The sequence below is a fragment of the Mus musculus genome, chromosome 19, assembly GCF_000001635.26.
Source record: "Mus musculus strain C57BL/6J chromosome 19, GRCm38.p6 C57BL/6J".
Taxonomy (NCBI): domain Eukaryota; kingdom Metazoa; phylum Chordata; class Mammalia; order Rodentia; family Muridae; genus Mus; species Mus musculus.
In genome coordinates, this window is record NC_000085.6 from 12738018 (window position 1) to 12882196 (window position 144179).

Genomic DNA, 144179 nt, shown 5'->3' on the forward strand with positions numbered 1-144179 from the left:
AAAAACATGTTTAGCTGTAGAAGGAAGAACCGAAGATAATAATCACAAATTCAATATCTATGTTATACCCTCTCTCCAAGGTTCAGGAAATATTATGAAATTAGGGGGAGAAAGATAAGAGTTAAAGATCAGAGAGGAATGTTGTAAAATTGTACCATCTGGATACAACAGGGCCATTATACTCATGAATTCACAACAGTGATGGCTGCCTGCATCAGAACTGCACAAAAGCAAGTCAGTCAACATCCATCCCAGTATGGATAGAGGAGAGGAATCACAAGGCCCCACCCCTAGTTAAAAGCTATTGGCAGTTGATGGCTGCTGGGGGGAGGGGGAGTAAGTTTTCTGATGTTCCAGTATACATCATACAGACAGTACTAACAGGACTCTTGGGATAGAGAGAGAATAAAGTTGGAAGGGTCATGGGGGAGGTGGGGAAAAGTAAAGGGGGAAGAGTGGGTGCATATGATTAAAATACGTTGTATATGGGCATGGCATTCTCATAAAAATGGATAAATAACATTTTAAAGCGAATGGAGCATAAGGCATGGATAAAAGCACATAGCTGATAAAATTTAAGGTCTGCCTTGTCCTATACTTCTGACTAACAGCCAATGTAGAGTCAGTGTAAATTATTTACACATCACTTCCCCAAGTGCTTCCAGCTCTTAGATCTAGTAGACTCTGTCCCAATTTCCCACAAGCCCCAATACTGGTAGTTACAAACCACTCCTTTTCTGAAAAATATTTGTAATTCCTCAATAAACACTTTTAGTTTCAAGATTCCCTTTACCTCAGGACTTCATAAGCTTCTGAAAACAAGGGAGTTTAATGGCATGTGAGTGTGACATGGATGAGTGATATCTGCTTTTATTTTGGGGTTGCCAAGATCCTAGGTGTTTTTAAGGAGGTTGGAACACTGGCAGGGGAGTCAGAATAATCCTCCAGGGAAAATATAATGTTGATATGAGATGTAATTTTGCAGGGCACAGACTGGTCAGGGCTCTCTTCAGACTCTTTCTCTCCTAGCTCTCCTCATTTTAATGATTTACAGCCTTATCAAAGCTGAACCACAAAGAGTATGTGTATCTACAATCAGGTATTGTGAGGGCTAGTGTTATTTCATGTTTAAATTACTGTGCTTCAAAGATTTATAAAGCAACGATGTATCTAATCTGTAAGCCCTACTTGTCCAAGGACAGAAAACTTTCTAGAATGATGTGGTCTCTTCATGTTGGTATCAGGACCTCTGAAACCAGTGACATTACATTTAGGGGACAGCACGATCCACACACCTGTTGCCAAGGCAACGGCCACCATATTCCCAGAATCCACTTGGCTCACCTCCCACCTTTACCTGTGGTGACATCACTATCCATATATCCCTCTGATCTCACTCTCTCTTCCCCCTTCTTTTTCACCACCACCTTTCCCTTCTCCCTCCCAATAAACCTCACGTGAAACTGTTTGGCCTGGTGTGGTTTTTCTGGAGCTGCCCAATGATCACAACACTTCATGTAAGATAACAAGCCAACTGTTTTCACTTTCCGTAAATAATCTTGGTTGCATCAACTGCAGAGGACATATGCTTGTCCCTGAATGGATGAAGGTAGGAAGTATGTAGCCTTGTGGGATTTGCCCTAACGAATGTAATTTGCTGCTATACTCTGGAAATCCTGGGTATGGACCTGGCCAGTGTTCATGGATCTGGCCACTGTTTAATAAAGCTTGCTTCAAATTTGGCTCAAAAATTGTGGTAGTGGTCTTATTCCTAGCCTGTAGGATTAACAGTAGACTCTTAAGCAATCTGTGTATGTATATATTCATGCATCTGTGTATGTGTGTGTGTGTGTATGTCAATCAGGTGAGTTAGGCCCATGATTAATCTTTCTCTATGCGAATGTATATGTTCCTGTGCATGTGGGTGACATGTGCAAAATAAAAAATGCCCCAAAGACAACTTCAGATATCACACCTCTGAAGTTATCATCCATCTTGTGTTTTGTGACAGGGTCTATCTTGAACTCAATAAGTAGGCTAGTTCACCTAGTTAGCTAGTAATCCCCATGCATCCTCAGGTCTCTGCCTTCCAATACTAGAAATGCAAGGGCATTCTGTCACAAGCAGCCTTTTAAAAAGAAAATGTGTGGCAAGCACTTTACCAACTGAGTTATCTCTTCAGCCTCCATGAATATCTTGAAGGAGAATTATAACAACAAGGGTTAGAGGACTGTAGGAAATGGGATTCCTTAGTGCCTTTAGAAGGAAGAGGAATGACTTGGTAATTTAAAGAAATGTATTTTTAATCACCTAACAATTATATATACTTGAACAGTACTGTGTGATATTTCCTTTAATATATATGCTGTGTGCTGGGTAACACCAGCACCCCAGTCAGACCATTTCCTTGTGCACTAATGGCTAGGTATTCTGAAAAAGCCAGTTAATTATCATCAACATTTCCCACCCTCCTCCCACCACCATGGCTTGTTTGGCTTCATCAGTGTTTTCCTGTATATGGTCCTGTATATGGTTTTCCTGTATATGGTCCTGTATATGGTTTTCCTGTATATGGTATGCCATAGGTGGGAGTGAACAGAGAAGGAAGAAGGAGCCAGGGTCCAATGGCTGCTAATTTTGGCACTGAACTATTAGCTTACCAGACTAACAGCCTCTCAAATACTTCAACAAATCTGACCTATAACTAGTATAATCCAATCTCTCTCTCTCTCTCTCTCTCTCTCTCTCTCTCTCTCTCTCTCTTTCGAGACAGAGTTTCTCTGTGTAGCCCTGCTGACCTAGAACTCACTCTATAGACCAGGCTGTCCTCAAACTTAGAAATCTGCCTGCCTCTGCCTCCCAAGAGCTGGGATTAAAGGCATGTGCCACCACTGCCTGGTTTATAACTAGTATAATTCTGGCTAAATTATTCTTTGGTGTCTTCCTCCTTCTCACATAGTCAAGAGTCTGCAAGAGAGAGAGAAAAAAAAAAGAGGGGACAAGGAGGTTAAGTCACTTTTACAAGGTCTCAGAGTTACCAAGCTCAGAGTTATATAAACTAATCTAATTCCACAGAACTCTTCCACACCCTTCCTTACAACTTTTTCCTTTTTAATGCCTTCTTTTTCCCTATTCCAAACATCCATATAATTATAACATTGTTCTACTAAAGGAAATGTCTTTCTTTTTTGCGGTAGTTCTAGTTTCCTTTCTGTTTTTATAATAAACACCCTCAACAAAAGCAACTTAAGGAAGGAAAGGAATTATTTGGCTTATACTTCCAGGCTACAGTCCATCCATAGAGGGAAGTCAGAGCAGGAACTTGAAACAAAAACTTTGGCTCTGTCTGTGTCTCATGCTTTGGGAGCTTTCTTATACATCCAGGACCATATGCCTAGGGAATGATACGACCCATAGTGGACTGGATCCTCCAGTAACAATTAGCCATCAACACAATCCCTCACTGACATGCCAATTTGATAGACAATTACTCATTGGAGACTTTTTTTTTTTCTTAAATGATCCCAGGCTTTGCAGTTTGACTTTTTCTGGTACTGCTTAGAACAGTTTGGGCTTGTGAGCTCTGATACCAATTGACACTTCCTAATCTCTTAGCCTTAGCACGTGCTATTTAGGGCTGGTAAGAAAGCATATGCACAGTTTTCTTTGCTTTCTGCTTCTCAGAGGGTGAACCCACCCCTCTCACCCATCTACTCACCCCTACCTCATCCCCACAGCATTCCCTGTTCCTGGAGCATCAAGTCTCTACATGATTAGGTGCATCCTCTCACTCTGAGGCCAGACAAGGAAGAACTCTGCTACATATGTATCATGGGCCAGGGACCAGCCTATGTATTCTCTTTGGTTGGTGGCTTAGTCTCTGGGAGCTCTGAGGGGTCCTGGTTAGTTAATACTATTGTTTTTCTTATGGGGTTGTCATCCCCTTCCGCTCCTTCAATTTTCCCCCTAACTCTTCTATAGGGTTTCCTGACCTCATTGAAATGTTGCCTGTAAGTATATGCATCTGTCTCAGGCAGCTGCTAGCAGAGCCTCTCATTGGACAACCATGTTAGGCTCCTGCAAGCATAGTAATAGTGTCAGGGTTTGGTGCCTGTGCATGGGATGGATCTTTTAGACATTTCTTTTAGACATTTCTTTTAGACATTTCTTTTAGACAGTTTGTATATGCTCAGCTCAGGAGTGGCATTATTAGAAGATGTGGCCCTCATGAAGTGGGTGTGGCCTTGTTGGAGTAGGTGTATCATTTTTGGTGTGTGTTTTTTGACCCTCATCCTAACTACCTAGAAGCCAGTATTCTGCTAGTAGCCTTCAGATGAAAACGTAGAATTCTCAACTTCTCCTGCACCATGACTGCCTGGACATTGTCATGCTCCTGCCTTGATGATACTGGACTGAATCTCTGAACCTGTAAGCCAGCCCCAACTAAATGTTGTTTTTATAAGAGTTACCTTGGTCGTGGTGTCTCTTCACAATAGTAAAACCCTAAGACAGCCAGGAAAAATTCTGGGTCAAAAATTTTGAAGGTAGGTGGGTGGTCCCTTCCCTCCACTGGGGACTCTGTCTATCTACTGGAGAAAAGATCCACCAAGATGAAGTCTCAATTCTGAACATCTATGCCCCAAATGTAAGGGCATCCACATTTTTAAAATGTTTATAAATAAACATAGTTTTTTTTTTTTTTACTTGAGTACAGACACACCAGAAGAGGGTACCAGATCTTGTTACAGATGGTTGTTAGCCACCATGTGGTTGCGGGGATTGAACTCAGGACCTTCAGAAGAGCAGTCAGTGCTCTTAACTCTTCAGCCCAGGCACCCACATTTGTAAAAAAAAAAAAAAAAAAAAAAAAACTTTACTAAAGCTTAAAACATACATTGAGCCTCACAATATAATAGTGGGAGACATCAACATCCAATTCTCACCAATGGATAGGTCATTGCAACAGAAACTAAAGAGACATAGCAAAACTAACAGAAGCTATGAACCACATGTATTTAACAAATATCTACAAAACATTTCATTCCAACACAAAAGAATATACCTTATACTCAGTACCTCACAGAACTTCCTCCAAAATTGACCATACAATATGGCACAAAGCATGCCTCAACAGATACAAGGAGTTGGAAATAATCCCATGCATTCAATCAGATCACCACAGACTTGATAGACTTCAATAACAACAAAAACAACAGTAAGCCCACATACTCATGGAAACTGACTCTTTATTCAATGATAACTTAGTCAGGGAGTAAAGAAAGAAAGAAATTAAAGACTTTCTAGAATTTAATGAAAATGAAGACACAGCATACCCAAACTTATGGGACACAATGAAAGCAGTGTTAAGAGGAAAATTCATAGCACTGAGTGCATTCATATAGAAATTGGAGAGATCCTACACTAGCAACTTAACAGCACGCATGAAAGCTCTAGAACAAAAGAAAGCAAAGCTCTAGAACAAAAGAAAGCAAACACACCCTAGAGAAGTAGATGGCAGGAAATAGCCAAACTCAGGACTGAAATCAACCAATTAGAAACAAACAAACAAACAAACAAAATACAAAGAATCAACAAAACCAAGATCTGATTCTTTGAGAAAATCAACAAGATAGATAAACCCTTAGCCAAACTGACTAAAGGGCACAGAGACAGTATCCAAATCAACAAAATCATGCTTTTAATGAAACTAGAGATTGAAAGGAAACACTGGGCTAAAAGAACACCAAAGCCTGGATTTAGACAAACCTAAGATCAAATTCAGGCCTAGGCCAAGTCACCCAGTTCACTTCTCTGAGATATCAATGCCTGTGACACTCTGGTTGTTGTTTATACCCAACAGATCAAGCCTGAAGTGGATTGTACTGTTTGAGGAGCATAGGACTGTAGGACTAGGGAACACAACCAGGAGAGCAGGAGAGTTCATTTGATGTGATGATTAGACCTAGATTCCAATTCAAACATTTGGAGGTAAAGGACCACAGCTGTAACTGAACAGGGAGCCTCTCTTTAATCCCAGTGGTTAGGAAACCAAGCATCCAGCTACAAGCACCCTGCTGCAACCATATGTTACTGAAAGACCCACAACGTGAGGACTCCTCCATGTTCTGACTCAGGAGAGGCAACACCCCAAATTACTCACGAGAAATGGTCTTGCTGCAAACTGCAAGAGGACTTTTAATTCAAGAGCGCTCTCCGGCCCACAGTCATACACCATGCAGGGGTAGAGGACCATGGCGCCCCAGGTACCTGGGTAAGGGGGTATTTAAAGGAAGAAACCACAACTCAAGGGGGTGGGGAGGGTGTTGTTGAAAAATACCAAAAATACCAGTTAAGTGGAAAGTCGAGACAGTTTTCTATGAGCCTTTAACAATAGCACATTTGCATAGCTGGTTCCAGCAATGGTCAGGGTAGGTCAGGGTGACTTTCTTTGAATGAATATTCCCTGAACCCAGGAAGCAGGTGGGTGGAGGAATGTCGCTATCTGTTTTATGATTAGCATACCTTGGAGCATTGAGTCACAAAGGTCACATTCTCAAGCCTGGGCCTAAAGGCCTAGAATTTTTTGTTTTTTATGTTTCACTTTTTCATTACCATATATGCCCAGAGATAGCTAATGCTGATTTACAACTTTACAGAATCTAGAGGGAGACAAACTTTTGGGCATATCTGTGAAAGAGTTTGTAGACTGAATTGAGGTGGGAAAATTGACTCTACATGTTAAGGATACTAATCCATGGGCTGGAGTCCTAGACTAAATTAAAAAGAGAGTGCAAGCTGAACCCCAGCCCTCCTTCCTCTCTGCTTCATGACAACAGATACGGAGATCATTCCCTTTACTCTCTGGCTGCTGTGACTTTCTGGCACTGATGGACTGTACCCTAAAACTGTGAGCCAGAACATCTTTCCTTTCTTCTTCTTTTTTTTTTTTTTTTGGTTTTTTGAGGCAGGGTTTCTCTGTATAGCTCTGGCTGTCCTGGGACTCACTTTGTAGACCAGGCTGGCCTCGAACTCAGAAATCCACCTGCCTCTGACTCCTGAGTGCTGGGATTAAAGGCGTGCGCCATCACGCCTGGCACATCTTTCCTTTCTTAATTTGGGTTTTTGGAGGTATTTTGTCATAGGTACCAAAAATGTAACTAATGTATGCCCTTTGCATAAGCCTTGTTTAAAATACAAGTGCTCTAGGCAGTAGGGAGAAATGTCAACTACAGATGAGAGAATGGAAACTGTGCTTTGGTGTCTAATGAAAGTGGTTGCAAATGCCGGCACTGCCTTGTACTGTGTGACCTTGGCACGTGACTACTTGGCCTCTCCAGATGTAAAAGAAGGATGGTAGGAGACATGATGATATTATAGAGCATCTAGCCTTTGGGGCTCATTTAGGAGTGTGACTTATCTCAGGGAAAATAAAAGTTCCTATAAGGCTTCAAAAAGAAGAATGGTACTGTGGTTCCCCATTCTGTCTCACTACTGAGAATGTGAACTCTGCTTGGGCAGACTAATCAGGAGGCATTTGTCTAAGATGGCCCCAGCCCAAATGAGAAACTAGGCAGGCTGAGGCAAAGGAGACTGGGGTTCCTAAAACCTCGTGTGACCAGTCACTACTGGAAACTGAGTGGAGTAAAGGGGGACCACGAGAGGACCCTGCGAGGGTCCTGCCTTAGCCCAGGGAGGGGGAAGGGAACCTCCGGCTTTGCTTTGCTGGGAGTGTCCGGCAGCATAGAGGGACCTTCTTCGGAAGACTTAGGCAGCTCAACTCTAAAACAAAGGCTTCCCCAAAGCAGTTCCTGTGTGTGTGTGTGTGTGTGTGTGTGTGTCTGTGTGTGTGTGTGTGTGTGTGTGTGTGTGAGTGTGTGTGTGTGTGTGTGTGTTTTCAGAGTTTTTCTTTTTTAATTATATATTTTCTTTATTTACATTTCAAATGTTATCCCCTTTCGTGGTTATCTCCGAAAACCCCCTATCCCATCCACCTGCCCCCTGCTTCTATGAGGGTGTCACCCCCACCCCCACCCACTCACTGCCCGCTTCCCAAGGCAGTTCTTGATGAGAGAGACAGTCCTTGCTTGTTCAAACTGTTTATACATTGTTCATCATGAAAAATGGGTGCATACAACTTACTTAGGGTAGACCAGAGATTACATACTTTTCGCAGGACAGAATATCTGGGAAGGGAAGCTTATTGGCTAAACCCTTGGGGCGGGGCGCATCTAGATACCTTATTGGCATGTAGAACTCTGTGTTACATGATCTTCATATGGGGGTGTCACGGTCACGTACTTCAGGACAGGAACTGTGTTGGGAGTAGACGAACCACCTACCCATCTCAGATATGAGAGTATCAGAGTTTCTGAATCTGTTCAGCCATACCAGTTTCTGTCTGATGTCACAGTTCCACTTGCCCCACATAGCACGAGGGAAAATCTTGGATTTGGGGGTCTGTTGTTATAGCTGGGTTTATGCTATACAATAAATCCCAATGTTTCATTGTATTAAGCCTGCTTAAGATGTTCTACACTGCCAGTTTCTACACTCCAGGGTTCTGGAGCATGACACAGCTACCACACATTTGCTAACACTGACTGACTTAGCTCAGAAGAGGGATCTTTCACATACTGGATGCTGAAAGCCCTTAAGGAAATCTGCCTGGAGTGAGGGTGACAACCCAGGCTTCATGTGTCACAGGCTAATCCAACAGGGAGAAGAGGGGCTCAGTTTTCCAAGTCCAGAAGTAATCTTGCTCCTGGCTACAGCCAGGTTCCAGTTCATTCCTGAGCCTTAACATTTACAAGCTTTCATAGCAGGATGTGCTACCTGCAGCATGTGCTAAGAGTCAAGGAACCAAAACACGAGGTGCTTGATTCACTGATCATTTGATCTTATTACCAGGCTGAGTTCAGAGGGTCCCTGGGCTCCATGCTTTTCATCATCTTTTCCTGGTACAACCCAAAGCCTTAAATCTGTCCAGGTTCCATTCCTGAATGCTTTTGGTTAAGGGTGTCCTTGATATTCTTTCTTCTGGAGAGCAACCTGGGTGGGGACTGCTTATGGACAAGGAGCCTGCTGTCAGCTGAGTCAATACCCTGAGGCTGGGCATATTTCAGGTTCCAGGTGGTAGACTTCCCTTCTGTAGTCCCAAGTCACAACAGGAGCTGAGAAACAGTTGTAAATGTGCTTAACTCCTCTGTAATACCTGGTTCTTGGTGGGGCACCACAGGATGCCAGGCTTCCAAAGTTGAAAATGCAGAGCTCACAGATAATTAGGATGTGCAATCTGTGCAATACAGAAGCTCATCACTGAGATCACTTGAAGTGCTTCACCGTGGAGAACGGCAAGTGCCACATCCAGACCATGTGCACATAGTGACATAATCAGGGTCAACCCTGAGCAGCTGTATGAAGCACTTGGACCACTGGCTCAGCTACATCAGTGCGTAGACATTCTCCAACATGGCAGAGCTACCACCCAAGCCTTGGGCACTGTGTCTTAGAAGTAGTGAGAATGTTCCAACAAGTCTCTTCCTCTCACCGTCTCTTCCTCTCACTGTCTCTGACTCTGTCTCTGTCTCTCTCTGTCTCTGTCTCTCTCTGATGTGCTTAAAAAAAGATAAAGAGAGAAGGGGATATGTTTGGTGGAGATGTAGTCAGGTGTGGGGGAAGGGGGTGCCTTTGTGGGCTCATGCTGAGGCATCCCTTCTCCCTGAGGGACCAGACACAGGACAGTATAGTATGGCATAGAGTTTATTCAGGGCATGGAGAGGGGAGTAAAGAGGGTAGTAGAAGCAGAGAAAGGCAGAGGGAGTCGAGAGAGAAAGAGAGAAAGAGGGGGGGGGAGGGAAAGAGAGAAAGAGGGAAAGAGGGAAAGAGAGAAAGGGAAAGAGAGGGAAAGAGAGAGGGAGAGAGACACACAGAGAGATATTAGAGTAGTAGAGGCAGGCCATGAACACGTGGAGGGAGAGTGGGGGAGGGGCGAGAGGCCAGAGCAGAAGCAGAAAGGCAACAGCAAGAGAGAAGAGAGCAAGATGCAAGCAGCCCCTTTTATAGTGAGTCGGGCATACCTGGCTGTTGCCAGGTAACTGTGGGGCAGAGCTTCGACAGTATGCTAACACTGTGTGTGTGTGTGTGTGTGTATTTATGTCACAAAGTAAATATTTCAAACTATGGATGTCCCATTACACTGAATAATTTTCACACCCCTCCTTATTACCCTCACTCACTATTGGAGCTATTTCCCTAGGAGATTCTGTTTAGCTCAAACAAGCTACAGCAAATTGCCTCCTCTAATTCCAATGGGAAATCTATGGGGAGGTAATTCAGCCTTGAAATATTCTTAGAACACAGGTTTCATCATACACCATAAGCCCTAACTTCATAACAACAGAGAATAATAGGACTTGGTCCAAATTAGCCTAGACGTTTCAAAGTTTAGAGTCAATTTTTGAAGCATACAGAGGAATCCTGGTGCTTATGGCTAAGAAGCATCATTCCAGAGAGATGATAAGATTTCTGTGACCTATGTGAGCCCAAGCATGTCCTTCATGTCTCAATGCTTTTACCACTACAGCACAGATTGGAATCTCTTGGAGATGCTTTCTCATGATGATACTGATACCAATACTGACTCTTGAGAGGAAGGGACAGTTGAAGTCCTGGTAATGCGGAGACTTTTATTATCAGTTCTACTTTGGCTCTAATGCCTGTTGTAACTGACTCCTGAGGGCTGGATGACTGGCAGTTTTCCTGAATCCTCTGGAACCTGGTCCCTACCCTTTACTGACACACCTGCTCTAATAAAATTCTTACTAATCTTCAAAAATCCTACAGTAAGTTGCTATAGCAATACCCTTTATATAGATTAAAAAAACAAACAAACAAACAAACCCTAGATTTGGAGAAATCAATTCACTTATACACAGTCACAAAGTAAGTTGAAAATTATGTGACTCAGTTGTTAATTACAGTTAATTCAATGATAATAATTTACGACGCTTACTAAGTATTTAGAATTTACCTATGTTAAAGACAACTTCTGGGCCTAGAGAAATGTCTCAGTGGTTAAGAGCACTTGCTGCTCATGCAGAGAAAGGACTCAGGCTTGGTTCCCGGCACCCACACAGCAGCTAACAGCCATCTGTAACTTCAGTTCCAGGGGTTCTGACACCCTCTTCTAACCTTTTTGGGCACTGCATGCATTTAGTGTACAGACCTAAATGCAAGGAAAACAGCATACAAAAAAAATCTTTAAAAAGAAGTTTAAAAAGATATCCTTTTATTTTATTTTATTATTTTTTTTTTAATCTGGAGAGGCATGCACCCTCACCAAAGATCAGGAGCGGTTACTCAATGCTGTAGTTCAGAGCAGTAGATTTGATCTGGGGCAAGTGTCGTGCTCTCGTCATTCCTTGTTCAGTTTGGTCCTGTGTAAGATGCAGGTAGTATGTCCGAATCTTTAGAAAGCGTTGGATGAGCTATTGGATGAAAACCATGTTAGAACCCCTATTTTCAGCATGTGAAAGTTCAAACTTGTGATTGTTTAAACCCTGAGCTAACTTAAGAGTGGGAGCCAGAGCTAAGTCAGACGGACTTGGGCTGGTGTCCCAGTGTGACTTCTTAGGAGCTGTGGCTGTGAGTAGACTCTCTTCTCTGAGAACAAATACTGTATATAAAGTAGGGGCTGAGGTGGAATCCAGAGCGTCCTTTCAAGTTGGTCCCCTGGGAGGTGCTATTTGGCAGTAACAGAATCTTCTTTTTTTTCCTTTCTAAAATTTTAGATTTATTTATTTTATGTAAATGGATGTTTTGTCAGTCTGTGTGTATGTGTACCACATGTGGGCCTGGTGCCCCTAGAGGTCAGAAAAGGGTGTTGGAACTCCCTGAAGATGGAGTTAAAGGTGGTTGTTAGCGGTCATGTGTGCTGGGAAAAAACTTGCGTCCTCTGCAAGAGCAGCCAGTGCTCTTAACCTCTAGGTCATCTCCCCGGGATCAATAAAGCACAATTTTAAAAGCAGCTTAGGGTGCAAGTTAACAATGGCATATATGTTGGGAAATGCTACACTACAGCACTGAAAGAGTCAGGAGTCTCTAAATCACAGGTCAAAGAAATCAGCGAGGCTGGAAGTTCAAAACTCAGGTTCATATTCAAAGAGCCTTTGTGGGCTCTGGCATGAGGAGTCTAGTGCAGAAAAAAACAATGAAGAAGGAAGAAAGCCATTATTTGAAATAAACTTTTATTTTTCCCTCTATTTATTCTTTCCTCCATCCTTTTCTTATAATGAATTCTTCCTTTCAAAGATCACCCTTCAGTATGTGCTAAAGATAAATGGCACAGAAGCAAAAATTATAAGAAAAAACTCTTTATGAGCTTGAGATAGGCAAAGATGTTTAGATAGAACCTGTGGAAGAACATGTTAATAAATTAGATTGTATCAAAATTCAAAATGATGGAGAGGAAATGATACCAAGTCTGCGCTGTAATATATCCACAGAAAACATGTGTCAGCCAGTGGCAGGGGCCTGCTTTTGTAGCAAGGTTTTATTGGAGATAGCATCATACTTGTCTATACATTTACAGCTCTTTTATGTAATAATGAGAGAGTAGGACAATTGCAACAGAATTTTTGCAGCTTATAGGCCTAAAATATTTTATATTCTACCTCTATAAAAGGTGTTTGCTATCCCTAGGTATAGAGCAGCTAAGATGTACTAATCTCTTCATTGTGATAGTAACCAGGCTGGGTAAAGATGGGGCCAGGCATAGTGCATGCACCATGGTCCAGATCCCTCTAGACTAGAGCAACTTCCTCTTAGAATGCAGATCCTCCAACTTATTCCTTTACAGAAGTCATTATCTCTGTGGAAAAGATTGGTAAGCACAGATATGAAATCAAGTTTTCCATTATACACTGACTTTGTCACTACTTGTACCTGACTTTGTTCTCCCATTTAGACAGCATTTGGTGATTTCCTTCCTCATACTAAGGAAGACACAGACCTGCCTTTCAAAAGCCCACATTGAGGGCCCCCAATGGAGGAGCAAGAGAAAGTACCCAAGGAGCTAAAGGGATCTGCAACCCTATAGGTGGAACAAAAGTATGAACTAACCAGTACCACCGGAGCTCATGTCTCTAGCTGCATATGTAGCTGCATATCTAGTCGGCCATTATTGGGAAGAGAGACCCCTTGGTCTTGCAAACTTTATATGCCTCAGTACAGGGGAACACCAAGGCCAAGAAGAGGGAGTGCATGGGTAGGGGAGTTGGGGAGGATCCTAGGGGACTTTTGGGATAGCATTGGAAATGTAAATGAAGAAAATACCTAGTTAAAAAAATAAATTAAAAAAACAAAACAAACAAACAAACAAAAAAGCCCACATTGCAGGAGAAGGATATGCAGATAAACAACTAATATTCAATGTTTCAAGAAGTATTATAGTTAAGTACAGAAAAAGTATAATTTACGTACCCAAATACAACAGTCTTATCTTGTCTGTGGGAACCCGATACTGGTCAGAAATCATGTCACAAAGAAGTGAGATCATGTGGATGTAGTCATGTGGAAATGAGAAACATGAACACAAGTTAGTCACTGCTGAAGACCTCAAGTGAGGTCTGCATCCACATATGGTTTCTGTCTGTCTGTCTGTCTGTTTGTCTAGCCTACCTACCTTTCAGCAATCTATTATCTATCAACCATCTATCTGTATGTGTATATATGTATGTGTATGCATATATGTGTGTATATGTTATGCAGTTTCACATACATAGATGTATACATACACATCCATGAGCATTAATTTGTAAATTAGGTATAATAAGAAATTAAACACCAAAACTAAGAATAAAATGGAACAATTATAACAATGCTCTATAATAAACATTATAGTAATGTGAAGAACTTAATACAAATGATGTGATGTGGTAGTTGTTGAATCTGCTTTATGCTCCTGGTGGGTGTGCACGCAGATCCTGGCCACCTGCCCCAATGTTCTGGTTCCAATATGGAAAGACACATACATGCAACCTTTATTTCTAATATGCCTTAACTAGCTCAATGGTTGGGCCACTCTTGAATCTCCATGTGGCTAACACACTCCTCTCTGGAATTTCTGAATGAATACTTACTAAATCTATATTATATCTTTGCTGCCCTGGGCCCTGCAGAGCAGCACCCTGGGCTGCTTTCCCCTTGCACCAACATTTCAGCTGTCTTATCCTCCTGCATTTTCCCGGCATGGTCTGTCTCTCCTGCCCTTGTCATGGATAAATCCCCTCTTTCTTCTCTCCTGTGTTTCTTTACCTGGAATCCTAAATGTCCTGTCTCTGCCTCCTTGCCCAGTCACTGGCCACTGGCAACTTCATTTCCTAATCAGAGCCAACTGGGGGCAGGGACCCTCGGTGCAGGTATGCAGATTCCCATGTGATTTCCAGGAGCTGAATCAACACAAGTAGCATTAGAACCAATCCACAACAAATGTGTGCAGACTCTAGCTGACCATGAGTTATTGAATGGTTAAAAAAAAAATATGTGGCCAAAGAGGGACCACTGAGGTTTACCACTCTCTGGTCCTGCAGTGTGAGTTGCCAACCTTTCTGAGCTCTGGGTGCCTCCTGCATAAAGTGGAAAGGAGATAACAGCAGAGGTTGTGATGAGGGGTACAAGAGCTGCTAAACGTAAAACACCAGGTCGGAACCCAGGGCTCATTGTCACTACTGTTAGCAGCAGTGAAAGCCTTAGCAATCAGGAGCAGAAGCAGTCATAGTAGAAGAATGGCCACAACAGATAGAGTGGGCCAGGGCATGGATCCTAATCAGGGATCGTGTCACAAACAGGTGACATCATCTGGGTCTAGAAGCATGAACACAAGTTAGTCACTGCTGCAGTTGGCTTATTAGCCTTCTCTAAAAACCCATATATCGAATGCTTAGTACCAAGCCTGGCTCTACTGAGTGGTGGGGGAACCTTTAGAAGGTGGAATCTGGTAGGAGGACTTTTAGTTCTTAGAGGTCTGCTTTTAAAGAGGATACTAGAGCCTTGGTATCTTTCTCTTCTTCTGCCTTCCGGCATCTAGCCATGAATTGGTGATTTTGCTCCTATGGTCTATCCCATCACCTACCCACCTTCCTTCCTTCTTTCCTCCCTTCCTTCCTTCCTTCCTTCCTTCCTTCCTTCCTTCCTTCCTTCCTTCCTTCCTTCCTTCCTCCCTCCCTCCCTCCCTTCCTTCCACTCCACTCCTCTCCCCTCCCCTCTCTTCCCCACCATTTCCTTTCTCTTCTTCATTTTCTTCCTCTTTCTCCTCTTCTTCTTTCTTCTTTTGAGAGTTCTCACTATACCTCTCAGTTTGGCCTGAAATTCATAATCCTCATGTCACTGTATATGCCTCCAAGCTCTGCTATGTCCTCATCTTGATACCATACCATAGGCTGGCATGGGACCAAGCAATCATGAACCAGCATCTATATGATGAAGTAGAACGAAAATTATCTCTTTATAAATTGATCATCTCAGGGATTCTTTCATATAAAAACTTGACTAACACAGTCATAATGAAAAGGATAAAGGGAACACAGAGAGGGTTAACTGAATGTGGTAGAATTTTCCTAGAAGATGTAGACTTTTCCAAGACGGGGAATGAAATTGGTGTGTCTCTCATCCCCCAAGACTCAGTGCTTAGGTTTGTAGTCCCCTTTATGGCTAAGGCATGAGAGTGGACTTCACCTCTAATGATTTTCTCCTGGTTTTGATTTCCTTTTTTCCTACCTTGGACTATTGGATCTAGGTCTATAAAACAAAATTGAAATTGAGCAATATGTTTAAAGCTCTTGAGGGATGACCCTTGACCTTTTCCTCCAGCCTCATTCTTTACTCCTTTCCCATTCTGCTATTTTGCACATTCAACTCAGCGCTTGCATAAACCAGCATTGCAAAGCTCTACACACTCTCCAATATTTAGTCCTCATTCTTGTTTCCTGATTAATTTATTTCCTGTCTTCCTACTTGGGAGGAGTAGGTACTTTTTGGCTTCTACCTCTTTTTTTTTTTTTTTTTTTTTTTTCTATTTCACTGTCCTACAGACCAACTCCCTTTGCAAAATCTTCTGTCCCATTTTCCAGAATAATTCTCTGTTCTCTATGCCTGTGGTCACTGTTATTCAGGCTTGTAGCTTTTGCTTTCATGCTTTTGCCCCCATAAACCCATCTTCCCACAGCCGTTTGAATGCTCATTTTAACAATATAATCTCACTACATTCCTACTTAAAACTTTTCAATGGCCGCTTGAATTGTTGAGTCTCTGAATCATATATTTTTTGAAAAGAACATGATTCAAAATAAGGTTTATTAGCTTGGTCCAACTAGGGAAGCAGCCTAACATGGGGGAACTTTGGACACCTCAGTATGAAATACTAAAGGAATTTTCCATAAGACTCAGACTTGGGTTTGTTAGTTTGTGGAAGGATTCAGTAACATATATGGTTTTGGTTCATATTTGGTGCCATCAGAAAACAATGGTGGTCTTGCTATTAGGTATCAAGACATTGTTTTGGGTAGGAATTTTTGCTCTTTTTTATCTAGGAAGAATAGTAACAAATCAGTATTAATAACACACTGACTTTAGAATCATTTGTATATTTGTTTGTGCTTATCAGTTTCCTTTCCATTTATAACCTTGTCACTAGTGAGAGATGGATATAATTCCTGAGGGCTAAAATTGAGCTTGTGGTCCTAACAGTACTCCAGGATTATTATATGCTGAGCTTAGGTGCACAGCTCAGTGAGCAGGGACACTGTAAAGAACCTGTTAGAATTACCACCTCAGGCCGGGCGTGGTGGCACACGCCTTTAATTCAGGCACTCGGGAGGCAGAGGCAGGCAGATTTCTGGCTTCGAGGCCAGCCTGCTCTACAAAGTGAGTTCCAGGACAGCCAGAGCTATACAGAGAAACCCTGTCTCGAAAAACCAAAAAAAAAAAAAAAAAAAAAAAAAAAACGAAAAAAAAAAAAAGAAAGAAAAGAATTGAATTACCATTTCAGAACAAGTTATTTTGAGACTACAATAGAACAAAATAACCCACTTCATAATTTTGTCAATACATAGACAAAAATTAGTTTATGGTGCCGTTTATTATCACTTCATAAAAGTGTTATATATGTGTGTGTGTGTGTTTATACATATATTAATTTTCACACACTCTATATATGATATATATCCTGAGCCCCATCTTTGGCTTGTTTGTTTCTTACATATTAACTCTTCTTTGTACTTCAAAAACCACTGTCCAAACTCAACCAGACTTTTGTTTTGTTTTTTGCTTTTTCAAGATAGGGTTTCTCTGTATAGCCCTGGCTGTCCTGGAACTCACTTTGTAGACCAGGCTGGCCTCAAACTCAGAAATCCGCCTGCCTCTGCCTCCCGAGTGCTGGGATTAAAGGCGTGTAACACCACCACCCGGTCTCAACCCGACATTTTTAAAGACTTTTCTCTCTTGGGCAGGTTTACAGAGGTTCACCTATTGCCCTGTCTTTGGTTGGGATTGACTTAGTGTTCAGCACAAGGGCCTCCTCCAGTTTGATAGATTGGATTTTCACAGGTGGATGAAAGCCCACAAAGATGGGCTTAGTGCTTGCTTAAGGATGGGACAGTTCTGGAAATCTATGTGCTAGGTCATGATGGTGAATTAGGGTGGCCATACACCTGCCCTCAAACTAATGATCTTTCTGCTTTAGCTTCTGAAGTTTGGGAATAATATGCATATACCAACATATGCTGCTGTTCTTCACCACCTCTAGTAAAGAGTATAAACACTCATTTTACCTCTGTGTAGTACAATGCTCTCCTTGTCTATAATGGTGGGTTGTGGGTGAAGTTCATCTTGACGATACTCAAATCTCTATCTTCATGTGATTGTAGCAACAGAGAGCTGCCCCCACTTTTTTTTAATTAGGTATTTTCTTCATTTACATTTCCAATGCTATCCCAAAAGTCCCCCATACCCTCCCCCCCCCCACTCCCCTACCCACCCACTCCCACTTCTTGGCCCTGGCTTTCCCCTGTACTGAGGCATATGAAGTTTGCAAGACCAATGGGCCTCTCTTTCCAAAGATGGCCAACTAGGCCATCTTCTGATACATATGCAGCTAGAGACACGAGCTCTGGGGGATACTGGTTAGTTCATATTGTTGTTCCACCTATAGGGTTGCAGACCCCTTTAGCTCCTTGGGTACTAAGTGGATGCTCACAGTCAGCTATTGGATGGATGACAGTGTCCCCACTTCTTGATAGTGCACAACTAGAGCAAAAGTCTGCCCTGCTTAGCCTCGACTCCATCAGCCAATCAGAGTCTAAAATGCCAGGAGAGGTTCTAACATGCTTTTCCTGAAATACTTACTCAGACTGCTCTTGGGTCATGATCCTCTCATACAACTGCTTAAGAAGCAATGTATTTCTCCTGGCCTCTGGCTGAAAGACCTTGGCTTTGGCATTCTTCCTCTGCTTGGTTGGCTTCAACCCCATCAACGTTTCATTTCCTTGAAGACAAGAAACTCCTTCCAGCTTGGGATTTTTTTTTTTTTTACTTAATAATGTCTTCACTAAGATCTATTCATGGATGATTCAGATCTCAGGGAAATGTAACGTAAAAATTAAGGTAGAGTAAAATAGCAATGCCTTCTTGAAAATGGTGAAGAATAATGTTGGACACAAACCATTTCATATGGCTAGAAAACAGATGCTGGCTATTTTACATAATATGATGCTTGCTGCTGAGGTTTTAGCAAAAAATTACTAATTTAAAAATGTAATCTCCCAGTTTCAATTCCTTTTCCCTCCCCTGTGGATGTGCATTGGCTAGGAAAGTTCATATGTGGTTCCTGACCCAGGTGTATGTAGAAGAAATGAAAGTCTGATGACTGTCCCTCATTGATTCCCATGCTTTGCTTTTGTGGCTACTACTTTTGGTAACTTTCACTTTTTCTATGTAATTCTTACCATTATCCAAGTTAGACTATTGTGTATTGCTTGTCTTCACTCACCAGAATGCCAACTTCAGAATAAGAAGCTATGTTGATTTTGTCTGAATGTCATGGTACCTCATATCTATATCTATCTATATATCTATATGTATATCTATATCATCTGTGTCTATATATCTCTATCTCTATATGTCTATCTCTGTATATCTTTCCTTTAGCATCAAACAGCATATTTTCAGTGAATTATTCTGCCTGAAGCTGTGTTTAGGTCTAGTGCAGACACAGCTGTTTCGGTTACTTTCTAGAACAAAGGCTTGATGTTAGCACTCCCCAACTTCAAAAACATGGATCCTTTTTCCAAGGTGTCATCATGTTCCTCCTGCAGTCTCCTTCTCTTTGAAACACTCAGAAAGCCCCGAGATTCAGCCACGCTGAATGGTCTTGGGCATGCTGCAAGCCTTCCAGTAGCCAAGCCCTGACAAGTGCCATTGCATCTAACTGCAGTGCTCCTACCTGCCTCTCCCTTTTATTATTTTTTTTCCTAAGGGCAAAATCCACATTGTCCTTCAACGCCCAAATGCTGGACTGCCCAACTTCTAAAGTGCATGTGTGTGTGTGTGTGTGTGTGTGTGTGTGTGTGCTTTAACAGCTTTGTGTTATCTACATGAACTGCTAAACACACCCATATTCTTCATAGTTGTAGTCTTGTTCTTTCCCAAGGGGCTGTACGTGTCTCAAGCATCAGGTTGAGATCAGCTCCATGTCTTCACTGTTTCCCTTGTAAAACAAGTATCTTTAGTAAGTATCTTACAGGCTGCTTAAGAGGAATAAATGAGCTAATGCATGGAAAGCAATGAGAACACCTGGCCGAGTAAACACTACCTTCATTTATCTTTATTATTCACTTCAGTACCAACAGGGACCCAAAGTAGTTTTGTCAAAACCCATTGCTGTTAAAATTGGTTGAACTTTGGCAGGCAACTTCCAGAAGTTAAGCTTTAGACATCTGAGCTAGCTTGGGAAATTTTGGCATTTTCTCCTAGTGATCATTCAAGTTATTTGTATAAGTCTCAACCTTCTTGCTAGTTTTAGGGATAGGGATTGTTTTGGTATTTGTTAAGCAAGAGGAATATCTTGAACTCTTACCATAGCCTTATGACATAAATGTTGATTTGATATGAAAACACCTTTCTTGGAATAGTATTTCTGGGTGCCTTCAGTCCTGGGAAGGACTTTAGAATGGATTCTACACATCAGAGAGGGATAGGATATAGGACTATTAGATTACATGAGATGCTGTGGTTAGGGAGTAATAGATAATCTGGTTTATGACTTGCTGAAATTATGAAGGGTTCCAAGTATGGAAACCCTTGAGTTTTAAAGGAGTTAGTCTTAGGGCTTCAAAGGGTTATTAGAGGCACAGGAGCTGTGGAGGCTGGATGTAAGCTAATGAGGATGAGACAGACAGCTGATGCCTCTGAAAGTTGGTCTAATAAAGAAGAAGGGGTGTGCAAAGGTGTGTGTGTGTGTGTGTGTGTGTGTGAGTGTATACAGTTCTCAATCTCTTTGGAGATGGAATAGTGGGACAAATTTTTATTTCCTCATGGTATGTGCTTAATAAAAGAATAGGAATAAAGGTTTGAGTTTCTTCCTGTACTTAGAGGGTGTGGGTATATGAAGAGGAATGAGTCTAACTGCATGCTTTAACACATCTTGGGTGGAGCCTAGGTTTGCTTATTTGCTTGGCTACCCAGTCTAGGGCCTGCCAGGTGTCTCCAGGGCCTGTCTGACTATACTCCTGAAAAAACCATCTTCTGTGAACAGTGAAGAGCCTCAACCTCTCCAGAGATGTAGGATTCCTGGAGGCTGTGAGTGGGTTGGCTTGGTATTTGTAGCCTAGGGTCAATAAGGTGAAAACTGGGTTGTGACCCCACCAGGTCAATCCTAGGGAAAAAAATGATAGTCTCTGAGATATTTAGAGCCTAGTCCTCAGTCTGGTGTAATTTGAATCTAAGCTACTTGAGTTATTAAATACGCTTGAAGTTCACACACCACTTACAAGTACATACAGATAATTTGTCTGAACTGTGTAACAACCTGTGAGGTCAGGTATTTGTCATCATTTCCATTTCATAAGTGAGGAGCTCAGGGAAAGTGACTTGTCTTAGGTTGGGAACTTAAATTGGCTTTGTTGGCCTTTGGACAAGTCAATACTGGTTTTATCCAAGGAAAGTGAACTGCACAGGTGGAGGGTGGATTTCAGAATCAGATGATCTTGGTCACCAGATCTCTCATGGTATGGGTGTGGAAGGAAAGTGAACTGCACAGGTGGAGGGTGGACTTCAGAATCAGATGATCTTGGTCACCAGATCTCTCATGGTATGGGTGTGGAAGAAAGTTTTGAGACCAGAATGAAAATTTTTGTCCTGTCATATGCTAGAATAATAAACTTGAACAAATTAATGCTCATTGTCATTTCCCTCATCTGTGAAAAATGATAATATCTCAAAGGATTAAATAGCACAAAATAGTGTCAAGTTGTCTCATATGCTCAGTAAATGCATTCTTTCTTTCTTACTACCTCAACATGCAGACAGAAACACACACTCAGCAATTTTATATTCACCCATGTGCTTTGTCACAATTTCTACCTCTAAAATAACTAGGAACACACTCATCAGAGACCTTTCTCAGCCAAAAGCTTAACTGAGAATAAAACATGTGGAATGAAATTAAACCTTCTTAATTACAGCCTAGTCGATTCAACTACACATTCACAGTGTTGCAGAAGCGTTTGGCTTGGTGGTGTGGTCCTCTTCCAGGCTGCCTGCCCCTGGGATTTTTGCCCAGTGGCCTGGCATCATGCAGATTTACCCAGCATGCTTGATTGAGTCTGGCCCTGGCTGAGAGGATTACATTTTATCCAGTGTTGAAATCACTTGAAATTCCCCTTGTTCATCCAAAGACACAGAAATAAAAGAAGCATCTTGTGGTCTTGCTGAGAAGAGAACTCTATTGTTAGCCATTCTTGCATCTTTTATTTTCTATGTGCCCAAAATAGATTGACCCAAGAAACATTCTTTTATTAAGAATCTCAAGCACATGGATATTTATTTTGAACACCAAATATTTCATTTTTTTCTTCTATTTACCAGTGACTGTCAGAGTTCTTTAAAAGCTTTTGTGGTGAGATGATTTTTACCGATTTTCACTTTTTAATGTGCACCAGCATTCACGGGGCTCATTTTTTGACCATGAAACTCAAAGTTTAGAGGCCAGACCATTTTCTTTAAATAATTCCCAAACCGCATATCACACATGTCACAATCAATTGAATTCTCAACTCAACTCCCCGGGGGTTCATCATTTTGGTGGAGGCCTGATTCCTATGTCTCAAGTTTACCCCTTAAGAAAAGTCATAAATGAGCTGATGCTCTGGTACCCATAATCAAGTCACTCAAAACCACTTACCGTTTTTCCTCCCTCTGAGCAAAGGTCAGAACAGTGTCATTCATTCATTCATTCATTGGGCTGTCACTCACAGCAGCCTAAAATAACAGCAATACTAGGGCTATGACTTTATACTCTCAGGTTTTATAAAAATGATCACTTCCTTCAATTCCTAGTATCTTAAAGCTGATTCTATTCTACACTTGGCTTCAAGTTTGTGCTAATTTGTAAGCCTTTCAAATCATCAACTTGCAAATTTGTCAGGCCTCATTCATGCAATTTAAGGAAACAGAATGACTCTTCAGAAAGGGCTAAAAATTTTTTTTTTGGGGGGGAGGGGAGATCTCTGGGATTTTTAATTTTTTAAAAATAATGTAAAGGTTAATGGTGAGAAACTGAAATTTGTATATCTTAGTATGATTTTCTAGAGATTCTATGCATAGAATCACTTATTTTGTGAGTCACTGGGTTTCACGAACATTGAAACACACCCTACTCCCCGAGCTCAGCAAGATATTTGTTGCCATATAAGTTATGAAAAGAATCAGTGTGTCCACAGTACCTGTATTATGAAGATACACCTAGTACACTAGCACACTGCCAGCCCTTTATTCAATTTTATGAATTTCTGATAAACATGATACATTGTCTACACATTTATATCTTACTCCAGTTTATATTTGTGTTATATGGCTAAGTACCTATATACCTTTTATCTTTTTTCTCTCTCTTTTGAGACTGTATCTATGTAGTCCTAGAGCTGGACCAGGCTGGCCTTGAACTCAATGAAGGTCTTCCTGCCTCTGCTTCCTGAGCATGGCAATTAAGTGTCCACCACCACAACCAGCTTTTTTTTTAATATGTTGTATGTGTGTGCATGTGTAGTACATGAGTTTGCATGAATGCTCAGATCAAACCAGGTAGTTAAATGTTTTCATTTATTATTGTCTTATTGTCTTGACACAGGGTCTCATAGGACACTTTTTGATTTGTTTTTTTCGAGACAGGGTTTCTCTGTGTAGCCCTGGCTGTCCTGGAACTCACTCTGTAGACCAGGCTGGCCTCGAACTCAGAAATCCTCCTGGCTCTGCCTCCCGAGTGCTGGGATTAAAGGCGTGCGCCACCAGTGCCTGGTGGACACAGTTTTGCTAAGGAGCTCCAGAGGATCTGCCCAGTCTCTGTTCTCCAGTGCTGGCTTTACAGCCACATAAAATCATGTTCATCTTCTACTTGGGGACTCAAACTCCTGTTAACAGTGCAAACAGCTCTGACATACTGAAACATCTTCCCAGACCCTCCCACCTTTTTTTTCTGAAGGGTTTCTATACGCTATGAGGCATACAGTAAGTTTCTTGCTTTTCTTTTTGAGGTATGTATGTGTACCCAGATTCTTACTGGGCTAAGCTTGCCTCTAACTCCCAATCCTTGAACTTCCAGTGTGCTGCCATGTACCATCACTGAGTTTTCTGAAAATCCTGTCATCTGTTACACCTGTGAGACACAAAAACCCTGGGGGGGGGGTGTCATGCACGATGTAGACTGCTGGTTATTCCCCATAATGAAATTGTAGGTAGCCATGCTGCTCTTTAAACACGAACATTGTTAACATGTACTAATAAAAAAAAATGCTCCTGACAAACAGAACTTAAGAATATGAATGAAATAAGCCTTTCTAACTTCGTAGAAAAATAACTATCTATACCTAAATCATGAATGGAGTAAAACAAAAAGGCCTGTTATTGTGATTACTGTTTTCAGATGTTTACTGTTGTCTAACTTGTTTTCAGGAGTCAACTCTTAATGTTTCTATCTTCAAGGACATTCTATATTGTACTCCACCAACCTGGGAAGCATAATTTCTTGTGGCTTTAGCTGATCTTTCAATATATTTTTTTAAAGATTTATTATATGTAAGTACACTGTAGCTATCTTCAGACACTCCAGAAGAGGGCGCCAGATCTTGTTAAGGATGGTTGTGAGCCACCATATGATATGGTTGCTGGCATTTGAACTCATGACCTTCAGAAGAGCAGTCAGTGCTCTTACCCCCTGAGCCATCTCAACAGCTCGATCTTTCAATTCTTTATAATCTACTATAGTTTTGGTCTCTTTATTTCTTACATACACAACTGCATTTCCACAAACACAGTAGAAAGCAGGGTCTTGCTTCCCCTGAGCTGCCACAGTGCTTGGCTGAGTCCTGTCATGTACCTAGTATGTTCCATACTACCCTGTGTGGAATTCCTTATAGGAGAGAATACAAGATGAGTCACACATCCCTACATCATGCAACTTATATGGAAGTTAGCCCTCCCTGACTCATGATTCATTAGTGAGGGAGAATGTGGTTAGACTTGGGTCCTCAACTCAACATCTCTTGGGGTTTTAAAGATAAAAACAAATACTAACAAACTCTGGATTCATAATGCACAGCTCTCACTGTAAATGACCTTCCCCAGGAATGTGTTTCCTAGCCTTCCACACCATGTGTTTCTCACAAGAACATTACAAGTAGAGCTTTACTGTGTGTTTAAGAATCTCTGGCATTCTCACTGGGGACCCATCCTCCCTTCATGACTAAGCCTGGAGAATGTAAAGTGCTAGTGTCCTGTGACTCTTTAACCTGAGTAGCATTCTACCCCTCTGCCCATGAGCATCTGGCCACAGTACCTATATGACAGATTTGTTAACTTGCTGTAAACTGAGATCAACCCAATATACAAGTACAATTAGTCAACATTAAGCCAGGCTGTTACTGCATATCCTCAGCCCCAACTATAGAAGTACTGCAGGTCTCATTTTTTTTTCTTTTCTTTCTCAAATGTAATCTGAAGCTATGTTAATTGCTGCTCTTTGCCCAGTGTGGGCAACAAATATTTCCTTTAACATGGTGGGATGCTGCCGACTCCTGAGGATGAGTAACAAGGGCATTCTTTTCAATGCTAGGATAGAATGCAAGACATCTTCCTTTCCACAACTAGGATGTAAGGCTGTACAGAATATACAAAGCCCATGGCACACTCACTGCCTCTGCACAGCGATGCTCTTTTTATCAGGGTAGTTTGAATGAAGATAGTCTAGGACTTCCAATTTGTTTATTCAGTCTTTTCAGAAGTCAACCAAAACTAGTCACAATGTCTCTTCTGCCTGTAAGACTGTTAAACACCTGGAAAGGTTATTTAGTATCAGGAAGGGTAAAGCACTAAGGTGGAAGGATAATGCCCTAATTATACTTTATTATACCACCAATACAAACAAAATCATGTACACACATATGCACAGCCAGAATAACCATGTTTATCTTCTGTTCATACGTGGGTCAACCCTACTTGACGAAATATGCCTGTGGTCTAAGGTTTTCCAAAATTGATGCTGAGAAAACTAGGCCCCTGGGGAACTACTGATATCCCATTAGATCAAAGAGGGAGACAGAGGCAAGAGTTAAGAGCTACATTTGCTTGGCCCCATAATGGCTCTCATGTGCTGAGATTCCCATGTGATGAGAAGAAATGACACGGAGGTCATGGATAGACCTCACAGTCCACTGTGAAAGCTCTTGAAGGACCTTCAAGCCCCACAGCTTCTTCTCAAAGAGGCCACCATCTCCAATTGTGACAGGCATCCCATCAGCCTCTTTTTCAGGGACCTTCTGTTCCAGAAGCGCCATTAACTCCTCTAGCTGGTAGGCGAAGGCAGAAACTTGGAGCGTAAGAGTATGTATTGCCTGATGGAAGTCACCTTCAGTCGGGGTGAAATGCACTCTCTGGTCTTCTAAAAGCTTGGTTAACATCCCTTGGAAGGTACGGTAAGCCTGGAGGTTCTCTTGGAGTCGCTCTGCCTCAGTCATCTCACTCCAGCGATCAGTGCTTGCCACTGGTACACCATCCACTGAGTCAAGGCTGATATTTTTATTCAGGCCTTGATGTTTTACCTGGCCAAGGATATAGCAAAACATATGTTCCATATCATCTCAATTTCCTTCTTCAATCACAAATACAATTTCCTTGACTTTCATAGTCAGTGATCCAAGTTGTTAAGAAAATGCTTAGAATGGAAACCCTTCATATGGGGAGTCCTGATCCCACAGCACTGCCTGAATTTCCCTATGCCCACTGTCCACTCTCAAGGTGAAATCAATCCTTTAGAATACAGCTGGCTTTTATGTCCATCTCTTTGGACACTGAGTCTCATAACTGGCAAGGCTTTTCAAAAGTTTTCAATTCTTAGAGAACTTAAATTTATAACTTTGATCAGAGGCCTGGGATATTACCACAGCAGGTCTTTTAGACAGTGGCCTTTTATGAGAAAACAAGCCCAGAACTGTGGTTAATTTGACATTTTTCTCAAGACTTTTTGGCAGATCTATTTAGTCACAAGTAGTCTAATATGTAGTACTAAAATAAAAGTAGCTTATACTATACAGAGGGCAACTATACATTTCTCTAAAACCCCATATAGTTTTTCTTATCCTGTAATCTTTTTATTTCTAAGGTTCAAAAATTATATGAAGAACCTATGACTTAGAAAACCTATTGTCTACCCTGGTAGGATTCAGAAAAAAGGCAACCAAATAATGTATATTCTCACTTAAGGAAGGACCTGTCCACCTTAAACAGGCTGGATGAAGACAGTAAGGTTGTGTGAATTTTCTCAAGGGAAAGAACATGTCAAATTATAGGTGCTTAATATATGAATGACTAGGGAGCTATACCATAAATACACACACACTAGTGTTTTCGTAACCGGTTATGGGGTTGGAACATGATGGTTAAGAGTTGGGCTAGAAGACTTGAAAACAGACAACCAGACAAAAGCAAAATAGACAACTTACATAAGATTCCATAAGAGCAGTCAGGTCTGAACGAATCTTCCTTGCTAGCCAGATAGAGCGGCTACAGAGGTCCCGGCGGTGAAGGGTCAGAGGTGATTGCTCTGCGAAAGCCATCCCCTAAATCAACTGTCCCAGGAAACAAGTGAGCTGGTTTGCTTCTGTCTTCACTAGTCCAAATAAGAAATGTGACTCCCACAGACTAAATCTACTGGGCATTCTCTAATGGGATTGTGCACCCCCATCCCCACCCCCTGCCTGACTCAGAGGTGGCAGCAAATTCCTGGCTGTGGATTTTGTGCCTGTGGAATCAAAGGGCCCTTTTAATCAGTCTTTTTTTTTTTCCCTCGAAGCGTCTGCCTTCATCTCTCCTCCACTCAGTACTTAGCACTTGTTTTTATGTCATTGTTTTGCTTTTGTACTTAGCAACAAGGTCACTATCACGCTAATCCTCCTGACACCCACCCCTGCCTAATGTAGTCTAGTATTTACACATATAATTTGATTTTACTCTTCTGTTTTCCATGCTCACTGTATTTTAATTTGTTTTATCCTGGCAAAATATAGTATTGAAATAGGTGTCACTTATTAAATGAGTCAGATACTATGCTACACATTTAAACTTCATTGGAATCTTGAGTAATCCTGGGCTGAACATTAGTCTTGGGGGTAGTTTTCTCATTTGATGTCTTTTATCTAAGAAATTAATACAATAAACTAGATTCGTATTTCTGCATTGGTCTTTGGCTTTATTTCCCCCCACCTCACACTGACTTTACAATTTCTTTGGGTAGCTCATGATATGTGCAAGAAACAGAGACTATGTGATACAGGTCATTTATAGCCATCTTTCCGTTCCCATTATCTGTAAGGTTTAGACTTGTTTAAAAATTAGCTAAAGGAGCATCTCTAGTCTCAACCATGGGGCCTTCCTGGTAGCTACAGGATGTGGAAGGCACTGTTTAGGCCTGTTCTCTCCCAAAGGAAACACCCAACCCAAACTTGGTAACATTTCTCAGGCACTTTCACTCAAGTGACAACATGCTTCTTTTTCTTACCAGTCCCAGTCATTCGCCATGCTTAGCAAGGTAATGAACAAGGCTTTGAAATGAAGACAAAAGAGTTAAAAAGGTCTTACAGACCTGTCATTCTATTGTACTGCACTTAGTGGGTGAAGTTAATAGGCTCAAGTTTCAAAGTTTCAACCCGAAATAGGTCAGTGAAGTCAATGTCCCCATTTTATATCACAGATTTTGCCAAGAAGTTCAAACACTTGCCACCTCAGTAGCAAATTGACATAGGTGAGAAATGGCTGCCATAGAACTTTTTAGCAAGGTTGAATTATGTTTTCTTTTTTTAAAGTTAGAACTTGACATAAAAGCTTTGGTAAGAAGCACTGGTCTTAAATGCAACCACGGTTTTGTCATTGTCAGAGTAAACTGTACTTCACAGTATCCTTAACATCCCCTAGAAAGCAACCAAAACACCCTTTGGAGTCTGCCAAACACAGAGCTACAAGGCCTCTCTGCATTAGAAGCCCTCCCAACTCTTAACAAAGAGCAAATAGCACCATACAAAAGGGGCATGTTTTCCTCATTTAGCAGCATCAACTGTTTTATCCTCGCATGACTAACTCAGTACAACCAAGGAAGACCAGTTGCTTCCAGGAAGACAACTTTTATTTTTCTTCTTTACATACTTATTTTGAAATGATTACCTAGATTAAAAGGAAACAAGATTTTAAAAGCAAAGTATCCCTTTTATTATAATTTTTTTCTTTTACATAACTTTTAAACCTAGATCAAGTAACCAGCTATCTCTCATCACAGGAAAAGGGTCCTGCACATTTCAACAGGCAAAAAGTCTCAGGAGATATAACTGCCCCATTACAATTTCCCGATTTTCTTGAGTATACTGGAAAATTGATAGAAAGAAAGGCAGGAAACTAGCCCTGCAGCAAGGCTGTAAGACCTCACTTAGGTTGTTGGTATATAGTTAGTTGATTTTCTTCCTCTGAACAGGTACAAGGGAGGTCCAAGTGCTCTATGCTGATGTTTTCTCTGCTCATTCCCAGGACTCCCAGCCAGTGTCTGACTAAACCCTGTAAAATGTGTTAGGGTCTAATTATGCAAAATACGCTAGCAATGCAAGCAAGGAGGGTACACAACTCCCAGAAATACCAAGTAATTATCATAACTATATACCTAAGAATTTAGAATTGCCAATTGAAGATGGAGGTATGACTTAAAAGATAACAAACCATCAGTATGAATTAACTATTTTCAAAACTAAAAGGACTCCTTCGAAGGACAATTAAATGACTGGCATGGGAAAAAAGAAAAGGGTAGGGGCTTAGTTTGCTCATACACTTTTATTATACTAGCACTAGCTCTCAAAAGGAATAGGAAGTTCATGAAAAATTTATTGCAAACTGCTAAAAAAACTTATTGCCAACAGAGAGCAGCTAAGATGACCGAGCCCCCTTTCAGCCCCACCCCAACCCCATGAGAGGACAGGAAGTTTCTAAGTTTTAGAACTAGTTGCTTTTATGGGGAGGAGAGCGAAGTACAGAAAAGAACATATTTTTCCCCATCCCAGAAAAGTGAGATGTTTTCAATGCAGTTTGTTTTTCTGTGGGTGGCTCTATCTAATTTATTGGAGACATTCTAAATGTGAAAAACAAAGGGTAAGTGTAGGACACAGATACTAGATAAACAGCGTCAAGAGGAGCAAAGTTTGCTGCAGATCCATTTTTAATTCCTCTTAAAGTGTTTTCAAATCTATGCAATGTACCAAGGTCAACTGCAACTCTGCAGGGCAGAAAAGCCTGTCTTCATGCCTTTTCTCCCCTCACATGGAGGGGTGGCTAAGTCTGCAACACTCTAGAGGAAACAATAATGTGTTTAAGATTGTTCCTGTAGGTGTCTTCCTCCCTCTCCCTGGCATCCCAACCACCGACATAGGTGGGTGTATAGTAAGCGTCTTTCAGAGATGACATTTTGCTATTCTCCTTTTGGGGGGAAAAAAAAATCAAGCAGAGAAAATTTGATAAACTCCACAGTTTTAGTGTTTGTGAAAAACAAGCTGTTCCTTATTTTGTTCTCAAACTCTTATTTTTCCCAATAGTCATCATGTGTTGCTGACAACAACTGGCCCAGTCTTCAATGGCTGATTCTGAAGTACACAGGGAAGAACTGCACTCCTAATTTTCAAAAAATGAGCTGAATTAGGGTTTTAGTCTTTTGAGAGGTAGAAGCATGTAAAAATATGATCCGTGTCTCCCAGTGACAGTAATTTTAATGCCACAGGGCATTAAAATCTCTACTCAGAGGAAAACAGATAATTCTGGGGAAAGCCAAAAAACATTATCGTATAGATTTTTACTTTTGTTTTTGTCTATTGAAGCTTTGTCTCTTCTAAAGAGGAGATAAGACAGAAGAGTTTACTCTTAACCAAATCTCTAGAACTTTTAGATTGTGTTCCTTCATGAATGACAGGGTCCGGTCTTCCACTGAGAGCTGGAATGACCAATAACAAAATCAAAACAAGGGGCCAGCAGGGATATATATGCAAAGAAGATAAATTCACAGAAGAAAATTTTTTATGTGTGATTTAGACCTTGACCAACATTCCTCATCCCCTCAAAATTCTTGTATCTCAAATGCTCTTAAAAATCTCAAAGAGCACACTAGTTACCACAAACCTATCAAACTTCCCTAAGGCTTCCAAAAAAGCACTAGGCTATTGTAGTGATTCTGTTAGTGCTGGGGACCAGCTTACTTTAAAGGCCACTGGAGAACTATGATTTTAGAGGCTGGCTGTGCTTCTTCAACTCTAAGCCTTGCCTTCAAAGTACCTCTTGTAGGAAGGATCCCATGTCAGAATAATCTACTCTCCCAGCCCCACAAAACATAGCAACAAAGACCCTCCCCCCCAAAAAATCAGACTTTCCATTAATAAATAAGGAATCTCAGGTTCCACAACACAAAACACACATGTTCAAAGTGCAAATTTCTGCCATTAGCCTGGGACTTTTCTCACTGACACAGAGCCCTATCTTTCAGCCAGAAACAGAGGTCAGTCCCCTCTCTTGGGAGCCTGCTTCCAAGCAAGTGAGCACCATTAAGAGCATTATGGAGGTTCAGGAGTGGGGGGAACTGAGGTGCTGGGATCCATTGAAAGGGAGGGAGGTGGTCCCCATGTATCCTTCCTTCCCCAAACCCAGTGAGTAATGGAAGAGGGGTGAGAGATGTGTGCTGTTTTAACAGCATCCTGCCAAGGAGCCCTAAAGTGCCAAGTCAAGCTGCCAGCCTCCGGAAAATAGAATTATATAATATTTGAGGGTAAGTGTTGGTTGTTGCAGTGGGAAGAAGCCAGAGCCATAGGGCAGTAGTAGAGGAGAAAAGATTTAGATGATAGTAATATACTATTATGAGTTCAAAGCTGATCCAGAGCACATCAGAGTTATAGGCTGAGAAAAAGGAGATTTGCCAATGAGCAGGAAGTCTGCTGCTGGCTGGAACCTAGCATGTTGCTGCTTTTTCATCAACCTTTCTGGTAAAGGCTACATCAATATTTTAAGGATGAGGAAGGGGAGTTCAGGGAATGGGGATGGTGTGTGTGTGTGTTGTGATCCACAATGCAAAGAGCAGGCCCTTCAGTTATTTTACTAGATTTTTAAATGCTTTAAATTTTTTTTGTCCTTTTTATCTTTTAAATACAAAGTCTGCACTGTCCCAGTGCCCAAAGTCTTCCTTTGCACTAGGGTCCAGTAGAGTCTGTATCTTCAATCAGAACCTCTGTGGTAGCACCGAGTATATCCGAGTTCATGACCAGCCCTTCAGTGCCCCCACTGCTGCCACTTCCCACAAAGATCTTCCCGTCAGCCATAAGGCTCACCCGTTCTGTCCCACTGCAGTATGACTTTGACATCCCTTCAGCTTCTAGCAGTAGGCACTCTCCAGCTGTTGAGTTTCCCAAGGGCTCAGGAAGAAGAGGAAGCCCCTGACCATCTGCAGGCTGTGTCAGGGGCTCTGGGTTAGTGCCCAAGATATCTGTGCTGGTGATGAGGGCGCCCGCATTGGCTGCCAGAGCTTCTGCAATCAGCACCTCAGGGTGGCTTTTTGCTTTGTGTGCCACTACACTGTCCTTCTTCTCAAATTTTTTGCCACAGATATTGCAAGAAAACTGGTAGAAGGAGTCTGCATCATGTTTCTTCATGTGCCAATTAAGAGATGCTTTTTGTCGACAAGTAAATCCACAGATCTCACATCTAAAGGAAATCCAAAAGTAAATCATCAATCAGAGGATCTTAAGGGCCAGGTGAGAACTGAAAAACTTACATATCCATACAATACTTAGGAAGGATTAGGAAATCTAACTAAAAAAATTAATTTTTTTTTTTATGTTTAAGAAACAACAAAACAAGCACACTTCACTTTATACTCAAGCACATAGGCAGCATAAATTGCATTCATGGGTTATTTACATAAGGGGGCTGGGTTTGGTGGTAAGTGGTTAAGGAAGAATTTTCAAGCTACTAAAAATATATTTAAAAAGAACAGTAAAGCAAAGAAAAAGGCAGCAAGTAATTCCCCAATAAATATTCAGTCTTTAATTTAGTAAAAGTAAATAGCAGTATCAACTGAAATGTTTTTAAGGGATAAATCTCCATGTGAAATAAATGCACTTCTACCCAGATGTTCACTACTAAGTAAACACTCACTGTAATGGCTTCTCGCCCGTATGAATCATCCGGTGTACTGCCAGATTGTGGGAACTCTTGAAGGCCCGAGCACAATATTCACAGATATAATCCCTCTGGTCTAAGAAGAAAAGCAAAGTGGTTAACGCTCCAGCAAGGCACCTGCTAAGTACTTTCTCAAGTGTGAAGATGATCAAGTCTGCTGGCAGTCACTCTACAGCACACAACACACTCTTTACAGTGAGAAAGTATTTTGAGGAAGCTAAATTTAACACCAAACATTAGGCAGGTTGAGAATCACTGTATTAAAAAAAATCTTAAAATCACTAAGTATCACAAAAAGATATTAAGAGGGAGAGGGCCAAGAAGACATCTATTGTGAAATAGTCAATTTAAACAAAACAAAACAAAACAAAACACCAGAGGACACCAGGGGAGGGTGGATCTGGCAGGAGTCCAACTGAGAAGTAATGCATCAAGATACGTTGTTATGACATCCTCTAAGAATTAAAAAAAAAAAATTTTTTTTAGAGGTACTAGTTAAGGGTAAACATTTCACAGATTTAAGTTGCATCATTTCTTGTTGTGACCAAGTAACAGACAAGTAACTGAAGAAAGGTTTATTTCATCTACAGATGAACTACTGCAATTCATTGGAGGGAAAGCTTCGTCCATGGTGAATATCCAGAAACAGGAGGGGAATGCAATTCCTCAGTTCATTTCAAACTTCCTTAATCTAGCTGGCAGTATAGTGCTGATGCCCATATTCAAGGCATCACTAAACGTTTCCAGGAACCCTGGATAAACACACCTAGAACTATGTGTGATAAGTGAATCTAAATTTCTCTACCAAAATAAATAAATCAACAAATCAATCAATCAATCAATCAATCAATCAATCAATCAATCAATCAATGTCAGGACAAGATAGGGATATCCACTATCCCAACTCCTTTTCAACACTGCTGAAGCAACAGGATAAGAGAAGGAAATTAAAAGTATGCAAAAGTAGTAGAAAGGTCAAATATGCCCCATTTGCACATGATACACTATGCATAACAAAGATCCCAAAAATTTCACCATAAACCTTCTAGAAACAATCAACAATTTCTGTAAAGTTGTAGGACTTAAAAAAAATCAATTATAGCTGGCTTTCTATGCAACACAGAACAACATAATGGGTCCATTCACATTAGCCTTAAAGAAACTAAAATATCTAGCAATAAAATGTGGAGGTAAAAGATTTTGATGATGGAAACTAAATATCTGAATAAAGACACCGAGAAATACACTACAAAACAGAAGGCTCTCCCATGAAGATGGATTAGAATATTGTGAAAATGACTGTTTTATCTAGAGACATTTATAGATGTAACACAAACCAAATGAAAATGCTTGCAATGGTCTGTTATTTAAATAACCCTAAAAGATCCTCAATAGCCAAAGTAATCCTGAGCAAAAAATAACAATACTTGAAGAATTACCATTCTATATTTCAAAATATATTTCAGGACTACAATAAAAAACAGCGTGGTAGCAGCATTAAAATAGATGTGTAGATCAATGGAATAAAAGACACAACCTAAACACATGTACACATAACTGTAGTCACCTGATATTTGAAGATGTTCTGTTGTCTAGTATTATGTATAAAGCTTAATATAAGCTCTACTTTGAAAGAGAAACCTCAACTGAGAAAATGCCCCCAGTAGACTGGCTTGTGGGTAAGCCTGTGGTACACTTTCTTAATTAATGATTGATATTGCATGCGCTCACTCAGTTCACTGCTAGCCTTGGGGTTAGAAAGCATGCTGAGCAGGCCAATAAACAATGTCTACTATGGCATCTTCTTTAGTTCCTAACTTCCTTTGATGCACTATAATGTGGATATGTAAGCAATATAAGCCCTTTCCTCCCCAATCTGTTTTGGGGCATGGTGTTTATTATAGCAGTAATACATTTTAATTACAAAATTATTAAAATAAATTTACTTGATTATAAAATTTAATAATAAAGAGATGCCAACACAAACAATGGAGACAAGACAGCATCTTCAAATGCTGCTGGAAAAATTAGATGTCTACTGAAATTAGATCTGTATGCATTACCTTCTATAAAAATTAAATACAAATGTATCAAAGACTTCAACGTGAATCATAAAACACTAAAACTGCTAGAAGAAAATACAAGATAAAGGTGTAGGAAAGGACTTTCTGAATATGATTCCATCTGCCCAGGAATCAACACCAACAACTGACAAGTAACAAGCCTCATAAAAAAATCAGAAAGCTTTTGCACAGCTAAGACAACAACTGAGTGAAGAGGAATCTCAGAGACCTGACAAGCACCTATGCTGCGAATGCATCTGACAGGGTATGTACATCATTATCAGCTAGGGGAGGGACATATTTTTTCAAAGGGAGTTTTAAGTCTTATTGTCCAAGATTGAGGTGAGAACACATGTAATAAGACATATCCAATTAGTATTATATACCAATTGAGTATATATATTGGAATAGGTGACTCAATTTATGCTTCAAATAGAATTTCATCAAGATTGTTTGTGGCTAGAAATGAATAGAATTTGAGTTTATTCCATAACACCCAGCTTCTGTGTCTAAGTTATTTCTATAGAAATTTACAAACAAGTTCAGTAACTAGACTTTAAGATCTCTATATATAATCACCTCAAAGTATTTAACTGTTAAACAGAAATGAAAACAAACCTCTCTTATTGTTTAGGCTTTCTCATTAATATTCACTCTACTTTATTCCTGAGCAGCTATGATCAAGTTTCCATCTTTACTGTCAAGTATTTACCTGCAGCAGAATTGAAAAGTCCTGGTTCTGTTAGTTTAACTAAATGACCATTAACAAAAACTGCTTAACTGCTAAACTTCTGAGATTTTTTTAGGTGAAAAAAACACCATTCAGTGTTATTCAGTAGACAGATTAGCATGGCTATGTATAAGTTTACAACTGACATAGAATATATGCTAAGTAAAAGATCAATATTCCCATTACAAAAAAAAAATTCAGAAGTCGAGAATAAATAAATGTTCTAAAACTCTAGATGACCATGCCCTGTAATATTCATGTTTGTTGGTTTAAAATATTTATTTTTGCATGTGTATGGTACATAAAAAGGACTAAAGCTGAAGTCAGGTGTCTTTTGGGATCGCCTTCCATCTCCTTCTTTGAGTCAGGACTGCTTGTGAAACCCAGAGAGCACTGATTTCCAGCTGCCAGTAAGATTGCCCTAGAAACACTGTTTCCCAAGCACGAGGATTACAGCCAGCCAGCATGCTCGCCTGGCTCCTACATGGGTTCTAGGGTATCTGATCTCTCTGGTCCCCTGCTTCCAGGGCAAGTGTTTTATCTCAAGAAGGCTATTTAAGACTAGAAAATCAGTGAGTGTCAATTATAATACTTGGGAGACTATATCAGGACTGTTTGTTGGGAGCCTGAGGCCAGCCTGGTCTACACAGTGAGTTCCAAGCCAGCCAGGAGGTCTTAATGAGACCCTACATCTTTTCTATCACCACCATTTAAAACAGGTCCTATCTATATAGTCCAGTCTGGCTGGGAACTCAAACTCCTGTTTCAGTTTTACTGGTGTTGAGATTATAAATGTGTGACCCAGCCCAATTCAAAAGTGTCATATTTAAATTTTGTTTATATTTTGTTAATATTTATTTTCATAACGTTCTCTCAGAGTGGCCAACTCTAGGTTCTTTTAAGAAGACTTGTACTAGAAAATCTTGCTTTATTGTCAGTCTTTATACTCAAGTGCAGTTTGCTTGGCTATTTGGTAACCCTCTTATACTTAGAAATGTACCTGTATGATGCTTTGCATGCCGCAGAAGTTGTTTCTGGAGCCTGAAGAGTCGCCCACAGGAGGGGTGGGGACATACATATTTTTTTTTCAGCAAATGCTGGTATTTAATGTGGTGCTAAAATAGCAGAAGGAAAGGAAAAGAAAAAAAAAAGTAAGTTCTCTACCTGCTTATTTTTATTTATTTATTGAGCTAAATAAAGGAAAAGTAGAAGAAAAAAAATTTAACCTGCACCTGTCACTCACTAGCAATGTCATCTTGGATGTACTTACACATTTCAAAGTTCTAGTTTTCATTTGTAAAATAAAAACACATCAATGAGTATGCCAAATGGCACATCACATGCCCCAAACAAAAAACAGTAGCTACAATTACTATAATAGAATCATAATCCAAAAGTCTTATACTTGCTTGTAAAGATTAACAGGCATTTCCTAAGCAACATTTCACTATTTCACATCCCCATTTTATACCAGACTTGTACACAATCAGGAGGGGAAAAAAAAAAAATCAAAAGAAAAATAAAACCATCCATTTGGTACTATCTCTACGAAATTACTAGTTGGAATGCTATAATCATTTTATGGTAACATATATTCAAGCTAAAATCTGCTATTCTGTATCTGCGTGTATTGTTACAATAATCTGCTATTCCATTTTGGGAAATATTGTAACATTGTAAGAATCTAAAAAAATCTTGTACTTGGGTTCAAGTTTTTCAGTCCTTTATTATTACTATTATTTAATAGAATGTGCTAAGGTTTAAATGTATCCTCCAACGTTTTCAATGTAATAATGTTGAGATATATTTAAGTGTCTGTCCCCACAGACGGATTAAAGCTTTTAACAAACTGAACTCAGTTCCTTATTTTCTCCTCATGCTTCCTTCTTGTTCTCCAGTCTCGCACACTGAGAAACCCTTTTCCAGACACTGGTACCACATTCTTAAGACTTGTAAGGAACTCAGAATCAAAAGCCAATAAATTTCTCCTTTAAATTGCTAGCCTCTGGTATTCTATTAAAGCAGTACAGGTCAAATAAAGACAACTTATGTTATTTTATATTTAGGAACATTTTTCTTTTTATTTTATGTCAGTGTTTACAAATCCCACACAAAATGACATCTTAGAAGACAAGTAATGGACACTGTATAAAGACTGTCTTGTATTTTACTGACCTGCAAATAGCGAGGGTGAGCAAGAACAGTTCCACATCCTTCCATCTCACAACGGACATATTGGATTGGAGGCTTTTTTCTAATGCCAGAATGTCAGAAAAAGTTAGTAACAGAAGTGGTATTCTATATATAGTGTGATAAAAGGTAATAGGTTTCACAAAATTTGTACATAAGTAATCAAACTGCCAAATGTTTGCTGGTTTAAAAACATGAATTAGCAAGCTACTAAGAGGTAAAAAGCACTAAGGATTTCAGACAACTCAGCATCATGCAATGAAAATGAAAACACACCACCTGTGCATCATGGAACTAGGTAACCCCACATTTGTAAAATTTAAAGAAGCCACACCCCCTCTGTTTATGAAAATCAATTAAATGCCTAGCACCAGACATAAGAAGCAGAAATGCCTCACTCACCTCCTTTTGGGTAACCGCGGACTTTTGTCATCTTTTCGCCTTCTCCCTCTCCTGTAATTTAAGAAAGAATAGTTAACTATTCTAGATGAAAGCTCATAGAGATATAGATGGCTAAAGACATTATTGGTTTTTGAGAACACACACACTTGAGATAATTTTTCTGGTTTTCTCTGTATCCCTGAAGATACTATCTCTATTACTCATTTGGGTTTATATTCATCTGTCTTTTGTGTGTTTGTGTTTTTTAGAGAGGGTCTCATTATGTAGCCCTGGCTAGTCTGGAACTAACTACGTAGATTAGGTTGACTTCATGTTCATACATACAGACATCTGCTTGCAAGTGCCCCATGCCTGGGGATATGTGGATGTGTGTGCACACGCAGACCTACCTATCTACTAGTGGCTTTGAATGGTAGGTTTCCACTGTTAGTAGAAACTGCCCACTTACTTCCTGGGAGGCTCCTCATCTTCCCTAATTTCATTCTCTTCTTCTTTCACCTCTACTTCTACTTCCACTTTAATTTCTTTCTTTTCTTTCTCTTCTTTCACCTTCCCTGATTTTCTCCGTGGCTTTGGGGTTTCCCTGAAAACAGAAAAACATTTCAACACAAATATTCTAACAAAGGCTTCATTAAAGGTAGTCTATAATAGCAGGCTAAAGATTACGGTTTATCATTATCTTATTATTCTGAAGCTGTGATTCTCAACTTACAAACCATAATTTTATACCAATTGTATACCCGTCCCATAGCAAGGATGCGTGTATGCATATATATATGTATAAATGTGTGTGTGCGCGTGTACACCTCCATGGATAAGTATTGCTCTATGCTGGCTAGTTTTATGTTAACTTGATGTTATAATTATCTGAAAAGAAAGAGCCTCAGTTATGAAAACGTCTCCATAAGATTGACCTGTAGGCAAGTGAGCAGGCGATTTTTTAAAAACTATTGATTCATGGAGGAGAATCTAGTCCATTGTGGATAGGACTAAACCTAGGCTGGTAGTCCTGGGTTCTCTAAGGGGGCAGGCTGAGCAAACCAGTAACCAGTGCCCTTTCATTGCCTACACATCAACACTTGTCTTGAGGTCATAGCACCGTTAGAATTTGTGTCTTGACTTTCTTCAGTGATGGACAATAGATGTGGAAGAGAAAGCCAAATAAACCCTTTTCTCTCCAACTTGCTTGTGGTGACGATGTTTCATCATAGCAATAGTAACCCAAACTAAGATAGGCTGAAAACATAAAAACCAAGTCTTCTCTATAATTTCAAGAAAAAATAAGATAAAAAGCAAAACAATTCTAAACATTCCAGAAAATCTTATTAAAACATGCACATATCTACTAAATAGTATAGTTTAGAATATTAAGGTTTAATAGATCAAATGGAGGGCTATATAAAAAAGATGTTATAATTCCAAAACATTCATTTAAAATTATTTGTATATTTATTTAATCATGCAACAAAAACAACAGTATATTTCTATGTATTTTTCACCAGCATGTATATAGTAAAATTTCAAGCATACCTTTCAAGGTGGGGCTTGTAAGTCTCATCTCTTGGGTCATCTTTGAATGGTATTTCCTCTTCACTGATTAACATTTCTTCTTCCTCCTCCTCTTCCTCATCACTACTACAAATAAGCAAATAAAAATGATAAATTCTGGTTTCAAGAATTGTTTAATAGGACTGAGTTAGAATACTTACACATAGCCCAAAATTCACACTACCAAAAATTTCTATCCTTATGATCTGGTTGGACTACAATCTACGTTACTTTATTAAAAGTAATACTTAGAACTCATAAGACTACACAAATATGATAACAAACATTTTAAATAAAAATGAGAGATAATTGTCCAATGGTACCAAGAGAAAACTGACTTTGTAACTCCATGTCTGGTAATGTGTTATATCACACAATAATTAGCCAACATTAAATTATCAAAGTACCATGAAAGGCACTCAGCAAGACACTCTATTTTATATTGATGCCCAACACACTCACAGAAGTTACTCAAAACATGCTTTTTGAACTAGGAAACAGAAAGTTTTACATTTTAAGGTACATCCAAGATCAAATGTGGAAGCGTGACAACTTAAAACAAGTTAGTTTCAGTAACAGTTCAAAAATTCTATTAAATAGAATTTGTCCCAATCATTTGATACAATGAAATATTCAAAGATATAAGTATGAAATAAACTTATACCTAATGCCACCGGGAGACTGATGTTCTTCTGGAACATCTAGAAAATTAAAACAAGATTTATTGAGACACTTGCATAGCCAAAGATTTAAGTAAACTTACTGTATGAAGCAGTTTTATAAATGGAGACTATCTACAATGTTTCTAGAACAAATTCTACCTACATAACCTCTTCCCCAGAATTAAGACATTTAGGTAAATGTTCTGCATTACATCTAAGATTAAAAAAGCAATTAAGTATCTGAAGTAAGCATAATGTATTTGCACCATACCATAATCAAGTTGATCAGTAATTGGTTCTGTCTTGCAGACGAGTTGCAAGGAGCCAGTCTTGGACCTAGAGCTCCGAGTATTCTCACTGTCTCGAAGGCGAGAGATAGAGGTCCTGCTACTACTGCGCCAGCTCCGGCTAGCTCTAGTTGTAGTAATGGAAACTTCCTGAGGGAGGACAGAATCATCTTCTTTCTCTTCCTTGGGATCTAGATGAAAACATACAATTCTTTTCAAGATTTTAGTTAGCCAGTAACCATTTTTAAAATTCTAGTCACTGTAAGCAGCAGCAGTAGCAGAAAAAAAAATTGGCATAGCCCCCATAGGCATATTTGAATGCTTAGTTATTGTGAAGTAGAGCTATGAGTGTACCCTTGCTGGGGTAGATGTGGCCTTGTTGGATGAAATGTTTCACTGTGGGGTGGTCTTTGGGGGTTTCAAATGCTCAACCTAGGCCTAGTATTTCTGTCTGTAAATACGGATGTACCACTCTCAGCCCCTTCTTCTTTCAGCACCATGTCTGCCTGCATGCCTGCCCATGCTCACAACAGACTAAACCTTTGAACCTGTAAGCAAGCCCCAGATAAATGCTTTCTTTTATAAGAGTTGCTGTGGTCATTGTTTCATCACATCAATAGTAACTCTAAGACACTTGTGGTAGGCAGCATCCCAATAATCCATCACTCAGGGTAGAATAGAAGGACCACAAATTGAGACCAGCGAGATTATTTAAAAAAACAAAAACAAAAACAAGGGCAATTGCCCACCAAAACTGAATGGTCAGTATCTACTGCTGGTGACACCAATACTTTGGTGGCAAGACAAAAATCAAGTTGGAATAGAACTGGATGCTTTGCTCCCTGATGACTTTATAGGATTGAAAAGTTATTAACAATCTCATCCAGATGTAGACCCTGCATTCTATAACACTGATTTGCTAGGCAAGATATACACATTTCTATATAATGGCACAACTGTTATTGGGTGATCAACTGGTTTCTGAACTGAATTTGAAGTTCATTCCTTAAGAGCAAATTTATGCTTAGGAAAAACCTGATCAAACCCCAAAGCTGGTAGGGAGCCAGGATCTGCTCTAAGAAGGGAAACCTATTACTGTTCTTTTCCTAACCAGACATGTTACATTGCTTTTATTTATGTTTACATTTACCATTTGATGCTTTGATTAGAGAAGCTTCTTTTTACAGTGAGCAGCAGGTTAATAGAGACCCTTAACTGACTAAAGGGCAAAGAATAAGTGGCTGCCGAGTGCTTAGCCCTATCCAGGACACCTATATTATTTACTCCAAGGCTCACGGAATATTGTGGGAGGAAGAAAAGACTATAAGAGCCACAAGATGGGAAACTGTGCTGTAAAATGCCATGTCCTGAATATGATACAGCTGTTGTACTTATAAACATCACAGCAATGGGGCCTTTACTGTAAGGTCTCACCTGTCTCTAAGAGGCAGTTAATGTTTGCTGAAAGAGGACAGTCATATTGCTTTATGACTTAGCCACTTGGTAAGAAGCCCTGTACCAATGCTAAGTACTAAAGCTCCAAATATCAAGAACATCACTTATCCTGAAGTTGCTACTCTAAGTAAAATAAATACTTTTCATTGTCAAATACCTTGTTTCATACAAAATCTAATGCAAAACAGACCCAAGAAATTGATTCATTGAATTCTAACCATTTGCTCCAAGTTAAATGAAGAAAGTGATCTCAGACTGGAGAGATGACTCAGCAGTTAAAAGCACTGACTGCTCATCTAGAAGTCCTGAGTTCAGTTCCCAGTAACCACATGGTGGCTCACAAACATCTGCAATGGGATCCAATACCCTCTTCTGATGTGCCTGAAGACAATTACTGTGTACTCATATAGATAAAATAAGTAAATCTTTTTTTTTTAAAGTGGTGTCAGAGACTCAGAACTAGAGAGTAGCATGATATTTCAACTACAATGTTGTTAAAAATTACTTAAAAGGAATTTCCTAACAGCAATGTCTTCCCTTGATGCTAAATTTACTAAGATTCATACCATGAATTTAAATTCACCTGTATAGTAACCTCATGGTAAAGTGTAGTTCCAGGTTTTAAAACATGTAAATAACAAAAGGCTATAATTCATTTATAATGACATCAACATAGCAATGTAATGTCATGTCTTTTGTATCATTCTGGTAACTACACAAATGTATGGCAAGGCTGCAGTCCAACAAACATGTTACAGTGTTAAAAATGCCAATTCTATTAGATTGTAAGGCCTAAGAATAATCTTTGTAAACAGTGCTTTGTACTCTGAGCCCAGTGGTGGTAGCAAGAGTCTACCTTTGGTAGCATTAAGTCTCCTACTGAAAGACCTTTACACTTTGGTTCTAATCTCAAGAATTTTTCATTTCACTCTGACTTTGTCCTTATTAGTCTAGGTAGTGAGTGTTTCTGCTGGTAAAAAATTCTCAAAATCCTTTGTCAATCTACCATTTGTGTGTGTGTTATCATAAGCCATTGATTATGTGTTTATTCTAGAAGCTGCTGACTGAGACAGTTTACATATAACCCACAAACTACACAGTTTAACAAAAAAAGAGCACTGTCACACACTGCCACAGAAAGCATTATTTTCTTGGACACAACTGAAACCTTCCCAAATGACCAAATTTGTTATTTTTTCTTTTTGCTAAGTAACCTACTCTCTCTCTATTTTTTTAAATATATAAGCAGCAAATAGAAGTTAGGCAGCATCTTCTAAGTACGGCTAGAAAACCTCAGCTAAACATAAACATTCTTTGCTTATAAATTCTACTTTTAACTCAATGATAGAAAACAAGCTAATCATTTGCAACTTTATAACAAAGATGACAGTTTTCTTCCAAGGTTTCCGTAGATTAACTTTGATATCCATTATCTCTTCAAAGCAATCTGCAATGCTTGAGAACACAATTTATAATATAAATCTCAAATACTACCTACTACCCAATTCCAAAACTATACAACGTTTTTAGTATCTTATTATATCCCATCTCCAGTATGTCAGTTTCCTAGAGCTTCCTAGATATTTCTTTCTATGAGAAATGTCTCACAGATCTTAAAAAAAAAGTAGAAACTTTATTAATTTATTTTCCTAGGCTAGTGATATGTAATTGAGAGTTCTTAATAAAGTTTCTATAGATGTTAATAAAGCACAAAGCAATAGATTGCTCTCTTTAAACTGACAGCAAATCTCCACTGCTGAAAACAACTCCCACAAATCTTACTGAACACGGAGAAGGTGGGCTGGTGTCTACATAGACCCTTTACTTTTGTTTTATTGTCTTTGGTTTGTGAAGGTACTCTGTAGGCTACCAAATGAGAAATGTAAACAGCAACTTAGCCACAAAACTACTGATCTATAATCTGCCCTGCATGTAAAATTATGCTAGGGCAATGGTGGCACAAAGCTTATGGGAGTAATTTGATCTGACTTAAGGCCCACTTTGCACGATGAAAACCATATCTAATACTGCTTTGATAACCAAAACCAGAGACTAGATAGCCCAAAGATCTAGTGTAAAACCAAATTATTACTTTTCTTAAGGAAAAAAAAAAAAAAAAGAAAAAGGATATAGAGAGAGCCACTGCCAGATATTACACAGAGAAACAGAACTTGTAACACACAGTTTTAAATGGGGCTTCCTGAGCTCCCCTCAGAGCTCAGGAAACCCCGAGGAATAATCTGAAGCAGAAAGAATTTAAAAGCCAGAGGAGATGGAGGACACTGGGAGATCAAGCAAACAAAGCTCTTATGAACTCACAGAGATTGAAGCAGTAGCACAGGCCTGACACGGATCTGTACCACGTCCTCTGTGTATATACTATAGCATTCAGTTTAGTATTTTATGGGACTCCTGAATGTATGAATTAGTGGGTCTCTGATTCTTGTGACTTCTCTTGGGGCTTTTTTACTTCTGTTGGTTTGTCTTGTCTAACTTCCATGTGACAGTTTTTGTTTATTCTTACTTGTGTTTGGATTGTTATCTCTTAGAAGCATGTTCTTTTTTTAATGAGATAGAAAGGGAATGGATTTGGATGGAAGGGGAAGTAGGGAAGAACTGGGAGGAAGAGAGAAGGGGAACCTGTAACCATGAAATACTAGATGAGGAAAGGATCTATTTTTAATGGGGAAAAATAACCGTGCCTCACTACAGGCCCAGAAACATACACCAAATGACAATAGATGCAAATCTTTGAAACAAGAAGCCAAAATAAATCTTTTCCTTTTATATGTTGTTTTCTCAGGCATTTTACAAGTCACATGTCAAAATGTGAAAACAGATTTAATCAAGCAAATGTTTATATACAGAAATGGTATAGTATCACAATTCACCATGGCCAATATGTGTAAATAACCCAATTATCTATCAATCAGCAAAAGATTGTACTATGAGTTATTTTGTGCCCACTGTTCAAACTATCTGACAAAAGCAAGGGAGGAAAATTTACAGATTTCAGTCCATTATGGCAGGAAGATATGGCAGTAGATGCATGAGGAAGAGTCTCATAGGATGGACTGAGGAAACAGAGATTGCAGTGAGAACCTGGGACAGGGAAAACTTTTGGAGTCTGTTTCTATTAACCTAATTATACTAGTTGGGCCTCATATAACCCCAAGTCTTCAAAATAGAGAAGCCAGGAACCAAACAAAAACATGACCCTTAAACGTGTGCTATGCAATAGATATTAGACACAAAAGTCATATGTTCTATGATTCTATTTATATGAAATATCCAGAAAAGGAAAATAAATATGGACGCAGAAAGTAGAAATTACTTTTTTGGATAGGGAATGGAATCAGGGTTGGAGAGAGAAGGAACAATTGCTCTTAGATGGTGTAGTGGTCTTGGTAATAATGGAAACATCTAAAACTTAGATAGGAATCCATGGTTGTATAATACTTAGTCAATGTTCTAGCACTTTAAAGAACTGTCATAACCATGGCAGCTCATAAAAGAAAGCATTTAATTGGGGCTTGCTGACATTCAGTGGTTTATCTAGTCTATTACTGTTATGATGGAAAGCATGTGTCATGCAGGTAGACAGGGCCACAGAGAGGTAGCTCAGAGTTCTGTATCAGGATGAGCAGGCAGCTGGAAGAGAACCACTGGACTTGGCTTGGCCTTCTGAAACCCCAAAGTCTATCCCAAGTGGCATACTTACTCAAAAAAAGCCATACCTACTCCAACAAGGCCACATATCCTAATCCTGAGATACTATTACCAAGAAGAATATTTTTTCTAATTCTCTTAAGCAAGAGGAAGCTAAATAAAATTCCAGGAATTGCAGCCATTTGGTCATGATGAAATATATTAGATGGGGTAACCCATTATTTGGTCCTCTGCCTCTCAGGTTACCCATTTATCCAATTAAGGCTTAGAAAAATCAAATACACCTAATACCTGGTTCTTAGTTGAAACAGGCTGTGTTTGGTTGGGTTAGAAGTACCGTAAAGGTCTTCTCATATCTTAATTTTGTCTTACTGAGAATTAGCAATACCTACCTAGTGTGAGCAATTATTTTATTTCCATTTCTCTAAATTTAGCTCACATAAACATGCCAAATAATTGTCATAGCTTTGTATTTTTTTAATTTATTTTCATTAGATATTTTCTTTATTTACATTTCAAATGTTATCCTCCTTCCCAGTTTCTTATATCTTTATATTCTAAGGAAAGAAAAGTAAGTAACTAATTTCCTCATGCTCACACATTAAGTTATAGAGGTCACGATGGAAGAGTACAGAAAAGCCCAAAGTCTAAATCCTTACAGACTATTGTATGCATCTGTACCTAAGCACTAAGCAGGAGAGGTCAACGTAAACTTCCTCCAGGTTTGACAATTTACATCTAGGCAAGGGCCAAGGCCAAGATTATCTATATAGTGCAGCGACTTAAATAAAAGACCCATAAGAAAATTTACTCCATCAAAGCTAACTTAAGCCGGGCGGTGGTGGCACACGCCTTTAATCCCAGCACTTGAGAGGCAGAGGCAGACGGATTGCTGAGTTCCGAGGTCAGCCTGGTCTACAGAATGAGAGTTCCAGGACAGCCAGGGCTATATAGAGAAACCCTGTCTCGAAAAACCAAAAACCAAAAAAAGCTAACTTAATCTAAAGGTGCACATATTTATGTATCAAAACAGAAATAACCTTTTTGTGAACACAAACCAAGAGGAAATGTGATGGATTTTCAAACTACAATTAATTAAATGACCCATAGTCTTGCCCAGGTTCATTTATTCTACCCCACTTCCTCAGGCAGGGTTTCAATCAACCCAGGCTAGTCCTAGATTGTGTATGTGTTGTTGAGGATGACCTTGTCTGATCCTTGTGTTAACCACTTTATGAGTGCTGAAATTTAGGTGAGCAATACCATAATTTAGGAAGCTGGGAAATGAACTTTAGAAAGTCTTCCAGAATGCAAGGGAAGTTATCAACTGAGATAAATCCCAAGGAAAATGGTTCATTATTTTAAGCTAACCACATTATATGTATTTATACATGTTAACATTTAAATTAGCCTGTTCTATTTTTCTGTTTATTACTATCCAGTTCATAAACTAGCCTATAGAGCATAGATAGAAAAGTATAAATTTAATATACTTACACTTTTTTAGGTGATATTAGGATAAACCCACCACTGCTTTTGATTCTCACAGTACTGACATTAGGTAAATTAGCTTTGTTTCTTAAAATGCATCAAAGACTTTCTCTTTAAGCAGCAGCTTTTATATTTGTGTTTACTTAATGGCCTCTTTACTGGACAATTAGCTCCGTGTTTAACAGATATTCCTGGACTCTAAAGGATAAATAATAGCTAGATGTTAGATCAGCACAAAGAAAGTGTGCATAAATACCCCAAAGAAAGACGCAAAAGCCAGACCAAAATGACTTAAGATTTGACAGTACCACCACATTAAAAAGATCCTGGCAGAATTTGGATTTTATCTTAACAACTATGGAAAGAATTCAAGCAGGGTAAGTGGAACAACTGGACTTTTTTGGTCCCCCTTCCCTTTGTTTCTTTCTTTGAGATAGGGTATCATATAGTGTGGGAAGCCACATGTGCCGTTGCAGAGTGGCGCTGGCTACTGCTGTCCACCATGCATAAGTTTGGGCAAACAACCAATGTGTACATATGCAGTAAAGTTTTTTGCCAAGACACTGCCTGGCCCGGGCGATAATAAGGTTCTGAGAGTATAACCAATCAGATGTGAGACATGCAAATGAGGCATGTTAATGAGGCTCTGTGAGGTACTGAGAGAGTAACCAATCAGATGAGGAACATGCAAATGAGGTATAGTGCATAACCAATCCGGGTGTGAGACACGCCTCTCCTAGGCCTATATAAGCAGCACCAGTTCTGGGCTCAGGGTCTCTTCGCCTCTGCAATCAAGCTCTCCCAATAAATGTGTGCAGAAGGATCCTGCTGCAGCATCGTACTTGCTGGCTAGTCAGGGAGCGCGCAAGAATATAGCCCAGTTGGCTTGAACTCTCTAGATAGTTAAGGTGGATCTGAACTCCTGATCCTCCTGCCTCTGACTCTCAAGTGCTGGATTATCACACCTGACTTCAAATTTGCATGTTTATACAGAATCAGGGCTTGATGGCACTCTTGTAATCCTAACATTTAGAGTCTAAGGCAGAAAGATGCCATAAATTTGAGGTCAGCCTAGGCTGAAACCTTGTCTCAAAAAAAAGATTTATTCTAATTGAAGACCTAGGTTTGGGGACATTGGGGAGGGGGGGGGCCAGAATGATCGTATTCTTTTGTATATTTTATGAAATTCTCAATAAAATTATTTTTTAAGAGCAGAATAAGGACACTAGCAATGAAACAGACGATAATGAACAGCTTGTGAAAGCATTAACATTGGAGGTGTAAAAAAATCTACAAAGGCAGAGAATTCTAGTGATGAATTATACTATATTGTAAATGTTATATAACTGAGATCTTATTATTCTTGTAGTGGTCCTTTCCCTTTTACAAAGCTACCCTAGGTTGTCACGTAATGATGCTTGTCTAGCTTCCATCTACAAGCAAGAGAACCTATAACTAAGTAACAGCTGCTATATATGCCAGATGGCCCTGTTCAAAGTTATCTGATTTCACAAATGCCCAATGAGTCCCAAAGAACAATTACTCATCCAACTCAGAAAAATATCAAATCATTTATTTTTAAGACACTAAATTTAGTGTGGTTTCTTATGTAATGCAATACACCAATTTTAAATTATCTTACGTCTCAGTGGGGAAAGGAGCTCTAAAATCACATCCAACTCACTGATACACTCTTCAAATTCCAAGAGGACAGATGGAATTAAAAACATATCAGAATTAATGAAGGTTTTAGAGTGTTCAGGGGACTTGTTAAACTGGATACATACATATTTTGTTAAGCTAGCTTTTAAAAATCTCTAAAATGACTATGAAGGAATAAAAGTGGCTTAATCACAAAGCCAAAGGAACACACAAACAGCCAATGCAGCCACATTTCAACAACATTTTATGGGACTAAATCCAGACAGTGATAAAAGACTCAGAAAGCCAAATAAGGCAGTAAAGCAAATAAGAAACCCGTTTTAAAGCACCCCAGAGAGGTTAAATAATTGGAGTTACACTGCCATTTCTCAAAATCAGAGTGTAGGGGAAGAAAGAAAAGAACATGTTTTCAAAGTAGTTTGACATTGTTCTGTTTAGGTACATGCCTATAACCCCAGCACCTGGGAGTAGGAGATGGGAGGATTTTGTTTTATTTTTAGGCTAGTTTGGGCAAAAACGGAAGAGATTATCTCAAAGAAGTTTTGATCATAGAGATCCCATGTGTTTTTATTATTTATGAGAAATAAAACACCCCCCACAGCAAGATATGCAAGACGCTGTCTAATTAAAGACAATGAACTGTTTTTCGGAAAAGCCACATCCACGTCACTTTTTTTTTTAAATTAGGACAAGGTCTAAAACTAAACAATGCCAGCTGGGTTCAAACCAACATTCTCCTGCCTGCTGGGACTACTGTGTACGCCACTAGGTTTGCATCAAACTCCTATCTTCAGAAGCTTCCTGCCCCACATTATTCTTGAGAGAAAATAAAGACCAATTCATTCACACACTTCTACTTTGCATTTTAGTAGTTTAGGGAAAAAAAAGAAAATAAAAGGAAAACCAATGAGAGTCCTGTTTTTAACCTACAACTAAAACAAAAAGTAAAATAAGAGTATACAGTACTTAAGAATATCTAGTAATTGTCCTTGTATGCCAATTAAAAGACTGAGACTAGTAGTTTCTGGGTAGCTTTAGGACAGTAAACATTAAATATTAAGGTGTGATTGAATATTTGAAACTTCGCTTTACCTGCAGGAAGTCCAGGGCTAAGTTGGCTAACCACTAATAACCAGTGATTAAATCAACCATTTCACTCAGTAAAGCTTCCAGAAAAATTCAAAAAGCCTGGACTGAGTGAACACAGGTTCCTGGAAGGTGGTCCATCATGGCAGAAAGGGTATGGATGCTCTTTACCTTTTCAGCTGATACTCCTTGCCCTATGCATCTAAATCCTTTCATATTTCCTTTATATTCTGTTTTTCATGTCCTATGAACCACTCTAGCAAATTTGTTGGTCCAATGTAGAAAACGGTATTGGTAGAAAGCACTAGTAGAAAAACCAGGGACTTGAAATTGGCAATGGAAGTGGTTAACAATTCTGTGGGAGCGACTTGTGAAATAGGATGATACTACCCCCAGGTAGGTGATACTGGAACTGGGTATCAAACTTTTTGTTAAAGGCTGTGGGTATTAAATTTAGGTTCTGTTGTTCTTGGTTGCTGGAGACAAGGTTTTACATTTGTAGCTGAGGCTGGACTGGAATTTAGTGGTAATCCTTCTAAGACATCTGAATGCTTGGATTTACAAGTATACGCCATATGCCCACCTAGAAACACTAAACAAAACCCCCATGGTTATAAATACTGATAACACAATGAAATTGTCAACTCAAACTATTATCAAGAAGAATGATTAAGTGTAAGGACCTAGGAAAAAAAGAATGCTGCACTTCTGATGGAAATGTGAATTAGCATGCCAATTTGAAAAATAGGGAGTTCCTCCCTCAAAAGACTAAATACAGTAGAGGAAAATAAATTGTTACACTACAAGCTACCAAGTTTGGGAGATGAATTGGTTATTTCTTTGTCATAGTCCTTCTTCAAGCTTCTTTCTCTGATTCTTGGAATGTAAAGCGAAATACTGTGTAATTTTTGGATGGCAAGGTTCTTATGTTACTACTTATATAGATAGCAACAGATAATACAATAAAGAAAAGGAAGTTTAGAAAGCGTTAAAAAGGCAAAGTTATGAACAGAGTCATATAAACAAACCTTTTTTCAACAGCACAGTAACCCATCATGCTAGCAATTCCAGATTAAACAACTCAAGCAAAAATCATCTCCATAAGTAGTCCAAAATTTTCTTTTAGAAAACTCTTTTCAGATCTGATAGAAACCAACTTCTTAAATCAAAAACAAAAGCAAACAAAACTTCTTTTAGTAAAAACTACTGTAGTTCTCATTACCAAGCTACATTTTCCCTGGGTAGTAAGATCTCCAAAGTGACTTCTGAATAAGGAACAGACCTTCCACATATGGCAGATATTAACACCTTCCAAACAGTAACAAGAACCTTGCTAGACAAAACAAACAAACAAACAAAACCAAAACAACCCCCCAAAGATACCTATCATGTCTCTATCTAATACTTTTACCTGGTATTTGAGATATTAGCTTTACATTCCAAGAATCAGAGAAAAGAAACTCAAGGAAGAAATTTGACAAAAGTCACCAATTCAAGTTATTGATTCCTAATCACACTGCCATTCTTTCAAATATAAACCAAAGTTTTAGATGTGATTTAAACAATTGCAAAGCATACTTCATAAAGAAAACTTCATTTAAGTTACAGAAATATAAAATGTCATATATTTATATGCACAAATATAACATGAATACAGGCACTAAACTATTCAAGTTAAAATCTTAGCACACTTTGCGCACTCTTCTAACTACTAGTTCACCAGTTATTTGTCTACACTTTACTATTATTACATACAATTTTTGTTACTTCTTTTAAAACTCAGACTGGCCTTTAAATTAGAACCTATTACTGATTTTCTAAATTCGAAGGCACTGTATTGTTCAAATCTGCTTGCTGTCCTCTAAATAGATTCCAACTTCTCCAATAGGCCTACTCCATCAAGTCCCCTCTGAATGGAGGACACTGAATAATCAGGCTTAGGTGCAGCGCCCTTTCTGTTAGACTACAGAACAATCAATGGATCTTACCTTTATCAGTTGTTAGTTTTTCTATACACCTGAAAGAAAAAAAAAGTCATGTTAAATGAATAATTTTGTACATTTCCTTTAAGCACAAGTATTTATTTTAGATTCATCTCCAGAATAATAAAGAAAGCATCTATAATATGTTGTTCAAAGCAAAGCCTAACTTTCAGTAGTGGTAGAAATACCCTATCTATACTATCCCCATGTGGTTGCTGATCACTTGAAATAGCTACTGTAACCAAGGAACTCAAATTTTTTAATGTTGATTAACGTAAACTTACAGAGTGGCCACCATAAACAACAGTAAAGAAACAGAATTATCTTCTGAAATAGTTGCTTTTAAACATAAAAAAAAGGAAAATGTTGCTAATTTTATTAAAAGTGGTTATGAAAGAAAATGAATGTGCTTATTTTATACAAGTATAGTAAGAAAGACTGAAATGACATCTGAGACATGCTACCAAGTAGGTATAGTAAAATGCCAGTAACTCTCACTCACTGCTGAATAATGAGGTTTTGTTACACCACTTCCTTTACTTTGTATTTATTGAACAATCTCCCTAAAAAGATTCAATGAATTTTAAGAGTCCTCAAAATTGATCACCAAATCCAATAAACCTCTAAAAAGGCAATCTATACATATCTGAAATAAATGTTACTTATAGCTTACAAATTAAATACAAGTAAAAAGCTCAAAGTTATAAGCCTTAAAAAACAGAGATCCCTACGACTTTAATTTGGGATGGCTTCTATCACATGTAACTGGTAGATAAAGTATTATATATTCCATATCCCTTTCCCAAACTCAGAAGTAAACTGGCTTCCTATTTTTAATCATAAAGATATCAACATAGTGTATAGCAGCAGAAAGACTGCAAATAAACTTAACTAAAAGATGTTTTATGAGAGAACAGCTGTGATTTTTACCTCAATTTAAAAAGCTTAGTACTATGATGACTTTATTCTGTTAGAAACTTCCCAACTGACCCAAGCCAATTGTGAACCACCTTCACTTTAGGAAATGGAGCACTAAAAACATACTTGCTGGATGCCTGAAATGTTTTTTGAAATCATTCAATGTTTCTACTACCATCCCGACTGCCCTAGGATCCCAACCACTTAGGATTCCAGTGCTGTGCAACCGCAGCCTTCTAGAAACAAAGAGCTGTGTTTGTCAATTCAGAATATTCACCACTTCATCCATACTTCTCCACAACCCTTCAAGGGAAACACCAAGAAATGCCACCTACAGGTTTATTACTACTTTTGATGAAAACAACCACCCCACAAAGAACCCTAAACTCCATATATCAGAGATTAAAACACTTTTCTTCATGTGTCACTCAACTGATCCTAAAGACTTTTAAAAATATTCAAATCTAAGTAGTTTAAAAAGACTTTCCAACAACTACATTTTAAGACTTACTTGTTGAGTTTAAAATCTGGAATGCAGATATCTGCTTTTATACCACAGAATAAAGTGAATAAAGACATTTTGCCTCCTATGCTAGTCTTAATTTGATTTTGCTGTATGCACATGGATATTTTAATTTATTAAAAAATGGAGCCAGGCAGTGGTGGAGCACGCCTTTAATCCTAGCACTTGGGAGGCAGAGGCAAGCGGATTTCTGAGTTTGAGGCCAGCCTGCTCTACAGAGTGAGTTCCAGGACAGCCAGGGCTATACAGAGAATCTCTGTCTCGGGGTGGGGTGGGGGAGTGGAAAAGCCAGGCATGGTGGTACATGCCTTTAATCAAAGCACTTGAGAGACTGAGGACAAGTGACAGAAGATATGTCGATTAGGAGGACAGTTTGGTTTCATACAAAATTCTAGGCAAGGACTACACAGTGAGACCCTGTCTTCAAAGAAAGAAATAAACATAAAATCCAATTCAACCAAACACACCAAAAAAAAAAAAAAAAACCCAAAAACTGTAAGAAACAAGCCAAAGGGGAAAAAATTATATCCTCAACCTTCAAACTATTATACCTCCCGTTTCTTGAAGCATATCCACAAGTGAAATGAGGATCATAACTAAAATACGGCAAACAATGAGCTAATTTTTGAATAGCACAAACTTCATATAAATTGGATCTATCTTCTTAACTACTAGCTATTTAGGTCTTTGTGTATAATGCATCTAACATTTAACTTGATGCCTTTCTTCTGAATACATTTTCTGTAATTTTTATTTTCCTGAATTCATATTATGTATTCTCAAGTCTCAAAAATGTCAAGTTGTTATAGAGTCAATTAAAGTATAACCTGTTATTCAGCTGTAAAGCTCTTGCCACAAACTCAAAATTCAAAAGAGGAAATAGCTCTAAAGATGCTAGTGACTTGCTGCTCATGGTCATAAGCCAATGAGCAGTATAAGCAGAGACATCAAATTTTCAGCCTGAACATCAAGTTCAAGCTTTACTTTACTATATAACATGTCTTCCATTAATAACACAAATTTTAGTTAATCCAAATTATGTTTTTGATATTTTAAATGATTTTATGTATTTGGCTATTTCTTTAACTGAAAGAAAAATATAGGTTATTAGGTTATAAGAATTTTGTAGGCAAAAAAGCAGGGATAGGGAAAGTGAGTGAAAAGTTAACCAGGGAGGGAAAAGGATCTGAAAAGAACAAATTTATTATAATAATTTAATAATGCATTAAATTTCTCATCTCCCTTTTAAATGTCATTTTATTTGGAAGAGATTAATCAAGGTCAGAGTTCAGTAAACTGACACTCAAAACTGCATGTCTCAAAGGATAAATAGAATATGAATTTAAAAAATGTGTTGTCAAAGAACATCTGCAAACCAAATGAGTACTAATCAATGTTTCCTTCAAGGTCCTTGAAGACAAGGCCAGATCTAATTCAGCCTTCTACACCCTAGAGGAGTAACAGTACTAGCCCTAGTTACTTTTCAAACAACGACTGCAAAGCTGGAATGTATGTGTTGACATCTCTCTGATTTGTGGGCCACTGAATAAGTGAAATGTGCAAGAAAAACAATGAAAGTTAATTTTTAAGAATCTGATAAAATGGTATAATTGTAAATACATGAGCAAGGGATAAGTCTGAAAGCAAACGGAGGTAGAGATCACCATAACTATAGTACTAGACGAAAAGGAACATTAAGACTGCTTCTTCCTCTTCACAAGAAAAACAGTGATCAAAAGACTAATCCAAGTAATCATATTCATCCAAAATCAACTGTTTCTACCATTGCATTATAAGACTCAAGGTCCATTAGCACTTCCTACGATGTAGGGAAAAGTTAAACACTATTCTAGGTATAATTTCACTTGATTCAGATGTACTTAACTCTCAAGTGGCAGGTTTATGTAAGGTAATATAAAACCACAACACTACAAAATATATACAAAAACACCACTATAAAGTACTCCTGCCTCTGTTAGGCTATCACTCCTCAAAATAACAAGTTGAATTTATTATTTTAGTGTGTAAGACATTGTGTGGTTTATTTAACACACACAAACTCAGGCCATAGAGGTAATTCCCCATATAACTGTGTACAGAGGACACATAGGTTAAAAGATTTTGCCTAAGGAATTTATGCCCAATTAAGATTAATGGTTTACATATTTTCAAGTTTGTGAGATTAAATACATTAAGATTTTTGTAAAAATGTACATACAGCAGTTACAACTTTCAATTCAGCTTAAAAATTTGTAAGGACAGTTTTACTCTCCACAGAACTATAGTTCCCAAGTTTTCTTAAAGAAGTTAACTTCCTTAAGTCACATTCAAAACCCGGGAAAACACTTGTAGCAAAATATGATACACTTGGATTTTATTCCTGAAGTGTCTCATGCAACTGTTCTAAGTCATAGATTTAATTCTGGAGCAAGCTTGTTTTTAAGCTTTAAAAATTTTCTAGGTCTAAGGTAAGCCAAGCCCTTGCACTGTCTCTACTGGAAGGTTGAAGGTTATCTGAAACCGAAATTCCTGTTCTTTGATTTTCTGTCTTTTTCTTACTTGTAAATCAAGTGACATAATACTCTTAAACAGTGAATAACTAATCTGATTAAAACGTGTAACTTATAAACTCATGTACTTAATTATTCTTAAGCATTACTCTAATGAGCAATTTAAAATATTTTTGCTCCTGGCCATCTGTTAAGGGCCTCTAATTAGTTCAAAGTAGTAATTCAGATCAATGTAATTTTAAGAATAAGTACCTACGTTAAAATATCCGCATAAAGAAAAAGTTTATATACTAGTAAAAAGAACTACACATCTAGTTTAGTTGTAGAAAATACTTGTAATTTGCACAACGGTGTTTTCCTCTGACGACCAGACTATTTAGAAGGGCGAGGAAGGCTACTTTCTAAGTGGCTCGAATGCTAAGTTAAGAACAGGTAAAAACACTCTTCAGGGCTAGTATGGTGCGGCTGATTTCCTAACGGGGATGTGATGTAACACTGGAAGCGATAGGCTGACAAAGGGGGTGCAGAAGCCAGAGTGAGGACCGAGCAGGCGGGAGGCAGAGGGCGTGCAGCCTGCACTGGGCGACTTCGGGCGTGGGCTGGCGGCCACAGGCAGTGAAGCAGCCGGAGCCCGGCCGCCAGCGGCGTGACATCTGGCGTGCCGAGCCGGCAGGGGGCAGAGCAAGCAGGGTGTCACGTGGAGCGGGCGCTACGGGAGCCGGGAGGGGAGAGAGAACTAGAGGGGGGTCTTCCCCAACGCTTCAAAGACTGTTACTCACTGGAGTCGCGGACTCTTCTTGCCCTGAGCAGGAGACGGGGGCTTCGCGGCCGCGGGCTGATGCCCTGGGCCGTCGGGAGGCCTGTTGCTGGGGCTGCTCCTCCGCCGGCGGGGATACTCGGCCTTTCTCCGGCGGGACACAGCGGCAGCGGCGGCGGCGGCGGCCGCAGCGGTCCGGCCGCGGTCCCGACCTCCCCTCAGCACGCGGCTGCTCGCGGTCTCTGCAGGCGCCGCCGGCGCCGCCGCCGCGCCGGGCCGGAGCTCCTCCGAAGCCGCGTCGGCCGCCGCTGCTGGGCCCCCTTCCTGGTCCTGCTGCTCCGGGGATCGCGGCTCCTCCGTCTCCCCCGGCATCGGGGCTCGTCCGTCCCCCACCCCTGCGTCCCAGGCGGTGGAGGCGGCGGCGCCCGCGGCGCAGCTCCCCCCGCCCCCCTCGGCTCCCGGAGCGTCCGGCTCCCTCACTCCGGAGCGCCTCTCTCCCCCCCGCCCCTCCGCCCGTTCCGAGGGCGCCCCCCCCCACCCGCCCCCTGCCACTCAAGCCAGCGACCGCCGGCGGCGCGCACGCGCGCACCCGGACGGACACGCAGCGGGCCAATCGGAGGGGAGGATCGGCCCCCCTGGCCCGGCCCCTCGCGGTCTCACACGCAGCAGCGCACTCGGTGCCCTCCCCCACCCCTTCCTCCAACCAATCAGGAAACGGCTCCGAGGGAGAGCGCGAGGTTTCCTTGCCCGCGCGCCCGTTCTCACCGTTAAACGGCTGCGTCTCGCGACAATCCCAAAGTGACCTTTCTCCCCCCCCACTTTGGAGTTCGGCTCAAGCTAGGGGCGGTGGGAGGGGCAGGGCTGGCGAGGGCGGAGGCGAGGACAAAACGCACCGTTCTCAGCCGCGCGCGCACCCCCCTGCCGGCTGCGCGCGCACCTGCCTCCCGGAGGCGCCGCTGTCCCCTCAAGGGTTCTTACTAGCCTAAGAAGTAGCCTGGACGTTATCCCGCCTCCACCCAGACCCCCACCTTCCTGCTCTGGCCTTTCTGTCCCCAGCGCCGCCAGCTCTCGAGGGGAGAAGTGGTAAATTATTTGAGTTGCAGCTTCTCCTTTAAGAAAAAAAAGGCCCTGTCCGTTGCCGGATGAAAGTCTCTGAAAAAATGGCGGCGATAGGATAGAGGCGGGGCCGAGGGGACAGCGCGGGATAGTCGTGAGGCGCACGCGCAGGGCCAACTTCGCCGAGGGCACTCTGGGAGACGTAGTCCTATTTACTCTGCGCTTCCAGAGAAATCATGGGAAACTAGAGGCAGAGGGAAGGCTGGGAGCGTCTATCTGAGGTCTGAGATTACGTTTTAGCGAGGCATTGCTTCCGGGTTAGGTCGCGACGCCTGCGTACAACTGGCAAAAATATTGAGCCAATTACAGGCTAGGGGTCCCTGGGAGAGAATCCTACTTCTTTTAATCTTTTTTTGTGTAAGTGCTCCGAAGTGCCCTCGTCATAGTCTTTACTTACTTCGGTCTGGTCATTTGACGCCTCCTCTGCGACCTGTTAGCTACGCTCCTTTTTATTCCTCCATCTTGTGTTGAGCCTCTCACTTGTGAAGCCCAGGAGGTTAGGGACTCGTTCTGCGTCTGTCAACTTAATTTTAATAAAACGTGTAGGACGAAGTGTAAAGTTGTTTCCTGGTAGGGATGGGGCGCCACGGAATTGCCGTTGGCTGTGGTGCTGGAGCTGGAGAGCCGGTTAGCGTGACTCACTGATTTTTTTGTGGATAAGTTAGCTGTCGCTCACGTTCTCCACCCCGAGGCTGAATGCCTTTGCGGTCTGTAGATGTTTCTGCGGCACAGGAAACACAGTCATAATAGCAGCTCTGACTAGCGTTTACAGCTAAGTACCTTCCTGATGGGGAAAGGGGGCTTTCCAATCGTTCAAACCGCAACTGGTGGTAATGCAGCCTCTTATACGTTTGTATGCATTTCTTTCCCTCTTAAACATTGTTTGCATTCCTTGGGTTGCCTTTTACACATTGCAACCAGGAAACGACTTTCAAGGAGACTCCTTACACTTCGAAGATGCAAACGTCTTAAGTTAAAATCTACACAACAGTATGGAAAGATACAAAGTTTGGAAATCTGATTCAGAATTTTATATTAGCCATTAAATTTTAGACTTTTAAAGAAGTTCATTTTTCTTTCTTCTTTTCCTCCCAGCATCTGGCTCATTTGCCACACAGATAAGGCAAATGTTTTATAGTCTACCGAGTTTTGCGCTTTCAAAGGATTAGTGTCCTTTTCAGTTCTAAAACCCGACGGTATCAGTAGGAATGAATTTTCTAGCGCTGTTTGCAATGAGCACGTTTGGAACAGCACTGACATCCAATGGCTGCTTAAAGTAATACAAAAAGCGAGCCTCTTAAAAAAGGTTTTAGTAAAATGAATGACTTGTTCCTTTTAAAAGATGATCATTACAAAACTATCCCTTTATTCTATTCTTCTAGCCAGTTATTACTCCCTATTCCTGTTAGTCTCTTGGTAAACACTGGGACAAAACCCACTTCACAGGGCCATACTTATAGTTCTTTATATACTGCCTTTTCTAGGCAATTTTCTGTTAAATGCGTTTGTTGTTTGTTTGTTTCCTTTTGAGATGAACAAAGGCACAATAAGATAAAAATCTACCTCTCTCACCTTTTTGGAGAAATTGTGAACTGAGCAGGAATTGTAATTCAGATTCTGGAAGCTTAGTACCCAGTATCTTAAATCTTCTCAATTGATTCTTCCTTATTCTGTAGACGTTTGAATGTTGAATAACTGGATAAACCAGGATCAGAGAATTCAAAAGTGAACCCACTTCTCTTCAACTTTAAAGAATCTATAATCTGGGCCAGTGAGATTGCTTAGCAGATAAAGGCACTTTGCTGAAAAGTCTGATGAATTTCATCTGTGGGACCCCAGTGGTACAAGGAGAGCGCTTTCTTACTCTTACAACTTATGAATGCCTACATGAGCACACACACACACACAATTATTAAAACGTCTGTTTTAAAAAATCACAGTTTGTATGGGAAGTGAGGTCAGCTGTACTAAGTAAGTACAAATAGTGAAATGAAGTTGATGCTATTTAATCAGAAATTTTAAGAAAGGACCTGTACTTCCATGGTCTTCTAGTTTTATAGGAAAAGGAGGAGGAAGAGAAGGAAAGAAAAGGAAGGAGACAGAAAATAGCCTGCAGTGGGCAATGGGAAACTTAAACTTGGAAAACTCTTTAAGTATAAGCCTAAAATTTCTATGTGTGTTCAAGATAAGCCCTTGAATACAGTAGGTGTTTAAATTAAAAAAAGAATTAACTTTCAATTTTTATAGCCACCTTGGCCAATGTAGCATCAAAACTTCAATCTTGCACAACCTGCCTTTTTCTGTTAGCACAATTAAAACAACAAACAAACATATAAAACCCCCCCCCAAAAAAAAAACAAACCAAAAAACAAAACAAAACAAAACAAAAAAAAAACCCTGAGCTACTAGAAAAGAAAAAGTATTCAGCAAATCAAAAGTGAGGAAGTGCTAAGCAAATACAGGAACCAAAAGGGGTCACAGAGGCTGCTTCGCACTGTCTCATTCAGTTCCGTTGTGGTCCTCTTCTTCACCACATGCCAACAAAGTTCTTCACAATCTTCGAGACTAGAGCATCGCAGGTATAGGACAATGGAAGAGCTGGGTGAGTGAAGGGGCCTTTGGAGAAGATGCTCTAAGGAAGTGGGGGCCTGGCTGCCATCCATCCCCATCTGTAATGATGAAGTGTGGTCTAGTCAAACTGAGGATAGGACTGAAAGATTTTTGTTTTCACTTCTGTCCTCAATTCAAACAAGAGTGAGGCAGGAGGAACTATCATTGTTGGGGGAGCTATGGGGTTGCTGTTTGCAGCGGCACAGTTGGCAGAGCGTTGAGACCAGACAGCCAAAGAAACAGAAGGAATTGTAATTGAAAGTGCCTTTTCCCTTGGCAGCTACTGGAGGTCATAGGGCAGCTCTACAGCTTGGAGATATGATACTGGAAGAAAAAAAAAAAAGGATGGGAAAGGAAGAAGACATTAAATGAAGGAAGGGAAGGAGAGAAGAAAGAAAAGGAAACCAGGAGAAAGGGAGGATAGTGCAAGGACAGTGAAATGACCGAGCAGTGTAAAGGGTCTGTAGAGATTGCAAAAGGGCCAGAGTGCTTTCATTTCTCTGTAGTTTACTGTTAGACTACAGGTAGACCATCACTGTAGTAGGTTTTGTTGCTTTTTATTTAGAGAAATCTTGAAGGAGCAGATTGCTTCTCAAGAAAAACAGTCCATCCTTTCACTCTGAGGTAATGAAAACGTCAGTAGAAGTGCCGCTGGGCTACTGTGTCCAGAGAAACCTAGGTCAAAAAGCCTGGAGCTGTAAAGTCTGTCTCCTTGGGGCTCATTTCATATACCTTGGCAACTTTTTATCATCTACATACCTCCCTGTCTGCCTGCCTGCCCATCTGTCCTTCCATCCATCCATCCATCCATCCATCCATCCATCCATCCATCTATCTGTATCACCTATTTATTTTTGTTATCGCTACACAAAGTTACTTTTACCCACTTTTCAAGCTGTATTAATTCCACATTGTGTTTGTAGCTATGCAAAAACTTCCAACAATAATAAGATGCAAAGCTTGTACATTGTCATTAAAAATAATTATTGGGGTTGTGTTTTAAGAACTGGAGAAACAGAGGAACAAAGAAGAGAATAGAAATTATTGAGGGAAAAAAGGGTGTTTTAAATAAATCCTTAACTGTTTTGTCAGTAAAATGTAGTTCAATATTGTGGTTAATGCTGTATCTTGGACTTTGGTATAGAATCCAGATTCTTTTCTATATAATATTGATTATTTATTCTTTGAGAATTTGATGAATGCATATCCTGTGTGGGTATTGGAGGAAATTTGCATTTCTTCATCGAGTTTTACCATTTTTTTTCAGGTAGGATCTTAGTTTTGCTTTATTTTATAGGTCACACACATCAAATTCTCAAAGAATAAGTAACCAATATTATATAAAAAAGAATTGGGTTCTATATCAAAGTCCAAAATACAGCCTTAATCACAATATCAAAGTACATTCTACATTTAATTCAATATTAGTTCAAAAAGTTAAAGGGCAATTAATATTGGGAAAACTTAAAATCTGTAAATAAGTTTAGTGTTTGCAGCAGTTTTCTGAAATAGGTATTATTGTTTTTCTTTAAATAATGAAAACCCAAAATATCTTGTTCACTCTCAGGAGCACCTGACACTAAGTACAATTAAATGGTAATGTTACAGGTTGTTCTTTTATATTAGAAGTGTATTTGTTCTGGTGGCCAGTGTAGTAATACATTTTAAAAAAATGTATAGTTTAAAGAATTTCTGAGTAGCATAGTTGTTAAGGAAATCTTTTTCAGAAATGTAGAAAATAAGCAACTTTGGAAGCTGACTGTAGATAATCCAATTTGCTACAGGTTAATAAACTGCTAGTAGTTACCCCTCAATGGTCTCTTCAAATTGTAACAATTTGCATGGAATGTAGTGTTGCTTGCCTTCAATCCTTATGCTCCAGAGGTGGAAGCAGGAGGATCAAAAACTAATGGTTATTTTTGTTTGTATGGAAAATTTGAGGCCAGCCTAGGCTATCTATGTACGATCCTATCTTTAAAAAGTCAGACATGGAAGGCAGAAGCAGATAGATCTCTATGAATTGAGGCCAGTCTGGTTTATGTTACATAGCAAGTTGTAGCCCAACAAGGGCTATGTACTGAGGCCCTGTCTCAAAAACCAAAATGAAACAAAAGGCAGGTAGTGTCTGCCAGGCACAGTAGTTTGTACCCACGATCCCAGCCAGCACTTGAGACTAGGTTGAATGACTGGCCACAGTGTAAGGTCAGCCTGGGCTACCTTGTTAGTTCCAGGTCAGCTTGGGCTAGAATGAGACCCTGCCTTAACAAACAGCAACAGGACTAAAATCCAAACCCAAGACTTGGGGTGGATTTCTCTTTCTACTTGTGTAGAAATTTTATCAAGGACAGGCTGGCTCAAGTGGGCAAATATTTCCTTTATGCAATACTGCCTTGGATGTTAGTAGCATGTATTCACCTAGAAGGTTTTACCTAAATCTTCTCAATTTAGGGATGAGATGACTCTAACACATGGAGACGCCCAGAGACTTCACTGCCAGTAATCTCATATTTGTCACACCAAAATTAGTCATCTAATTTAAATTTTAGAGTCTGCATGAAGCCAAAGGAGTAGCTTCAGGAGCTGGTGAAATATGTGTTCATTGGAAACAGGAAGTGAAAGTCCTGGTAACTCGTGAGCAGAAAGGAGAGTTATAATAGATTTGGTGAGCTGATGCTTCCGAGGATAACTTCACATCCTCTGCTCAGTGATACTCCTGTCCCATCATGTTTAATATACATGAGTTCTCTTGGTCCAGGAAGGACTCTCATTTCTGATTGGAGTGAAGCTTAGAAAACAGAAAAGAGAATGGTTGCATTCTAACATGCAAAGTGTTGGAATTCTGAAATTCAGAGTTGAGGCTGGCTAATTAGAGTCTGAGATAAAACATTGGCTTTGTTGTTCTGTTTTATTTACTCTAAAACATTCCCAAGATCTTTTATTGTGGAGAATTAAAATATATACAGAATGGGAGATAACAGTTTAATGACTTTGATTGCACCCTTTGTATCAGTTTCAATAATCATTAGCTCTTGACAGTCTTATTTCATATGCTTATATTTTTCCATTAATCTATTGTTTTTAAGAAACTTCAATGATTACATTTCTTATCTGTACATAATTCAGTCTTAATCTACTACAAACAACCATACTAACAGTATCTGACCCACAATAGCTAATAACCTTAATGGCGTTTCCTCAATATCATGAAATAACATTATTACATCTAAGATTATCTGACATCATTTTAATGTTAATATTTTCAAGTTTCTGAGATATTAGTACTTAATATTACTGACTATATACAGTGTTAAATATTCTTTTAAAAATTTAACTTATCTTGTTATGCTTATGAAACTCATGATGAACACTGAATCTGAATTTGGAAAAGGATTTATTTTGCACTTGCCTGTAAATTTTTGATCACACATTCACAAAAATCTCAAACAAATGCTATCGGCAATCTTGTCTGGTTTATTTTTTACATTAAAGTTAATAATCTAAATTGAAATTAGTTATATGTCTCTTTGTTCTCTCTTAATATATATGTACCCCTTCTGCCTGTCTTTCTTTTTTCTTGTCAGTTTATTTCTTGAAGGACAGTTTGGCCTAAAGCTATTAGTTCAGGTTGGTTCTTTCTAAAATGGTATATGAAGGTCAAACTTTTGAGATTAAGCAAGTTCTACAGAAGATTTCTTTTGTGAAAACAAAACAATTATATCTTCTCCTATAATATTGGGAAATACTAATCCTTAGTCTGGGCATGTGGCTCAGTGGCACAGCACACCTTGTCTAGTGTATGTAAGTTCCCGGGTTCAGCATTGTTAAGAGGGAAGACAGTGGGGTGAGACAGTTTTTGAACTGTACATGATGCTATACCCATAAAACCCCAACATTCAGGAAGTGGAGGCAAAAAGATCATTGAGTTTTAGGCCATCCTGGGCTACTTGGTAAATTCTAGGTTGGATTTATAGCTGCCTTTCTTAAAAACTAGACAGAGCAAAACTCTGATCTCCAAATAGGAAATACATGAGCATGTTTTTTCCAATGACATTTAAAGTTCATTTTCTTTATTTGAGAACTTCAGAGCTAGGCAGGTCCTCAGAAATCGTACAATCTAATGCTTTGCAAGCTTATAAAAATGTAATATATATTTTAAAAATCCACTGAAGTTCAAAAACGAACAAAAAGACACAAGTATCTTCACTTGCAATTTGAAAAAAAATATTCTTCCATCCAATTGCTTCATTATGTACATGAAGAAAGACCTTCAGAGAACATGCTGTGCTTAAGATGACTCAGACAATCTGGTGATACTGGCAGCTCCAATGTACAAGTTCACAGTGTTGAGACTGGGATATGATAGCACTCACTGGAGATCTGTGCTCAGCAGCCTGTGAGAACTACACCGCCTCTCTCCTTTATATGAAATGAGAACGGTACATTACCATTTCTCTACCTCAATGTGGTAGGATAATTAAATGCAAACTGTAGGTTTCATATACTATGATTGGCATGGTTAATTTGTAATCATGATTACTGACATTACAACAGAAAGGTATTAGCAAAATTCTTGTGAAGTCTGTTGACTTTCTCCCAAGAAAACTGCAAAAGAAGTCCCAGTAATTTAGATTGTTACATATTGCTTGATTGTATAATACTTTAGTTTTTTTTTCAACCTTTTCTCTCCACATCCAAGAAAACAAACAACAACAAAACCACCAAAATACTTAACAATTTATTGTGTTATGGTTTGGGCTAACCCTTGAGATAGACTAAAAAATCAGGATTAAAATGTTTTACTTCTTGGTATATTTTGAAAAATTGTAATCAAGTTGCTTCTATAAAGTTGCATGAGAGAGAGAGAGAGAGAGAGAGAGAGAGAGAGAGAGAGAGAGAGAGAGAGAGAGATAAAGAGAAAGAGAGAGACACAGAGAGAGACACAGAGAGAGACAGAGACAGAGAGACAGAGAGACAGAGAGATCTGCCCTATCTGGTTAAAATCAATACCTAGAATGTCAGAAACTAAATTGTAGAGAGAGTATGAAATTGAATGCAACCATAGGAAATACCAAATGTAGTCTCCTCAGACATTTTCTGGGATATGCCACACTCCTGAAGTGAGGTAAGGATGGAAGAAGGTATTTGTAAATTTTTTATTATTCAAAACAAGAGAATATTTAAGAAAAAAATAATCCTGGAAACTCATAGATTCTACATTATACCCCTCTTGTGTCCTGGGACATAGATGCCTTATTGGAGGAATTGGAACGCTGCACCTTTCAGGACAGTGAGGAATATTCAAATCCAGTTTCTTGTCACCTGGATCAGCAATCCACAGAGGAGAGCAAGATTCCCCAAACTCCAAAGACCTTGTCATCGCAGGGTAACACAAGTCCCTTGAAGGTAACATTTGAACTATTGTAGTGTTGTAGACAATCAAGTGTGACAACATTTCTAAAAATTGTATTCCACATAAAATTATATTTTGTAAATTATAAATTATATATGTTATATATTAAGGAGAAATATATATTCAAGAAAGAAAGAATATCATTTCAATATTGATTTAAAGATAGTTGCTTTTGGAAAGAGGAGAACTGAGAAAATGACTGTAGTGCTTTGAGTAGATTTGGCTTCTATTCATGTGTTTGAATGTTTGGCCCATAGGGAGTGACACTATTAGAAGGTGTGTCCTTGTTAGAATAGGTGTGTCCTTGTTGGAGGAAATATATCACTGTGGGGGAGGGCTTTTAGGGCCTATGTTCAAGGTCCACCCAGTGCAGAAGAGAGACTCTTCCTGGCGGCCTTCAGATCAAGAACTCTCAGCTCCTTCTCCAACACCATGTCTGCCTAAATATTGCCATGCTTCCTGCTGTCATGATAATGGACTGAATCTCTGAAACTGTAGGCTAGCTCTAAGTAAATATGTTGTCCTTTATAAGAGTGGTCTTGGTCATGGTATCTCTTCACAGCAATGGAAATCTTAACTAAGAAAATGACCATAGAGTAAGCCTTTGAAAATAAGGGCATAATAGCAGAGTATTGCCTGGTACACTCTGACTACTTGATGTTACTTCCTGAACCATAACCTGTTACCAGAGGTGTCACATTATAGTTTGACTGGAGTCACATCCAGTAAGACCAGGGATCACCTGATAGTTTAGATAAGTCTTCTCGGGTGACTCTATACAGCTGTTACTATGTTTGGCTTATTTTCTGTTAAATACATTCAGAAATTGTTTTCATCTAGATAGAGATGGTAAAACTCTTGGCAGTGACTACACACACACACACACACACACACACACACACACAAAACCAAAAAAAAAACCAAAATGCCCTAAATCCACCAGAGATGATTTATTTGAAAGCCCAGAGATCTGTTGTGTTAATTTATGATTGTTAAAACTATTAAGTACATATTTGCTGAGATGTGTATTCTCTTCCTTTAGATAATTGTGCACAATGCTTAATTGCGACTGAAGCTTGCTTAATGAGAATGCAATTATAAGACATTGAGTGGATATCTTGTATTTATGAACTATGATGTTCTGGTTCACTTTTGGGTACTCTCTACAATGAGTATCCCAGACCTGGAATTTGAGTGCAGGAATAGCTACTTTCCAGCTTTTCCCCAGAATGCTTATCTGATTCTGTACTAGAGAGTGATATGTTTTGAAATGATTCAAGTATACTCATAGCATCTTTTTTATTTTATTTTATTTTTTTAGATTTTATTTATTTATTTATTTATTTATTTAACAGATATTTTCTTTATTTACATTTTAAATGTTATCACCCCTTTCCTAGTTTCCCCTCTGAAAATCCCCTATCACCTCCCCTCTCCCCCTACTCCTCAACCCACCCACTCCCATTTTTGGCCCTGGAATTCCCCTATACTGGGGCATGGAACCTTCACAGGACCTAGGGCTTCTCCTCCCATTGATAACCGACTAGGCCATCCTCTGCTACATATGCAGCTAGAAACACAAGTTCCACCATGTGTTTTCTTTGATTGGTGGTTTAGTCCCAAGGAGCTCTGGGGGTACTGGTTAGTTCATATTGTTGTTCCTCCTATGGGGCTGCGAATCCCTTCAGCTCCTTGGGTACTTTCTCTAGCTCCTCCATTGGGCATCTTAATGGAAGACTGCATGGATTCCTCGACTGCAGTATCATGCAGCAGCCTCATAGTCTTGAGATAAGACCAATCATCACATTCTTTCACCCTGAGTCTGGTAGTGACTTCTCACCTCATTTGCAGTAGAGGCCACAGTGTTGGCACTGACTTTTGTGGATGACCACATCTTTGTTTACTTGCGTAAGACCTGAGCTTTTGCTTCTTTTTCTGACAGCTCATTGATTTCCTTTCACAGAAAACTTTCAATTGTTTTTGAAGTTTTATTATTAATATTTTCTTTAATACATTAATTTGACTATGACTAACTCCAAAGCATCTTCTTGATCTAGTTCAGACAGAGTATCAGTCACAATACCTTTTCATGATAGTACTCAGGGAGATGGCTCTGAAGTCTAAGAGTGAGAACATAAGCTAACCTCTCTGGTCTTAGGTAGTAGCAGAAGAAATCTGCTAGTCAGTCTGTATGCTGCCATGCTGTGGTCCATGCGATGCATACCTGGAACATCTGGGGTCAGTAAGTAGTGAGAAAATCACACATACAATCATAGGGATTAGAGTTTAGTATTGTTATTCCAAATACTATACTATGAATGGTATGAAAGCAGTTGGCTTAAAGCAAAACGGAAACCAAATCTTCAGGTCTCATGCTCAGCTGCAGGAAGTGTTCTTGCAGATCTCTGTGAGATACACATGTCCACTTCTAGCAAAGCACTTTTGTAAACATTTCTTTGCTTCTTTCTCTCTCTCTCTTTCTCTTTCTCTCTCTCTCTCTTCCTTCCTTCCTTCCTTCCTTCCTCTCTCTTTCTCTCTCTCTTTCTTTCTCTCTCTTTCTTTCTTTCTCTCTCTCCTTCTCTTTCTCTCTTTCTTTCTTTCTTTCTTTCTTTCTTTCTTTCTTTCTTTCTTTCTTCCCTTCTTTCTCTCTCTCTTTCTTTTCTTTCTTTCTATCTTTCTTTCTCTCTTTCTCTCTTTCTTTCTCTCTCTCTTTCTTTCTTTCTCTCTCTCTTTCTTTCTCTCTTTCTTCTCTCTCTCTCTCTCCCCCCCCTCTGTTCCTCTCTCTTTGTCTCTTTTTCCTTGTTTTTGCTCACTTTCAATTCCACATTTTCTTCTGCTTATATGCAAGGTGGGAAGAGTAGACTGTCTTTGAAAGTCATCAAAATATGCTATATTAACTCACTGTCATCAGAGGTCTCAATTAGAAAATCAGAACATTCCAAGCTTTTTGATTTATTTTTTTACCCGATGTACAGCATCAAAATAAAACCTCTGGAAGTTCATTTGTTCATTATCTTGTTAAAAAAATAAAACAAACAATATCACTAATATCAGTACAGTAAGTTGAAATAGTTTAACAATGAAGATAGTAAAATTTTATGGTAAGAATAAGAAAACAGATTGTGAATAGCATCACAATAAAGTGTTCTTACCAACTTAACCCCAATAGCAGAAATGTGTCAGAAGAAGAATGTAAAGTGCACAGAATTCTCGACTTCATCAAAACACACAGCAGCATTTTGTCCCTCAAAACTAAAACTATTAAGACTGGCAAATATTTTGGCTGTTACCCTCTGGCTTTTGAAAATGTCCAACCTCTGAAAACTCATTTCCTAAAGCTTAGGTTGCCTTATGTGCAAAATCAGCTGGAGATCTGTAATCAAATTATACAAGCAAGATAGATCGAAAAAGTGTTTGTTAACAAAGTACAATTGAGCAGCTCTAATTTTTCCTAGCAAAAACCAAAAGAGATCATGTAGCTAAATTGCTTAATTTGAAATCATGTTTCTGAAAAATATTGACATTGATGGATTTTGGCTTTATTTTTTGGATACATTTATAAACCAATAGAAGTCAGTGATTTTGCTCTTATCCATTTTTTACAAACTGTGTTAAAAAGAATCACAAATAGAGGCAACTTCAAAGTTTGGCTTATTAAAATATTAATGCAGAAAGATGCTGTGAGTGGAGGTGGATAGGGAAGACACGTGGGAATATTGTTTTGGACAAAGTAGAAGGGGGACAATAAATATGGAAGTACTGAGGGGTGAGCAGAACCCAAGAGAGGAAGGAGGATGGAAAGAAAACAAATATTGTATTTTATGACATATGTGTCTTTGGTGTATTCTGTAAATTATATAAAAACAAAAGGACTTGTGTGTGTGTTGGGGGGAACCACAGGGGAAGGAGACAGGAGGGTTATGGGCGGGGAGATGCAAGCAGAGCACACTAATATACATGCAGGAAATGGGCCTAGTGAAGCCCAGTGTTTTGTGCACTAAGAAATTAACCAGAAGAAGGCATTTTTCTGACTGTGTATACACATTTTAATAAAGAAAGCAGAATTAAGAATATGTTTCACAGAGCAGAATGTGCCCTGAATGTTCAGGTTCATCAGCATTAGGGGTATCACTTCACTATTAAAACAATTGTGCCCTAGAAAAAAGTACAAGTTGGCTGGGCAGTGGTGGCACATGCCATGCCTTTAATCCCAGCACTTGTGAGGCAGAGGCAGGCGGATCTCTGAGTTCGAGGCCAGCCTGGTCTTCAGAGTGAGTTCCAGACAGCCAGGGCTACACAGAGAAACTCTGTCTCGGGAGTTGGAGGGGAAGCACAAGATAACAACTTCAAATGTACTAACTATAAAATGTAGCTTTGGATAATATTACAAACTAAAAAGTGACAGGACTCAGCTTCTTCCAGCCTTCCCCTAATTCAACCACAGGAGTTCCTGACTTCTGCCCATTGGTAGGGTTTAAGTATCTTCTTTTGTCTCAGTCAGCTGCTTGTTGGGCCTCTTGGAGGACACACAAGCTGAGGAGGAGGGTAACACCATAGGGAGACAAGCTGTCTCAACTAACCCAGACCCCTGAGATCTCTCAGACACTGAGCCACCAATCAGGCTGCATATGCAAACTGGTACAAGACCCCTGACCCATATACAGCAGAGGACTACCTGGTTTGGCCTCAGTGGGAGAAGAGGCGCCTAATGCTCGAGAGACTTGAGGCCCCAGGGAGTAGGGAGGCCTGGTGGGTGTGTGGGGCAGCATCCTTTTGGAGATGGGGGGGGGGGGGAGAATGGGATGAGGAACTGTGGGAGGGCCGACCAAGACTGGGATAAGGACTGGACTGTAAAAAAATAAATAAATAAAAGCAATAAAAAAGTGACAACTATAGATATTTTAAAACATAAACATTTTAAAGAAAAATTCCCAAATCAAAATATTAGAAGCAGCAATAACCAAGTTTCCAATTAAGGTAAGTGTCTATATGTTGAGCATAATTCTTTTCTTATGTGGTTTTATATATATTTGTGTGTGTGTGTGCCAACGTGTGTGTGAGCGTGTGCATGAGTGTGTGTGTTGTTTTAAATTATTTTGGGTAAATTGTTATAGAAATCTCTCCAGGTATGTTGGCTTGCATGTGTTATCGTGAGGAGCAGAACTTCAAGGCCAGCTTCAGCTACATAGCAACTTTGGTGCTAGCCTGGGCTACATGAGGCTCTGCCTTGGAAAAATTTAAAACATAAGGCAAAGAGATTTTGATCACAATTATTGTTGTTGCTACTACAATTATTTTAAGACAGTTACCAAGGCTGGCCTCAAAATTGCAGTCTTCTTGCCTCAGTTTTTCAAATGCTGGGCCTAAAACGTAAGAGCACGAGCCACCACACCTTGTTCTTGATTGAAATTATTTTGTAGGTGCCCTAATACAATAGAACCAAGTTGTTTGACTAGTAATATGTACGTCATTAGGGAATTATGGTACATTATGGTACATATATTTGAAATCTCAATTCTAGTGATATACCAGAACCTGAGTGCTTGAGTTCCAGACTAGATTACACAGAGTCAGATTCTCTTTCTCACTGTCTCTCTCTGTCTCTGTCTGTCTGTCTGTCTGTCTCTCAAAATTAAAACTTTAGAGATCAAACCACAGGAACTAATTCTAGAACTCTCCTTTCCTCTTACAAGTGTCTCAGTTTGAGCTGTCTGATGCATGATTGCCACCTGCAGATCTAGCCCCTCTCCCTGCCTTGCAGGCCTCCCTGGCCTCCCTGCTTCCCAGCTGTCATTCCCTTTCAGACCTTGCACAGGGGCCACATTTCCCTGATACCCATTTGCTTTCCTTACCTCATGCACGGCATTGTTCAAGTGTCTTCTACTCAGTGCGTTTTCCCACATCCATGCATCATAGCAGCTATCTTCATACTTATTATTACTCCTTTATACTCCCTTATTACACTTTTATACTTATTATTTTATACTCCCTGACTAACTTTTAAATCTGCTTCTTGTCAGTAGAATGCAAGCTCTAGAATATTCAGTTTTTGTTTTATTATTTTAGGTTTTAAGTAATATAGGCTGACTTTGAGCTCTTTGTGTAGGAGTGGATGAGATTGAATCCTGATCCTGCATCCAGCTCCCAAGTGCTGGTGTTATAAGAGTATACTAGCACAGCAAGTTTATGTGGAGTTAGAATTAGAACCCAGTGCCTCTTGGATGCGAGGCAGGCACTCCACTTCATTTCCCAGAGTATTTGGTTTTAGTGTGATTGTCTTATTTTGTGGTTTGGGTACAACATCCTATGCCCTGGAACATAATAGTCACTAAGTAAGTTTGTGTTAAATGAGTAAATAGATGAATTGCTGTCCAGCCGCATCTTTGGTTGACACATTATTACTTTTCATAAGTCAAGGTTGTGATTTAGCCTTCCCTTAGGCACCATTGTGTTTAAAGTGATTTTCCCTGAGCCACCGTGTTACTTTATGCTTCCTATCTGAGGATGACACATCTCTTTATATCTTTATTTTTAAGGCAGGGAGGGTAGTAACCTTTCAAGTGCCAAATTCTGTTTAGAATTTGGTTTTTCTCTGTATAATAAAAGGTAATTCTGGGCTGGTGAGATGGCTCAGCAGGTCAGAGCACCCAACTGCACGTCTGAAGGTCCTGAGTTCAAATCCCAGCAACCACATGGTGGCTCACAACCATCCGTAATGAGATCTGACTCCCTGTTCTGGTGTGTCTGAAGACAGCTACAGTGTACTTACATATAATAAATAAATAAATATTAAAAAATAAATAAAAGGTAATTCTACCTTTGGAAATGCTTAAGCAATATGCTAGTTACTTCTTTTATTTATTATTATTATCATCATCATTATTATTACTATTATTAGCTTTGAGATAAGCTCTCACTATGCTGCCCAAACTAAGCTCATACTAATGCATCTTCTATCTCATCCTCCCAAGAAGCCTAGACTACAAGTGTGAACCAAAATGTCATTCTGGTTATCCCCCTTGGCAGCTATAAGCCTAAGCCGCCCTCATTCTCCATGTTGATAAGTTACAGCATTCTAACACAAATGCCATTTGTTATTCTTTTCTGTCACTTACTTCTTAGGTGCAGCTCGTGTATGCAACCAATATCCAGGAGCCCAATGTCTACAGGTATGCTTTGGTGTCTAATAAATAACTTCACAATTAAAAGTTATCAGGTAATTTATTATTAATAAGTGACAAATTCTTTTTTTTTTGTTTTTTGTTTTTTGTTTTTGTTTGTTTTCTGAGTCAGGGTTTCTCTGTATAGCCCTGGCTGTCCTGGAACTCACTTTGTAGACCAGGCTGGCCTCGAACTCAGAAATTCGCCTGCCTCTGCCTCCCGAGTGCTGGGATTAAAGGTGTGCGCCACCACACCTGGCTGACAAATTTGTTTGTAAAGATTATTATTGGATTTCATCCATAGTACGCCTCTTCCCAGAGCCTTTGAGTGGAGGCAGAACCCTTCTACAATGACTTGGCAGCCTCTCAAGGTACCTCGTTTCCAGACAGGTGTCCAGGCTCGGGGTTGGGAGTATCTCTGCATTTTTAAAAATCACCTAAAAAGGATAAAAGTTTCAGAATTAGCATAGAGTTTTGGCACTTCACTTCCGGATGTCATGCAACAGAACTCAAAGGTGAAAACACACCTGAAGAAACTTAAGCAAGGGTCCAGCAATATCAGTACAAGGACCACGGCTATATGAAGACAGCAAGGGTCCATCACAGACACCTGAAAACATAATTCTACTTTCCAGGTCTGCTCAAAGGTTAGGTAGGTGGTGAAAGGAACATTTAGTAAGTGTTACACATGGAATAGATTCACTTGCTAAGTCATTTCTTCAAACCAAAGCAGATTAGTAATCTAAAATAAATCAGAAACAGAAAGGCCACCTCGTTTGTGTTTGCCTCTTTAATCATAACACACACAAACACACACACACACACACACACAAAAGAAACTAGAACCTTTTCTTAAGGATTTGTGCTTGTCACAGAGTGCTCCACTGCACTATCTGATCTCAGGATCATAGTACATAGAGCATACATGGGGAGCTAAATCAGGCAATGGACTTGAACTACGGGAAGTCATTTTAATACATTCCACTTGAGGTCACTTCCTTCTGTGGTGGGAGTGAAGCTAGTTTACTTATATACACATTACCTATTTATTCCAGCTCCAGGAAGTGAGAGGTGAACATATCTCCATTGTCTTCACCTTTCTGCCCTAGCTAAAACCAAAACAAACACAAACAACAAAAGTGGTAACTGTACTTAAAAGGCTCTCAGCAACAGTATGTTTTATTAAGAAGTAGAAATGCATATGAATACTGAAATATGTAACATGAAAACCAGTCCAAGCATTAATTATTTTCCAGTATGTCCGGCACTGTGATCAGTTATTTAATCATGACACTATTTTATGGTCATCTTCTCCTACAGCACTGGGTAACTGGCCTCTGTCTCTTTTCATATTCTGTGTTCTGTCATTTAGGGCCAGGCCATTTTTGCAAATGCTTTCCATTTAACTTGCTTTTCTAGATACTTGCTCTCCTCTAGCTTATAGCTTATTCTACATACAGATCCTATGCTAACAGACCACTCCCAACACACATACACACACACACACACACACACACACACACACACACACTTGTGTGCAGCCACCTATCAGAGCTGGCCTGACTGCAAGCATAAACCACAGACTGTTCATCAGTCCTGCAGTTTAGAGCCTCCCCCTTTCCCTAACATGTATAGGAGACTCACTCTGCCATAGGAACCCCATCTTGCTGCCATCTGTCTGTCCGTGTATGGCATTTCTAATTCTTTTAGTAAATCCCTTATCCAAATAGCAGTATTCCCAAGTTCCAAGACAGTTGGCTGTCATGGGCTTTGATAAGCAAGAAGTGCTGGAGAGACCAGCAGATGTAGAGTAGGAAAATGCAGGGCACTTGCCTTGCCTTGGTGCTTGACTTTCCAGTGTCTTTATCAGCAGCTGCATCTCTGTCAGTTGGAGCATGACAACCTGCTGTTGTCCCAGCACACTGAACCAGAGGCATGGGCTCTCATGATGTTGCCATGCATTCTGTCCTTTAGCACAGGGGTGGTGATGACTTGCTGCTGGGGCTTTCAGGTAACCCCCATGTCTTCTGTTTTGCTTCTTAGCTCTCTCACCATCTGTTCAACCAATTTTCTATGATAGTATTTCCATTTTTTTTAAACTCAAATATGCTTATATTTTCTAGACTGCAATACTTTGGTACATTTCCATTACCAAGCTATACCTACAATGGAGATGTGTGTGAGAGAATGATATAAAACCCTTCCATAACTATGTGTGGAGTGTTATAAATTTCCTAGGTGATTGTGATTCTGAGCCATAAATACTAGCATGCCCAGCTAGAACACTAAACTCAGAAGGTATATTCCCTTATTTGTTTCCACCATATACTCTGGTTTGCATAAATGGGATACCCATTGCTCCCAATATACCTTGAGAGTGTGCTAAGTATCAGCTGTGGCTGAAGCACTGGGATGTTTCTAGCCACTGTCCACCAATAGCAATATGGCAATTGTTTATAAGTATACCGGAGCAAAAGTAGCACTTTTGGTAATAATGGGAGGAACCGTTCACAAAATATAGCAGAATTAAACAGAGGAAAACTCGGCATGATGGAGCTCCTTACTTCGAAAGTATACATTCTGTACATTCTTTCAAATAACAGGTGTTGTGCTTTGTATTATTAAAAATTCCAAATCATAAAGTAGCTTGTAGCTCATGATATAGCATGCTACTTTTGCTTTCTTTAAACGGCTAGGGACAGATCAGAGGTCTCTAATTTGAAGTTTCTTTCAAGAATATTTCCTGTATGGGCTGTAATTTGCAACCATCAGCTCCTCAAATTCTTATTTCCTATTTAGAATAAAATATTGCTGAGTAAGCTGATGTTAGGGAATCTTGACAATGGTCTTCCTCCTTTTACATGCTATACATGGATTATAGTTTGAAAGTGTGGGCACTTTTTTGAGCATGAACAAGTTTTCCACAACTGTAAGGTGAGGAGGCCTTATGAATGAACAGGCTTAGATAAAAAGCTACATTTGTGTCTGGGGAGATATTACTTGGTTAAGTGCTTGCTATGGAAGGGGACTGTTTTAAATCATTTTATTTGTTTACATTTCAAATTATATCCCCCTTCTAGGTTACCCCTCCACAAACTACCCATCCCATCCCTCCTCCCCTCTCCCCTTTGCCCTCTATAAGGGTGCTCCTCTACCCACTCACCCCCTCAGCGCTCTAGCATCCTCCTATACTAGGGCATCAAGCCTCCACAGGACTAAGGGCCTCCCCTCCCATTGATGTCAGATAAGACCATCTTTTGCTATATATGTATCTAGAGCCATGGCTCCCTCCACGTATAGTCTTTGGATGGTGGTTTAGTCCCGGGGAGCTCTGGGTGGTCCAGTTAGCTGATATTGTTCTTCCTAGGGGGTTGCAATCCCCTTCAGCTCCTTTAGTTATTCCCTTAGCTCTTCCATTGGGGTCCTTGGGCTCAGTCCAATGGCTGACTGTATCTGCATTTGTATTGGTCAGGTGCTGGTAGAACCTTTCAGGGAACAGCCATACCAGGCTTTTGTTAGCAAGCACTTGTTGGTGTCAGCAATAGTGTGGGGGTTTGGTGCCTGCAGATGGGATAGATCCCTAGGTTGGGTGGTCTCTGGTTGGCCTTTCCTTCAGTCTCTGTTCCACTTTTTGTCCCTGTCTTTTCTTTGAACAGGAACATTTCTGGATTAAAATTTTTTTTTTTTTTTTTAAAGATTTATTTATTTATTATATGTAAGTACACTGTAGCTGTCTTCAGACACTCCAGAAGAGGGAGTCAGATCTTGTTACGGATGGTTGTGAGCCACCATGTGGTTGCTGGGATTTGAACTCTGGACCTTCGGAAGAGCAGTCGGGTGCTCTAACCCACTGAGCCATCTCACCAGCCCATGGATTAAAATTTTTGAGATGTGTGGGTGGCCCCATCTCTCAACTGGATGGGGAGGGGCATGCCTATCTACTGGAAGTGGTCTCTACAGGTTGTAGTTTCCCTTTTTTGTGTTTTTAGGCTAAAGTCATCCCTCTTGGGTCCTGGGAGCCTCTTGCTTCCCTGGAGTCTGGAACTTTCTAGTGGCTATCCGCAGTTCCCCATCCCCCAGTGCTACGTTTCTAGTCAGTTTCCTGACCCTGTGTACTTCTCTCCTGTCCCTTCTAATACATGATCCTAAACCCCCTTTTTTTTCATCGTCCTCCCTTCTCCCTCCCAGATCCCTCCCTTCCTCTACTTCCTCTGATTGTTTTGTTCCCCCTTCCATGTACGATTGAAACATTTATATTTTCGTCTTCCTTGTTCTTAAACTCTGCATGGTTGTGAGTTGTATATTTTCATATGTCAATGTGAAACATAGCTTTTACCTTAAAGGAAATAAGAGATTGTTTATTCTGAAGCCAAATATGAGTAGCCATGGCCTACGAGCATAGATTTAGGCTACCAAAAATCCCATGTTATAACATGGGAAAACATTGATGAAGTCTTTATAAATGACAAAACAAGAAAACTAATAAATTAAGGAATGTTCAAACACATTAATAGAAACATTAAGGATGTGGATTGAAACCTCTGCTCTAGGCCTCACTGCTAATCTAATAGGATCCTTAGTTTTATGGTTGATGAAAACTAAGATTTTGTTGTTAAAATATTTCATAAAATTTTTATGTATTAGTCACAGGATGTTATATGTGTAAGAAGTGACTGTTTATGGTCCTAAATATAGACCAAGACAAATTGTTATTAGCTTCTGGACCTACAACATCCCATCTGCAACACAATCATTGAAGTTCAAGTTAATTAATCAACCTTGCTGATTACGTTGAACACACAATTTCCTTTTGGGAACTTTCATTCTCATATCTATAATAATAAACATTTAAATCTATCTTTCTTCAACCTGTTAACAATGTAGCTCATGTTTCCATTGGTTTGCTTTTTTAATATATAGAAGTTTTACAAATATTTTGAATGATTCAACTATAGTAATTTTATGAAACAGACTTTATTAATAGATTTTCTTTTTTGTTTCACTTCAGAGGTTTTAAACAAACTTTTTCCTTATTTTTAGATTAATTTTTATGTGTATAGATATTTTGCATGAATTTATGTATGTGTAGCATCTGTGTTTCTGACGCGTATGGAAATCAGGAAAGGTTGTTTGATCCCTTGGGACTCGGGTTACAGAGAGTTGTAAGCTGCCATGTAGGTTGTGGGTCCAAACCTAGGCTCTCTGCTAGTGCAGTGAGTGGCCTTAACCACAGAAATATCTCTTTAGCCTTATCTCTTTAGTGTTCTTTCCTTGTTTAAAACATGCTCATGTCTCTAAGTTGTTAAAAGTTACTCATTTTCTTCTAATACTTTAATTTTAAAAATATTTATATATTCAATTCCACTCACTTGTTTATATATTTGATGTGTCGAGGGCTGTAAAATTGTTCTAGACAGATTGTTATTAAGTCCATTGAGTATAATTCTGACACTTTAAATGCCTCATGAAATATCCTGGATTTTTTCAGGTGTAGGGGGCTGCTTCTGAATTTTCTAGTCTACTCTTTTGATCTGTTTATTTATTCTGTTACCATTACACACATTTGATTACTTTCACTTGTCAGTGTTGCATAATAACTGATTGCTCCTAATTATCTTTATTTTATAAAATGTTACCTCTATTGGGACAAGCTTTTCCTTCCAAAATTTGTTTTTGTTTTTGTTATTTTTGAGATAGTGTCTGTATATCTATGGGTGGTCTGGAACTCATAGCGATCTGTGTGCGTCTGTCTTGAAGTTGTAAGGATGACAAAAGTGTTTCCACATGCTTAGCCTTTTAAACCTTAAACGTTTTCTCTTGGGTGTTCTAGCCCATAAATTTAATGTAATCTTATTGATAGCTCAAGTAATTCTTCTGGAATTTGTATGGAATTTTATAGAATTTAAAGGGGAAAGCGACATATAGTATACATCTCTACTTAATGTGGAGCTTCTCTTTGATTTGTTTTACATATCAATGCTTACAATATAATATTCAGGATACATATAGGTAGTGAATACTTACTTAGTGACAATTCATTATGATAGAAATATCTCTTACACACAAAAGTTTGCAACTTCTGCTGGATTTGACAGTTAATAATAGACTTCAAGGTCACATAAAATGGCTTTCCAGCTGTATACTCAGCCCACTTGTTTAATTAGCTTTTAAGAGAACAATGTAACAACCAACCTCACTTGCCTTGGATTTCTCATGTAATCAGCTTTAGCTACCTAAGCAAACGTGTAGCTGTAACCCTAAATTATGTACTCCTGACCCAACAGTAATGCATGCATGTTTGTTATGATAATCATTTGCTGAAAACAGAACAAAAACGTTAAATGAAACATATGGATATTGTTGGATAGCATTGGTTTGCTTATTATCTGAATCATTTGGGGTTAGTTTGAGTTATGATTTCATCCTTATAAAACTCTATTGCAGATTTCTGTTCAGCATTTCCCATTCTTTCCTCACTCAGTGATTTCTGTGCCACTTAAGAAATACACAGCAGGGCTGACGAGATGGCTCAGTGGGTAAGAGCACCGACTGCTCTTCCAGAGGTCCTGAGTTCAAATCCCAGCAACCACATGGGGGCTCACAACCATCTGTACTGGTTGATGCCCTCTTCTAGTGACTCTGAAGACAGCAACAGTCTACTTAGATACATAAAATAAAATAAATAATTCTAAAAAAAAAGAAAAGAAATACACAGTGAATGCACTTTGTTAGGAATGATGGAAGACATGAGGAGAGCAAAGTAGAGAATTCAAACCTAGGCTCTCTCCTGGTTAAATGACACCAATGAGAAGTGCTTTATTGATTTCTGTCCGTAAGGCAACACTGATGAATTAATTATTGGTGACACTGAGGTTATTGTTAATGTGCTTAAGGTGATGTAATGAAGCAAATATGCACATTTTCAGATCTAGTAGTAATCTCAAATATGTCCAATTTTATTACCTATAAGCCCCAACTTGTACATTATTAGATCTCTAAACACATATCTACTACTTTGGGTCCTCTGGCATACATTTTATTTCCTTTCACATTTCTTGCTCCTAGAAACCATTGTTTTGTTTTATATTTCTATGTATTTAATCTTTTTACATTCTACATATAAGCATGTATGTACAATATGCAATACTTTACTTCTATTTAATTTTATACAATGTCCTTTAGGCTCATTTATGTTGATCTGCTTCTTCTCTAAGGCCAAATTATATTCCAGTGTTTATGTCATCCATTATAGTTTAACTGTCCTAATTAATTTACTCATCCACAGATAATTTGGTTATTTACATATCTTGTAAATAACACTGTAAGAAACATTGGGTCACAGACTTCTTTACTATGTGCCAGTTTCATTTCCTTCACAGCAGAGAGGGACTGCTGGGTCATATGAGAGTTCTATTTTTCATTTCTTCGGAAGCCTTCATATTGTTTCTCATTGTTGGTGACTACACCAACCTGCACACCACTGGCAGTTTACTGTGGTTTCAGTTCTCCTTACTTTTGCCAGCATTTGCCTCAGGCTGTAATGGGTATGAAGGACTATCTCATAGTAATATTGGTTTTCATTTTCCTGATGAATAATGAATCTGAGCACCTTTTTGTATACCTGATGACTGTTAGTCACCTTTAGAGGAATTCAGGTTTCTTGGTTATCTTTAAAACTCTCCATTGGTTATGACTTATAATTTTAAATTTCTCTATTAAAATACATGCTATGGCTTTACAGCTCTGTTCTGAAGTTTCTTGTACTCTATTAATTGGAGCCATGTCCAATACTTTTCTTCATACACTTGAAAAGGAATAGGTTATATATGTATGCATGTGTGTATTCATGTATGTATGCATGCATATATTTATTTATTTAGGGGATCAAAATGAAACAGATATACAATACAGAGAGGCCTTATTTTAAAATTTAGAGTAGTAGCTATACTTAAAATATTTCCTGTCTCTGGTTTTTAGATTCATATCAAATAGATTAATATGTAAAATTGCATCCTTTGGTATGTTATATGTGACTTAATATTTATTTGATTTTTTGCTTTTTCTTATTCTATCTGTAGTGAGGTCCAAGAGCCAAAGGAATCAGTCCTGCCTCCCAAAACCTCAGCAGCTGCTCAGTTGGATGAGCTCATGGCCCACCTGAGTGAAATGCAGGCCAAGGTGGGTACTGTCTGAATTATGAAGTTTCTGAGTTCCAGAGAGACACCAAGGTTGCTTAGTAGTGGTCAGTCTTCATCCCTTGCTTGGGAATTTTAAGGTGGTGCTCACTTTCTTAGACTATGTTTAATTCAGTGGAGAAACTCATTTGTGCACGAACGATAACATGGTGTAATGTCATAGGCCTTGATCTGGAGGATCTTGAATTGTTCTTGTTATAGTCATAGAGCTCTGCAGTATTTATAGAAGAAAAGGATGGTGATTTTCCAATGAGTGGAGTAAAGCTGAGGGATTTTGAGAGGTTAAACAAATTTTATCAGAGCAGTTGTGATGGGAGTTAGAATGGACACTTGAAGAATAGATGAGGCCTCGATACATATGATAAGAGTTAGAAAATCCCAAGGGCAAAGATTGCACCTACGGCGTGATCATGCAGAAGGGTTGTTAAACACACATGCCTGAGCAGGACAAGAGGCCGGTGGGCAGGCTGTGATGGAGCAAGGGAGGCCAAGGTAGGAAGGATAAGTTCTGAGCCCATACGGAGATAAAATCTGCTCTTTGTTCTTGTCTGTAGAGTGAAAATGGCAAGCTCATGCATCCTGGCAGAAAGCAGAAACCAGATAAGGAGCCTTAAGCATTTATCAAGGAAGTAGATCTAGAATTCTTAATACAGAGATCTAGCCATTTTAAATCTGATTGGAAGTTAGGATGCATACCCATGAAATCAGTATGAAATGTTTAAAGGAGACTTAAAATGTGTGTGCTAGAGGGGAGCAAGGACAAGACATGAAACTATCCACATCCTGCTCAGCACCCTAGCACTCAGTAACAACACATAGCTGTTGGAGGATCAGATGAATACATGTCACAGACAAGGTTCTCTGATGGTTAATACTTTACAATTAGCTAACATCTATGCTAAAGTTGAGTGAATTGACACTTTGCACTGCATACTTAACAATGCTAGAACAACAATCATTAGGAAATTTATGCTGTGTTTTCTCGTTGATTTAAAGTGTATCTTGGTATATTTAAAATTTAACTTACAATGTATGTTTTAAAAATAATCCACATACATTGTATAAAAATCAAAAGTACAAAAATATCTACAGTAAAACCGTTTTCATATCATGTCTCGGATTGTCCCATTCTGCCCCCTGCTGGTCTTCAGAATATACTGCAGCTTACATATGTATCCAGAAGTATTTTAGAATATGCAAGCAAAAAGATGTAGATGTGAAGAATATTTTTTTATGTTTGTCTTGAGGATTTTCCTTTTTATTAATTATTTTCTTTATTTACATTTCAAAATGTTATCCTCTTTCCTATTTTTCTCTCCGAAAAACCTCCAATTCAACCCCACACATACCGCCCTACTCCCCAACCCACCCACTCCTGCTTCCTGGCCTTGTCATTCCCCTGCACTGGGGCATAGAACCTTCATAAGACCAAGGGCCTCTCCTCCCATTGATGACTGACTAGGCCATCCTCTGCTACATATGCAGCTAGAGACACAAGTCCCACCATGTGATCTTCCGGTAGTAGTATGTCCATTTTTCTGAGGAACCGCCAGACTGATTTCCAGAGTAGTTGTACCAGCTTGCAATCCCACCAACAATGGAGGAGTGTTCCTCTTTCTCCACATCCTCGCCAGCATCTGCTGTCACCTGAGTTTTTGATCTGTGAAGAATATTTTTACTTAGTTATTTTTCAAATGTAAAATTAGTAACTATTTTGTTATCTCTAGATATTAACCTTGTGAATAGATAACTCACAAACACTAAACTCTATTATATAAAACAGAGGAAAGAATTTTGTTTAAGGATCAATTTTTGAGGGAAATAAGCATTTGTATGGTAAAATAATATGAGGCTATTCCAGACAGTGAAAGTTGAATAACTAGAGGCCTCTAGACAGATATTGTCTGAACTGTTCAGGAGAGTGTTGGGAGCCTGCCCACTTCAACAATAAGGCTTCTAACTGTGAAATAGAGAATGCAAATTGGGAAGACAAAGTGAGGGTAGGTGGGTGTGAAGCATTGAATGTCTATTAGATGGTTGATAAAAAATTAATGGGGAGGCAGTGGAGAGACAGTGTATCTATCTGATAAGATAAGCATTAAGTAGATAGATGGCAGCAGCAGCCAATGGTGAAAAGGACATGAAATGTTGAAGGGAGAAGGTGTGGTGTGGTGTGGTGTGGTGTGGTGTGGTGTGGTGTGTGTGTGTGTTAAACTGACTTGAATGATTTATAGTAATTGCTTTGTTTCTGTGTTTGAATAAATTCAATCCATAGATAGTCTCACTACCCTCTCTCTTTTTTTTTTCCATTTTTTATTAGGTATTTAACTCATTTACATTTCCAATGCTATACCAAAAGTCCCCCATATCCACCCACCCCCACTCCCCTGCCCACCCACTCCCCCTTTTTGGCCCTGGTATTCCCCTGTACTGGGGCATATAAAGTTTGCAAGTCCAATGGGCCTCTCTTTCCAGTGATGGCCAACTAGGCCATCTTTTGATATATATGCAGCTAGAGTCAAGAGCTCCGGGGTACTGGTTAGCTCATAATGTTGTTCCACCTATAGGGTTGCAGATCCCTTTAGCTCCTTGGCTACTTTCTCTAGCTCCTCCATTGGGAGCCCTATGATCCATCCATTAGCTGACTGTGAGCATCCACTTCTGTGTTTGCTGGGCCCCGGCATAGTCTCACAAGAGACAGCTACATCTGCGTCCTTTCAATAAAATCTTGCTAGTGTATGCAATGGTGTCAGCGTTTGGATGCTGATTATGGGGTGGATCCCTGGCTATGGCAGTCTCTACATGGTCCATCCTTTCATCTCAGCTCCAAACTCCGTCTCTGTAACTCCTTCCATGGGTGTTTTGTTCCCAAATCTAAGGAGGGGCATAGTGTCCACACTTCAGTCTTCATTCTCCTTGAGTTTCATGTGTTTAGCAAATTATATGTTATATCTTGGGTATCCTAGGTTTGGGGCTAATATCCACTTATCAGTGAATACATATTGTGTGAGTTTCTTTGTGAATGTGTTACCTCACTCAGGATGATGCCCTCCAGGTCCATCCATTTGGCTAGGAATTTCATAAATTCATTCTTTTTAATAGCTGAGTAGTACTCCATTGTGTAGATGTACCACATTTTCTGTATCCATTCCTCTGTTGAGGGGCATCTAGGTTCTTTCCAGCTTCTGGCTATTATAAATAAGGCTGCTATGAACATAGTGGAGCATGTGTCCTTCTTACCTGTTGGGGCATCTTCTGGATATATGCCCAGGAGAGGTATTGCTGGATCCTCCGGTAGTACTATGTCCAGTTTTCTGAGGAACCGCCAGACTGATTTCCAGAGTGGTTGTACAAGCCTGCACTCCCACCAACAATGGAGGAGTGTTCCTCTTTCTCCACATCCTCGCCAGCATCTGCTGTCACCTGAATTTTTGATCTTAGCCATTCTGACTGGTGTGAGGTGGAATCTCAGGGTTGTTTTGATTTGCATTTCCCTGATGATTAAGGATGTTGAACATTTTTTCAAGTGCTTCTCTGCCATTCGGTATTCCTCAGGTGAGAATTCTTTGTTCAGTTCTGAGCCCCATTTTTTAATGCTACCCTCTCTCTTAACTGGCCTTAAATACCTCACAAATCGTTGCAAAGTATTCCTCCACATTCGCTTTCCTTAGTCTCAGATTAGCTGCATGCCAGCCACAGTCCCCCCTTGTTAGATGAGTCAAACGTCTTCCATAAAGGACCTAGACAATCCTCACTTCCCTCCATACAGTCTTCTGTGTGTTCAGTCCTAGTCCTTCTGCTCTGGCTCTGTTCCTCTTGTAACTTTTCTTTTAATATGCCAGATGGTTTGATTCTTTGGGCCTTTTCTCTCTGTGGAATGACAATCTCACTAATGCCAGTATGTCTGGATTCTTGAGTACATATGCTCAAGTCTGCTCTAGTACTCTTCCTCAGAGGCCACTGCCCGAGTCAGTTGGCACTTATCACACTACATCCAGCACATCAACCTCATAACCTACATCTTTTCTTTATCTGACATGCATCACGTTTATTGCCTGCCATTCATAGATGAAAATTCCATGAGTTAGAAACTCAGTATTTCTACATATTGCTTTATAGTAAGTTCTTAGAATGCTGAGTGGAACAAATTAGGTGTTTGGCAATAAATAAATAAATAAATAAAATAGTTTTTACCCGGGCCACTGTAAGAGCCACCAAGACTAATCTTCATACACTCAATTTTTTTTTTGGCAGCCAGAAGATTTACAAATAAATGACAAATCAGGTATCATTTTGGTCAAGGAATTTGAAATAAAGTAGAAATAAAAGTGTTTTTATTCATGTTCATGTTGGGTGTCTCCAGCACCTTGAAGGAAGGTTAGGGGAAAGCAAGATCTGTCATTGGACGTGAACTGATAGGTTGTATAGCGGATGTCAAAAAGTAAGGTGAACGTGGGGTGATTTCTCTTTGTGGTTCTTTCCTTGTCCCAGGTTTCAGTGAAAGCAGACACCAGCAGGAAACCCTTGCCAGACCAGCAGGATCACAAGGCATCTCTGGACTCAATGCTGGGGGACTTGGAACAGGAACTACAAGATCTTGGGATTGCCACAGTCCCCAAGGGCTACTGTGCTTCCTGCCAGAAGCCAATTGCTGGGAAGGTGGGGTGATCTAGGATGTCAGGCCAATAGCTTCTGTGTTTGTGGGTGTCCAAGGATGGCTCTTTCTATTTATATTATAAGATGCTGGAGTACTTGTTATCAGTCACTGACTGCTTACAGTAATATGAACTAAGTGTTTTGTAAATATTTCTGCATTTAATACTTGAATCAACCCAATAAGGAGGTTTTATTAGAGTACCATTTGCACAAGCAATGAAGCCAAGAGCTCAGTGACACTGACTGGCAAGACCAAGGTCTAGTAAGTAAGAAGCAAGGGGGACACTTGAGTCCAGGACAGTCTAGCTTCCGAGTTTGAATTCCTAATCACTTTTGTTCACTGCCACTACTGAGATTACCTTTTATGCTGTTCCCTTTCTTCAGACATTCTTGGATTTATATGTAATCCATGCAATTTCAGCTAAATGTAACTTTAAGTTAGAGATACTGGGACTTACTCTGAATCATTATCACCAAAACCATGATACAGGGCTTTCTGATCTGACTCCAGAAGGATGAGAAACAAGGAGCTCAGATCTGAGGAGTAGAATCTGCTTGGCTTCTTGATCAGTCTGGTTATTTTACTTGTATATAACCCAGAGGTGTGGTCTATATGAAATGCAGCATGCAGAGTGCCCCCTAGGGGTACATTCTGCTGCACTGCCATGTCAGGCTTTATGATGTTCCTAGGTGATCCATGCTCTGGGGCAATCCTGGCACCCAGAGCACTTTGTCTGCACTCACTGCAAGGAGGAGCTCGGCTCCAGTCCCTTCTTTGAGCGGAGTGGCCTGGCCTACTGCTCAAAAGACTACCACCGCCTGTTCTCTCCACGCTGTGCCTACTGTGCTGCTCCCATCACAGATGTAAGTAAAGCCCCACCCTGACAGCTTTCATGCACTGTCTGACCGTGTATGCAGAGCCCTGGGCATGCTTTACAACTCTAAAGTCTTCTAATACCTCTCTGTGTTTCCTGTTCTCAGAAAGTGCTGACAGCAATGAACAAGACATGGCACCCAGAGCACTTCTTCTGCTCTCACTGTGGAGAGGTATTTGGTGCAGAAGGTAGGAGAGGGCTACAGCCAAGTGCAAGGGAGGGAGATGGGAAGGCCTACAGCACTATTCCTTGGGGACTGCTGTCTGCTGAGTTTTGGTTCTCAGCACTGTCACAAGTCCATTTCACACCTAGATGCCATCTCTGTATCTTTCTCCAACATTACTAAGTTTTATTTATATTGATTTTTTTAAATTAAAGAAGTGAAAATTCATCATTTAAAAACAGACTGTGACTTCATTAGATAACTTGGTAGGTGAAGCATTTGCTGCACCAATATGAAGAAGGCCTGAGTCTAAATCCCTAGGACATGCTTAGGAGCTAGGCCTGGAGCACACGCCTGTGACAGCAGGTGTTCACCAGGGATGTGAGGGCTGGAGAATCCCTGGAAGCCTGAAGGCCAGCCAGCCTCATGCACACTCTGCAACCAAGAGAGTGTCTCAAGCATGGAAAGAGAGGACTGCCACCCAAGGTTGTCATGACCCATATACATGTACACTGTACTCACACAAACATGCACCCACCCCATCCCCCACACAATGTGTCCATATCACTTAAATACATGAAACCATTGTTTCCCCTTGGAGTCAGCATTTGAGTTTCTTTCCTTTAGCTTAGTTTTCGCTATCCTTACCACTAATTTACCTGATAGAATTGTGAGATCCTTTTCTTTTCTATTTTTTTCTTTTTCCAATTTTTTATTAGGTATTTTCTTCATTTACATTTCAAATGCTATCCCAAAAGCCCCCTATATTCCACCCTCCCTGCTCCCCTACTCATCCACTCCCACTTCTTGGCCATGGTGTTCCCCTGAACTGGGGCATATAAAGTGTGCAAGACCAAGGGGCCTCTCTTCCCAATGATGGCCGACTACGCTATCTTCTGCTACATATGCAGCTAGAGACACGAGCTCTGGGGTACTGGTTAGTTCATATTGTTGTTCTACCTATAGGGTTGCAGACCCCTTCAGCTCCTTGGGTACTTTCTCTAGCTCCTATATTGGGGGCGCTGTATTCCATCCAATAGCTGACTGTGAGCATCCACTTCTGTTTGCCAGGCACTGGCATAGCCTCAGGAGAGACAGCTATATCAGGGTCCTTTCAGCAAAATCTTGCTGGCATATGCAATAGTGTCTGCGTTTGGTGGCTGATTATGGGATGGATCCCTGGGTGGGGCAGTCTCTGGATGGTCCATCCTTTTGTCTCCACTCCAAACTTTGTCTCTGTAACTCCTTCCATGGGTGTTTTGTTCCCAATTCAGAGGATGGGCAAAGTGTCCACACTTTGGTCTTTGTTCTTCTTGAGTTTCATGTGTTTTGCAAATTGTATTTTGTATCTTGGGTATTCTAAGTTTCTGGGCTAATATCCACTTATCAGTGAGTACATATCATTTGAGTTCTTTTGTGATTAGGTTACCTCACTCAGGATAATGCCCTCCAGGTCCAACCATTTGCCTAGGAATTTCGTAAATTCATTCCTTTTAATAGCTGAGTAGTACTCCATTGTGTAAATGTACCACATTTTCTGTATTCATTCCTCTGTTGAGGGACATCTAGGTTCTTTCCAGCTTCTGCCTATTATAAATAAGGCTGCTATGAACATAGTGGAGCATGTGTCCTTCTTATTGTTTAGAACATCTTCTGGATATATGCCCAGGAGAGGTATTGCTGGATCCTCCTGTATTACTATGTCCAATTTTCTGAAGAGCCGCCACACTGATTTCCAGAGTGGTTGTACAAGCTTGCAATCCCACCAACAATGGAGGAGTGTTCCTCTTTCTCCACATCCTCGCCAGCATCTGCTGTCACCTGAATTTCTGATCTTCGCCATTCTGACTGGTGTGAGGTGGAGTCTCAAGGTTGTTTTGATTTGCATTTCCCTGATAATTAAGGATGTTGAACATTTTTTCAGGTGCTTCTCTGCCATTCGGTATTCCTCAGGTGAGAATTCTTTGTTCAGTTCTGAGCCCCATTTTTTAATGGGGTTATTTGATTTTCTGAAGTCCACCTTCTTGAGTTCTTTATATATGTTGGATATTAGTCCCCTATCTGATTTAGGATAGGTAAAGATCCTTTCCCAATCTGTTGGTGGTCTTTTTGTCTTATTGACGGTGTCTTTTGCCTTGCAGAAACTTTGGAGTTTCATTAGGTCCCATTTGACAATTCTCAATCTTACAGCACAAGCCATTGCTGTTCTGTTCAGGAATTTTTCCCCTGTGCCCATATCTTCAAGGCTTTTCCCCACTTTCTCCTCTATAAGTTTCAGTGTCTCTGGTTTTATGGAGGTCTTTGATCCACTTAGACTTGACCTTAGTACAAGGAGATAAGAATGGATCAGTTCAAATTCTTGTACATGATAATCGCCAGTTGTGCCAGCACCATTTGTTGAAAGTGTTGTTCCCCCCCCCCCCCACTGGATTGTTTTAGCTCCCTTGTCAAAGATCAAGTGACCATAGGTGTGTGGGTTCATTCTAGGTCTTCAATTCTATTCCATCGGTCTACCTATCTGTCATGATACCAGTACCATGCAGTTTTTATCACAATTGCTCTGTAGCACAGCTTTAGCTCAGGCCTGGTGATTCCACCAGAGGTTCTTTTATCCTTGAGAAGAGTTTTTGCTATCCTAGGTTTTTTGTTATTCCAGATGAATTTGCAGATTGCCCTTTCTAATTCGTTGAAGAATTGAGTTGGAATTTTGATGGGGATTGCATTGAATTTGAGGATTGCTTTTGGCAAGATAGCCATTTTTACAATGTTGATCCTGCCAATCCATGAGCATGGGAGATCTTTCCATCTTCTGAGATCTTCTTTGATTTCTTGTGAGATCCTTTTCAAAACACAGCTGTATCTGATAATATATCTGGTTCATTTTATTTTATCAGTGATCTGGCAAGAGAGGCCAACCCTCCTGCTCCAACCTGAAATGCTTTCTGTCTTCCTGCTAAGCAGCAGGCATTCTGGTCCTTCTTTCCAAATTATCCCTGGAACCCCCGTTGCTACCTTTCTTTTCAGATCCTGTGTGTTCTCTGCTAACTCCATACATGTACAATGTGTGACCTGACCCCTATAACCTATAACCTCCCTCTTCAACCTCTCTTCTGCCTCACTTTACCCCCTTCCTTCTGACAAGGACCCTTTTCACTCTGATGACTTTTTGTTGTTGATTTGGGAGAATTTTTTAGTTTTTTGGTGTTTGTTTGTTTGCTGGTTGGTTTGATTTTTGACGCACTGAGTTTAAGCAGGTGTGGGAGCTTGGTCAAGGTCAGGGTCAGGGTCACGGTCAGGGTCAAGGGCGCCATTATTTGCCAGCCTTTCTTAATTGCATTTTCCCCTGCCTGTGGAGAACTTGACTTAGTTCATAGGTGTGCTAGAGTACCCCGAGTCTCTACTAAATTCTTTCAAGTAATCCCTGTGTTTTGTGACAGGATGGGGCATCTGATTGTCCAATGACTTTTGAGACTTTGAACCAATCTTGTCCTGAACTTTGCATCAGTTCCTAGAGTGCTCATGCTGAGGACCCAACTGTTGAATGGGTGGGTGTTCCTTTCAGTTTTAGCTCTGTCATGTTAGAGGCCACTCCTGCAATTTATGTAACAACGAACAAAACTCTTACTGATATTTTATACTGACATCCCCTCCCATCTTTTTTCTGACTCATTTATAATTTAGATGATTCCTTACATGTTTTTATCCTCCACTGCCCTTAAGCTGCTGTTTAAGGGAATTATGTAAATAAATAACAGGGACTGTTTGCATTAAGACTGAATTCCTCTTCCACAGTTGAAAGGTTTTCACTAAGATTTTGTTCTCATTTTTTATAATGTCCACATTTTTGTTGCATTTTTGTTCTGTGTGTGAATTTGAGCATGCTATGATGCACATGTTGAGGTCAGAAGACAACAAGTGTGAGTTAGTCTTTGCTGCTACGTGGGCCCCAGCGATTGAACATAGGTCCTCATTGACCCCGAGCCATCTCACCAGCCCTGTTTTATCTTTTCTATGTGACCTTCTTTTAGCTGTTTGTAAAGATTTTTTTCCTGAATTGCCTTGACCCACCCCCTTTTCTTTTGTTTTGTTTTTGGAGCAGAGTGCCACATAGCTCAGGCTGGCTTCAGACTTATCATGTCTGAAGTTGATGACTCCTGGTCCTCTCCCCTATGCCTCCCAAGTATACAAATGCATATAGATGCTGGAGGGCAACCTTAGGCATGATTAGGTACCGCAGCTGCCTTGTTTTTTTGTTTGTGTTTGTTTTTTTGTTTTGTTTGTGTTTTAGAGGTAAGGTCTGAAAGCTTGCCAGGTAGAATTGTCTGCTTGTCTATTAAGCCCCAAGATAACACTTGTCTCTGCTTCACAGGTCTGAGATTACAAATGTGTGTGTCTCAGTGTCACCGTGGCTGCTTTGTTTCTCTGTTTGTTTGTTTGGTGGTCTGGGTATCTGAGTTCATTGTCTTGTGTTTACAAGGCAAACACTTTATTGACCAAGGCATCTGCCCTAAACTCTAACTAGATACATTTCTGCTAACAGATTTTAACTGCTCTTTGACTAACACTCAATTCTTCTCCTGTTACTAGAACATGCTACTTTCTTAGGAACAATTTGTTATACTTTACCAGACAATAGAGCCCGATAAAGTAGCACTGACATAATGTATTAACGAAGTTCTTTATAGTGATTTGCCTGTTCATTGGAGCTTGTTCAATGTACTTAATAAATCAGTATGTCTTTCACTTCTATATTCTACTTTAATTAAGCAACATTTTTACTGAGATAATCTAAATCATACTAAAATGTGTCATATTTTCATGTATAAGTAGAAATAGAAATATGAGAATAAAATAGAATTAATTAATAAGTATACATTAAATGTATATTGGCTGTTGCAGAATGCTTTCCTCTAACCATAACAGCCATCATTTTCATCTGAGCAGGGATGACTAACTTGCTTGAGACACTAATTGAGCTTGTTGATTGTTGATATTTCTTCATAGAAGGAGGGGCTAAGGAGGATCACTTCCTGGCCAGCTGAATGTGATTCTGATCTAGGGGTACATGGTCTCATGTTCTCAGGAGGTGCTAGAAAATACAGTGTGTAAGGTTAGTAGAAGAGGGAATTCCATCTCTGCAGCTATAGGGAAGTTGTTATCCATGTTCAGGGAGACTTTCTGGTGATGTGGCTACTCCAGGGTTAATCACACTATATAAATCCAATAAACTCAGAAATTCCCTAAGCTAGATTTGTACTTTGGTTTCTCATTGATGACCTTTAAGGAGAGGGTGAACAGCACTGTCTATTGGTATTGATGATGTAGAAATTGCCTGGAAACAAGTAAAGGCACATTTGAAGCATAGCCATACTTATGTACAAAAGAAAAATGCCCAGCCTTTAGGATGACTGCAAAACATATCTAGTTTAATTGTTCTTGAGTTGGGCTCCTCATAACCTGACAAAGTTGATTAGGTCATTATGATTTGAAATAAGTATGAAACTACACTGAAAATATTTATTAATGAAGGCACCTGGCAAAGGGACTATTTACTAGTTAGAAGCTCCTTTTTGGGTTATAGTTTATTCTTTTTCCTGGCTTTCTTGTAAATGGGTCTCCTGCCATATGGTCAGTCCATTAATTAGACGGCATCCTGACTTTTAGTCCAAGCTACATAGTCACATACAGAGCATCAATAATAACAGTTTAACTATGGAGCCTCCTGGGAAATTAAGTTCATCCACGTTTTCCCTTAGTTCAGAGAATCCCTCTTTAAGACTAAAGTTTCTAAAAGCATTGGTCCTTAGCATCCTTCCTAGGGGACTATGTCCTCAGTGCCTACATCTTTCTTTTTAATTGTTCATTATCCAGGCCATGCAGGTGCTCTCTAATTTCCCCCTTGGCTAAGAGTCACACTAGAGTGAAACCACCCTCCTCTCTCTGTGGTACTTTTAATTGTCAATGTCTCTCATTCATTCTTTTGAGGTAATTAGACCCAGAGAGAGCCTTAGGGACAGTAATGCTGAAACTTTCCCAATTTATTGGGTTACTAAGTGTGGCAACAGTATAGCAAGTTTGGTGGGTTGCTTTGATTCTCCTCCTGAGACTTATCCAAGTTGAAATGGAGGCTCTTACTCCCCTACTGTCTCACTCTGGAGACCAACTGCCCTGAAGATTTCTAAATGGAGGTCATACCTAGGTTAGGTGCATCGTCTTGCAGCTTTCTTAAGAAATACCAATTTATATCACTTGGGGGCATGTTAAAAATGCAAAATCTTCAGTACTATCACAGAAACACTGAATAAAAAAAACTAGGCACGGGTTGGGGGGAGCGGGGAGGATCTAGCAATCTGCATTTTAATAAGTTTTTAGGTGAGTGAAGCATGCTGAAAGTTAAAAAAAAGAAAGCTGTGCTATACAAAAGCAAGGAAGATGACTTCCTTTTTCCTAAGTAGTGAGTGGTTTGACATTCAGTTTCCCTTAAACAAACTCTAAATATCTTTTCAATGAGTCAGAAAAGAAAGAGAGATAAAAGTAAATTGCTCTTTCTGAGTCTGCAGGGTTCAGAGGAATAACACAGGACAGGTATGAAATGAGTTGTTTGGAGTCCTAGGTCCATAGGTCTTGCAATTTTTGCAACTCACCCATTTCTGAAAAGAAAGCTTAATTGAGTGAAGCGAGCTGCATTCAGCAGTGACAAGAACTAAGAGCAAAACCAGCAGCTATGTGATTTAGATCATACCCCTAACATGCTATTAAAGTTTTCTGATCTGGCTATTATGATCACAGGACATTTCTAGAATGTTTAGTGAGTAGGCAGCTTAAGCAATTCTCTAAACACACCTTGTTGCATTCCACTAGGCTGTCGAGGCATAGAGTGTGTTCTCATGTTACACAGTTTTGGTTAGGATATCCACACTTAGTTGACCTTCAGTTCCCACAGAGAGACCACATTTAGGATGCATTTAAGTCAGGGTGTGTGAATTTTATCTCCTCCATTGACTAGTTGGTTAAGAATAACTTATCAAAGATAATTACTCTTTAGTATTATTTTATTATAAATATGGGGAGAGGTAATGGTATCTAGTTGAGTTAGGGAAAGCAGACTATAATGACTTAAGATAAACACTTAAGTATTATAAAGATAATGAAGACAGACGAATTGACAAAAAAGGTCAGGGTCAATGCCTCTGAGAAGATGACCATTTGAGTTGAGTCACAGTTGTATCAATGTCAGGAACAGTACTTCTGGCCAAGGGAACACTTTGTATCATGGAATTAAGGAGAAATAGCCCTGATACTGAGACTGCAACCCAGAATCAATGCTGAAAAGACACCTGACTTATTTCCGTTTTGAACATGGGCACACTGAAGTTGTGAGAGGTTATAACAGTGACCTTATATTTGCTTCTAATGTAGCTTTAAAGAACTCAGACTACAGCTTTGATTTTATCTTTTCAGGCTTTCATGAGAAGGACAAGAAGCCATACTGCCGAAAGGATTTCTTAGCCATGTTCTCACCCAAATGTGGTGGCTGCAACCGCCCAGTGCTGGAAAACTACCTTTCAGCCATGAACACTGTCTGGCACCCAGAGTGCTTTGTGTGTGGGGTTTGTATGCTCAATTACCTTCAGTTTTAGGGAAAATTGAAGAGTTTTGTTTCCTAAGAGGATTAGTTTCTACTTAGTGAGATGGTTTCTAGTCTAAGGAGAGGAATCTGTGTTTCCTTGGTAGTAATTTTTTCTAAAGAAAAAGTAGCACACAGAACCAATTGTGGGCCTTTGCAGGTCTCTTTGAAAAAATGGGTAATCTAGCCTTTGTTTGTCAAGGACCTGAGCAAAATCATACAACTGGCAGGAATTTTGAAGACAAACATTTTATTTGGTGGCATTATCACTTGACATGCATTTCCTTCGTCTGTGTTCACTCCACCCGCAGGACTGCTTCAGTAGTTTTTCTTCTGGCTCCTTCTTTGAACTGGATGGCCGTCCTTTCTGTGAACTCCATTACCATCACCGCCGAGGGACCCTCTGCCATGACTGTGGGCAGCCCATCACTGGCCGTTGCATCAGTGCCATGGGACATAAATTTCATCCTGAGCACTTCGTGTGTGCTTTCTGCCTGACACAGCTGCCGAAAGGCATCTTCAAGGAGCAGAACAACAAGACCTACTGTGAAAAATGCTTCACTAAGCTCTTTTCACAGTAGTTCTCCTTTGACTCACATCTGCTTCATGTTGCCTATAAAACTGAGGCCAAGATAGGAAAGAGCATAGATTCTGTCCCCAGCCTTCTGTTCAGTGGGCTAATGGAGTACAAACGGGCCTTTGTAGATGTTACTAGGCATATACCTTCATTTTGAAGATGCTTCTCATTACTTTTTAATTATATATTTAGATTTAGATCATGCTATCAAGAGCCTCTGAAGGTATATTTCTTATGTGCACAGTTCTTTCCACTGCTGGTTTTCTCTTTCTCACCTTTGACCTCTGCTGATGCTCCATTCAAATCTTCAGATGTGGGCCACAGGGTTTTACTCTCTCTTTGCTGTCAGGGGTCACGCAATAGTCTTAAACCCTTAGTGTCTCTGCATTTTGCTTTTTAAGCGGAAGTGTATTTTTACTGACACATGTGATGAATAAAGCAGCTTGTGGTTTTGGTGACTCACTGTCATGTTCATGTGGTAGATAAATGTTCTGCTCCCACGTTAGAGAAGATCAGCCACTACTTGCAGCTGCAGTGTAATCTGTCTCTTCTTTCCTTGCATATAGCAGATACTGCCCTCCCCCAATCAGCAGACACTAACAGACAAGACCCATTGCTTATAACTCTTCCTGTTAGTCTGAGTCTTTAGCCATTTTATTTTTCAGAGGTAAATCTTTGGATCATTAGAAGCTAGCAAGGCTTTTAGAATTTGTTTTCATCATTTTCTTTATGGAAAAAGGTCTGGCTGTACATTAAATACCTTACAAATGCATTTTAAAAGTAAAGAATGAAGGATGTGTCTCCTTCAAACTCAAAACTGCCTCATGGAGAGAAATGACCAAAATCTGTGCACAGCTTCTTTGAGGAAAGATGTTAGAAAAGATGAAGTGATGGTCATTTAGTTTGGACAGGGAAGCCAAGTCACAAACACTTGTTCTTTCAAAATACATTAATTTATAGAAAACTTTACACGTTACTGAAGACTTTGACTGTCTTATATCCTATTGGTTTGTTTATGAAGTAGGCTGTACATAGAGCATAAGTAAGGCACTCATTGGGCAGGCATGGACATACTTTATTTTCTTTCTACAATCTTAAAAATAATCACATGTTTATTTTTATATAGCAAAAAAGAGACTTTTACAATCCTAGATTCCGAGTTTAAAGGCAAAAACCCCTTCACTGGAAGGTGATCCTTTAAAATAGGACTGATGCATTATTTTTAGATTGGCATGAAAATAGTACTTCTTAGAGAATTAGAATGGATGAAGTGATTCTTGGAAAAGAATTCTTTGATAGGATGAACAAAAGTGGAGTTTTGAGAGTTAAAAAGAAGTAGCGACCGTTAACGCTAAGAAATAGGGACATCCCTGGGAGGCCACAGAGATATGGAGCCATCTGTCTGTCTGTCTTGGTTGGCTGGCGAGCATAGCACAAAAAGCATATGCACTTTCAGCTTCTCTGTGCCCTCTTCACTCTGTCTTTACTGAGGACATCACTGCGGGCTTCACAGCCACTTTGGCAGGTTGACAAAGTAAACTTAAGGTTTTAGTGCAAAAGATGGAATGTTCAGGTACTGAATTTTTTTGTTTTGCTTTGGTTTGAAGAATTGACTGTTTTGACATTCTTTTACAATCTAAACACTTAAAAATAGTGAGAGAAATGCCAGGGCTTACAAGCATTCAATTTAGAATGAAAACATTTTCCTCTTGTCGTTATGTTTGCTCCAGAAGAGATGATGCCTTGAGACCCAGTCTTTTAACAGGAAAACCACCCTTAAGTACATATTCTTAAGAACCCCCATCCATACCACAAGCACATTACTTACACTGATCACCTACCTCCTTTTCTTGGTTCTAAGTAACTCCTGGGTATTTGAAAAACACAAAACCCTCCTCTTAGGCATGACTTTTCCATCCACGGCAGACATCACAGACACAGATCTCCGCTGGTGAGGGAGGGTTCCAGCCTGGTCTCCTATTCTGTGAAATAAATATTGAGCTCTCCAGGGTGATGCTTTGACAAACACATTTGCTTTTCCATGCAAGTTTGGTCATGTGCTCCTTTCATGTGGTGTGATGGCTACCACACATGTGTTCCTTTGTTTATGAACTCTAAGGAAAGGAAAAGTGCTTTTTATTTTCTAGATTTTATAAACAAAACTCCAGTGGGTCCTCATGACTAGACCAGCATAGGCCACATTCCTATTAATGAATGTGAATGTGTCTATATTGCTGGGGGACTGGATTGTGCAGTTTGGCATAAGACATACTGGAGTAATTCTCAGAATAGAGGCCAGATGGATGAAAAGTCCTAAAACCACAAGGACTCTGTGAGGGTAATGAGGATTGTTAGGAAACTTTGCTACCTAAGGTCACAATCTGCTTTTCCTCGTAGCTCCTCTAAGGTCCTTGAAAAATGAAGAACTCCCTTTTCAAGTAGGCCTCCCACTTCTCTGACCTTGTCTGTGAAGCCTGACCCCCCAGTCTTCTACCTAAGAAAGGTCATGTGGTCCTTAGCAATCATACAAGTTCAACTTTGTCTTTCCCAATAAGAATCCACCCAGTAAGACCCTAGTATTCCTGGTATATAAATGAGGCATTCACCCAAGAAAAAGCAAGAAACTAATCTTTCAACAAACCCCAAAGAAGATAGACAAGCAAATGTAATTCCACCTTTAACAACAAAAATAACAGAAAGCAACTACTTCTGGTACTTAATATCTCTTAGCATCAATGGACTTAATACCCCAATAAAAAGACATAGACTAACAGACTGGATACATAAACAGGACCCAGAATTTTGCTGCATACAGGAAATGCACCTCAGTGACAAAGACAGACACTGCCACAGAGTAAAAGGCTCAAAAAAATGTTTCCAAGCAAATGGTCCTAAGAAGCAAGCTGGAAGTTCTAGCCTGAGCAATTAGACAAGAAAAGGAGGTCAGAAGTGGATGCTCACAATCATCCATAGGATGGAGCACAAGGTCCCCAATGAAGGAGCTGGAGAAAGTACCCAAGGAGCTGAAGGGGTCTGAAGCCCCATAGGAGGAACAACAATATGAACTAACCAGCACCCCCAGAGCTCCTTGGAACTAAATCACCAATCAAAGAGAAACTATGGTGGGACATGTGGCTATAGCTGTATAGCAGAGGATGGCCTACTCTGTCATCAATGGGAGGAGGGGCCCTAGGTCCTGTGAAGGTTCTATGCCCCAGTATAGGGTAATGGCAGGACTGGGAATGGGAGTGGGTGGGTTGGGGAACAGGGGGAGGGGCAGAGGGGATAGGGGATTTTCAGATGGGAAACTAGGAAAGGGGATAACATTTGAAATGTAAATAAAATATCTAATAAAAAGAAAAGAAAAGGAGGTCAAAGGGATACAAATTGGAAAGGAAGAAGTCATAATATAACTATTTGCAGATGATATGTTAATATACTTAAGAGACCCCAAAAATTCCACCAGAGAACTCTTAGCTGATAAGCAACTTCAGCAAAATGGCTAGATATAAACTTAACTCAAACAAATCAGTAGCATTCCTATATTCAAGAAATAAACAGGCTGAGAAAAAAATTAGGGAAGCAACACTCTTCACGATAGTTACAAATAATATAAAATACCTTGGTGTGACCCTAACCAAGCAAGTGAAAGATCGGAATGACAAGAACTTCAAGTCTCTGAAGAAAGAAATCGAAGAAGATCTCAGAAGATGGAAAAATCTCCCATGCTCATGGATTGGCAGGATTAATATAATAAAAAAGGCCATCTTGCCAAAAGCAATCTACAGATTCAATGCAATCCCTATCAAAATTCTAACTCAACTCTTCACAGAGATCTAGCAATTCTCAAATTCATTTGCAACAACAACAATAACAACAACAACAACAACAACAACAACAACAACAACAACAACAACAACAACCACCACCACCCCAGGATAGCAAAAACTATTATGAACATTAAAAGAACTTCTGGGGGAATAACCATCCCTGACCTCAAGCTGTACTACAGAGCAATAGTGATAAAAACTGCATGGTATTGGTACAGAGACAGGCAGGTAGATTAACGGGATAGAATTGAAGACCTGGAAATGAACCCACAAACCTGTGGTCACTTGATTTTTGACAAAGAGGCTAAAACCATCCAGTGGAAAAAAGCATTTTCAACAAATGGTGCTGGCATAACTGGCGGTTATCATGTAGAAGAATGCAAATTGATCCATTCTTATCTCCTTGTACTAAGGTCAAGTCCAAGTGAATCAAGGAACTCCACATAAAACCAGATCCATTGAATCTATTAGAAGAGAAACTGGGAAAGAGCCTTGAACACATTGGCACAGGGGAAAGTTTCCTGAACAGAACACCAACAGCCTGGGGAGACCAGGAAGGGAGGTAACATTTGAAAAGTAAATAAATAAAATAACCAACATTAAATTAAAAAGAGAAGCATCACAGCCTATTCAAGCATAAAGACCTGAATTCCATCCCCAGAACTCACATAAAAATCCAGGTATGCTGATGTACACTTGTAATCCCAATGTTGGGAAAGAGCTATGGTCAGTGAATTCCTATGGCTCAAATGATAGCCAACATAACTCAATTGATGCAAGACCACCTTAAAGGCACATAAATACAACCTGCACATACACAAACTGCTTCCCCCACCATCCACACAATAGAAACACAAATCAGCTTTATTTTAGGAATGTGGAAAAAACCCTCCCAGATAAAGACAAGAAAATTGCACAGTATACTCAAGGCTCTGGTGTCAACCCCTACAACTGAAAAAAAAAAACCTACAAAAAACAGCAAACAAAAACTCCACATATTTAAAGATGATGAGTGACTTCTTTTGGAGATGAGTTACAAGCAGGTATTCAGTAAGACTAATAGCAGAACTCACTAAAATACAAGACTGGGAAAGCTGCCAAGCCCCTAGGACACTAAAAGTTGGTACTAGAGAGAACTTGCCATCAGCACAGTAGCTATTGGTTCTAATCATTGTGGGTTGTTATAAATGACCCTTTCACAGAGGAAACCTCAGACCATTAGAAAACACAAATACTTACATTACTATTCATAACAGTTGCAAAATTACAGCTGTGGAGTACCACCAAAAATCATTTTATGGTTGAAGATCACCACATCATGAGGAGCTGTATTGAAGCTATATTAATGCCTAAAGAGCCATTAGGAAGGTTAAGATGGCCTTGGACTTAGCTTAAAGGAAGCTGGGAATGCTATAGAGACCCACAGAAATGATAGGCAGGAGAAGCAGTGCTTGAGTTGTGCTTTTCACACAACTTATTTCTGGAGGGCAGCAAACACTCAAAGCTCTTTTGTAAGAAATGCGAAGTTTGTGTGGGAGGTTTTCTGCTCTGTCTAGAATAAGCATATAGTACCCAAATCAGTATCTTCTGAGATGACAGCTCCTTCATTTAGGATTCTGGGACACTGCATAGATTTTTTTTTTTTTTTTTTTTGCATCTTGAAGTAAATCCTTCCTCTCCTTGACACCACTGAACATTAACAGATGTTGTATTACAGAATTAATATTGTTACTTGGGATAACTACCCAATTCTAGTGAGGTTTCAGATGGGTGCTGAATAACTATTGATAACAGCATACAGACCAAAAACTCTAAGAGGACATTGATTTTTAAAAACTAACTCAGAGGGGAATTTGATTTTAGACTATAATGCTTTTGGACTTCGGAGCATTGTGCTGAGTAAAGAGGAATGGATGTAATTGAGGGTCGTGATGGGAAATTGAGTGGAAGTAAGTTTTCTTTCTTTGTTTTTAAGCTTTCCTTAACTCAATTCTCAAGTTTAGATTACACATAAAGAAATTGCATACCCCACTTTTAGTTCATGTAATTTAGAGAGGGCTGAATTTACCTTCCACTCTTGGAATGGACCAGTCCCAGGTCTGACCAGTGTAACATTAGTTATTTTTCTTTGCTGTGATCAAACTTCTGACAAGAAGCAATTAAATGGAAGCAGACCCTACTTAGGTTCATAGAGTGAGAGTACAGTCCATTCTAAAGGTGAAGGCATAGCAGCTGGAAAAGAAAGTTTCTTGCTCATATCTGGGTTGATGAGGCCTGGGAAAAAGCAATGAAGGTTCTCAGATAGTTTTCATCATTGACTTTTACTTCAATCTAAGACTCTAGCTCTGTATTATTATTATTATTACTATTACTACTACTAATTACTATTATTGCTAATATCCACTTATTGGTGAGTACATACCATGCATGGCCTTTTGGGTCTGAGTTACCTCACTCAGGATATTTTCTAGTTCCATCCATTTTTCTGCAAAACACAGGATGTCCTTGTTCTTTATAGCTGAGTAGTATTCCATTGTGTAAACGAACCCACATTTTCTGTATCCATTCTTCTGTTGAGGGACATCTAGGTTGTTTTCAAGTTCTGGCTGTCACAAATAAGGCCTCTATGAACATAGTGGAACATGTGCTCCTGTTACATGGTGGGGCATCTTTTTGGTATATTCCCAAGAGTGGTATAGCTGGGTCTTCAGGTAGATCTATTTCCAATTTTCTGAGGAACATCCAGATTGATTTCCAGAATGGTTGCACCAGTTTGCAATCCCACCATTCCTCTTTCTCCACATCTTCTCCAACATGTGTTGTCAGCTGAGGTTTTGATCTTAGACTTGATTGGTATAAGGTGGAATCTCAGGGTCATTTTGATTTGCATTTCTCTGATCACTAAGGACTTTGAACATTTCTTCAGGTGCTTCTCAGCCATTTGAGATTCCTTAGTTGTGAAATGGCAGTTTATTTCTATACCCCATTTTTTGATTGGGTTGTTGGTTTTTTTTGGTGATTAACTTCTTGAGTTCTTTATATACTTTGGATATTAGCCCTCTATTGGATGTGGGATTAGTGAAGATTTTTTTTCTCAATCTGTAGGTTGCCGATTTGTCTTATTGACTATGTCCTTTGCCTTACAGAGGTCCCATTTATCAATTTTTGATCTTAGAGCATGAGCCATTGGAATTCTTTTTAGGAAATTTCCCCCTATGCCAATGAGTTTGAGGTTCTTTCCCACTTTGTCTTCTATTAGATTCAGTATATCTGGTTTTATGTTGAGGTCCTTGATTCACTTGGACTTAAGCTTTGTACAAGGCGACAAATATGGACTATTTTTATTCTTCTACATACAGACAGCCAGTGAAATGTCCAAGTGAGGACACCTCAGTCTCACTTGGAAAATAGAAGAAAGGAATCACAAGTGCAGAGGAAGGAGGGACCTGGGAGGGATGGGAGTGGATGAGGTGGTAGGGAGAGTTGGGGGAGAGGGGAACCTGATCTGGTATTGGGTGAGGGAAAAAGACTGAAGTTCTGAGGTCCAGCAGAAAGAATGTAAACAGGAAACCTCAGGATATAGGAGGTTTGCAGGAAACCCCCAGAATGCACCAGAGACCTGGGAGATGAGAGACTCTCAGGACTCAAAGAGTCCTGATGAAATGCCCTACAGTAGAAAGAGGGAACTTAGAGAGCCCACCTCCAGCAGGAAGACAGGACATCAAGTGAGGGGTGGGGTTGTCATGCCACAGTCACACCTCTGACCCATAATTGGTCCTGTCTGATAGAATTACAGGGGTGGAAATGGAGATAAGCCTGAAGAAAAGAAGGTCCAGCGACAGGCCCAAAGTGGGATCCAGCTCAAGGGGAGGTCCCAAGGTCTGACACTATTACTGAGGCTATGCAGTGCTCACAAAAAGGGACCTACTATGACTGCCCTCCAAAAGACCTAACAAGCAACTGAAAGAGTCAGATGCAGATATTTGCACCCAACCAGTGGACAGAAGCATCTGACCCCTGTGGGAAGGCTGAAAGAAGCTGAGGAAAAGGATGACCCTGTAGGAGAACCAGCAGTCTTAATTAATCTGGACCCCCGAGATCTTTCAAACACTGGACCAAACAGGCAGAGGGCACCAGCAGATATGAAGCCTCCCCTCCCCCCCGACACATACAGTAAAGGACTTTTGGGTCTGTGTTCATTCAGAGATGATGCATCTAACCCTCAAAAGACTGGAGATCCCAGGGAGTTTAGATGTCAGGTGGAGGGAGGGGGAACATCCACGTGGAGATGGGGTGGAGTGGGGAGGAAGTGTGGGATGAGGAAAAGTCGGAGGATGGATGGTGTGGGATGGGGGATGGAATATGGAGTGTAAAAAATGAATTAAAAATAACATAAAATTAAAAAAAAAGACAGTAAAAAAGACTCTAGCTCAAGGAATAGTGGGGGCCTATGTTTAGTACTGGACATCACCTCAGGCCATCTCCTCTGGAAAAGCTGTCAAAGCTTTGGTGTCAGGTTGAAACTACAAATAACTATTGTTCTGAGTATTTGCTCAGGGTAGACATGTGACTTTAGCAAATTATAGTGTTCCCATGGCACAGGATTTCCTAGGAAAGAATTTCCATTTGCTGAAATGCTGGCTGTGAAAATAATACAAAGCTGCTGAAAAATATCTTCATCATCATTTAAGAAAGTGGTTCTCAACTTTCCTAGTGCTGTGACCCTTTAATACAGTTCTTCATGTTTTGGTGACCCCAAACCATAAAATTATTTAGTTGCTATTTCATAATGGTCAATTTGCTGATGCTATGAATTGTAATGTAAATATTTTTAGACATATACATTTACCAAAGGAATCTCAGCTGACAGTTGAGAACCACTGCTTTAAGAGGATTCTGCTTGAGAAAGAAACCAACACAGAAGAAAGTATGGAGCATCCTCAAAAAACTAAATGTCTAAGTCTACCTCATGACAGAGTTATACCACTCCTCGGCATGTGCACAAAGGACATATGCTCCTTCTGACGTGCTCCTTCGCAGACACTTGCTCAGCTGTCCTCATTGCTGCTCTAATCGCAATAGCTAGAAAATGGAAACAACTGAAGTATCTGACAACCAAAGAATGAATGATAAATATGTGGCGCATATACAGTATGGAATGCTATTCAGCTGTAAATTAAAATAAGATAATGAACTTTGTAAGTAAATGGATGAAACTAGGAAGTAGCACACTGAATGAGGTAACTCAGACCAGGAAATACTAACATTAACATGTTTCTTCTCATTGGGGGCTTCTAGCTCCAAATCTTCACTTGTGAGTACTTATTCTGGATTAACTACAGAAACTCGGAAAGTAAAAAGGAACCATGGCCAGGATAGGGATCATGGAGAGCAATAGTCACAGGAATAGCAGAATACAAGAGTTCTAATGAAGGAAATGGGAAAAAGTGAGCCCTTTGAAGAAGATAAAACAACAATAAAAATGTCTGGAAAAGCCACTACCATTGATCTTTTAAAAAACCTATAAAACAAGTAATTATGTGTATAAATATTCAGATATAGTTCATTTGTTGAAGACATTTTATACAATATATTCTAATCATAGTTTCCTGAGAAAGTTCTATTCTTAGATTCCTGAGAAAGTACCAACTTGACTTCCATACCTATAACAGTTTCCACTCTCACCACTAATGAATAAGTGTTCCCTTTTCTCCAAATCCCTGCCAGTGTGAACTGTAATTTGTTTTAGTGGTCCTGGCATTCTAACTGAGATAGTATAAAAAATATCAAAACAGTTTTTGTTTGCATTTCCTTGATGGCCTAGATGTTAAAGTTTGTCCTCACTGTTTCGGAGCCATCTCTGTTTCATCTTTTGAGAACTCTCTGTTTAGTTCCAGACCCTATTGATGTTCAGCTTTTAAAGTTCTTTTTTATATTTTGATATTCAGCCTCAATAAATGTGTTATTGGTAAAGATTCTTTCCCATTCTGTAGGCTGCTTTTTTGCCTGAATGTCACTATGTACCTTGTAGCTTTGGGCATCCAGGAGCTCTTCAGTTTCAGGAATTTTCGTTTGTTACTTGTTCTTCTTTCCTGTGTTATCCATGTCCTGTCCTTCCTGTGCCAATGTGTTCAAGCTTATTTCCCACTTTCTCTTCTATCAGATAAAGGGTCTCTGGTCTTATGTTTAGGTCCTTAATCCATTTGGAGTTGAGTTTTGTGCCACGTGATATATAAGAATCTTTTCCACACATCTACATGCAGCCACTCAGTTTGGCCAGCATCATTTGTTGAACATACCATCTCTTCAGTGTTCATTTCTGGCTTTGTCAAAAATGAGGTTTCCACAGTATACAGATTTATTCAGGGTCTTCAGTTGGGTCACACCAATCATTCATCTGCTTTTATGCCAGTACTGTGCTTCTTTTCTTACTGTAGCTTTGAGGTCCCACTTGAAGCCTAGTGCTTCCAGCATATATATATATATATATATATATATATATATATATATATATATATATATATATATACATTTTTATATTTATAATGTATATATATATATACACACATTTTTATTATTTGGGATGTTAAAAAGTTATCGTATGTGTGTGTGTGTGTGTGTGTGTGTGTGTGTGTGTGTGTGTGTATGTGTGTGTGCTTCCTTATGAAGCTGTTTTGTTTCCAGTTTCTGTGAAGAATTGTGTTGAATGTCATGGGGTTTGAATTAAATCTATAGATTGCATTTGACTGGATGGCCATTTCCACAAAAATCTCTCATCTTCTGATATGCTTTTCAATTTCTTTCTTCAATGCTTTACAGGTTTATTATACAAGTCTTTCACTGTCTTGGTTAGAGTTATCCCAAAATGTCCTTTTTTTGAGGTTATTTTGATGGGCACTGTTTTCCTGATTTCTTTCTCAGTCTGTCATTTGTATATAGGAAGGCTACTAATTTTGTATGTGTTAATTTTGTATACTGATAGATTGCGAAAAGTGTTCATCAGTTGTAGAGGTTTCTTGGACTTTTGATTTTTTTATGTATACAGTCATATCATCTTCATCTAAAATTACTTTGACTTATCTTTTAAGATTTTCATCACTCTGATCTCTTTCATTTGTCTTTTTGCCCAAGGTAAGATTCCAAATACTATATTAAATAAGTATGGAAAGAGTGGCCAAACTAGTCTTATTCCTAACTTTAGTGGAATTACTTTGAGTTTCTCTTCATTTAAGTTGATGTTGGCTATGGGCCTGCTATAAACTGCCTTTATGTTTAGGCGTGTCCTTTGTATTCCTAATCTCTCCATGACATTTATTATGAAGGGCTGTTGGATTTTGTCAAAGGCCTGTGACTAGTGAGATAATCATATGGCTATTGTCCTTTAGGCTGTTCATGAGGTTGATTGCATTTATTGATGTACATTTGTTGAACCATCTCTGCATCTGTGGGATGCACAGTGTGTAGTCTTTTTTTTTTTAATGTGTTTTTAGATTTGGTTTGAAAGTGTTTACTGAGGAGTTTCACATATATAAGAAATATTATTCTATAGTTTTCATTTTTGTTGAGTTTTTGTGTGATTTAGTATCAGGGGAATAGTGACTTCATAAAAAGTGATAGAAAATGTTTCCTCAAAATGTTTTGCAGACTAATTTGAGAAGTATAGCTATTAATTCCTCTTTGAAGGTCCAGTATGAATCCTTGATGAATTCAACTGGCCCTGGGCTATTTTGCTTGGCAGATTTTAATTACTTTTTCTATTTCACTTGGGGCTATGAGTCTGTTCAAATTGCTTATTTGATCTTAATTTAACTTTGGTAGGTCCTATACATCAAGAAATTTATCCATTTCTTTTACGTTTTCTAGTTTGCTGAAGTATAGGTTTTTAACGTATGTCCTTATGAATCTGTGGATTTCCTCAGTATGTCCTGTAATATTTCCCTTTTTATTTCTAATTGTTTTAACTTAGATTTCTCTCTCCATTTTTTAGTAAACTTGGGTAAGTGTTTGTCAGTATTAATGATTTTCTCAAGGAATAAACTCTTTGTTCCATTGATACAAATTGCATTTTGTTTGTTTTTCTATCTCATCGATTTCAGCCCAGAAATTGAGTATTTTTCCATCTACTTTTTTGGAGTTATTTCTTCTGATTCTAGAGATTTTAGGCATATATTTTAGTCACTAATAGGAGATATTTCCTAATTTCTTATATAGCCTCTTACTTCTATTGCCTTGCCTCTTAGAACTACTCTCAGTGTATTCTATAGGTTTGGTATGCTGCATTTTTATTTTCATTCAGTTCTAAAAAATCATTTTAGTTTCCTTCTTTATTTCTGCTATGATCCATTATTTTCCAGTCAGTAGTAAACTGTTCACTGACAATGAGTTTGTAAGCTTTCTGTTGTTTTTGTTCTTGATATCCAGCTAAATCCAAGGTAGTGAGATAGGAGACAGGATGCTATTTCAATTTTCTTATATCTGCTGAGGCTTGCTTTGTGCAAGTATGTGTTCTGTTTTGGAGAAAGTTTCATGAGATGCTGAGAAAAGGTATATTCTCTTGTGATTGGTTAAAATGTTATGTTTATATGTGGCAAATCCATTTGATATGACATTTAACTTCAGCATTCCTTTTAGATTTTGTCTGCATGACCTATTTCCCTCTCTGTCAGGGTCATTATGAGATTGTAGCTGTAGTAGTGCTCCTTTTATGAACTTGAGTGCCCTTGTATTTGGTATATAAATGTTTAGTATTGTAACACACTGTTGTTGGTGGATTATTCCTTTGATGGCTAGAAAGTATTCTTTCTTATATCTTCTAATTAGTTTTGGTTTAAAATCTGTTTTGTCAGATATTAAAATGACTATATTTGCTTGCTTCTTGGGCTCCTTTGCTTTGAATATCTTTTTAAAAAATCCTTCTTCCTGGAGGTGATATTTATTCTTCACGCTGAAATATATTTCTTGGGTGCAGCAAAAAGATGGGTCCTGTTTTGTAATCCAATCTGTTTTATAACCCAATTTGTAATCCAATCTGTGTTTTTGTACTGTGGAATGGAGACTACAATTAGTGTTTGTTGATTCCTGATGCTTTGTTGTTATGGTGTAATTTCCTTCTCTTGATTTTCTTCTTTTGATTTACTACTTGGGATTACTTACTGCTTCTGTCTTCTTGAATGTGTTTAGCCTCTCCAGACCAAAGTTTTTCCTCTTGTACCCTTTGTAGCAATTGATTGGTAGACAGATTTGGCTTAGATTTTGCTTTACTGTAGATTGCTTCTTTCTGTCTATTGTGATTGATAGTTTTTCTGGGTATAGTAGTATGGACTGTACATATAGTCTTTCAGAGTTTATAGGGCATTCACTTGGGCTTACTGGCTTTCAGAATCTATACTATATATATATATAGTAACAAAACTTATACACACACAATATACATAACATATAATATACATGGTATATATACAATAACAGTGAAAAAGAGGATATGACTTAGAAAGCAAGCAAGCTTTTTAGAGGGGGACAGGGAGAGAGAAATTTGATTACACTATAATCTCAAAAATAGAAACAGAAATATTACAGTTTAAAAACAAGATGTAGGCTTTCCTCAGCTGCCACCAAGGTGCTCAGTCCTTCCTAGGAAGCTAAGGCTACGTTGGGGTGAAGCCCTCACTTCAACCAGTGCCACAACATGGCTTCCGCCTCTGAGCTTGCCTGCATCTACTCTGCTCTCATCCTGCACGAGGACGACGAGGTGATGGTCACCGAGGATAAGATCAATGCCCTCATTAAAGCAGCCCTCATCAAACCTTTCTGGCCTAGCTTGTTTGCAAAGGCTCTGGCCAATGTCAACATTGGTAGCCTCATCTGCAGCGTAGGGGCTGGTGGGCCCGCTCCAGCAGCTGGAGCTGCGCCTGCTGGTAGTCCAGCTCCATCTACTGCTGCCGCCCCAGCTGAGGAGAAGAAAGTGGAAACAAAGAAGGAAGAGTCTGAGGAATTCGAAGATGACATGGGCTTTGGTCTTTTTGACTAAACTGCTTTTGTTAACTTGTCCAATAAAGAGCTGAACCTGTAGGTAGGTTGGTCTCACTTGTGTGCCACAAAGCTCTTGAAGTTTCAGAGATGGTAGCAGGTCCCAAAAAATGTCAAGGAAGGAACGTCTTGAGACCAAAGCCAGCATGAGTTGTATGAAAATTAAGACCTGGGTCAAAAGAACTAGACGATCTGGGTAGAGTGAATGGGTGGGTCTGTCTCCAGGAATGCTCCTTCAAGTGACTTTTCAGTTCAGAGCACCTGTTTAGTGCCAGCCATTTGAATATTAAAGCCGTAGAAGTGCACGGCAAAAAATAAATAAATAAAAAAGACAAACAACAACAAATAAAAAAACAACAAAAAACAAAATGTAGAACTTAGAAGGAGATTTTGCTAAGATAATCCAAAAAGGTTTGAAGATGAGGAAAAGCAGGAAGTGGCATGGTGGTTGTGGTAGTGGCAATTAGTGGTAGTGGTAGTCATAGTGGTAGTGGTAGTAGGGTGTCATAGGATATGTAACAATCCCAGTTACCTAGGAAAGATGACCATTTCAGATCTTTCAATAAAGGATTCAGTACAGAAAACAACAAAGGTAATAAATCTTTTTCTTAAAGAGAAAAAGCAAGGTGGTGGAGTAGGTCTGTTGTTCTGTTTTCATATACAAACTGTCTGTGGAAGCTATCTCTTGAGGTGACTCTTAGTTTGGCTTTTCTTAGAAGGGGTCCCCAAGGTTAAGATTTAGATATACTACTTTATTAAGTTACAGATAGAAGAGTGAGACACCAGGAAAACAAAGGGAAGAAGAGGCAATGGCTAGGTTACTGCCATGAACCATCATAGCTGAAAGCTTTTGAATACTTCTGGGATTTATCAATCAATTCTTCCAGTGATTTAATTTTCTAGCTTTCCACAAATTCATGTTAGAAATGCATCTGTGACCAAAGAAAGTCCTCAGTCGGAGACACGTTCAGTAGGAAGCACAAGGGTGCACCCAGAAGTAAGTGGTTGCCAACCGTGGCTGATGGGGAACTGACAGTGTCTATTGGGAAAGTTACAGAGGAGCAAACTTAAAAGAAATCCTTTGGGGCTGGAGAATTATCTCATCAGTTATGCAAGGAGCATGGGGTTGGTTTCAGCAACCAAATTGTTGCTGAGAACCACTTGTAACACTAGCTCCAAGGGATAAAACACCTTCTGAACTCTGTGGGCACTAGGTATGCATGTGATACATAGACATGCAGATAAAACACTCAAACACATAAAATAAACAAGTACAAAGACAAAACAAACAATGCCATCCCAGAACTTTTCGAACCATTGGTAATCACAAAACACTTGGGGTGTGTGTTAAGCCACATAGTTGCAAAGCTTTATAAAATCCCCACCTCTAGCTAGCTTAATGCATGTCACCTGAGGTAGTAGTGATAGATGGGTGGGACCAAGAAAGTGTGGGCAAGGACCATTATTTCTATGTTGTGGAAACATGATTGATTAGATGTTTCGATATAGTCATTCAATTTATTGATATAAACTAGAACCATTGTTTTCTGTATCATTTTTAAACGCTTTGTTATGTGCATAGTGAATGTATGTATGCATGTGTTCATGTGTGTACATGCATGCATTTAAAGACCAGAGGATCACTAGGATGACTTGGGATATCTTTCTCCACTATTTTACACTGTATTTTCTGAGTCAGGCTCTCTCACCGGCCCTGAAGCTCATCAGTTAAGCTGGCTGTCCAGTGATATCTAGGGCCTGGCCTGCCTGTTTCTGCCTCCTCAGCACTGGGGTTACAGGTTCACACCACTGTGCTAACTTTCTCATGTGGGTGCTAAGGATGTAAACTATGATTCTCGTGATTGCATATCAGGTACTTTAACAAATCATATACCCTCATACTTTGTTCCTTTCCTTTGGATGCCTCGTTTTAGGCTCTATCTATAATGTTGAATGGCTCAAAGAGATATGGGCCATGAGGTGAACATTTGAGGGAGATGCAGGTATGTCAAAGCATCTGGGTTATCCACCTCTCTAGGCTTTGCTGTTTGGATATAGTGCCAAGAACATGAGTTCTAGAATCATATTAAGACAAATGCCAACACTGATTGATTCTGTAACTTGCAAATGGTATGAATCTTGGTCAAATCCCTATCTTCTCCAAACTTCATTTTCCTAATATGCTAAATGTGAGTACTAATACTTTCCACATGGGTTTGTTGTGAGGATTAAGTAAGATAATAAATAAAAATGGCTTTGTAAGGTAAGCACCATATATAAATGCATTAAGAAAACAGTTAAAAAGATAAGGGAAGACACCAACATAGCATCTACCATTACCATTTTCATGGAGACTGGGAAATCATGACAGGCCTTTAGTTGTTTTTGTGTGATTTTTCAGACATCTGTTTCTAAGGCTTGGGATAAAAGCTGACAGAACTGAAAATGCTAGGATATCAAGAAAAGTGCTTGAATCTGAGCTCATAAATTTAATTTGAAGCAACATATTGACAAAGTAATGCTGAAAAGTGAATTATTTCCACATCACACACACAAAAAATCTGTTCAGTTAGGAGTTTCCCATAGCACCATTGCAATCCTTATTCTAAGCATATCCTTCCTCAATATTGAGTAAGCATTGGTCCTCTTTTTGATTCTTTACTCTGTTGTTGTTCTTATTATTAATTATTATTATTAAATTTATTTATTTATTCATGTTACAAACCAATATCAGCCCTTATCCTCCTCCCAGTACTGCCTCATGCAAGTCCTCCCCCCTTTCCACCTTTCCCTTCTCTTTAAGGAAGTGGAAGGCCCCCTTAGGGTATCAAATCCCACTCCCCACCCACACCCACACCCCTGCTTCACATCAAGTCACTGCAGCTCTAGGCACATCCTTTCTCACTGAGGCTAGAGAAGGCTGCCTATTTAGGGGCACAGGATCCACAGGCAGGCAGGCAGGCAGGCAGGCAGGCAGGCAGGCAGGCAGGCAGGCAGGCAGGCAGGCAGGCAACAGGGACAGCTCCTGCTCCAGTTATTTGGGGAACTTGCATGAAGACCCAGCTGCTCATCTGCTATATATGTACAGGGGCCTAGGTACTGCCCATGCTTACTCTTTGATTAGTGATTCAGTCTTTGGAGCTCCCAAGGTCCAGATTAGTTGACTCTGTTGGTCTTCCTGTGTATTTTCCTGTCCTCTTCTGGCCATTCAATCTTTCTCCCAACTCTTCCCTAAGACTCTCCTCTAATGTTTGGATATGAGTCTCTGCATCTCTTTCCATTGGTAGCTGGGTGGGGTCTTTCAGAGGACAGTTATGCTTGGCTCCTGTCTGAAAACATAATGGAGTATCATTAATAGTGTCAGGGATTGGTTCTTGCCCATGGGGTGGGTCTCAATTTGGGGCAGTCATTGACTGGGCATTCCCTCAGTTTCTGCTCTTTGTCCACAGATATCTTGTAGGTAGAACATATTTTGGGTCAAAGGTTTTATGGGTTGGTTGCTGTCCATATCCTTCCACTGGTGGTCCTACCTGACTACAGAAAGTGGCCATAACCTATATGTCTCTCAACTGAAGAATGGATACAGAACATGCAGTATATCTACACAATGGAAAACTACTCAGCCATTAAAAAACAAGGACGTCATGAATTTCACAGGCAAAGAGATGGAACTAGAAAATATCATTCTGAGTTAGGTCACCCAGACCCAAAAGCACATGAATGCTATGTATTCACTTATAAGTGAGTATTAGCCATAAACTACAGGATAACCATGCAATAATCCAAAGAAGCCAAATATCAAGGAGGGCACAAGAGGAGGATGTTTGAATCTTTTTCAGAAAGGGAAACAAGATACATATCAGAGATCCATGGAAGGAGAGAACTAGTTGGAAGAGGGTATGGAAAGGGGAGCAGAGGGTTGGATATCATACATAGGGAGAGAGAAGGAAGATCCGCTGGGACATGGCAATCTCTGGTATGCACCAGAGTCCTGGGATGGGAAGAACCACAAGAGGGTCTAAGCGGGTAACACTAGTTGGGATCCCTAGCAGTGGGGGAATATGGATCTTAAAGTTGCATTGCTCTTCATATATTCTCTGATTTGTCAAAAAAAGCTGATCAGACAATGACTGACTGCTCAGGGGGGATAATAGGGTAGGACTTCTTTGGGGAGAAGAGAAGAAGAGAGAAGCAGTGGGGGAGAGGGGAAATTCATGATTGGGAGAGTCCAGGAGACACAATAAGAAAATATCTGGAGTTCAGAGAGCCAGATCAATACTGAAAGGCTAGTATCACTGGGATTTTGATTGGGAGGTAGCCAGGTTAGTTTAGAGGATTAAAATTGGGTAATATTATTCAGTTTCTGTGCCCTTAAAGCTTGTTAAGTAAATGTGGTAGTACAGTCTCAATTATTTGGGAGCTAGCGGGGTTAAGAGGAAAAATTCAACAAACATTTAAAACCAGTTTATCACATGGTCGTTTACAACTGCAACCCAGTTCCAGGAGATCCATTACTTATAATCTCTCTGGGCATCAGTCACACACACAGTACACACACACACACACACACACACACACATATATATATATATATGCACTCTTCACAGTGCACAACTCATTTTCTTCTCTTTCTCTCCCATCTCTCCACCACATACATGTTTATCATTGCCTCTATGTGTCTTCTGTCTGTCCACACTGCATTATAGTTGGCATATATATATATATATATATATATATATATATATATATATATGTATATTAGTTATATGGTGACTATGACACATGATGTGGCCCTGTGTCATCAAGATCTTGCAACCTTGGTTCTGCAAGATAGGCCTTTTCATAAACTTCAGCAGTTCATAGATGGGATAGATGTTGGGATGGGCCAAGTCAATGCCCTGTATCTGGGCTAGGGTAGTGGCTGTATTGTTTAGCTTACCAAGTCTCTTGTGTCTGTGTCACCAGGACCAGCTCTCTCATTTTGCCTAGGTGAGGGGCAGAGCTCGACTGACTACTGACTTATGTTCACACTGTGGGGGGTCAGCTCTCCTGTACTTATGCTACCAGGGCCACCTCCCCAGTACTTTCCCAGCTAGGGTCAGGGACAACTCTCCTGTTCATACCCCTGAGGCCAGTTTACCAGAGCCAGTTGTAGTACAATGCCTAAGCAAAATGTAGGAATGCCTTCCTGAGTGCCACAGCCTATGAGAATCAGGGTCAGTTCTTAGGTACTACCCAGACCATAGTAGGGTCAGTTCTCCTACCCATACCACCAGGGCCAGCTCTCTCACACTGCCCAGGAGAGGGGACTAGGCTAGCTTTCCTGCCTGCTGCAGGCAGCAAGGAGCAGGGCTGCTCTGTGTTTACACCACCAGGGCTGTCCAGACCCCAGAGGTGTGGAGTGATGTGCGAGGGCCAGCTCACCTCCTTTCACATCCTCAATCCAGCTATCCCATACAGCCAAGGTAAACGGCAGAGCCAGCTTTCCCATTTTGACACCTTCTAGGTGGCTCATGACACCAGGGCCTGCTCTACTTTGCTGTTCAGTCTAGGTGTAGCTGCTTCTGAGTGCAACAGCCAGTGAGGGGCTGGTCTAACTCTGTGTACCCCTCAAATATTGAGGTGACTCTAAGAGGCAGCCAAGACCAGAGACATCCACATGGTCATTGGGGGTAATATGGGCCATGGACATTGTCACAGATCCTTGCTGCTGCAGGGCCACAAACTCAGGTATGACCTTCAGTGGCATCATGGGTCTGGACATCACCCTGACCTCAGGCTACTCCTGTCAATCAGGTTGTTCCTCACCTCTGTCACAGCTCCAGTTCTGCCTCTCTTCACAGTGCACAACTCATTTTCTTCTCTTTCTCTCCCATCTCTCCACCACATACATGCTTATCATTGTTCTGCCTCTATGTGTCTTCTGTCTGTCCACACTGTGTTATAGTTGGCATTTCTTTGGGTTTCTTCAGTCTGTCAGCTGCCCTGTGGCAGTGGTGAGCTTGCCTCTGGGTGTCTTTCATGTGTGCACCTCTATTTCTTTCTTTCAGGACCCAGTAAATGGGATGTTGCCACCTGGATTCAGGGTAAGTCTTCCTTTCTCAATTATATCTTTTGAAATGTGATGACAAACACACCAGATGGTTTCCATAAATCTCTAATATCAAGTCAAGTTAAGGTCACAATAAAAATCAACCCTTACAGAAACCATATGACATGTGGGACCTTTCTGGCCATAGTCTTTTGGGTGATTGTTGTTGGATATTTAATAACTCTATTAGTTCTTATGACTTGGCCAGCCCCCCCACCCCAATAACGGACATGGAGGTCTATCAGTTTATTTAGTCATCTTCAGCATGACCACTGGGTAATTACATCTAAACCATTTTTCTATACTAGATGGCTTTTCCCTAGCTGTGCTCTCCATAGTCCTCTTGTCTGTGCTGGATTCACCCTATTGAATTTTCTGGTTCTCCATCTTCTCTCTTCTTTCTTCTCCTCCACCTTCTTTCCTTCCTCCTCCTCTTCTCTTCCTCCTCTTTATCCTCCTCCTCACTCTCTATTGCTTTCCTTCTCCCTCTAGACCTTTTGGTCCCTATCTGCAACCCGCAGACTAAATATTGAAGTCCCGCCTATCTCTACTCTCTCCAGTAAATGTCAGCAACTTTTATTTAACTAGTCAGAGAATATTGGCGATCAAAGACTATACAACATCATTTAGTGTATGTGATAATGTGATCATCTGTATGTGATAATGTGATCATCTGGACTGTAACCAGGTATTGCGGGTCAGTGTTTAGCATTTGTATATGTAGGAGCATCTGACGAAGCCCCACCAAGTGACTGCATTTATTTATATATCTGTATACCAAGACCTTCATGGCTATTGTTTCCATGGAATGAAGTAGAAATAGTTGAGGGCATGATGCAATGAATTGAAGAAAAAAATGTGAGAGAAATTGGACCACTTAAGCACTGATAGATGGATGCATAGTGGATTGGCACAAGTTTATATTAGGATGGGAAAAAGTTTTGAGAAATCCTGGGGAAGGAATGGGTAATATAATGATGACTTTTGCAAAAATTTAGTCAAGTAATTGATAGTGAGAGGCACAGGAAGTCTTTTTTATAGTAAGGGTCTTTTTGTTGTTGTTGTTGTTGTTGTTGTTGTTTTGTTTGTTTGTTTTTGTTTTCGAGACAGGGTTTCTCTGTGTAGCCCTGGCTATCCTGGAACTCACTTTGTAGACCAGGCTGGCCTTGAACTCAGAAATCCACCTGCTTCTGCCTCCCGAGTGCTGGGATTAAAGGCTTGCGCCACCACACCCGGCTACAGTAAGGGCCTTAAAATGAGTTGGGGATTAGTGATAGAGATCAGGAGAAGGGAATCTGAGACAAGGACATGGAAGAGTATACATGGTGAATTTAGGAAATTGAAATGGGTGAAGTAGAGAGGTGTACAGGGCTCAGATACTCGAGCAGTTTCTCTAGAATTTCTGCCAGAGTCAACAGACACTATGTAAATTCTAGATAAATTGTACAGAAGTAATTCCACCATGATTTAGAGCTCTAATTTTGCTTATGTTACCATACAGCTGTGTGGCTTTATACAGATACCTCCAGATTAGACCTTGATAAGTTAGATATTTATAGAAATACACTTATCTTTGTAAGTTTCTCACAGTTACTAACTTTGTGATTCTTTCAATGATACATAATAAAAAGGACTTGCATGAGCCTTCAAGTCATTAGGAGGCAGCTAGGATTTGTTCTAGTTTGTCTTGCACCAGAACCATAATATTATCTCTGGATCCTGGAGATTAATGGGCCTTAAGAAATGCCTTGTATGATTTAGGCAACAAACTAAGTCTATACAATGTGGCCCTGAGAAATTAACTCTCTAGGAGGGCTTTAAAGGTTTCTTGCTTCTTGTAGTTAGTACCAAAATTCTATTCCTGTATGAGATTACTGGTCAATGCTAATGGCAAGAAGTCAAGACATCAAGGTTTTGCAACTCCAGCTCTTGGAATTATTCATCACATAAAAAGCTTGAAATAACCTCATGGTTTCTGGATTAACCCAAAATGGAAAAAGAGCACTGTATCTTGTCTTGAACAAACCTGAAAGTAAGGATTACTTACTGCTTCTCATATTTTTTTTTCTAAAAATAAAAGGTATGTTTATCTGGAGCTGAAGAACTGAACTGGTCTTGTGAGAAGGCCACACTCTGAAGGTTTTAGAAGAGTCAGATCAGAAACATTCACTAAGGAATTTAGAGCTTTTGGGAGAGGAAAAAAATATAGTCAGTGCCTGAGAGACTGTTGACATCCAAATAGAATAGTATCCCTGAGCTCTTGACTCTAGCTGCATATGTATCAAAAGACGGCCTAGTCGGCCATCACTGGAGAGAGAGGCCCACTGGACTTGCAAACTTTATATGCCCCAGTACAGGGGAACGCCAGGGCCAAAAAGTGGGAGTGGGTGGGTAGGGGAGTGGGGCGGGGGAGGGTATGGGGGACTTTTGGGATAGCATTGGAAATGTAAATGAAGAAAATAACTAATAAGAAAAAATAGTATTAGTTTCTCCCTCAAAAAACTTTTTTAAGTTATCCTGTAAATTAATGGGAGACTCCACTAGCTAGAATCTAGGACTGTTTTATCTTATGTTTCTAGGACCCTTTAGTGGAAGGCCATTAATCTTATAGAATTCTGAACACTGATATAGGAAAAATCAAATTATTTTGTAGTTCCAGATAGTTGGATTCCTAAGTATCCAAGCTGTGTGCCACAGGTGACACTTCTTCTTTGCTCACCTGCCCCACCTTCTGGGTTTTACTCTGCATCTCACTTCCTCTGCCTCATTATCTTCTCAAAATTTCTTTGTTTTAAATAAGGGAGAAATTTGAGTATTTTCAGTGGGATATGTGCGTAAGGGGATAAAAGGCTACACAGTTGTAAGAATGGTATTGGTCTATCTTGGTTTTATCATGTAGCATACCACCTACTTGAACATGATGCAATTTCTTCTTTTATAGATTTTTAAACTCATTACAACAGAATCTTTATGGGACGATATTTTCATAAGAAGAAAGAAAAAGTTAGTAAATATACTTCACTTTTATATAATTAACTGTACTAGAATATTCATTTGTATAAACCTAGGGAAGCAAGGACCTCTTGTAGATTCTGAGACCAATCCTAATTTTCCACATTGATTCCTAAAAGAAGTAGACCCCATGGCACGAATATAGATTTCATGTCTGAGAGGTGGATTATTTGCTTACTTGCAAGAGTTATGTGATATTTGTTTGTATATTCCCTTTATACTAGTTTGTTTGGTAGATACCCTTTATCTTAGTCATTTCTCTGAGGAGACTCATTTACTGATGAATAATATTAAAAAATATGTTAAAGTTAGGAATACCTGGATGTCTTAAAGTTTGTGGTGAAATAATTATTTCTGAAAGAGCTGTGTGAATGTGAAAGGAAATCACAGATACAGATGAGGGCGAATGTAGTAGATAACCTGAATGTATTAATCCAGGACACAATAGTAACGAAACAGCAACCTATACTTTTTGCCAGGTCTATGCCTTGAGCTCATTTATTAGAAAACAATTTCCTGAAATTATTTCTGTTCACAGGCCTCTTTGTACATGGACTTCTGCAATCTTAGCGGAATTTAAGAGAAATAGAGTTTTTTGATAGTCTGTATTGATTATTTAAACGTTCTTCCCCATTGAGACTTCAGTAAAGAGCCATTTCCCAACATAAGGAATTTGTAAAGTGAGGGAACAGTGTATACTTAAAGATTTCTTTCAAGATACCTAGATGGAATTTTCCTATTAATGATTTTAGCCTACTACCAGAAGGAGTTGTCTGCCCTTGTCCCTTGAGGGGTCTTTCCACAATGTTAATGTTATAGTAATATCTTAGTTCCCCTAGGAAAGTATTGTTTAATTTTTATGTTTACATGACACTGAGTTCTGGATTGGAGTTTATTCCTTGGGGATATTCCCTTCAGAGAATCCTGAATCTACATAGGCACCAAGATCTTGGAGATCTCAGCCTCTCCACAAGTTTGGTATGTCTCTCAGGGGCTCACCCAAATTGTAGTTGCCTCTGAACTGTCTTTGCAATTTATCACGCAGCTCAGGGATTCTATTATTCATTGACCATCAGAGGCCCAGCAGCTATTTTTCTTTTTCAGGCTTCAGAAAGCCTAGTGGTCAAATCCAGTTCTGAATTAAGATCTTAGAAGTCCCAAGAACATAGGTATGTTTTTCATGACTTTTAATATTTTTTTATAAATTGAAGCAACATTCTTTACATTGTGGGTAGAAATAAAGGTGTGGTCTTGGAGAAAGGAAGACAGACTACAGATACAAAATATACAGATTCTATTTCCCAGGCTCCTCTGCTCCATTTCACAAGAATAGATACAGAAGTTTTAAATAGCTCCTTTTCTGTCACGTTTGCTTAGACAAGAGAACCATTGATATTACTAGATGGGATGTTGCCACAAAATTGTGCTCATAAAAGCCTAAGAAACAAGTTCAAAGGTCTGATGCACAGTTTAATAGAGTTATTATTAATTAATTTGTGTTTAACATTGCTATTGAGCACACAGTAGTTGAATCTTCCTTTGTTTACTTCCAGTTCATTTTTCTCTTGAAAGTTGGAAATTGATTTTCCTACATGGACTTTATTATTCTAGCCAAGCATGGAGGTGCATGTTTTCAACATGCCCTTGTCTCAAAAAGGGCTGCAATCTCAACTTAGATATGGTACTGAAATTCATTTATTTCCTTAACAAGCATTCATGTGCATTCTGTGGGAGCCAATAACTTAGGTAAAGAGTAAAACCACCCAGCAAATAACCAACAAAATAGTCTTTATTTCTTCCTACATGACATTTAGTCATCTTACCAACATTTCAATTGGGGTGTGATAAATGAGGGAGTCTTCATACTTCTTTGGTGAAATCTGAAATATACCTGGATGGAATATACAGTGAACCTCACTGCAGAAGCATTTGTGGAAGTGTTTTAGAAAATAATTCAGAAGTTACTTTAAGTCAGCTATATTTAGTTCTTGAAAAATTTTCAGTTTTTATATTATTTTGTGTTAAGAAAAATAGGTTGATTTATGATGTGTGATGGTTTATGTCTTCTTCATCAAACAATGACAGGAGTTGCCAAGCTACTTTACTTCCTGCAATCACGTTATCAATTAGCAGCAATATTTGACTGAAGCATTGGACTTTGACCGTGTCACTTTCACATGAGGCATGCCACCATGTCTCAGTTTCTTCACATCTGTATGTTATATATCATCCATAATCCATGTCATATATATCCAGCCATGCAATTGTTGAATGACTACATGCACACAAAATTTTTATAAGTTCTGGAACTATTCTTTTGAACAGTCTTTAGAACTGGACCCTCCATTAGGGGCACTATATTTTGGGAGATGTGGGGATAACATTTGGTAAAAAATGGAGAGGATGTGTTATAGAATGTAGTGAGTAGAGGCCAGAGGAACTGCTAAATGTCCTATAGTCATATGACCTGCACCAATTAAATATCTAGCTCATTGTATTAATAATTTTGATGCTGAGATCTTTGGTCCTAAGAAGGTGTATAAATGAGCAATTAAGTAGTTACGTGACCTTAAGGGGAAGTATGTACTCCAATTTTCTGATATATAAGATCTGTCTGCTAAAGAGACAGAGTACTGTGTCTGCTACATTAAACAGTACATAAATGTCAGAAGAAAAAAATCAAAGCAAAAAGCCCATGTAACTTTAATTGAATGTATTGCCTGTTAATTAAAGGGTTAATTAAAATATTTCTGCTTATAAATCTAGGCACAAGTAAAGAAGGTTGAAAGCATAAAACTCTAGGAAATTTCTCTAAAAGTATAAAGAGGCAGGAGAAGATATAATTGGGGGTAGTACTGCAATATTGTTTTCAAAGGTTTCCCAAGCTGGCTGGACCAGTTTTTGTGGAACCAGGCACACTGCTTGCATGGACAGACTGGCTGTGATGTCTTATTTTTGTGTTATACAGAAAGCACTCCTCAGCAAATTGATAGTAGTGGTTAAAGGCAAGCTGATACAAACAGAAAGAAGTCTTCTAATTTCTAGTTCTCTCTTTTCCTTCTCTCTTTCTACATATCTTCTCTTTCCTCTTAGTCTACTTCCACCTATGGTGTAAGCAGGGACAGGCAAAGTCTATGATGCAAGTGCTTCCTGAGATGGATAACTAACTGGAGGGAGAACATGGTGCAAAGTAGGTCATAAGCCTTTCTCCAGCCCTGATCATCTCCAGAAACATTTTTCTTCTGAGTTTTTATCAGTTAACATTTTGGCATGAAATATGAACTCAGGTAGACAAGATAACAATAGCCTGTTTGTTGTTAATTTAAATAGCATGAAGTTTATTTTGCTACCTTGGCATTGATGTTCTATTCAATTCGCCGAATATTTATTTTTATGTGCAAGGAACAATGGTGGGCTGAGTGAGGCAAGAAGGAATTAATACCATCACTGTTTCCAGGGTCCTAAATCCAGTTGAAATGCTGTGTGGCTATAGAGCTAAATGTATGATAATCAAGATAAGTGATTTGAGGGTACAAAAAAGACTTAACTTCAATTGTGTACAATGACTTCTACACACAATGATAAGTTCATATATATTTGAAGGATATATACTTACATTAATATAATTATGAAATAATCATTTATATATTTAAACATTCATGGAATAACTACTACAGCCTCTCTTTCCTTGCTCTATGCTTTAGGAATACATTAATGATACTATTAGAAACTATGTTTAAAATCTCTGGATTTAGAGTGTAATTGAGCAAGGTTTTAATTACACTTCTAATACTACATTTATATGACTTTGGGGTGATTAGTATTATAATTTTTGTTTTATAGTGATAGCTTTTTAGTACTCATGAAGAAATACCATTTTTTAAAATATCAGATGGATAATATCCTGATATACAAGGTTTGTGGGAGACACATGTCATGGGGTGGTGTGAATATTTTCTCAGAAAATATATCGTGATAACAGTTTTCCTTTTCACCTTTTCTACCAGTTCCTCTCTACCTTTCTTCCTATTCATATGAATTTTTTTTTTTGGCTTTAGTTAGAAAAGAACAGGCGGCTAAGAGATAACAACAAAATAACAAAAATAAAATATAACAAGATTAAAAAGGCCATCACTTTGAAGTTGTACAAAGCAAACCAACAGAAGGAGAAAGAACCTAAAAGAAGGCATCAGAGACCCACTCTTTCACACACTCAGATGTCCAATAAAAACACTAAATTGGAAGGAATAATATATTCATAGAAGACCTGGTGCAAACCTGTGTAGGTCCTGTGCTTGTGGCTTCAGTCTTTGTGAGTTCATACGAGTTTTGCTCACTGATTTAGAAGGCCTTGCTCTCCTGGTGTCCTCCATCCTCTCTGGATCTTACACTCTTCTTGCCTCTCTTCCTTCTGAGCTCCGAGAGGAGGAATTTGTTGAAGAATCCTCTTTAGAGAAGTGTTTCAAGGTCTGTTCATCTGTCTGTCTCCCATCTTCTACCTTTCCCTCCATATGAATAATGCGTGGATATTTATCTCTGTACTCGTTCCCATTTACTGGAGACACATTTTCTGATGATGGCAGATAAGGCACTAATATGTGAGTATAGCAGAATACCACTAGGAATTACTTTATCACTACGTTTTAAAAAAGACCAGCATTATTTGGTTTTACCTTAGGTTTCTCTGCTACCTAGCCTCTGGGGGGTTTTTGGTCTCCCTAGCAGTGTCAGGTATAGGCTTCCATCTCATAGAGTAGGCCTTAAGTCAAATCAGACATTGTTTGGCTACCCAACAAGCTTTGTGTCATCAATGTCCAAGCATATTTTGCGGGCAGGACACCATTGTAGATCAAAGGGATTGTGGCTGGGTTTGTGTTTACATTTCTCTTTTAGTAGAATCAGATCCAAAGCCCTGATTTTAAGAACAAATGTATTAAATTCAGGTAGGTATTTTGGAGGGAGATATAGTAGACAGTGTGCTCTATTGATTTCTATGGTCATTGTGATTTAATTATGTATATATAAAATTTTCACTAAGTTTGTATTGAGGGCATATGATTAAGACAGTATGAGGTAGAGAAAGAAGGATGGATTCACATTTTTAATTCAAAGTTTTCATTTTCTGATTGTTGAATGTTGAGTAAGGACTCAAAAATGATTTTTGCCAGATACTACCACATAATAATGTGCATGCACATCCAGTTTGAACTCAGAAATTACAAAGAGATAAATTTGACTTTGACCTTTATTAAGCTGTCTCACTTAATATTGACAAGTTATTATCTTTGTGATCTGTCAAATATGTATATTGTATTTATCTCAAGGATTAAATGCTGTAATAAAATCAGAGGGTAAAACATGTGTCTTACATGATATATTTTACATATATGTTAGAGTCTTATTTTTATATCTTTATAGCTTTATATTTTATAGCTTCATTCTCTTTAATAATTAGGTGAAATTCAAGATGACTTCAATGGAGAACATCACAGAAGTGACAGAATTCATCCTGCTGGGGTTGACAGATGACCCCAATCTTCAGGTTCCTCTCCTCCTGATATTTTTATTCATCTACCTTGTCACTCTGATTGGAAATGGAGGGATGATGGTCATCATCTTCTCGGATTCCCACCTCCACACTCCCATGTACTTTTTCCTCAGTAACCTGTCCTTTGTAGATCTGGGATACTCATCAGCTGTAGCTCCCAAGATGGTGGCTGCACTTCAGTCAGGGAACAAGGTCATCTCCTATAATGGGTGTGCAGCTCAATTTTTCTTCTTCGTGGGGTTTGCCACTGTTGAGTGCTATCTTTTGGCCTCCATGGCTTACGACCGCCATGCAGCAGTGTGTAGGCCTCTTCATTACACCACCACCATGACAACTGGTGTGTGTACCATCCTAACCATTGGCTCTTACACCTGTGGCTTCCTTAATGCCTCAATCCATGCTGCAGATACCTTTAAACTCTCTTTCTGTGGTTCTAATAAGATAAATCATTTTTTCTGTGACATACCCCCACTCCTGGCCCTTGCATGCTCCAGCACACACATCAGTAAATTGGTTGTCTTTTTTGTTGTGGGATTCAATGTCTTTTTCACTCTCTTGGTAATTATCATCTCATACTTCTTCATTTACATTGCTATTCAAAACATGAAGTCTTCTGAGGGACGAAAGAAGGCTTTCTCCACTTGTGCTTCCCACCTCACTGCTGTGTCCATCTTCTATGGCACAATTATCTTCATGTACTTGCAGCCCAGTTCTGGTCAGTCCATGGACACAGACAAAATAGCATCTGTATTCTACACTGTAGTGATTCCCATGTTGAACCCCTTGATCTACAGCCTCAGGAACAGAGAAGTGAAGAGTGCTCTATGGAAAATACTCAACAGATTTTACCCTGCGTCTTTTAGTGTGAGTAGGAAGTAGACAGAGAAGTAAGGGATAGATCGCCTCCTGGGCAATGCAACTTTTGAAGTCTGAAGAATTTCAGTTTCACCTTCCCCAAGAATAGTGGGCATTTCAGTTCCTAGGAAAAAGAATAAAAAGCAACACTTGGAAATGTTTCCTTCTGGAAGATGACGACTTTCTGTTGAACAGACATAATTTAGGACATTTATAACTTTTATACAAAAGTGTATTAATGATGTAGCTTAAAGCATATCAAAGCACACAGGTAAATATGGAAAATTTCCACTGCCTTGTTTTTATCTGAAAGAAAAATTTACTATTAAATTTAGTATAAAATCACACCTTAAATTTTATTTCTTTGTATTTTCTGTGTATATTTTATCATGTATGTGCACATACGTGTGTGGGAGTGCATATGCCTGTGCATATGCATTTGCTGGCCAGAGGTCAACTTTGAGTATTGTTCTCCAAAACTTTTTCGAGGCAATGTCTCTCATTGAACATAGAACCCACCAAATAGGATAGTAAGCTCAGGATCTGCCCATCTCTATTTCTTTAGTTCCAGGCTTACAGGCATATACTGTCTTGCTGATCTTTTATGTGGGTACTGGAAATCTGAACTCAAGTCTTCATTCTTGTGTGGAAAACACTTTACCTACTGAGTCATCTCCTCAGCCCTGTCATTTTAATTTATCAGTCAGCTAGAATATACAGTATAATGCTTTGTATTTTTTTGGTACATGATTTAGAAACCTAAAGTTCCTTTTGTTATTAATTATTCTTTTAATTGTACATATTTATGGATTATATGACAAGAAACTAAATCTATACATCAGTCAAATCAGAGCAATTAGTGTTTCTGTCTACTTATTCAACATTGATTAGTATTCTTTTTTAAATTTAATTTTATTTGTAATTCATTTTTTACACTTCATATTCCATTCTTCACCCCTCCCCTCCCACCTTCCAATTGCTCCACATCCCATACCACCTCCCCACCACACCCCATCAACCCATGGATGCCCCATCTGACCTCTATACTGCCTGGGGCCTCCAGTCTCTTGAGGGTTAGGTGCATCATTTCTGAATGAACATAGACCTGGAAGTCCTCTACTGTATGTGTGTTGGGGGCCTCATATTAGCTGGTGTATGCTGTCTGTTTGGTGGTCCAGTGTTTGAAAGACCTTGGGGGTCCAGATTAATTAAGACTGCTGGTCCTCCTATAGGATCACCCTTCTCCTCAAATTCTTTCAGCCTTCCCTAATTCAACAACAGGAATCAGCTGCCTATGTCCTTTGGTTTAATGCAAATATCTGCATCTGACTCTTTCAGTTGTTTGTTGGGTCTTTCAGAGGGCAGTCATGATAGGTCCCTTTTTGTGCACTCCATAGCCTCAGCAGTAGTGTCAGGCCTTGGGACCTCCCCTTGACCTGGATCCCACTTTGGGCCTGTCACTGGACCTTCTTTTCTTCCAGCTCCTTTCCATTTCCATCCCTGTAATTCCATCAGACAGTATTTAACATCTAATACCAAGTATCCTTTATAGTTTTGAGTGATGTTTCAGAGAGTAGTAGGGTTTGGACTAAGAGTCAGATGATTTAGGATCAAATCTTCATGACCGCTCTCTGTCTCCTCTCATTTTCCTATTTCTGCTTCCTAGTTGCATGCCTCTGTATTCTCCATCTGCTTTTACTGAAGTGCTGATATAACTTTCGTAGTAAATAATAAGACACATGGAATAATGGAACAGTTATAATAGATGTATTGCTTAAATTCTAACCTGAATATACACACCTTTTTTTTTGGAGAGGCTGTTCTACATCCTGTTCTTTTGGATTCTGCCCAATATATTTACCAACATATGCAGAATATTTGGAAAAAACAGGTAATTAATTATTCCAAGGGTCAGGAAAAGATATGTTTATGTTCTGAATTGAATTATTGCATTTCTCAGAATTATAAATTTTGGCAAATCTAATATAAATACAAATAATAGGTTTCTAGACCTATGCTTTTATTTTTATTATATCAATAGCCCTCCTCATCTTTGGATTCCTATTACATTCTGATATTTTTCAATTAGATGCTTTAAGAATGAAAACATCTGCCTGGAAATGTACTTTTTAAGATAAGAGTGATTCAAAGATGCACGGTGCAAACCCCACTTTCATCCCTTGCTCCATGAGCTAAATGATGTAAGCAAATATATATGTATGAGAAGGAAGTGGTAATTAAGTTTTGCTCCTAACATACCAACTGCTTGATGGTGTTTATAGGTATAATTAATGTAATTCACTGTATAGTCTAAAAAAAGTTTGCTTTAACAAGAACCAGAGGCACAGAATTTGGGCCGTTGAACAATGTGCCGTAGTCATGACAGGGAAAATGTACCCATAAACTCTTAACAATATGCCTCACTAATCAAGACCAACATAATGATACTACCAATCAATAAGACATATATGTGTAACAATAATAATGGAAGAGAACATCATGAATTTTGGAGGAAAGGATGTGGGAGGAGTTGAATGGGAGAGAGGAAGTGGTGGCAGTGATGGAATTGAAGCACTCCTGTATGACGTACCTAGGAAGTAAAAATGTGAAAAGAAAATAAAGAAGGATAAAAGCAGAGAGCAAAATATAGTAGTTGAAAGTAGACTTGATGCCATTATAATTTAGGTGTATTAAAATTTAATAATCTATAGACCAATTAAATACAGTGATGTCAAATGAAAAAAAATGAAAATCTCAAGAAAGAAAACTTCAACTGAAATACATCAATTCTTACTTCAAATATAAAATCCCAAAATCTCAACCATTTATTTAGAGCTCAAAATTTAGTTATTAGATTGTAACAGGGAAGCCGCTATCTGAGGATACTTCACTGGTCTTGTGGAGAAAGAAGCAAAGGAGTTTTTGAATAGGAGGAGAAAATATCGGGAAACAAATTTCCTGTTACATGGCTACTACCACACGGACACATCAGGAACCTCTGCATCAGAGACCTGGAGAACCCACACAGACTTTGTCTGTCCCGTAGTATTTCTTTCCTTCAGCAAGGAGGCAATCCACCTTTCACTGGGATGAGCAGCCTTTAATAACCAGGATCCACTGCACAATAGATTCCTTCTCAGTGGCTATAGAACTGAAGAATGATAGATATGGAAATGAGTCTGGGAAGAAGGTGCTCAAACATTTACTGCATTTCAGTCTTGACATTTTATCCTCCCTCTGTCCTCCATTTCTACTTTCCTTTCTTATTCTCTCCCCTTTTTTCCTTTTCTTCTTAAGCTTGTTCTATTCATACTCGTAGCAAGACTTTTCCTCATCCCTATGACATTTAGAGCTCTGTGAAAATTTTAAGTTCAAAATGTAAATTCTACAACCATTGTAGAACATCATAGATTGAGTTTCTATCTGTATTTCTTTATGGCTCTAACCCTCAGTAAAGGCAGAAAAGTGTGGGTCTTCCCTAAATGCCAAAAAACTTCTATACTGTTTTCTGTCAAACTCACCTTAAACAAATGGATTTTTTAATTCAAATGTTTACAAGAATCACAGTTCTCCTGTTAGGAGACAGGTAGAAATCCTTAGTCTTTTCTTAAAGGTCTACTTCCTCAGATAAGTATGATACATATAATCTGGTATTAGACGATTAAATATAGGCAGAGAGACTAGAAACAGCTTGAAATGTAGGTACCTTTCCAAGTCAGCTCTGGGTTTTATTTTATCTTATCAACTTTGTATTAATTCTCTGTGAATTTCACATCATATCCCTCAATCCCACTTATCTCCCTGTCCCTTCATATCCACCATTGCAACCTCCCTTCCCAACCAAACAGTCAAACAGACTAAAAGACATATTTTATCATGAAATCTGTGGTGTGTCATGGTATGTCTCACAGTATAACCCTTTACCCAAACAGATTTCTTGCAAATGTTCATTTCTGTGAGTCATTGGTCTAGTTGAAGCCTCTGGCTTTTGCTACACTATCAATACTGGATCTTCACTGGGACTCCTTCCAGATATTTTATTGTGGCTTCGTGTCATGGAGGTTTTATAGCTTTTATTCTGGAGGACCAGTCCCTTCACATGCTCCAGTAGTGCATAGACAGGATAGATGTTGGGGTGAGCCTACTGAAAACCTTGGTTCTGGGCCTAGATGGTAGTTGAGTTGGACAGCTCACCTACTTTCATGCCCTTGAGGTCAGCAGAAGCTGGCCAGCTCTACTGTGCTGCTCAGGTAAGGTGCAGGACCTATTTCCCCAAGTACTTCAGCCAGTAATGGGCGAGAAAAGTTCTGTACAGCCCTCAGATATCATCATGGCTCCAAGAGGCAGCCCAGTCCAGGGATGTTTACATGGCCTTTGAGAGTAACATGGGCCATGGACATTGATACAGACCATTGTACAGCAGGGCCACAGACTCAGACATTGCCCTTGACTGCAGCATGGACCAGGACCCACCATGGTCCCAAGGTGGAATCTCAGGATACTCAGATCAGGTTGTTCCACACCACCCTCAAGTCTTCAGTTCTACCTGTCCTCATTGTGCACACACAATTCAGATTCACTTTCTTTTCTATCTTTCCACCATTTATTTGTTCATTTTGGTGGTGCCCAGGGATTCTGGGTGTCTTCTGGGTGGCACTGGGGTAGGAGTTATCTTGGGAGCACTATGCTTGTCTATGCCATCCGAAATCCTTATTTTTATCAACTGTGTATTCTCAAGGATGTCATATAATTTCTATATCCAACTTGCAGGCTAAATTGTAAGTATAACATAGAATCAAGTGTATGCATGTCTGTCAACTTGAGAGTGTTTTTAGTACAGCTCAGAGATCTTGATAATGGGTATTCAGTTAACTGTATTTGTACGTCCAACTTTGGTTTTTCAGCATTCGTACTCTCTTCACCCTATTCAATCCCAGGACTTTAATTCTTACTTTTGTTTAACTTTCTGTTCTAAACCTCAAATACCTATGACAGACAAGCTTCAAGATGGCATTATATAGGTATTTGTTTATAGAAGCTACTATACAGAAAAAAGCATCATGTTTCTAGCAAGCCATCAGTAGACAGAATTTGTATTACTGTAGGGAAAGGCAAGTAGGAAGTTTGTCAAACATAGGCTGGATGCTCATTTGACAACACCTACTCATTTCCTCTGGGGAAGATCTAAGGAATAAGGAACACTATGAGGAAGTCCAGCCCAGAAGGTTCAAGGGAGACTTCTCACTTGAAACTCCTCAAGAAGAATGTAGAACATACTTCGGGAAAATAATACATTATTTACTATATTAAAGTTCAGAATATAAATGCTAAAACTGTTATATTACATAGTAGGTTGAGTTTAAGTATATTTCTTTATGGTTTTATATCCCAGCAGAGTTAGAAAAATGTGGCTTTTCCCAGGCTACATTAATGTTTTTTTTCCAAAACACTTATGTTTGCGTTACATAGAAATGAGCTTTACAGAGTTAAGAGAGATAGGCTAGCAGTTAAGAGCACTTGGGGTTCCTGCAGAAGACCTAGGTTTGGTTTTCAGTCCCATAATAGACAGCTGACAATCACCTGTAACTTCAGTTCCAGGACATCTGACAACCTCTTTTTGTCCCCGAAAGCATTTGAATGAATTCATGTTTACATTCATATGTACATGCATTTATGTGGTTATATCTCTATCTCTATCTCTATCTCTATCTCTATCTCTATCTCTATCTCTATCTCTATCTCTATCTCTATCATCTATATCTAATCTACATCTACATCTATATATATCTATATAATATAATATAATATAATATAATATAATATAATATAATATAAATGAGTACATATTTTAAAGTGTTCCCTTTGTGTGTGAACTCTGTGTAGGAAATGGAAAAACAAAAGCCTGAGAATTTCTTGACAACTTGCAACTAGAATTTCAGTCATAGACTCTCCAGATCCACACAACCTGCTTACAAAACTTTTATAAATAATATTAATGATACAATTATCATAATTAGAAAGAAAATTCTTTTTTCTTTCATTTAAATTTTTCTGTAATATATTACATGGTGACTGCAGTATCCTCTGCCCCCCCAGCCCTTCCCTACTATATTTTCTCTCTCCCATTTCCACCCTTTTTTGCCTCTCCTCAGAAAAAAAACAGGTCTCCCAGGGACTTCAAAGAAGCTTGGCATAATAGACGTTAAGACTAGGCACATCCCATCCCATCTAGGCTGTATAAGGCAACCAATAGGAGGGAAGGTGTCCCATAAAGTAGGCAAAAGAGTCCGGTACAATCCCTGACCTCATTGTTAGGATTCCCACCAGAACAACAAGACAATCAGCTACAACATATATACAGGAGACCTAGGTCAGACGCCTGCAGACTTCCCAATCTCTGCAAAACCCCATGAGTCCTAGTCAGTTGATTCTGTGGGCATTCTATGGTGTTCCTGTCCACTCTGGTTCCTCTGATTCTTCCTTTTCCTCCTGCACAGACTCCCAGAACTCCATCTAATGTTTGACTGTGGTACTCTGTATCTGTTCCCATCAGTTGCTAGATGAAGTCTCTCTTAGTATCTTTGATGATGGTTCTGCTAGGCTAGAGTCCCAGATCACTTTGCAGGTAGCACAAACTGTAGAGAAGGTTTTGTGACTGGGTTGATGTCCCAGTCCCTTCATTTGAGGTCTTTCCCGGTTACAGAAGATGGCCTATACAGGCACTGTTAAGGAAAAAATTTAAACGGTCTATAAAATTATTGAAAACAATCCCATGTTTTACAAAGGAAAAAACAAAATTATATAGTTTAAATTACTTAAACTCACCAATAATCAATTGTATGTTGATTTTGCTAGGTTTTATATTTTATATATGTATTTGGGTGTCAAATAATACTTTTATATTTTTTAATTTACTTTTGTTCATCATAAGGAAGAGTTTGGGGCTGATGAAGAAACAAAAGTCTTTTTTTTTTCTTTCTTTTTAAAATTAAGCTAATACAATTTACTTAAAAATATAAAGCTCCTAACTCAAAACATCCAGGAAATCCAGGACACAATGAGAAGAACAAACCTACGGATAATAGGAGAAGATGAGAATGAAGATTTTCAACTTAAAGGGCCAGCAAATATCTTCAATAAAATTATAGAAGAAAACTTTCCATACCTGGAGAAAGAGATAGCCATGAACATACAAGAAGCCTACAGAACTCCAAATAGACTGAACCAGAAAAGAAATTCCTCCCAACACATAAAAACCAGAACAACAAATGCACTAAATACAGACAAAATATTAAAAGCAGCAAGGGAAAAAGTCAAGTAACATATAAAGGCAATTACTATCAGAATTACTCCAGACTTCTCTCCAGAGACTATGAAAGCCAGAAGATCCTGGACAGATGTTATACAGACACTAAGAGAACACAAATCCAGACCAGGCTACTATACTCAGACAAACTCTCAATTACCATAGATGGAGAAACCAAAGTATTCCATGACAAAACCAAATTTACATAATATCTTTCCATGAATCCAGCCCTTCAAAGGATAACAGAAAAAAACCAATACAAGGAAGGAAACCACGTCCTAGAAAAAGGAAGAAAGTAATCCTTCAACAAACTGAAAAGAAGACAGCAACAAGAAGAGAATCCAACTGTAACAACAAAAATGATAGGAAGCAACAATTACTTTTCCTTAATATCTCTTAATATTGATGGACTCAATTCCCCGATAAAAAGACATAGACTAACAGATTGGCTACACAAACAGGACCCAACATTTTGCTGCTTACAGGAAACCCATCTCAGGGAAAAAGACAGACACTACTTCAGAGTGAAAGGCTGGAAAACAATTTTCCAAGCAAATGGTATGAAGAAACAAGCTGGAGTAGCCATATTAACAGTGAATAAAATTGACTTCCAACACAAAGTTATCAAAAAAGACAAGGAGGGGCACTTCATACTCATCAAAGGTAAAATCTTCAAGAGGAACTCTCAATTCTGAATATCTATGCTCCAAATGCTAGGGCAGCCACATTCATTAAAGAAACTTTAGTAAAGCTCATAGCACATATTGCACCTCACACAATAATAGTGGGAGACTTCAACACACCACTTTCATCAATGGACAGATCATGGAAACAGAAAATAAACAGAGACACAGTGAAACTAGCAGAAGTTATGGAACAAATGGATTTAACAGATATCTACACAACATTTTATCCTAAAACAGAAGGATATATCTTCTTGTCAGCACTTCATGGTACTTTCTCCAAAATTGACCATATAATCAGTCACTAAACAGGCCTCAACAGATACAAACATATTTAAATTGTCCCCCGAATCCTATCAGATCACCATGGACTAAGGCTGATCTTCACTAACAACATAAATTATAGAAAGCCAACATTCACGGGGAAACTGAACAAAACTCTCTTCAATGATACCTTGGTCAAGGAAGGAATAATGAAAGAAATTAAAGATGTTTTAGAGTTCAATGAAAATGAAGCCATAACATACTCACACTTATGGGGCACAATGAAAGCATTTCTAAGAGGAGAAAACTCATAGCTCTGAGTGCCTTCAAAGAGAAACTAGAGAGAGCACACATTAGCAGCTTGACAACACACCTAAAAGCTCTAGAAGAAAAGGAAGCAAATTCACCCAAGAGGAGTAGACAGCAGGAAATAATCAAACTCAGGGGTGAAATCAACCAAGTGGAAACAAGATGAACTATTCAAAGAGTCAACCAAACAAGGAGCAGGTTATTTGAGAAAATCAACAAGATAGATAAACCCTTATCCAGACTCACTAGAGGACTCAGGGACAGAATCCTAATTAACAAAATCAGAAATGAAAAGGGAGACATAACAGCAGATCCTGAAGAAATCCAAAACACCATCAGATCCTTCTACAAAAGGCTATACTCAACAAAACTGGAAAACCTGGATGAAATGGACAAATTTCTAGACAGATTCCAGGTACCAAAGTTAAATTAGGATCAGGTTAATGATCTAAACAGTCCTATATCCCCTAAAGAAATACAAGCAATCATTAATAGCCTCCCAACCAAAAAAAGCCCAGGACCAGATGGGTTTAGTGCAGAGTTCTATCAGACCTTCAAAGAAGATCTAATTCCAGTTCTTCTCAAACTATTTCACAAAATAGAAACAGAAGATACTCTACCCAATTCATTCTATGAAGCCACACTTACTCTGATATCTAAACCACAGAAAGACCCAACAAAGTTAGAGAACTTCAGACCAGTTTCCCTTATGAATATCGATGCAAAAATACTCAATAAAATTCTTGCTAACCGAGTCCAAGATCATATCAAAACAATCATCCATCCTGTCCAAGTAGGTTTCATTCCAGGATGCAGGGATGGATTAATATGTGGAAATCCATCAACGTAACCCACTATATAAACAAACACAAAGACGAAAACCACATGATCATCTTGTTAGATGCAGAGAAGGCATTTGACAAAATCCATCACCCCTTCATGATCTAAGTCTTGGAAAGATCAGGAATTCAAGGCCCATATCTAAACATGATAAAAGCAATCTACAGCAAACCACTAGCCAACATCAAAGTAAATGGTGAGAAGCTGGAAGCAATCCCACTAAAATCAGGGACTAGACAAGGCTGCCCAGTTTTTCTCTACCTATTCAATATAGTACTTGAAGTCCTAGACAGAGCAATTCAGCAACAAAAGGATATCAAGGGGATACAAATTGGAAAGGAAGAAGTCAAAATATTACTATTTGCAGATGATATGATAGTATATATAAGTGACCCTATAAATTCTACCAGAGAACTCCTAAACCTGATAAACAGCTTCAGTGAAGTAGCTGGATATAAAACTAACTCAAACAAGTCAATGGCTTTTATCTACACAAAGGATAAACAGGCTGAGAAAGAAATTAGGGAAACAACACCCTTCACAATAGTCACAAATAATATAAAATACCTTGGTGTGACTCTAACTAAGAACTTCAAGTCTCTGAAGAAAGAAATCAAAGAAGGTCTCAGAAGATGGAAAGATCTCCCATGCACATGGATTGACAGATCAATATAGTAAAAATGGCTATCTTGCCAAAAGCAATCTACAGATTCAATGCAATCCCCATCAAAATTCCAACTCAATTCTTCAATGAATTAGAAAGCGCAATTTGCAAATTCATCTGGGGTAACAAAAAACCTAGGATAGCAAAAACTCTTCTCAATGATAAAAGAACCTCTGGTGGAATCACCATGCCTGACCTAAAGCTGCACTACAGAGCAATTGTGATAAAAACTGCATGGTATTGAAATAGCGACAGACAAGTAGACCAATAGAATAGAATTGAAGACCCAGAGATGAACCCACACACCTATGGTCACTTGATCTTTGACAAGGGAGCTAAAACCATCCAGTGGAAAAAAAGACAGCATTTTCAACAAATGGTGCTGGCACAACTTTTGGTCATAATGTAGAAGAATGCGAATTGATCCATTCCTATCTCCTTGTACTAAGGTCAAATCTAAGTGGATCAAGGAACTCCACATAAAACCAGAGACAGTGAAAGTGTAGAAAGTGTAAAGAGAGTGAAAAAAAATGTAAAGAGAGTGAAAGTGTGTAGAGAGTGAAAGAATAGAAAGTGGGGAAAAGCCTCAAAGAGAAAAAAAGGGCACAGAGGAAAAATTCCTCAATGGAACAGCAATGGCTTGTACTGTAAGATCAAGAATCGACAAATGCGACCTCATAAAATTACAAAGCTTCTGTTAGGCAAAAGACACTGTTAATAAGACAAAAAGGCCACCAACAGAATGGGAAAGAATCTTTCCCAATCCTAATTCAGGTAGGGGAATAATATCCAATATATATAAAGAACTCAAGAAGGTGGACTCCAGAAAGTCAAATAACCCCATTAAAAAATGGGGCTCAGAACTGAACAAAGAATTCTCACCTGAGGAATACCGAATGGCAGAGAAGCACCTGAAAAAATGTTCAGCATCCTTAATTATCAGTGAAATGCAAATCAAAACAACCTTTACATTCCACCTCACACCAGTCCGAATGGCTAAGATAAAATATTGAAGTGACGGCAGATGCTGGTGAGGATGTGGAGAAAGAGGAACACTCCTCCATTGTTGGTGGGATTGCAAACTGATACAACCACTCTGGAAATCAGTCTGGTGATTCCTCAGAAAATTGGACATAGTATTACTGGAGGATCCCACAATATCTCTACTGAGTATATACCCAGTTGATGCTTCAACTGGTAAGAAGGACACATGCTCCAGTATGTTCATAGCAGCCTTATTTATAATAGTCAGAAGCTAGAAAGAATCCTGATGCCTCTCAACAGAGGAATGGATACAGAAAATGTGGTACATTTACACAATGGAGTACTACTCAGCTATTAAAAACAATGAATTTATAAAATTCCTAGGCAAATGAATGGACCAGGAGGCCATCATCCTGAGTGAGGTAACACAATCACAAAAGAACTCACATGATATATATTCACTGATAAGCGTATATTAGCCAAGAAACTTAGAATACCCAAGATGCAAGTTGCAAAACACATGAAACTCAAGAAGAATGAAGACCAAAGTGTGGTCACTTTGCCCCTTCTTAGAATTGGGAACAAAGCACCCATGGAAGGAGTTACAGAGACAAAGTTTGGAGCTGAGATGAAAAGATGCACCATCTAGAGACTGCTGCTCCCAGAGATCCATTCCATAATCAGCCTCCAAAAGCAGACACCATTGCATATGCCAGCAAGATTTTGCTGACAGGACCCTGATATAGTTGTTTCCTGTGAGGCTATGCCAGTTCCTGGCAAACACAGAAGGAGATTCTCACAGTCAGCTATAGGGTGGAACACAGGTCTCCCAATGCAGGAGCTAGAGTAAGTACCTAAGGAGCTAAAGGGGTCTGCAACCCTATTGGTCGAAGAACAATGTGAACTAACCAGTACCCCCAGAGCTCCTATCTCTAGCTGCATATGTAGCAGAAAATGGCCTAGTCCGCCATAATTGGGAAGAGAGGCCCCTTGGTCTTGCAAAATTTATATACCTCAGTACAGGGGAACACCAAGGCCAAGAAGTGGGAATGGGTGGGTAGGGAAGTTGGGTGAGGGGGAGGGTATGGGAGAATTTTGTGATAGCATTTGAGATATAAAATTAGAAAATACCTAATTAAAAAATGCTTAAAAAAGAACGTATGATAAATAGTTCAAGCTACAGTATAAAAAGCTTTATTTTCTTTTAAAAACCTTTAATTTATGAATGTTGGTGCCCTTGCATTTGGAGCATAGATATTCAGAATTGAGAGTTCATCTTGGTAGATTTTTCCTTTGATGAGATTTAAGTGTCCTTCCTTATTTTATTGATATATTTAGTTCGAAACTCTAATATCAGTTATCTGATATTAGAATGGCTACTCCAGCTTGTTTCTTGGGACCATTTGCTTGGAAGATTGTTTTCCAGCCTTTTACTCTGAGGTAGTATCTGTTTTTGACACTGAGTTCAATTTTCTGTATGTAGCAAAATGTTGGGTCTTATTTACTTATACAGTCTGTTAGTCTACGTCTTTTTATTGAGCAATTGAGTCCATTGAAATTAAGAGATATTAAGGAATAGTGATTGTTGCTTTCTGTTATTTTTGATGTTATTTTTATGTTTGTGTGGCTATCTTCTTTTGGGTTTGTTGAAAGAATATTACTTTCTTGCTTTTTCTAGGGAGTAGTTTCCCTCCTTGTGTTTTCCATCTACTATCCATTGTAGGGCTGGATTTGTGGAAGATATTGTGTAAATTTGTTTTTGTCATGGAATATCTTGGTTTCTCCTTCTATGGTAATTGAGAGTTTTGCTGGGTATAGTTGCCTGTGCTGGCATTTGTTTTCTCTTAGTGTTTGTATAACATCTTCCCAGGGGCTTCTTGCTTTCATCATCTCTGGTGAGAAATCTGGCATAATTCTGATAGGTCTGCCTTTATATGTTACTTGACATTTTCCCTTTAGTTCTTTTAATATTATTTCTTTGTTTTGTGTGTTTTGTGTTTTGACTGTTATGGAATTTCTTTTTTAGTCCAATATATTTGGAGTTCTGTAGCCCTCTTGTATGTTTATGGGCATCTCTTTCTTTAGGTTAGGGAAGTTTTCTTCTATAATTTTGTTGAAGATATTTACTGCCCCTTTATGTTGTGAATCTTCACTCTCTTCTATTCCTATTATGCTTAGGTTTGGTCTTTTCATTGTGTACTGGATTTCCTGGATATTTTGGGTTAGGAGATTTTTGCATTTTCATTTTCTTTGAACTTTTGTGCCAATGTTTTCTATGGTATTTTCTGCCCCTGAGATTCTCTCTTCTATCTCTAGTATTCTGTTGGTGAAGCTTGTATCTTTAACTCCTGATCTCTTTCCTAGGTTCTCTATCTCCAAGGTCATCCCCCTTTATGACTTCTTTATTGTTTCTCTTTACATTTTTGGATCTTGGATGGTTTTGTTCATTTGCTTCTCCTGCTTGATTGTGTTTTCCTGTAATTCTTTAAGTGCTTTTTGTGTTTTGTCTTTAAGGGCTTCTACCTGTTTACCTGTGTTCTCCTGTATTTATTTAAGGATGTCATTTACGTCTTTCTCGAAGTCCTCTATCATCATCATGAAGAAGTGATTTTAGATCTGAGTCTTGATTTTCTAGTGTGATGGTTTATCCAGGACTTGCTATGGTGGAAGAATTGCATTCTGATAATGCCAAGTAACCTTGGTTTCTGTTGCTTATGTTCTAATTCTTGCCTCCTGCCATCTGACTATCTCTAGTGCTACCAGCCCTTGCTATATATGACTGGAGCCTGTCATTCCCATAATCCTAGTTGTTTCAGAACTCCTCAGAGTCCAGCTGTTCTGTGATCCTGTGATTCCAATATCCTGTGATCCTGAGATTCTGGGAGTGTCAGAGTTTCTGAGAGTCAAGCTGTCTCTGGGACCCTGAGAACCTGGTGTGACCAAGCTCATGGGTTCCTTGGATCCTGTGATTCTGGGTTTGTTAGAGTTCCTGGGAATTGAGCCTCCTCTGGGTGCTATGGGACTGGCTCTGGAGTTTGTGCCCAAGTTAAACAACACAGACCAGAAGGAACAAGAGCCACTGGTTGGGTGGGGTTCCTGTGTCCCTGGATCCTGCCAGTCACAGTTACACCTGGTGGTGTTGGAACAGATGTTGTGTCCTATTTACCCCTGTTCCTATGATCCTTGGTGTGCTAGAGCACCTGGGAGTGGAGACTCCTCCTGTCATTTTCATTTTGATTGGTACGATCATTCATATGCTTTTGGTGGACCACATTTATGCTTTGCCAGAGTATATTTCCTTAGGAAAATTTCATATGGATCAATTAGAACAAGACTGATATCTTCTCTATCATCTTCCTATGCATGCACATATTCTAGGTAAGTTATATTTGTATGTTTCACACTGTATTTTCTGTTTTAATGTCTGCTTTTTATACCATATTTAAGTAGTATGAGTAAAACTGGTATTTGTTTTGTGTGGTTCTGGGCTGGTTGTTTAGATATTATGAATATAGTCTTACTGAAATAAACTGATATTTATTCTCAATGGATCAAACATTTAAGAAATGTGAAAAAATGAATTTCTATTTTTTGATATATTTTCATTTATTATTTGAGAATTTCACATCTTGAAGCCCAAGCACCTTTACTTTCCAGTCCTCTCAGGTCTGCAACATACTTTGGGAGAAAAAGAAGGAGGAGCAGAAGAAGAAGAAGGAGAAGAAAAACGAGGATGAAGAGGAAGAGAAGGAGGAGGAAGAGGAGGGCAATGATGACAATGATGAGTAGAACAAAGAAGAAGAAGAAGAAGAAGAAGAAGAAGAAGAAGAAGAAGAAGAAGAAGAAGAAGAGGAGGAGGAGGATGAGGATGATGATGATGAGGAGGAGGAGGAGGAGAGGAGTAGGAGAAGGAAAGGAGAGGGGGAGGAGGAGGGGGAGGAGGAGGATAGGAGGAGGAGGAGGGGAGAGAAGAAGAAGCAGAAGAAGAAGCAGAAGCAGAAGCAGAAGCAGAAGCAGAAGAAGAAGAAGAAGAAGAAGAAGAAGAAGAAGAAGAAGAAGAAGAAGAAGAAGAAGAAGAAGAAGAGGAGGAGGAAGAAGAAGAAACAAGTCTAAATTGTGTTGCCCAAATATAGCCTATAGCATGGTAAAACTCCCAGTGGCCAGCCCCTTAAAGAAAGCTGAGTTCTTCCTCCTAAGTAGCCACCAATGCCCAAACTCCCCAATTCTGGAGAGCTGCTCGTCAGCATCCTCACTGTAATTTTAAAGAGATCTTTTATATGACTTTTGTCTAGGCTGTTACTCTTTTGTGGATGTGGTAGTAGTAGGGGTTGTCACAGGATTCTTCTATGTCTCTCTTTCTAAACTGTGAGCCTTGATCATGGAAAAAGTCACTTCCTTTTCCTTTACCATTAGCAGGAGCATGGATCATGGATTTACGCACGGTTTCTGGTGATAGTGTGGACCGTGGATACTCACATGGTCTCTGGTGTCAGTGTGTGCTACTGATCTCAGCATGGTCTCCGTTGGCAGTACAGACCATGGACATTTTCTGGACCTTTGCCACTGCACAGGCCACAAATGCTAATTACAGCTCTCATTGGCAGCACAGGCCAAGACCAAAACTGTGGTCTCACATGACTGGGTAGGCTACTCAGATTAATATGGCACCTGACAACGGCATGGCCCATAGATATCAACATGGCTTTAGGCTGCAACATAGACCATGGACATTCACATGACCTTTGATGGCAACACAGGTCAAAAAACGTCAACACAGATTCTGGCTACAGTAGTGCCACAGACTCAGTTATGGCCTTTGGTAACAGCATAACTCCAGCTATCACTATGGCCTCAGGTAGCTACATAGGCCACTCAGAGAAGATGAATTTCTGAAAGCCACTTTATTTAGTAATATACTCTGCAACTCTGTGTTTTAATGGCCATGATGAGTCTTGGCCCTGAAATTTATCCTGTGGCTTGGTTTGTGCATTTTCAAAGGAAATCATCATACATAAAGCAAATATACCCATGTTCTTCCAGAGAAGTGAAGATAGATCCCCACAGATTCTGCAGTCACTTGATCACTAGTCAGATGAGATAAAGTGTTTGTAATCCTCATGGGATACTTTCTCCCTCAGAGCTCCATAACTATATAATTACCACCTGTTTCCTGTTCAAGCTTTTAAATCATGATTTAGCTATTGTTGTCTTCTTGTAGGAGCAGCCATAGGATTAGTCACCATGATGGTTCATTTATTCATCTAAATGTTAATAATCACTTACTAGCAACAACAGTCTTTCCTTAAGATGATCTATTATTCATATCCCACAACATTGGCTAGGGAGAAAAACCTGTAACAATCACATTTATTGATGTCATGAATCCAACTCAAGTAGAAGAATTGTAAGTATTACTCTATCTTCTTATAGTAAAAGTCTTCATATTGGATATTGTTTAAGCAATAAGTGATGAGACGATTATCATCAAAGAAGATATATCTGTTGATTCCAAGGACACCAGTAGCCTTTTGTTTAATATGTTTTGTCAGCTGACAGTGAACTTTTAGTCTTTTGACAATACGCTAAGGAAGACTTTCCAAATAAAGATGTATTCTTTCTTTCAAGGACTAAATTTCTGACTGGATATCTGATTCCATACAAAGGAGCTGGACTTGAATGTTGTATTATTTAGGAAGAAAGGTAAGTCTCTAGTTCAAGCCACTGTCTTCATAAAGTTCTAGGAAGGTGAATTGTGGCAGCTGAATGGCTAATCTTTGCCTTTTGAGAGATTTGATTTCCATATAATCAGTTTTAATAAACTGTTTCACATAGCTAGAATTAATGTGTGTAAATACCAATGAGGTTTCACTAGAACGTATGTTTTATATAAGTACAGAAAAGAATAAAGGACTGTGTTTGATTCTAATCTTTACAACATAGTCTTCTATGGTTTTGATCATTTTAATTACACATTTATCTTATTTTTTATCAGAAAAATGTTAACATAGATACGAGGATTAATTGTTGAATTTATGAAATGGGGAACAGTGTAAAATGTCATAATAATCTGGGATCACATCATCCTTAAAAAAACCCAGAACAGATAGAAGCTATGACATAGGGGAGAAATAAGGTATAGAAGCCTGTTTTATAGTTTATAGTACAATAAAATAGGTATAAATTTATGCAAGCCACAACTGACTATGTGAATATGGACTCATGATCTTAAGCTCCCTTTCTTCTGGTAGAGGCTTTTCTACAGTGGGTGATATAGTTTATGTACTGATTATGGTTTCATTAAAGTGTTTACTAGGCCAAATACCATCATGTAGTTCTGAGACAAAACAGTGGTTTCTGCTTGGGAGTGTGAATGAAAATAGCAAATAGTATTCACGCCTGTAGATAGTCCAGCCCTTGAAGCCTCTGGAGGTCAAGAGATATGTGGTATATATCTGTACAGTAGTGTACGTCTGAAAATGAGCCCACAACCTGGGGAACCACAGGGAACAGCTTAGTGCCGCTGGAGACAGTGGAGGAGCCAGCAGCACCCAGCACTTTTTGTGGCATATGGTTGTTACCAAAAGCACTGTTCCTTTTTTAACATCAGTGGTCCATTTAATGAGTTTTAAAACTAAATAAAGATTTGTAGATCCAGTTCTTATCTCTAAACTAAAATTCACAAATACCGATTATTTTCATAAAGACGTATAAACTGACATTCAGATTTGATTCCCATATTTATGATTTTCAGCTATCCGTACTGACTTCAGACAATAAATTCAACATTCAGACAAACAATGAGCCAGTCAAATGAGTTACTTTCTTATACTCATTTTGAGGTTAGATGTAAAAAGTTTAAAGTAATATTTCTTCGTGTCAGAGATCCAAGAAAGAAGTTGTTTTTAGGCTTTGCTTGTGTTTTCTTTAGCCTTCACATGTGATTCAATGTGAGTACATCTCAGTGTCCATATCTCTGAATTGCAACTAATTATTTACTTTACTTCTAAGTTCTGATGATAAAGTAGGAGTTTCTAAACTGGTGATAGGAACACAGCAAATATTAAATAAATGACATACAGATAGTCATGATCAATTCAACTTTTGTGTATATAAATAATAAATTAAGATCAAATTAATCATTTGCATTAACAAGGTAGTCGAATTCTACCAGCATAATGTTGGAAGATGAAGGACATGGGGAGACTTCAAGAAACCATTGTACTTTGTGTTATTCTTTGAAGAATGTATTAGTATGAGAAGAAATAACATTTTGTACAGATGCTTTGTTAATTTTAAAAAGTGTTTTTTTTTTCCTGAAATAAGTTACACAATGCTTCAATCCATTAGACAGTTTCCAAACCATACATGGTAAAACATATTCTGAATTCAGAGTCCCTGGGATTGGTGTAAATTCAAGGCTAGTCAAAAAAGCAAAAACAAATGAAACAAACCCAAAGGAAAACTTTCGCTCTTGTAACCAATAATAACAAGGGACCAGTGTAGCTCCAAAGAAACTTTGTAATTCTTGCTATCTTCTTTTTTTCTGTTTTGTTTTTGTTTATATTCCTAATTAAAAAACAATTAAAATATAATTATATCATTTCCCCCTTCCCTTTTCTTTTTCTGGTCCCTCCCATTTATAAAAAAACACCTTTCTTTCTCTCTATTTTTTGTTATTATTACACACACACACACACACACACACACACACACACACACACACAAACACACCTCTAAATATATAAATTTAACTTGCTCAGTCCATTAAGTATTACTTGTATGTATGTAATTTCAGGGTTGACCCCTTTGTATTGAATTACCAACTAGGGGACTCACTTATTCTTTATTTTACTGTATTTTTTGTCTATCAATAGAGACATGTGAGACTTACCCTTTTATGTTAGTATGTCTGTTGCTGTTATGCTTCTTATTAAGCACATTATTGAGGTGTCTTGGATGAAGTTTTTCTGTCCCTTTTGGAAGACAAAATCTCACAGCAGATTTCCTGGTCCTCTGTCTTTTACAACCTTTCTACTTCCCCCTTCCATGTTGTTCCCTGAGCTGTAGATGCAGGAGTTGTATGGTAAGTGTAACCACAGGGTCTGGGAACTTCATGATCAGTTATCTACATTTTAAACAGTTGTGGTGTTCTGTAATGACCTTCTTCTGTTTCAAAGAGAAGTTTCTTTGGTCAGGGGTGAGACCACATTTATCTGTGGGTAGAAGGATACAGATAGGAATTGTCAGTTCATTTAGTAAAGTGACAGTAACAGATACCCTTTTGAGACTCATGTTCTTCATGTCTCTAGGTAACTTTTTTTTCAAAATTTTTATTAGATATTTTCTTTATTTACATTTCAAATGCTATTTTCAAAGTTCCCTATAACCTCCCCACACCCTGCTCCCATACCCACCCACTCCCACTTCTTGGCCC

At 39.2% G+C, this 144179-nt stretch overlaps 4 protein-coding genes, 1 long non-coding RNA gene and 1 pseudogene across 9 annotated transcripts; 3 read left to right on the forward strand and 3 right to left on the reverse strand.

The window, feature by feature from the left end:
• Positions 1-25510: 25510 nt before the first annotated feature.
• Cntf (ciliary neurotrophic factor) lies at positions 25511-27615 on the reverse strand. The gene is made up of 2 exons (NM_170786.2): positions 27264-27615; positions 25511-26363 (listed from the first exon to the last, which is right to left on the reverse strand). Exons 1-2 carry the CDS (start codon positions 27375-27377, stop codon positions 25881-25883), a joined length of 597 nt encoding a protein of 198 aa, NP_740756.1. The 5' UTR covers positions 27378-27615; the 3' UTR covers positions 25511-25880.
• On the reverse strand, positions 25511-58106 carry Gm44505 (predicted readthrough transcript (NMD candidate), 44505). The gene is made up of 13 exons (NR_024093.1): positions 56967-58106; positions 52243-52271; positions 40876-41082; positions 40607-40643; positions 39925-40029; positions 38843-38977; positions 38395-38445; positions 37978-38056; positions 36803-36917; positions 32986-33085; positions 32160-32532; positions 27264-27389; positions 25511-26363 (listed from the first exon to the last, which is right to left on the reverse strand). It is a non-coding gene; the product is annotated as a predicted readthrough transcript (NMD candidate), 44505 (long non-coding RNA).
• On the reverse strand, positions 28922-58106 carry Zfp91 (zinc finger protein 91). The gene is made up of 11 exons (NM_053009.3): positions 56967-58106; positions 52243-52271; positions 40876-41082; positions 40607-40643; positions 39925-40029; positions 38843-38977; positions 38395-38445; positions 37978-38056; positions 36803-36917; positions 32986-33085; positions 28922-32532 (listed from the first exon to the last, which is right to left on the reverse strand). The coding sequence occupies exons 1-11, from the start codon at positions 57314-57316 to the stop codon at positions 32022-32024; spliced, it is 1719 nt and encodes a 572-aa protein (NP_443735.2). The 5' UTR covers positions 57317-58106; the 3' UTR covers positions 28922-32021.
• On the forward strand, positions 57870-95796 carry Lpxn (leupaxin). Of its 5 annotated transcripts, none has more exons than XM_030250687.1 (9): positions 57870-58027; positions 65916-66073; positions 73203-73249; positions 81319-81418; positions 85927-86094; positions 86782-86955; positions 87073-87154; positions 94591-94739; positions 95068-95791. In XM_030250687.1, exons 4-9 carry the CDS (start codon positions 81389-81391, stop codon positions 95335-95337), a joined length of 873 nt encoding a protein of 290 aa, XP_030106547.1. In that variant the 5' UTR covers positions 57870-58027; positions 65916-66073; positions 73203-73249; positions 81319-81388; the 3' UTR covers positions 95338-95791. The 5 variants fall into 5 exon arrangements, with proteins under 5 accessions (XP_030106547.1, NP_001348900.1, XP_030106549.1 ...); NM_001361971.1 differs by lacking the exon at positions 57870-58027 and adding an exon at positions 58176-58281 and having other exon boundaries at positions 95068-95796; XM_030250689.1 differs by lacking the exon at positions 57870-58027 and adding an exon at positions 58343-58417.
• Positions 108787-109231, forward strand: Gm5244 (predicted pseudogene 5244; annotated as a pseudogene).
• On the forward strand, positions 123760-124719 carry Olfr1444 (olfactory receptor 1444). Its single transcript, NM_146702.1, has one exon. The coding sequence runs from the start codon at positions 123760-123762 to the stop codon at positions 124717-124719; it is 960 nt and encodes a 319-aa protein (NP_666913.1).
• The last annotated feature ends 19460 nt before the right edge of the window (positions 124720-144179 follow it).

What these genes read in the sequence shown, in the direction of transcription:
- Cntf (NM_170786.2), bottom strand. Translation starts at nt 27,377, where the DNA reads ATGGCTTTCGCAGAGCAATCACCTCTGACCCTTCACCGCCGGGACCTC. An exon ending in CTGCTCTTATGGAATCTTAT is followed by an intron (nt 26,364 to 27,263) that starts GTAAGTTGTCTA and finishes ATCCTTGGCCAG; the next exon opens with GTAAAACATCAAGGCCTGAA.
- Zfp91 (NM_053009.3), bottom strand. Translation starts at nt 57,316, where the DNA reads ATGCCGGGGGAGACGGAGGAGCCGCGATCCCCGGAGCAGCAGGACCAG. An exon ending in TACTGATCAACTTGATTATG is followed by an intron (nt 40,644 to 40,875) that starts GTATGGTGCAAA and finishes TTAATTTTCTAG; the next exon opens with ATGTTCCAGAAGAACATCAG. An exon ending in CAGTCTCCCGGTGGCATTAG is followed by an intron (nt 40,030 to 40,606) that starts GTATAAGTTTAT and finishes GCTTATTTGTAG; the next exon opens with TAGTGATGAGGAAGAGGAGG.
- Lpxn (NM_134152.4), top strand. An exon ending in AGAAGCCAATTGCTGGGAAG is followed by an intron (nt 86,095 to 86,781) that starts GTGGGGTGATCT and finishes TGATGTTCCTAG; the next exon opens with GTGATCCATGCTCTGGGGCA. An exon ending in AGAGGTATTTGGTGCAGAAG is followed by an intron (nt 87,155 to 94,590) that starts GTAGGAGAGGGC and finishes TTATCTTTTCAG; the next exon opens with GCTTTCATGAGAAGGACAAG.
- Olfr1444 (NM_146702.1), top strand. Translation starts at nt 123,760, where the DNA reads ATGACTTCAATGGAGAACATCACAGAAGTGACAGAATTCATCCTGCTG.